Source organism: Parasteatoda tepidariorum, chromosome 6 (genome assembly GCF_982258835.1).
Source record: "Parasteatoda tepidariorum strain Cologne lab strain chromosome 6, Ptep-v5.0, whole genome shotgun sequence".
Lineage (NCBI taxonomy): Eukaryota > Metazoa > Arthropoda > Arachnida > Araneae > Theridiidae > Parasteatoda > Parasteatoda tepidariorum.
The window spans coordinates 60,868,011-60,983,878 of NC_141760.1; the positions used below are offsets into that span (position 1 = coordinate 60,868,011).

Below are 115,868 nucleotides of genomic sequence, written 5' to 3' on the forward strand. Positions count from 1 at the left end.
TAAAAACGTTTTAAACATTGAAGAAATTGATTGAAAATACATAACTGATGAATCAATATTCTTTGTATTAAAATATGTAGTGTTTCAAACGGGGCATCCGTTTGCAATCATTATCATGCCGGCATTTGCAAATATGCTCATATCATACCATCTTTGTATAGAATGTTATCAATACTTTTTAAAGTAGTAACACAATTTATTAAACTGAGGCAAATATCCTATAACTCACATAGTACTTGTTAAACTTTGTTAAATGTTATTTGTAGCTCAGTTCGTAGGTTAAGAGAGAAGATTAGTTCTAGTTAGCTGTAGTGATGACATTTATCAAGGACTAAAACATGGATGAACTCGTCATGAAAACGTTTTTAACATTAACAATTGGGCTTTCAATATTTTCTAAACAGTCCCCACATAACTGGCTCTATGTGGACACACTTATGTATCTCCAGCAATACTGATGTTATACAAGATTAATTTGATGTAAATCTGCTTATATTTTAGTCGTCACAATTTATTTTAATTATTGCTTCATCAATAAATACGAAAATATATTTATTTTTCTCATCAAAATTTTATTCCTTTCTTCTTCAATTTTTTATAATGATTTGAGATTACTATGTTTAAAGAATACATTGAAAGTTATCGAAAATATTTTAACTGTGACTGTACTGGTGAAAAATTAACCCTTTTACACCTAAATATTTTCAATAAAAAAAGTTTGTTTTTTAACATTTTTTTAGGTATAAAAATAACAGAAAATATTTTTACTTATTTCCATTGTTTTCAAATATAATTAATAATTATTTAATTTTCTTAGAAATTAAAAAAACTAAACTACAGATAAAAAGATATTTAAAAAAAAACAATGACCAGCTTCTACATATCATTACCCTATATTTAGCATAATTTTCTCACAAACATTAATTTAATTAAAAAATGCTTGTAAAAATCACATTAAAAAATTAAAGTAGTATTTGTCAAAGCAACTTTGTCGCGATAATTCAAAAAAATATGTAAATAAAATTTAAAAATCGAAAAAGATAATTTAAAAATAAACCCTAAAGTAATGTTGCTTTTAAAACAACGTGAAGGGTAAAAGGGTTAAATTAAACTTACTGTAAATAAACATCAAAAAAAATTTTATTGGTGAAATCGCAGAGTTTCACATCAATTTTAAAAAACAAATGAGTAAATTTAAAAGAAATTCGGATTACTTTTAGAAACTTATTCTTCAATACAAGCTGAATGTTATTTTTACTCAACTCTGTATTCAGTACCAGCTTTTGAAAATTCAAAGCTTATGTTATTTGTTAAAACAATAATGAAAATAAAATATTAGTTTTGAATTAGGATGAAGACTGTACTACTCATAGCCAATAGCTTCTCATAGCTAATCATTTGTTTGCTATTTCAAATTTTTAATGGCACCAAAATGCTTATGTGATATTTAAATTATGTTTTAAAATTAGTCATTTATTTAAAAACTGAGTTTTATAGATTTTAAGAATATTAACCAAATATTAGCTATCTTCATCTATAGTAACAACATAACTTAGCATAATAAATTGAAAATTTAAGAAGAAAAATGTGTTACAAATCATTTCAATGCGTAGGAACTTAGAAAAGAAAACATGGAAACTGTTTAACTTACTGTCTTCTTTACTTGTATTAAGTTATAAAGTTTCCCACTTTTTCTTCTTAAATTTATCAAATTTATTATTTTTGTCTTTATTCGTGTTTTGACTTAAAATTTAAATAAAAATAATATTTTAGTCACTGTAGTTTTTAAATGCTTGCGAAGTTTAAAGTCAACTCTTATTTTTTTGTTGATAAAAATATTTCGATAACGTATAATATTTAAGATACTTTAGTTTTAAAATTGTTTGACAAAATTTTAAGTCAACGCCTATTTCTAAATTAAAAAATTATTTTATTGATAAAAAGTATTTCTTTAACATATTTTTTTTCGAATGAAACTTTTAATTTTTTTTCATAAAATTAATCTGTTTTTCGACAAAGCTTGATTTTTTTTTTGGAATTTTTCTTTTTATTCACTTTTTTTTTTTAAGTTTAAATGCTATTTAAAACTTAAATGCGATTATAAAGATAAATAGTTATCTGAACGTTTTTAATTCTATTTTAATGCTCTTTCAGTATTTATTTTTCAATATTGAAAATGATTCATGTCAATGAAATAGCTTACAAAAAAAAATTTAAAAATTTATACCAAATCTGTAGGTTGTTTAAATTAGTTAATTCTTAATAATTTTTATTATTCAATATTTTTAATCATGCCATATATTATGTTTTCAGAATATGTGCAAAATGTGCAGTTTGAACTTCTACTTAGTAATTTTTCTTCTTGTGCTTTTTGTTATCTGGCTCTGAATATTATCTCCATTTTCAACATGAGATTGTTCACAAAAATATTTTGATTTGAATATAATTTCTTAGTATTAAATGTGCCCTTTAGAAACTGTGCATTAGTTAATGTGCTAAGTTTGTAAATATATACAAATTTAAGTAACTCAGTTACATAATTTTAAGACAAAAAAATTCTTTGAACACGTTAAATATATTCTTTTCTTATCAATATTTTATAAGATGAAAAAAACTCCACACCAACCACCATTTCAACAATTACTTTCATTCAATATTCATGTAAGGTGCATTTAGTTTGAACTTAAAAAAAATCGTGTAATAATATACACCCCTCAAAAATATTTTAAACTGCATATTTATCATATAACAGACATAAATACTTTTTAAATTTTTGAATAAGAATGTCAATGTTGTCAAACATACAGAAACAAACTTACATCTTTAAAAATGCATTATTTGTTCCGTATATTAGTTCAATTTCATAAACTATTTCATAGTTAGCGTAACAATAACAAGCTCAAACAAACTATAGTTTTTCTGGTTGTTTGAAAGATAATTGCTTGATTCAAGAATAACAGCTAGTTATAGCTGTAAAAAATTGATAACACTTTTTCGAAATATGAATGTCAGGCGATTATCTTTTAAACACCTTTTTTTTTTCTTTTAAAGATTTTATCAATAGTTATTACAAGTATTTTGATGCACATACAATATAAATAAGGTGGTTCATATCACTTATCAATGTTTTCCTCCTGCCATGATATGGTGCAAATAATCGAAATCATTCCTGATATTTCATGTAATAAAGATCGTAGAAAATATCTAGGCGTTTTAATTCACTTTCGATGACAATTTAAAACTGTATCTATTTCGTTTTTTTATCTTGAAATATATTTCAATACAGTTAGTTGAACTTCATATAAGCATGAAATTATTTATAACCTTTCAACAAGTAGCCATTGAATTACTCATTTCTGGCCTAACGCACAAAAACTTTTTGTGTGTTTTGTGTAAGATTTACTACTTCGTTTAATATATATTATATATTCTTAAAATGGTCCTGAGCTACTTGGCACATCTTGATTTATTTCCATTGGAGATACCACCATACTGGGCTCTGTATTTCGTCTCTTCATTTTTCCTTTGCTCTTCTTTAACATAGTAGCCTTGCGAAAAAAACATATATTTAAGTTTCATAAACAACTAAAGAGGCAACTGATTTTGAGTCATCATTATTTTATTTACTATCTTAAATGTACCTCCGTGTGTGCCAAATTGCACAATTAAGCGCATATAAGAATTTACACTCGCATGTTTATGCAACGCACATTTTTAAATAGGCGCGTGTTCTTCCTATGTATTGGAAGAACAATATGTTCTTCCGAAGTGTAAAACTTCTAATGAAAGTTGTCAAAAAAATTTCCGAAAACCTGATATGAGAATTTTTTTAACAAAGTATTACAGAAATAATTTTTACTTAAGATTAAAAGTTTTCGAGTTCTCATTTGCAATTAAAGCTAGAGTTATTAACAATATGAATCTTGAAGAGATTTTCAGATAATTGTGTTTGACACCTATTATTTCAATGTACTTTACATAGATGGATTCCTTTTTATTTCTATAATTATTTTTGACTTTTAAAAGCCGAGAAAAGAGCTGATCCAAACTGGATACTAATTATTCTCCAAAGGAGTTACACAAAATTTCAACTTTTAGTTTAAAATGTATACAAATACATTATTTTTAAGGGGATATTCGCATATCGGTACCTGTTCTAGCCAAAGTGCAACTGACGTTCACATATACTTGTAATAAATTTTTAAAAAAGGATGCAAAGCAGCTTATTCGGAACATCTACCTTCGAAATGTCCTTTTCTCATGTGTTTCTGTCATACCGCCAAAACTTGGCGACCGTTTTGGCACAGGTAACGATACGGAAATCCTCCCCATTATTATTCAAATACATTTATCATTGTTAGAATAATTTATTGTACTCTCTCTAAAATACGACCCATATTTTGTACTGAATATGTATGAACAAAATATATAAAGGAAATATATTACAATGTGAAAGTACAAGAATCTTATTGCAGTAAAAGTACTGATCACAGAAATATGAACATTTCATTGGTAAAATAGAGCGCTAAAAAGTAATGTGCCACAAATACAGAAGTGAAAATTGTAATGGATGAAGTTTGACTAGAATAAGAGTAATGTGACATAACTTTGTACAAAAAGTCATTTTTAAATAAGCATATTCATGTGTTACTCAACAACTGAAGTGCATATAACCTTCTACTCACATCTCCCAAAGACTTACAAGAAAATGAAAGTAATTGAAAGAATATTTACTCAAATAAGAGTATATATATATCGACTGACTCTAGTCGACACCGGCTAGAGATTTTAGGTCAGCGCTTTTCTTTTACTTTAGCATTGATGTTGCATATAACATAGGGTTGAGATGTCCCCTGTCTGAAAAGGGTGGTCTAGCTTAGTTTTCATCAAGAGCTTGAAGAAGATCTCTCCTCACTCATCGGCGGGTTTATCGCTGCTTCCCGGACCCAAGACTGGTTCAGTGTTTCTTCGTTTCATTTTAATTTTGCGAAGCATGGTGGCCTGTAAAGATTTGGTTCGGTTTTAAGTTATGAAAAGGAATTACTGATTAAAATAAGTCGCGATTATTTCTCTCATGCAGCATTCCAAAGAACGACTAAATATATACATTTTTTTTTTCAGTAAAAAATTTCAAAATAAACACAAAACTATCGTTTTTTTTTTTGGCAGATTTTAAGTTTGTGATTTTTTTTATTTTTTATTCAATCACATTTTCGTAATTATTAAAGTTTGCATGAACTGATAAAAACTACTGCTTGAATCTTTAAGAAAAAAGTTCTTTGAATTACCGCTTAAAAAGGCAAGAAAAATTACTAAATGAAAGTGAGAAAGAAGGTCCTAGTATTACCATCGTTGTTATTTATAGGACAGGCTCTTTTGATGCTGTAGCTTACTGTACTGGTCAAAAAAAATGCTTAAAACTAAAGCAATTTTGCTGTAATAATATGTGGATGAAATTTGGTTTTTCTATTATTAATTTTATTTTGTTTTTAAACTATTCGTGTTTGATTCCCTCAGAGAAATAGTGTTTAATCGATTTTCATCATCTTATATTTTATTTTCTTATGTTTCATTTTATATATTTTGTATTTTCTTTATTTTCAGTACTTTTATACCCTGTCTAACAATGACAGTTTAATCAAGCTGTTTAGTAGCTCTGTTGCGCTTTTATAAGCATTGCATCTATATGGGATACCTTGTGAGCTAATAAAAGAAGGGGGAAAAACAACTATACACCACTTTAACTTTTCCTTATCAGAGAGGAAGTTTTTTTTATAAAAAAAACATACCTAAAAATTTTCTGAAATAATGACTTTTTTTCTCTCAAATGAATGATTAATACTTTTCTTGCATGTCACAAAGTGTAATTTAATTATTCTGTTTCCGATAGGTCTTAAAATAATTGCATAGATGTCTGCGTTTATTTATCGTTTGAATCGTTAATAAAACGAGTGTTTTTATATATCACTTGAATTGTTGAAAAAAAAAATACTTTCTTTTACTTATTATTATGGATATTAGGTAATAAATTCTTTCAATTCCAACCATTTTTCTTCCTATAATTAGAAGGAAACTTTTTTATAAAATATAACATATAAAAAAAACATACATAAAATGCAGTTGACGTAATTATTTTGCATATCGATGTAATTAACATATTGACATATTTAACTTATTGACGTAAACGACTACAATGTAAGCTCATTAACTAGGAAAAAAAATCATGAAAAATTATAATTAAAAAATTTAGAATTTAGTATTGTTTTGCTGGGGAGTTTACCACACTTTCCTATAAGTCTTGTGGTCTAATTTAAAAACTGTGGTAAAGACAACAACCAAAAAAATGTTTTAATTGGCGTACTTGCTCGCGGAGGTAACCACCATATTTAGACTTCATAATCTAAGGCACGATGAGATTAAATAAAAAAAATATTTAAGTTCGTTTTTTAGACTAGATAATTTTGTATTGGTGTACTAATCCTAAGTTTTTTACACAATCCGTGATTTAGGAACAGCTGTTTTATTAATGAAAACAAGGTTGTTTGATCTGAGGTATATTTTTTAATGAACATTTAAGAAATAATTATAATTGAAACCATAAAACAAATAAAAGAAACATCAGGTGCATGCAGTTTGCTTCAGCGAAATTGAGTTTAATAAACCATTTAACTGAACTAAATAGCTTTTAATTTCGCACAAAAACGTATTTGAAAGTTATAAATATTGTTGTTTGCTCAGCTAAATTTATTAATTATTTTTATAAATTATTTTTTTTTATTAGCAGTCTGTTTTATCTGAAGATATTACTAGAATAAAAGTAAAATATTTTTGAGTGCTTAGTGCAAAGAAATAGCGAAGCTTCATGCTGTTACACTACATCCAAAACATGCAAGAAAGAATTTTTTAATCATTCCTAAACCCTTTCAATATTGTTCACAATCATATTTTTATACATCAGTCAACTTTTTTAAAAAACAAGTATCTAGTTTTACATATAAAGTGATCACAAACAACTTGGTAAGCTTTTAAAATTAAATTTCTGATCATCAATTTTAACATTCTATAGCAGGATCGATCTGTAGATCTTATGACTGAATGTTAAATTTTTCTATTTCTTCAAATCAATTGAAAATTAAACTTTTGGTATACTTTTTCTTGTTTTTCTCGTCTGATATACTTTTTTTTATCGATACGTTTTATTTTTGAAACAATGATATTCAGCATCCTTTGCTGATAAATCTTGAATATTTTTCAAAGAACGTTTGTTAAAGTTAACTTTCAAATGCAGCGTAATTCACGGATAAAGGAAATAAAAGAAAATTTTAATTAACAATTAATAAAACAAGTACTCTCTTCTTAAAAAAAGAATACTCTAAACCAAGAAAAAATTATATTTGTAAGCAGACGATTTAATAAATGTGACATTTTTATATCGTTTTCTAATTTTTAATTCGCGATCGCAACGCTCGAGTACGCCGTCTAGCGGGAGCCTGTAAATATCGGACATTAATTTATCACGTTTTCATTTAGTTCCACCGAAATCATTGACTGAATCAGACGCCATTTTTAGCAGCAAATAAGAAACAAAATTTCCCTAAGGAAAAGGCCGAAGAACTTGAAAAAAATCTCCAGAATATTAGTAAATCTTTCAGGAACAGAACACGCCAAACATTTGAAGAAAAATTCCGCAATAATTTTTTATTTCTATTATCAACAAACTTGCAACTGATGACTTCCGATTTCGGATACTGTTACAGATGTGTGTATTAAGGTAAAATGCATTTCTTCTGTCTTCAATTCATTACGAATTAAAGTGAAGTCAACATTGCTTTCGTCATTCCAGTGAATAAATATGAATTCAGAACATACAGAATTGTAATAGTTATAACATATTCTTCTTCGTTATAGAATAGTATATATTTCTGTATCCATATAATTCGGAAAACAACAATAAAAAATTATCCAAGTTACTTGAAATAGTGCCATTTGTGCTGATTCTTAATTAATTTTAATCGCTTTCTTGGTAAGTATTTTTTAGTGTTGAAAGAATAAGTTCAACTAGAATTCAGCTATTCTGTTTTTAGCTACATATTCAATTTCATATCTATTATAAAATTTTGCTGTATAGTATGTTATCTAAAAGTAATGAAGGGATAAACTATGCATCTATTATTTGAGAATAAAGTTTTCAAACAAGGAACTTATCATTTTGGAATTCTCCGGGAATTATAAATCAGGTAAGTGCAATGATTTTTACAATAAAAAATTTGACTGTAAATATTTTTTTTTCATTTGCTGATGGTTCTCTACAGAATGGTTTTTTACGTCTGATTAAGAACTATAAGAATAATAAAAAAAGAAACAATATGAAAGTTTTTATTTCAATGTAAAGAATTCTTGAAATCGTTTTTTTATGCTAAGAATTCTTTATTTTCCGTTTTTTAGTTTATAATTTTTTGATAAAAATTGTTCTCAAAATACTTTTTTTGAAAAATTAAATGGTATAACATTATGTGTTTATGTATACTTCTTGTATATTCCAATGTTTGAAGTAATATGATTCAGAAAAGTATGGAATAAAAATTCGGTACTTACTTATTAACGCCACCGCCGCTACAGATTTGGCGGTTTTTAAGTGTCGCTAATCTACACTTAAAATTTTTGCGACAATTCATAAAATAAAACACTTTATTTAAAATCAAAATAGTCAATCGGATTTCGGTGGAAAATGAGCCGATATAGAGTTTAGCAAAGATTCAAAACAATCATATCGCCATATGAACTCTGATAAATAAGATTCCAAATGAAATAACATTTCCAAAACGAACGTTTACCAAGATAAAGTTTTATGTTGTGGGAATTGGTACATTTTCGTTTTTTCGGTAAAATATTCCCCTCCTAAAAAAATACAATTGCATCTTGTTTTGTTTTTGGCAAATCCCAAAGACGAATTTTCGCAGCACTAAAAATGGCGACAAAAAAGAATTGTTTTTTTTTTTTCGTCAGCATTCTTTATTTTACGTTTCTTAGTTTCTAAATAATGATTTTTATTGAAACTTGAAATTTTTTGATAAAAATTGTTGTCAAAAAACTTTGTTTACAAAATTAAATTTCATAAAATTATGAGGCTTATGTATACTTTTTGTTCATTTTAATTTTTGAACTAATATGATTCTTAAAACTATAGAATGTAAAGTTTAAATGGGCCTTTCATGTTATATCATTAAATTTAGTAAAACTATTTCTCGGGCATTAGGTTTTAACTCTTATAAGAATATGCATATTTTTTTCTGTTAATGTACAAATATTTTTCCGATGTGTTTTGGATATTCCTTCTCTAATAAAAAGAGATACCATTTTGTTTTCGTTTGCATAAGAAAGAATATCAAGCATTTTTCTTTTTTAAATTTAATTAGTCACAATAAAGAAGGAACGTTGCAATGCTACATGCTACATTAACGACGTCTCTAGAGTAACTGAATGACGGTTCATGTAGAAATCGCAGGTAAGCGTCTCATACAACAACGCCCCCTATAGTTCGTTGCGATCGCGAATTGTTAATTTAAAATTAGAACTCATACTTTCTAATAAAATAATATGTAGTGCGTTAAATTTTTTGAAAAGTAAGATGTTTTACGCAATTCGTAATCATGTTAAAAAATGTTTTAAATTTTTATTTTTTAAGCAACATTACACTATGTTATCCTCTGTGTTTTTGTAATTTATACAAATTATTAATTTATAAATGTTTAATTTACGTTTATTTTACCCAATATGTGTGTGGGGGTAAAATAAACAAGGAGTAATGATGAAGAAAAATAAAAAGTAAAAGTTTTAATTTTTTTTTTACCATAATAAGAAATGGCAAAAAAAGCTATCTGAAATAAGCGTGATGGTTGTGTGATGTTAAGAAACAGAAGTCTTCCATTGTACAATGTGAGCATGAATGATATTTGAAAAGATTTCCTTTGTTAAGTTCTTAAATTCTTCATTGCAATTTATCATTTTTAGTCAAATGCAGTTGAATACTTTGCTATGTTTTATTTATTTTTTGTTACAAAATAGTCTATAAATAACCAAAATTCTAACAATTTCAGTTCAAGTATTTAATAATTTTTAGTACTATCTTGATACTATTCTTTATTAGAATATCTTTTCTAGATTTTTCAAATTCCTTAGCATTTCTATTTTTTAGATCTACTGCTGTGCATTTGAATTTTGAAAGTTTCTTGGAATTTGTATTTGTGAGATATACTACGGTACTTTTGTATTTTGCAAATGTCTAATGGTTTACTTTTATGATATGTTTATTCGATATAATAATTATGATCTGGATATTAATTGTTACACGCTAATCTTTATTTAAAGAAGAAAAAAACAAGGGTTTCTGTCATAACCTTTATGCTCATATATTCGTCAAAGATAGCGCAAATTTCTTAAAGTACAAACAGTGATTATCATAGTGAATATTAAACAACGGAGATGAGTTTAAAAGTTATTTAGCAATTTTTTGATGCGTTAATTAGAATATGTTGTTAAAGTTGCTCCATTGCCCTTTAGCTAACTGTATCAGCACTTCACAACTTTAATTTTCTTTCGATCATAACCCGTATGTATAATAATTTTCTTCTGAAAAATTTCTTCTAAAGTGAGAGTAACATCATCTATGAGTTCCATTCTGGATGTTGATAAATCAAAGTTAATATAAAATTTATGTTTCAGGAATCAAAACCAATGAGTGTCAATCTTCTATTATTATATGCTAATTATATATTATAAATTTTATATAATATGAATTTTATCTATATAAATATTATATATACATATATATATTAAAAAGGGTATCCCAAATTTAACGCAAGGTTTGAATAAAATAGAAAACACAGTTTTTAGTCTTTAGATTGTTATTTTTTCATTGAATCATAAAGTACATAGGATAGGGTTATTTATAGAATAACATATCGGGCAAATGGCCTCCATGGCTTTGATGGCACATGCACACTCTTTTGTTTAAATTTTTCTTGACCTTTCTGCTTTCTGCTTAAACGGGTGGTAGTGATCTTGTTAACAAAGACCTTTGACTTCAAATAACCCCACAAGAAAATATCTAATGGTGTTAAATCACAGAATCTAGGGGGCCAATTCTGATTACCTAAACGGGAGAGTACACTGCCAGGAAATGTCTCATGCAGTAATTGAATTGTTTCACTGGTTGTATGGTAAGTGGCACCGTCTTGTACGCTCCATTTTTACCCTAAACTTTCAGCTGCTAAATTGTTAATTTTTCAGGGTTGCCAACAATTTACTGCAAAAATGGCGACAAATTCAAATCTCGCATTAATTTTGGGACATCCTTTATATATATACACTGAGTGGCCAAATTATTATGACCACCTCAGAGTTTTATGCAAATGAGTTATTGCGTCACAGCGCTGCTACTAGAGGGCAAGATAACTATAACACGGGAATGCTGGACAAGTGAGTCATCAGTTATACTGTGTTGCTTGCTCAGATATGGGAAAGAAAAGTGATTTAACTGAATTTCAACGTGGAATGATTGTGGGTGCGAGATGTGTCGAAACGTGTATCAGCAAAACGGCTGCACTTGTGAAGTGTTCTAGAGCAACAGTTGTTAATGTGTACAAAGAATGGAAAATCAAGCAAAAAACCGAGTCTCAAAGTCAGACTTGTGGTCGTCACAGGGTACTGAATGCTCGATCAGAGAGAAGGCTGGCCAGGGTCGTGCAGCGCAACGGGAGAGCGAGCAACAGTGCGACAAATTGCAAGTGATCTTAATCATGGAGCAACTGCGAACGTCTCTGAACGGACGTGTTCGACGCACATTGCGCCGTATAGGGTATGGAAGCAGACGACCTGTTCGTAAGCCTCTACTGTCTGCTTTAAATAAGCGCAGACGTCTCCAATTTACAAAGGAGAGCAAACATTGGACAGTAGATGACTGGAAGAGGGTCATGTGGTCCGAGGAATCATGATTTCAAATGCATCACGCAGATGGCAGGATGAGAATATGGAGAAAATAGCACGAAAGCATGGACCCCAACTGCATTGCCACGACACTTCAAACCGGCAGTGGCAACGTTATAGTATGGGGAATGTTCTCTTGGTATTGTATGGGTCCTTTAATTCCTGTACCACAACTCCTTAAAGCCCAAGGGTATTTAAGTATCATCGCAGATCAAGTACATCTGTTTATGTCAATGGTGCACTCTGGCGGGGATGGATACATCCAGCAGGACAACGCTCCTTGTCATAAAGCTGGCATTGTCCTCAGATGGTTCGAAGAGCATGACGGAGAATTTAACTTGCTTCGTTGACCAGCACAATCCCCAGATCTCAATCCAATTGAGAATTTGTGAGATGAAATTGAACGGGCGCTCAGACAGATGGATCCAGTACCATCAAATTTGCAGGAATTGGCAAGTGCAGTTCAGCAAGCATGGTCTGGCATACCTTCTACCACCTACCAACATCTCATAGAATTCATGCCCAGACGAATTAAGGCAGTAATACGCTCAAAGGGTGGCCCAGCAACGTAATGAAGGGGTGGTCATAATAATTTTTGCCACTCAGTGTATATATATATATATATATATATATATATATATATATATATATATATATATATATATATATATATATATATATATATATATATATATATATATATATATATATATATATATATATATATATATATATATATATATATATATATATATATATATATATAGCTAATTCAATAATACTCGAATTTTAATTAATGCTTGCTTAAATTTCAATTCAAATTAAGTGAAATAATATTATCTGGAAATAATATCAACCAAAACTACTGTTTAACTACTGTTTATACCAATTTCAACAGCTGTATTTTTCCAAACACTTTTTCAACTTAAGAAATGTAGTTTTTCAATAAAAAAAAACTATTTTGATTTAAAAAAAACATAAAAAGCATATTAAAATACATAATACCAAACCCCCAAAAATCATGCAAAAATATTTTCAAGCTATAAATATATTATTTATTACATTAAAATAAAATTACCATGAATTTTTTGTTGTTCGAGTTATTTGCTCTAATGTTTTATAGATATAGAGTATTTTTTCTGAGAATTAGTAGAAATATCGTTTTTTCATTTGGCAAAAATTTTAATAACTTGTACCCAATAATTGAAATATCTATTTATAGAGACCTAATCTATCATTGAGATTTAGTTTACCTTTTCTCTTTAAAATAATTATTCAATTTACTTTATTAGTATACGGATGTATCTAAATTCTATAAAAGAATTAAAATATGCTTTTAACCAAATAGGAGAACTTTTTATCTAGAATTAGGATAGAATTCTAATATTATTTATTTTCCGTAAAATAATAACGTAATAAAAATAATAGAATAATAAATAAAAATATTCATATTGTTAAGTGATTTTTACTATTAATTAGTTATTATTTATTAGTTATTATTAGTTATTATTTATTAGTTATTATTTATTATTAGTAATTATTTATTATTAATTATTATTTATTATTAGTTATTATTTATTATTAGTTATTATTTATTATTATTAAACATTATTTGTTAAACATTTTCTTAGAAACACGTTGACGGATTAATATTTATTGCAATTAAAAAAGAAAGTTTTATTAATTTTATTTCTTTAAAGAGAAGCAAAATTTTAAAAATTCGAAAATATTCAAAATGTGAGAATTTGTTAAACGAATTTATTTATAAAATTATTATTAACAATTTATTTACAGTTTATTTATTATCTTACAAAAAGATTTACAAACGAAATTTTTAAAATTATCATTGAAAATTCATGAAAAATCGAAACTCAAAATATATTGTTGAAACTGACCGCTTTAATTTTTGCTTATTTTTATTTTTTTAAGAAATAACTTTAAATTTTGAACTATTTTGCCAATTTATTAATTTTAGTAAAATATTGAGAACATGCAAAGAAAATGACAGGGAATTTTTAATTAATGTGCTGAGGTATGTTTCATTATAAAGAAATGCGCATTAGTTTCATATGATTTTTAGAATGCAAGCATTAGTCAATACAAATAGTTTGGTAAGTGAGAGAATCAATTATATGCAAATAGTTGTGAGTGACTTATAACATTCAAAACAAACATTCATGCATATGTGCCACACCACTAACACACAACATAGTTATTAGTATTCAAGAAACAGTATTAGTATAGTTCAAGTAAAATTATAGAAAATATAGAATAGTTACTTACTTTAAGCGCGGATCTAAGAACAACTACTTCACCCGAGCTTTGAATCCATGGTTCACCATCTACTTGAACAGGCATTTCTGTGTGCAACTTTATACGTAACTACAAGAAGAAATGAACGTGAATATTTTTTTTTTCATTTCTAATGACAGATTATGAACAGTTACAGCAGAAAACTAGTATAAAGAAAGAACACAGAGTACAACAAAAAATGCTGAAACAGAGTTCATTTATCTAACATATCTCTAGCCTCTCAATAACGCTCGGCGAGAGTCTTACCCAGAACAAGACAATGGAGTAGATGTACAGAATTCATTACCCCTCCAGAGCTGCACAGAGTACATATCGAGGAAGTAACAATTTTGAGTCTATAAAATGGTTTCCTAGGCAGTCATGTCCGGTAACTGGGCGGAATTCAGCGACTGCTCTACGGCATGGCCATTGCACAAATTTGGAATGGCATTCTTCTAGGACTTTTGGGAAAGGCGGTTATAGAAGTCTTCCTGAACACGGGCTTTAATAGATATTTTAATACGATTTTTAATTGTATGGTAGGACATAGGGCGAGAAATTATTTGCATAATTAAAGTGCCATTTTTAGCCAAGAAGTCGACTCTCTTGTTGTTTGGAACTTCACAGTGGGCAGGAACCCACTGGAGTACTATAGTTTTCTCTAGTGATGCCAGGTTTTTAAGATGATAACTGCAATACAATATGTCCTGTGTTATGGGATTATTGTCAGAAACGATATAGCCAACACAGCAGCTCTAGAATCACTGAGGATATCAGATCTTGTGAATTTTTCCAAGATAAAGAATTATAAATTTCGTAAGCATAAATTTAAAGTTATAACTTTTAAGGGGTTTGGGTTTCATAAAGGCAGCATCAATGTAGAACTTTCTTCGACTCTCTTCACTGATTGAAAAAAGTATGGTCAAAACTACTACAATAGGATAAAATTTGTTCGAGTTTCTGGCTCTATGGGAGCACCAAAAAGATCGGTAATTTTCACCAAAGCACTTTGGTGATGATTTGGGCAAAATTAACAATAAACTACGGTTTTAGAATGCGTGATAAAATTTGGTAAATGTGGTACAATTTGGTAATTTTATCACGATAGCCTAGATTATAACATAAAAACCATTTATTTGGTTAAATTTACTATTAGTTTTGCATTTTCTTCTAAATATGGGAAAATAAGAATAACACTCTTAAAAGCCAGAATTTCCAGTAAACCATTGTCATATAAAGGGAGGAAATTGCTAAATGAATGTCTAAACACCATATAATTTGGTTTTATTAAAAAGAATTATTTGCCAGTTTAAATACCATATACTTTTTATCAGAGATGCCATTACTATACAGTATTATTATGTTACCAGAATTTTTTTCTTGTGTTATAACTTATCTAAAATTTAATTCAGGACTTCAGAAAATTTAATTTTTTACAAGAATAATAATAAATAAGGAAATAAGGAATAAAAAATAAGGAAAAATGGAAACTTGAATAGCGAATTATAAGAGGAAAAAAACTTAATTTTGTTAAAATATTTTTTAAAAAAAGAACTATTTAGTACTCAGACTTTGAAAGTGTGAGGTAAACGCAATTACTTTTGTGTAAGTATTCGAAGTCACGTTATTGGTTACGCCAGGAATACAATTTTGAAATTATTCTTTTATCTTTATAATATTTTGGTGAAAAAGAGCGTATTTTTGAGACATATTAAACCGGTTTCAATAGCAGTAGCCAATAAAACAAATGCTTTCTTTTAACCAATGATATAGAAATTCGACAGGCTACTATCCAAAAAGAACATGAGTTAGCCCTTTATTAAAATGTAGGAAATATACTTCCCACCAATTTTATTAATTTGCAAACGTCGATTGAAGGAATTTTTTTCACGTATGGGTTGTGTGGCCATCTGCAATAATTTCAAAAAATACAAAAAAAGGTTTTGTTAACATAAATCTGGATAATATTAAAGGTTAACGTAAAGTCAAGAAACGAGGTGTCATTTATGCTTTCGTTCGTTCGATCATTTCTCGTCTAGTTAATTTGCAGCTATCAACACAGAATTTATAATAGATTCGATTATTTATAGTTACAAAATGAAAGCTTATCGCCAATTCATTACAGTAGCTAAAATTTTGAAAATCGCATCCACCTTTTCGCCAAAAAATTGGTCTTAATAATTAAATTGATTTTAAATACTAAGCTAAATGAATTTTTTTCTTATATAAACCTAAATATATTTTAACATAACATTACTGGGAAAAATATCCCAGTAAGGAATTAAAAGAGCCGACATGTGCGAGGCACTGAACACATTGTCGCAACAGTGATGTTGATCACGAAATTGTGGAGTCCTTGACCCCCTGGCCCATTAAGGGCTGTTGTGTGAATGATTCACTTTCTTATGAAGAATTGAAAGACCTAAAACTGATTACTCACGTGTCCTCCTTGTGCTATGCGGATGGCACTTCTCAGTCCGCTCTGTATCTGCCCCATGTGAACAACTCCAGTAACACCCACAACTTCAAGCATCCCGTCGTAATGGGTAGGTTTGGCAAACTGGTCTTCTTTTTCGGGTCCCCAAGGGTTAGCTCCAGAGCCCCAACTACACAAATAAAATTAGATTCAGTTTCCTCTCCAAATACAATTTATAATTTGTTTATTATTTTTCGACTTTGCAGTTCGGCAACTAAACTCATGTTTGTGAAAATTGCAACACCATGAAGGACTTATGCGAGTGAGCTGAAATTTTCAGGAAATGCAAAGTAGAACATAATATGCAAATGATTAGAATTTCAGACCCGTAGCGCATGCGCATGCTAAGCAGCGCCCTCTGAATGGCTGATGGATCCGAATAAATAGACGGCTGTAGCGAGGCGTGTATGGTTATCGGTGGTTATCTGCTAGTGGTAAACGTTAGCTCAGACGTTACTTATGCCTCTTCGACGAAAGAGAGCGAGATTTTAACAACTTACGGAGTTTGAAAGGGGGAGAATCATCAGCCTTCGTGAAGCTGGATTGTCTCATCGTGCAGTAGCCGCTCGTGTGCAGCGTAACAGCAGCACAGTGATGCGTGTTTGAAAGCAGTGGACGGACGAGTGTCAGACAACTCGGAAATCCGGGAGTGGACCCCAAAGTGTCAGGTCAGCTCGCGCTGATAGACACCTGGTTCGCATGGCGCTGACAGGCCGTACGGCTCCCTCTAGACAACTGGCATCACAGTGGTCAATAGCTACAGGCGTTTCATTGTGTGCTTCATTAATTCGTAGACGTCAACTGCAGTGTGGACTGCGCGCAAGGACTCCTTTATACAGGATCACCATCACGCTAAACCATAGCTGCCTGCGGCTACAATGGGCCAATCAGCATAAGGACTGGCGTGCTGATTGGCAGCATGTCGTGTTTTCTGACGAATCCCGCTTTAATTTGTGGTACCATGATGGCCGCATTCGTGTCAGGCGCTATGCCAGTGAACGCCACCTTCCGGAGTGCATTATCGAACGCCACAGTGGACGAACACCCGGAGTTATGGTCTGGGGTGCCATAGCATATCATGGACAATCTCAATTGCTACTAATTGTGGGTAATCTGAACAACAACCGGTACATCAGTGAAGTTTTACAGCCCCAAGCTGTTCCCTTCCTTCACGCCTTGCCAGGTGCTGTATTTCAACAAGACAATGCCCGCCCTCATATTGCTAGGACTGTTCAATCCTTCCTTGCATTGCGGCAGGTACAGTTTCTTCCTTGGCCTGCGTATTCCCCAGATACGTCACCGATTGAACATGTGTGTCATTTCGTTGGTCGGTGCTTCGCTCGTGATCCTCGTCCTGTGGCTTCTACAGACGAACTTTGGGTACGCATACAAACTATATGGAATGCTCTTCCTCAGACAGACATTCAAAATTTGCTTCACTCCGTGCCACGTCGTGTAGTAGCGTTTATTGCGGTGCGTGGTGGCTACACAAAATACTGATTTCGATCTCTTGTTATTGTTTGTTTGCTTTGAAAGTTTAATCATTTATTTGTACCACTACTACTCAACTGTGTAGTAAATTTCATTCAATTATGACGATTCCTTCATGGTGTTGCAATTTTCACAAACAGGAGTTTAGATTCAAACATTAGGTCTATTGATTAATGGAATGTAGAGTAATTAATACCGTCCATTCTGCGTCACTTATACTACTATGTACTCAAAACAAACAAAAATCAAATGTTCCATCAGACTGAGTCTGAGAATAGAGTAATTTTAAAAAGTAACATTTATATGGTTCTGTATGAAAAATTAAAAAAATAAATTTTGCTTGTAACTTATAAGAATCGAATTGATATAGTCTCAGTTAATTCTCCAAATACTATATTCATTTTATATGAAGTATATCATAAAATGTGTGGCAATAAAATTATTAAAGAAAGCAGGTAAAAAGTTTGTGAATTATTTGATATCCCTACTGTTTTCAAAACCACCGACTTTTCATCTGCTTTCTTTAAAAAAATTATTAGAAAGTCTTATAGCACATTTTATGATAAACTTCATATAAAATGAACATAATTCCTGGAGACAGTATCAACTCTAACACGCAACTCATAAATTGCAAGCAAAATTTTATTTTTTTACTTTTTTATGTGCAGAACCATAAAAAAATCAATTTTTAAAAATTTTTTAAACTGTTCTAATTTATACTTTTTTGTGTTAGAATTCATTACATGTTTAAAAAAGTTCTCTTTCCTTTTTTTCAATATTTTCTCGTATTTATAAATCTTTTACTGATAGTAAACCTCGATTTAAAGTCAGATGCATTTGCAAAAAAAAAAAACAATCTGTATTACTGTAATACCAGCAAAAATAATTACCAGAATTAATTGAGTATCATTGACGGCAATAATACAGTACTTTTTTTACGGCTAATTTAAACGAATCAGTATCTTTTCCCAAATTAACTTCACTTTTTAATACATAATATTTTCTTTATTTCAGTTACGGTTGCTTTTAAATTATTTAATTTTATAAAAACACGTTTGAAAACCACATTTATAAACAAAATAAACGCGTGTTTTCGGATAACTTTAGGAATACTAATTTGAAGACGTAGTTACGCTATTCACGTTGATCAATGAACTTGTAAAAAGTATTTAAACGTTAAAAAACATGCAATAGAATATCTTAAACATGAATCGTTTATAGTTTTATTTGTAACAATGAATAATTTTCAGGTGAAGCAAAAAAAATAATAATAATAATAATAATATTTTAAAATTTCTCCCAAATGGTCTAATTAAAATTATTATACGATCTTAGAATCGGGAGTTAAAAATTTCCTTGTAGATGACTTCTAAATTTTAGAACCCTAGCACCAATAGTTTTGGAGTTATAAGAGATATATATTAAAAAATATTATTAAGTATTAATACTGTAAATATATTAAAAAGTATTAATACTGTATATTAAAAAATTCAAATAACAAATTCGACCGATATACCTCAATTTATAGTTCTATATAATATGTTCTGGCTTTTATTATTTTAATTTTAAATTTTCTTCATTTTATTTCTTTAATAAAAAAAATTATAAATGTACCTGAGAATGTTGAGAATGATAATGCCCTCGACAGGAGGTAGATCGATGACTTTGTTGTCTACTTCAAGGCGAACTTCCTTATGAAAATCCCGCCATGTTCGACGGCTTACCATTTTCCGCAAACCCATTTTTACGTAAACACCCTTGTTATGGAACCTTTAAAAATAGGAAAGAAACATTTCCAAAACATTTAAAATTAGCACCACATTTTAAAAAAAGTATTTATTAAATGTGTGAGAATAAAGATTGATTTTATTCAGCGACCGAAATTTAAAACATTTTCTGAACATTTAACAAAAACAGAATGTAGAAAGTGGCTTTTAACTATTTTCTTTTTATTAGTCATGCGATGAACGCTAAAACAGAATTTCAAAAAACTGATAAAACAAAATTTATTTCTGAAAAAAAAAAAAGAAAACACTATTTTACAATGAGCAGTTTATTACACAGAAATACCAAATACATAAAAATCCCAATCTATAATCTTTTGTTGTTCAGGTTAGTTTTTCTGTTGCACAGCGAAATGAGATTTTCGTCCCACTTTTTTATTTGAATTTTGCCCGATGGAATTTTGCAATGTTGTATATTCGCACGTTTTAAAACATTTTTATGTGTGTCTATTACGATGCTTTTTGAATTATTTAAAAAACTACACAACTTAAGTTTCAAAATTGCACAGCTATGAATTAAGGAAAAAAAATAACTTACGTTCTCTAGTTATTGTCACAGAATTAAAAACAAATTTGGTCTCAAAAGTTTAACAAAAAATATTGGTTTGTTATTGCGACCTAGGTCAGAAAAACACGATTTACTGCTGTGACTTATTAGTTTAAGAAATAAAGTAATTGCAATAAATCGGCGTTTTACTAACTTAAGTGTCAATAACTTATTATAAAAGAGAGTTCTATTTAAATTTACATCGGGGTGGGGATTTTGCAAACACAGTTGTTAATGTATGTTTTCAGAACCCTTATCAGTAATGAAGATGGTTTCGTTTTCATATAAACGAGTATAGTTAAAAAAAGTTCTTATTTGTTTAGTATATAGAAAAAAATTACTGCATCATGAGTAATTAAAATTTATCTGTAAAAGTCAAATATATAAGTAGCTACCATACATACTACTATCATCTACTTCTTAAATTAGATTTATAAGTATCGAAAAAATTATAAATATAAAAAAATACGTGAATTTCACATCTATTAAATATAAATTATTTATATATTTAACTGGTTCTTAAGGACAAATTATTATCAGTAAATTTTATTTCATCAAAACTTTCTATTAAGTAATACACAGATTTTCAAGTCTTTGGAAAATGAAAAAAAAATGTACAACTTAAATTTTGAAAAATACAATAAAATATTATTAAAAATCAAACTTTAAGCGGATATGAATTTATTTTTTATTACAAAAATAATTTTAATTAAAATTTAATGTCGATATATTTTTTAAATCTGAACTCTTGCGTGGAAATGAAGAGCTTGTATTTAAAACATGATAATTATTTTTACAGATAGATATGCATTTTCTTTTTTAGATGAATGGGTTTAGTTTATTAAATGCTTTTGATGATGAACTAAAAAAATTTCTTCTTAAAATATTTTTTTTTCTCGTAAAAGTGCATGTTTTCTCTTTAACCTACAATAATTATATGTACTTAAAATAATTATAGTTCGTAAACTTCATAAAAGTTCATTCTAACTAAATTTTTTTATAAATAAGGATAGTAAAATAAGTTTAGGAAAAGTGAATAACTGTGCAATGAAGTATAAGTTAAGCATTGAAGAATGACTTAATCAGGCAAGAACATGTCAAATATTGAAAAATGTGCTACACGGTGAAGAACATGTTCGCTTTCATTTCAAAAGCACTTAAATTTTCAGGGTTTAAAACGCGTTATAGTCGACTCTATTTTACAATAATTGGAACAATGCTTTTAAAAAAATTATTTTCATTATTAACATACGTTTCGCTAACATCCTTTTGATATTTCTATAATTTTTAATGCCAATTTTTTAACGCACATGTTAAGCAGCTAATATGTTAAACAGTGAAGAATATATTGAGTGTTATTTTGAAGATACTTAAAATTTCAGGAATAAGAATGCAATATAGTCTACTATGATTAAAAGATTAGTTAAGCGAATGTCTTTTTTAACGAAATTCTGAATGGGAATTTTTTTTTGTTAACATCCTTTTGATAATTCTACAATTTATAATGCTGATTCTTTTGTAGATTATTTTGAGTAATGAAAAGCGTTTTGAACATTAAATAGCATGTTAGCATAATAAAACATATTAGCAAGTGAAAATACTTCCGCAAGTAAAGAAAACATGCTAAGATTTGAAGAACATATTAATCACTGAAGAACATGTTGTGTCTTTCTGAACATACTTAAACTTCGTCTCAAGAGTCATAGAAATTTAAATTTCCGTACTACGAGGACTTATTATATTCGACTATATAATGAACCTCTTAGTAACTACATAATTTTGAAGAAAACGGTTATAAAAGTGCCTATTTAAAAATATTATCTGAAACTAAAGGTATGCACAATATTTGGGTCAATTTTTGAGAGAATTCTTAACTTACATGCTTAGTATTTTGTTTAAATTAAACTATATCTAAGCACATTACAAATAGTTTATAACGGCCACCTGGTGCATAGATTTAGATATAAATATGATTCCGGGCAGCGTATTGACAAAACATACCGTAGATTGTAAAGGGGTTGGCGAAAATATCTATCGGTGTTGAAGGAGCGTCTCGCAAATCGCCAAACAGCTGTGTGCTTATGTTTTTGTTTTTTTTTTTTTTCGGTATCACGTATCTATCATTCACCAAGTTATATATGGGTGTGACATTTCAGAGTTTCAAATAAGCTGATCTTCATTAGATTCTTCTACATTAAATGAAATATAAAGCGTATTTTTTTGTTATAGCTCCGACATAATCGTTTGTATTTGTTAACATAATTGTGTTTATTAGCGTTTTTTAGAAGATCGTAATAAAACTAAGATAAAAAAATATATATATTATTACCTCCATAGCCCCCTTCTGTATTTTCATAACTTTCATTAAATGTATACGCGTATTTCGAGTAGTGCACTTCTTTACCTACTCATCCACTAATTAAAATTAATAATTTCACAATAACCTCTAATCCTTAATAATGAAATGATTATTACAATAAAGTTCGTTTACTTAAAAGATTAAAAAAAATTATTGTTCAGCAGTGACTTTGTTACTAATTCTATATTCATTAATTAAACTTAATGGTTCTGCTCGATAACCATTTACAATTTTTTTTAAATTTTATTTAATTTTCAGTTATTATGGAATTACTTAAATATTTTTCGACGTAGAGATTATTTAGCAATAATGCGAAAAGCTGAAATTTATAAATGTATAATATTTATAAATGTTAAGAGAATTATTAGCAGCTATTTTGTACTAATTATTTTAGTTGAAATGTTCATTATACACAGTTTTATAAAAATAATCGTAAAATTCATTGAACGATGGAGACATTGACATTTAAAGTGCAAGTAGAATTGAATAATCATTTCATTTTATAACTGTAAAACGGTAGATAAGTAACTTCGTTATAAAGTTTTACATGATACGAGAATATTATGCTATTGCTTTATAATGAAAGAACAACATTTTAAGTTCTAAACTTTTTGTGGAAAAGAAGGAAAAAAAAAGACATTTTTTTCCTGTCATCGGTGTTAGCGATTAGAGAGTGTTTTATCGTATAAATGTTAAGTCAGTACTGTTCCATTTTAAATAAAAATGCATTTTGCTCCGGAAAAAAAATTACTTGAATTTGTCAATAGAAATTCCCTAATTATTGTAGCAAGAACTTTTAAATTTCTAATCAAACTTTCCTCTATTATAATTTTGTGCAAATAATTATTATTAATAATATAAATGACTATTAAAAGGAATTAATTGAGAATGTTCAATTTTAATAAATTAACTGTTTACGCAATCAGATTAATAACTTTTTTCATAATTTGCAAATGGAGAAAAAGTCTTTTACAGTTTAAAAGTGAAAAGAAAAATAAAGTTGAAATTAAGTTTATAAAGTAAGCATAACTCGAAGGAGGTTGAAGTAAGGGCATTAAAATCAAAATTTCAAAAGAAGAAAAATATCACCTTTTAGCGTACAGTGAGCATTAAACGAAAAATCTAAAACTAACTTTTGATCTAATGATCAGATGTTTACGTTCTAGGACTCAAACTTTAGATTTAGAATTTCCTTAATTCCCTACCACTATTGTATATATTTACTTTTCACCTAACTTGTAAAATTGTAAAGTTTAGAATTTCTTACAGAATCACTCAGGCAAAGTGATTGTGTTTTATTTAAATATTATTTAGAAAGAATTTTTCTAAAAATATTTCTCTTAAAGTTTTTATCAAACTTTTGTTTTTTTTATTTATCTATAGTTATTGAAAGTTAAGTTGATGATTTTTAAGTTGAAATGAATGCCGCCCTGCTTTGCATATTTCAAATTTTATTTCTAAAGAAATGTATAACTTAACATTAAACACCCAGGACCTTACAATTGTAAATCAAACAATCACTACATTTATTTATTAAAAAACACTCTTATGACCTGATAATAAATTGATCTAAATCTTAAATGAGAGTTTTATAACATATAATTTATTTAAACTCAGCACATACATCTAACCTCTGTTGTCGCCAATGTCTCAATTTTAAAATATAGTTTTTCTTTTATAAATTTTCTGATATTTTCATATGAAGGATGGTATTAAGTTCAAGAATTAAAAATTTGTGCCCAAAAAAGTTGCTAAAAATTATAATTATTATTAATATATGACAACAGGAAGTTTTTAATTGAAAGTTGAAATTTTTTTTAATTATGTTATTTTTTAATTATATTTTTAATTACCAAACTCATATAACAGTATTTAGGAATCTATAAATTAATGTTACGTATGATAGTTGCATTATAACCTGTACGCAATATGTGTAAATAAAATATATTTTTAAAATTGTGCATTTTCTATTAATTGCATTTATTATTCTTATATTGAAAAGGTATCAAGTTATCTATGACCTCCATAATGAATGAAGTATTTACCGACTTCTATATATAGTAAGGAATTGAATCAATTTTTCACAAAGTTTAAAATCTCATCTCATTCCAAAAAAAAGTTATTTCATAAAATTATGCAAAAAAGTAATTTAATATATATTTTTTTTATAATGAATGCTTCTAGCAATGAAACAAACGCTTTCAAACTTTATTTTAAAAATATTGATTATTTCGTTTACAAGAAACTATTACTTTAAAGCGTGATAGCATTTTTGAATACTCTATTTTTTTTCTAGTAAATAATATGTCTTTGTTAACTTCTAAAAAAATAATCTTTATAAAAAAGCTTACATTATTCTTTTATAGAGAATATTGATTTCATAGAAAATATCACTAAAATAAAACAGGTTATGTTTTCTTACAATAAAAGTTAAATAGAATTAATTCTTCAAAATAGCGTTTCAATAAAACATAGTATTAAAATGTTACGTTATTTTTTGTGATTGGTTCATTAACAAATTATTTTTATTTCCTCGCAAACACAATTCTTGTAAAAAAAAATTAAAAAATTGAATCTGTTTCATCAAAAAACTAGATCGTTTTATAAAATATAAATTATAGCGCTTAATAAAATATGAATACAGTGTATTTGTAAAGTGATCCTGACAATAAAAAAGGTGTTATTTTCTTTTTTATTTTCTCTACTAAAAGGAATTAATGAGTTATTTTTATTCATAATGGCTAGTCGAGAAGAAGAAGAAAATATCGAATTACACTGCTTAGGTTAATGTAATTTCGTTCTCCCACCACATTTACGCGTAATCCATCGCCAACTCCACCTGCAATCGCCACGTTTACAATCTACGGTATGTTTTGTCAATACGCTTCCGGGCATAAGAAATAGATTGTTTTTATCTTTTTGGCTCGTAATTTTTTCATTAACCCCGGAAATATGACGGGCACGGGAAATGGCGGACGAAACTTCACCCCATCATTTTAACGGATGCAAGAATAAAGCATTGAAATACCTTGATTTACTTTGTAAAGCCTTAATTAAAGAAGGCGCAGTTTTCAGCAAGAAAACGTGTTTTATAAGCATCTTTTTGATGTTTTCATATTTCTGATTTATATTTCTATATTTTCTGATGATGATTCGCTCACAAATTCGCTAAAATCTTACCCAACAAATTATTTCCTTCAAATTTCTTTTTGTTTTACTTGCTGTTAAATTAAATATTATGGAACATGTTATTAATGTTTGGATTTTAAATTACCTGCTGTTAAATTTGTTTGGATTTTCTTCTCTGGCGTTGTGAAAATCTAAACATAAAGAGGCATCGATTCCAATACCAAAATAATTATTCATAACGAAAATGGCGGTGTTGTCTTCAGAACTCCCAGCATTAAGTCCTGACTTATCATCACCTTTCTCGTCAACGTGAAATACAACAGTCCATCTGAAACAACACATATAAATTCACATATAAATTCACATTTATTTCATAGGTTTAGATCTGTTTTAATCTGAATTAAGATCTGTTTTCTTAATGATTTAAATGATTTGTTTCAATCATAATTGGAGTTGGAATTGGGTTTGAACGAATTCAGCAGTGCTTTTTTAAAGTTTAAAAAAAAATTTAAAAAAAACATAATTCCATGCATGTTGATTCTAATGTGTGAAAGAAATACGAAACATTGGAAGTTGCAGAAGCATAAGAAAAGTGTATAAGCATGTTTCAATTAGCTAGTATTTTAGTATTTTTTATTTATTTATTTCATATTCATGATCCTTGATATTTTTAAAACCTCTTTTTTATGTTAAAAAAATTGAGCAATAAAAATATATTTTCCTGACAGGTATTTTACAAGAGTCCAAAATTTCCACAACATAACAGAACAAAATACGCATAACGTCATACATGAAATTCTTACGAGTTCAATGTAGGTAACATCTATTTTCTTATTAAAAAAATAATCCTAAGAAACTAAAGCGGAAAGATGCTACTTAATTGAAAAATTCGATCGCTTCAAAAATGCAGAAAATTGAAAACAACAGTCGACAGTTTCAAGCGCTCAAAAACAGGTTCCCATTTTCAAGTTCCAATTTGTATTTTTTTTTAAAGCAAATGAAGTTTTTAATCAAGTAATATCGTATTTCCTATTAGATTGATATATTGGTAATTTTCTACAAAGATCCTCTCCTAGACAATTTGAAAATGTGACTTATTATTGTATTGTTTCAAGTCTTTTAATTCAAACGCATATTAAAACATGTAAATTAATTTTATCAAATTTAAAAAAAAAAGCATAAAGCATCTCTGACACCTTTATTATAGTTTTTTGTTCTTTAGACGTAACAATTGCCTTAGAAATGCGTTAAACGGTACTTTCTCTAAAAATAATAATATTTAAGCTATTTCATTATTAGTGATAACTCTTAGCTTATTTTTGTAGCAAAACTTTCTAAATTTTCGAGAATAGGTTATTAGCATAAATTATTTAAACTATATCCATAAGAAAGATTAAAGTTTACCTATCTAATCTAATTTCTTCGGCTTCGATGACATCTTTGAGAATGGATAGTGGCTCTTCACCTCCTGTGTAGCCAGGTCCCCACCTAAGGACTCGAGCTAAATCATTTCCAGTCCCTAAAGGCAGAATCGCGCATGGTGGTGATTGACACTCGGAATCTTGTCCAACGTTGTCCAGGCATTGCAAAACCCAACCAACAGTTCCATCTCCGCCACATACGAGAATTTTGTAGTCTCGGATGTGGCGAAACACATACAGTCTGAAAACAGAAACAAAACAAATAATGTTGGAGTTAGTACAGGAAGGTTACATTCACTGTAAGAAATACCGGATCAAATTACGATACAAAGTACCGCCATTTTAAGTGCCTCATCCATAAAATTCATATTATCTTAAAATCTATTTTTACAGTAAAATATTATACCGTAATTTTTACAGTAATATTTATTTAATTCAGGGATTTACATTATTCGGTTAATGATTCAGAGATTTTAAGGCAAAAACGTTATTTTATAGATGTCATTGAACAGCCGACCTGTTTTTGGGTTTACGACTACAAATGTTCAACGCCATGACCTTGTAATTTTGAACCAAATCCAGAAGACAAAGAAACTCCTGAATTAAGTATTGGGAGAAATTAGAATTCGTGGAGGACTTTTTGACGGAGCTAACCAGCCTTTGCGTTATATGGATAGGAAAAACCTAAAATCCTCCCATGGTTAACCTGACAGCAAGGGGACTTTCCTATCTTTCCTTCCAGACGCGGATACGTACCTAGGTTAGTAAAACCCTTACCCGTATAATCCGCGTCTGGCCTCTATTCTAGCCAACCTCAACCCCGGGAACGTGCTTGATCACTGGCAATTATTTGAAATTTCAAAGGAAAGGTGATTACAATTTTGTTTACAAATATACAGAAATATTCATTTGAATATAGTTTAAGCAAGAATTTGTTTTTTAGTATATGTGACATAGAAAGTGACAATAAATGAATTTTGAAAAGTAAATTATTAAATAAATGGTTAATTTAAAAAAAAATTAAGTTATCCATTAAAATTTTGATTTCCAGGTATTATATAATAAAATAAAGTAATTAAAATGTTATAATAATAAATGAGAAGTTGAATAGAAAAATATATACAATATTTACAACATATAAGTAAGCATTCCAAAATATATATATATATATATTTTTTTTTACTTAAAATTTTAGAATATTATCATTATCAGAAAGAAAATTCATTACTAATACAGCAAGGGGACTGTAATCCATGATCCGTCTACCACTGAGGATATTTAACATCATCACTGTGATCGGTGCAAGCCGGATGTGGAATTCGTATCGACCAGCCATCACTATTATTCGAACTCGGTTCAAGTCATTGGTAAAAATGGATTTTTCGGTAAGGAATTAGTTCCGGAACACTTTATCATAATTTGATCCGAAATTTTTTCAAAATGTACATAGAGGTTACTTAACTCTCAAAGGTCACACACATAATACTTAGATATTATTTATTTTTTAAAAACACATTAAGCTTGGTCAAAGCATTTTTTAAGGATCTGTTGCAATAACAACACTTTTTAGGGAATATTATGCTATTTTTATAGTTGTTCTAAGTTCATAACATTTAATCGTGACTGTTAAGTTTTGCTTATTTTTAGCTAGCACCACCTATGCCGATTTTGAAAATGGAACAAATTAGCAGTATGAAAAAAAGACACGATATTGCCCGTAGAAGCATTTATAATCTAATGCTTTAATATTTCAAAAGTTAATACAGCACTGTATTGTCTAGGCTCATAAAATTTTGCGAAAATTGAATATAAATTGAATTAAAATGCTTTTAATTAATTTGAAAAATTTTGAACTTAGTGAGTAGGGGGAAAATGAGCGCTAAACCCCATTTTTAGGATTGAAGACCTCTCTTTGGGTGCTATGGGTGCTTTGGTACTATGGGATGGGCACTTCACTCCACTTCGGATCGGGTACCTCTCGTCTATAGGAGGAGCACTGCACCCCGCTTCCTCAGTATGGATGAGTGTTCAACCCCGCTAATAAGCTCTTAGTAGAAAAAAAGTAGCAAGGCTCTTTACTTAATATGGTTTGGACTAAACAAACGCTTCTTAAAAGTTTTGGGTATTTATTTCTTCACATCTATATGTAATTTTGAAAAATTTGACTTGTGAAAAAATTTACACAGTGTAGGATAAATTGTGGATTTTTTATATCTTTCACAACGAAGCACTCATTTGAAACTTGCTAAAGATTAAAAAACTGAGCTTTCAAAAATACCCTTATGCGTCAAGAAATAAGTACTCAAAATTTTTAAGATGGATTTGTTTACTCTAAACAATACTACGTTAAGAGCATATTTGTAGTTGGCATATTGGAGGACAACTTGCGAATTTTTTATAATTTTTGAATTTAAGGAATTCATTTGAAACTTGCTACAGATCCTAAAGTACGCGCCAAATTTTTCAAATATACCCATAGCTGTGACAAAATAAGTGGCCATAATTTTTAAGAAGCATTTGTTTAGTCCAAATAATACTACGTAAAGAGCCTTGCTACATATCCCTACTAAGAGCTTATCAGTGGGGTTGAACTCTCATCAATAGGGAGGAAAGTGCGGTGCAGCTCTCATTTTTCCCCAACTTAGATGGAAAAGTTTCCCCGTTTCAAAAGTGTAAGCTATTTCTCAGTTTTAAGGTGTATATTATTCCATACGGCAAGGTGATATGCATTATTTAAAATTATAGCTTTGTCATAAAGTAAAGGACTGACTGACTTCTTTTTCTACGAAAAAGAGCTTCAGAAAACATCCTTAAACATTCTCAGAAAAATTGGCTCAAAGTTGAACCGAAAAATTGGTACTCAAAAAGTCTACCACGGCTTCAATTAATGTTAAATTTAAATGCATATGTATTCCTTCTCAGATTGAACAAACTATCGTGTCACCGTGTGTACGGCAAATTAATTTCAACGAAAGTGTTATTTAACCTAATATCTTATTACGGTTTTTGATAGTTTTCAAGACATTACGGCTAAATATGCTATATATTTTTAACATAGTGCAAATTTTGTGGTCAAATCTGTCAGATTCTAGTCATGGCACTTTTCTTGAAAAATAAGTTTATAAATTAAGTCTAAAAAAAGTTAAATTAGTATTATTTTCGTAATTTCTTTCATTGCATCTAATTTATAAAAAAAAAAATTTTAAAACACTATCTAATTTTTTTTTCATTTTTGTTTACTTCTTATAGTTTTTTTTTCTTCCAAAGAACTGTAACATTTAACTGTAACATTATCCTGAAACGTATTTTTCGTAGTGTCAAATAAATATCTAAAATATTCTATCTGGAAAAATTTCTATTGATTCCCTCCAAAAAAAAAACGTGTTGTAAATTAAGAGACAAATTTTGAGTTTTAATTAATTTTGAATTAAATAAAAAAAAAGATTTTGTTAAGCTTATTAAACTCTAGTATAGCAAGAAACATTTCTACTCAGAAGAATTAAGAAATTAAAGGTATTGAAAAAGATTTAAAGTTTTATTGATTATTTTTTTCAAGTAAGACATAACTTTTTTTTAAAAAAATGGAATAATGCAATAGCATGAAGGGGAGAGGAAAAGTTACCCCGGTAAGGGTCCACCGTTTTCAAGATCATAAACTTGGTATGGATTGAGTAGCCGCCTAAAAGATGAAATCAATTCCATTCCTTGGCATCCACCACTTTTTACGTTAACAAAGACTAGAAGAGGCTGCAAAAAATATCGTTATTAGTGTTTGAGACTTTACGAAGTTCAAGTTAAAAATATTTTAAACTTATTGAATATGTTTATTTTGGAAAATATCGAGAAAAAAGCATATGGGAAAAGAAAAAAATTGTAGAATCAGTTGGAGTATCTAACGCATCTAGAGTAGTAAGAGAATTACGACATACAGGTAACATTCTATGATTAGTAGAGAGCAAAAATTTACCGAATAGAAACGAAAGAAAATTTCCTCCTAGATTTGACTTGGGGTGATCGACAAGATATTGTATATTAGGACAGATAAATGCAAATTAAACTTATTCTTAAATATATTTCAGCAATGAGGGAGAAAAACATTGCCAGCCACTAATTTGTATCACGAACTAGAAAAAGAAAAATTTTCATAACGAAAATAACAGCAAGATGTTTAAAGAATATGGAGGTAAATTCATCCGAAACTGTATAATAACAAGAGAAACAATATCTTAAGAACTTGTGGTTTCACTAGAAAAATGAATAAACTGAAATTAGTGAAATTCTCGTATTTCGTTTGCAAATTTTTCTTCCAGAAATAACTTCCTTTCCAGAAAAACAAAAATAATATTGGTATATAAGGACATAAATAATTTGATAAAAATGACAAATATATCTTTTATAGTTTTTTAAAATCTAATTATTTTGCAAAAAATATATTGATTTTTGCATGTAAGTTAATTTTGTTTTACTAAATACTTTGAATAGTTAGGATTAATTTTTAAAACTATAAGAAAGTATATATCTATAACAACTTACGGATTTCAGATTCTGTCTATGTTCATGTTAATTTCTTTAAGTAAAGATTAGCTCTCAAATAATCACAGAATGTCATCTGCATGTATTACGTATAGATATAGTAATGAAAGTTACTCGATTTCATAACAACGAAGAGAAAGTTAACTTCTTTTTTGAAGTAGTATAATTATTATACTTTATATATATTTGTAGTAATAAATTGTTAGAAAACTATCAGTTTGATACATTCAAATAAGAAAACTTTACCTATTCCTAGAACTCTCCAAATAAAATTTAGCTTTCTTTAAAAATGAAATCTAATGTTAGTCAAGTCAGAACAGTTTTTTCAGAATTTTACAAAGAATATTATAACATAAATTAATCATGAAATCACAGTATAGAACATTATTTCCTTAAGTTCATAATCAATTATTTCGTAAAATTTAATGAAATATTGCCTTAAAAATTGCAAAATCTATTTTTTTTTAATTTAAAAATTCCAAATTGAAAAAAATTACTTTTAAAAGTAAGCTAATTATAAAATACATACATTTTCAATGAAAATGCTTCTTTTCATAATATGAATAATATAAAAAGACGAACCACTTACCCTTATTCCATGGGGCACCATGTCTGGCAGGAGATTTGGCAGGAGAAGGACTAGAAGGTTTTTATCGTCATAAACTGTTTCTCTAAGCATGTAAAAACATTTGACAGCAATATCTGCGTTGTCATAGCTAATAATTAGAGATCCATATTCATAGTAAATAGGACCAAGATCCCTGAATTTATATGCTGAAATAGATTTTCAAAATATGTTAAAAACTTATAAAAATTACGCATTTATTATAAATCTTTTTAACAGCATACAAGTATATATTTTTTATCTAATTTTTATATGATTATTTTATCTATAAAAATTCCTTACTTTATTTTATCTTCAATAAAATATTGAATTATAATGTTCGTAATTAGTTCCTTCTTTGGAATTACATAAAGAAATTATAATATAATTATTATAGAACACTCTGATAAAGAAAAATAAATACTATAAGTGAAACAATTTTTATATCAACGATTTCGTAGATGATGCTTTAAAAAAAAATCATTTTCAAATTTTTACTCATCATTTTTTTTAATGATAAACAAAAGAAATTTGAAAACAAAGAGGCATCTATAAGCAAATTTTACATTAACAAAATACAAAAGTAGAATAGCATACTGCAACGTATGCAATTGGGAACCTGCAAGCGCCATTACGTAGCTGCTGAATCATGGCATTTGCTTATGCCACGATTTAGTAGCCAATCAGGTTTGACACCCATACGTGATGTCATTTACTAGTACCCAATTAAACCTGATCCGATTATTGAAAATTATGATTAACACGCTGTCTTAATTATACACAACCAATTGATTTCAGCGGTCTTTTTCTTCTCGAGTTACAGATAGCTAATTGAATCATTTGGGCACATATTAATGATTTAAATAAACATTTCAGTCAGAAATATACGTTGTTTTTTCTTAATTTATATTTCTATACATATCTATTTTCATCCAACTAGTGGGAAGTTTACTAAAACCCGGTTTTATTCGACCAATTTTATCATACTTCCAAAATATGATTTATTTACCCACTAAAATATAATTTTCTTTTACATTAAATTATTATTACCATCATCATTATTTGGAGCCATTCAAATGAAAATGTGAATATTTTTATTCATGCAGTTTTTTTTGGAAAAGAGAGAAAATGTAAGGATCCTGTTTTGTCTGACTTTATTGGGAAAAACTTCAGAACTGTATTGAAAAAATAAAAGGTTAAGCGATTTTCCTGAAGAAAAAATGGATTTTCAGGAAAATACCTTATTTTTGTTCAATCTGTCTTTATCTATATACATATACAATGAAATTTGGCATACTGGTAGTTCGAAGCACGGGAAAGGGCAATGTCGTCATTTGAACATTCTGTAATAAACCTTTCGAGCAGGATGAGCGAAAAACGAATTAGAATTTTTTGATTGGTTAAGCGTTAGGAATTGTTTGAAATTAAACTATAGATAATTCTATTTTTTTAACAATCTTTTAAAAATAAAATGTGTGATATTTGAGAGCTTATAGCTCCATTTCATAAATAAAAGTCATTTCACGTACTTTAATATCTAACTATTTTTTACTCGCTAAGTTGGATAAATTCGTTAATGTGGTAGCATGGGAGGAATACGTCACCAAATAAGTATTTCTAAAGTTATCAGAAACCACATGCTTACTCTGTTTATAGTAATTCTTTTATAGCATGTTTCAAAAAGGTAAATAATTTAAAATCAACGGTAATTGAAATTAAAAATAAAATTATTTATTTATTTAAAGGCAAAATTAATGGAAAAGTTTTGCTGAAAAACATCCATACTGTTATAGACGCCAATCATGCTTAATCAATTCAAGTATTAGGTACATATTGAAATAAATATTATTAGCTATGTGTTAGAAAACTGACGATCTTGTTTTTCTTTATTTTTTTTTATTCACCCATATCAGTGAATGACTAAACTAAATGACAATCTTCTTTCGTTTCAGTGCTGAACAAGATTTTAAGCGCATTTCTCAATAAATAGTCAATAAGGAGCATGAACATGTTCCTTGTCATGCTTAAAAACATGTCTTTTGGCAACAGTTTAATATGATTTTAGCATTTAATAACAGCTTAATAACAGTTTAATGATAATAACAGTTTAAAATTTTAAATGTTGCGACAAACTAAGTTTAAATAAGGTTTCGAATTTAGAGATTTCGCCATTCGGAAGCTTATGAACAAGAATCAAAGGCAAACATCTTTATTTCCTATTGCCAAGTAATAAACTTAGGTAATTTACTCAAATTCACTCAAATATATCTTAAAACTATCATCTACTGAGATCTTTAAAAAATTTAAAAAAATTTTTGATAATATAGTATTACTTTTCACTTATATTTTGTTAAAACTTTTAATATTTAACCCTTAGATAGTTCTATCGGAGCAGTGAGGAAAATTCCCTTCTTGAATTAGTTCATACTTACGTTTTCCTAACATTTCAAGAAGAATCATTTCATATTGTCTCTGAGACAAATTAGGTGGCAGGTTTCCTACAAAAAGAGCGACAGATGAACTTTGTAAATCTTCTTTTTGCCGTAAGCAAAACCTAGTCAATTCTTTTTGCCTAATTGATTCCTGTTTGAAAGCAAATGAAATATTCATTATTATATAAATAGTAATATGAAGCATAAATGCTCTAACTAACTATATATACAAATATGTATATATATATAAATACTAATAACCATAGAATTTCAAATAATACAGTGTAAGAAATATAAGAAAATAACATGTACTAGTATTAAGTTTGGTTATCTTAAAATTTATAGTACTATCATTACTATTATTCTATTAAACAAAAATCTGCCGAATGTATGGGTTTATTATTGATGAACATATATACACATAAACTAGGGGGTAATAAAATAATCGCCAAGCCGACATGAAAAATAATGCAACCCTGGAACAGAACAGCAGAGCGTCTTAATGCATTGTGGCGGCGTGCAAGAAAAGAAAAGTGTTTCAAGTTTTCTTTTCATCAACGACTGTGATGTTTTCTTTTTAAGAGAAAAATGCACATTTGATTAAATCTTTAGACGATCTAATATGCATAATCAAATAATTATTCCAGAAACTAAAGATAGAATGTCACAAAAAGGTTCTTTAAACAACCTTTATTTTTTAAAGGTCCACAGTTTGTTCATACCAACTGAACGTTTGATTCGAACGAAATACACTTTAAGTTTTTTTCTTCTTTTAAGTTGTGAAAACACTTTTCAAGTCTAATGTGAAATAGTTGCTTCATGTTGTTTTGATGTGATATTTTTTATTATTACTACTATTAATGTCGCACTACAACAATGCACGGCCTTTTTAGCTCTGAAACCAATAAGAACAATTGTATGAGATTCAAAACAGAACCACTGAATAAAATTACATGTTCAGTAAAATTGCCGTTCGAATCAAAATTCTATATTCCATTGCAAGTTAAGAAAAAATTGCGGTGCAGGATTTAAGTCACTATCCGCAACTGCATATAGCTCCGTTTTACTTAGTTATCAAACTATACAAATATGAAAATATTCAAAATTATACAAAAGCTTTTAAAAGTTAAACACGTCAGACAGAAATTTTATTCGTTCTATTTCTTACAATATACATCATAGACTTATTAAAAAAAGGTTATAATTTTTTAGTCTTACTGGAATCCTAGACTTGGCGACATATTTCGATAAATAAGGTGAACATTCGTTCTTGTAAAAGAAACAACTATATGACGTTGCAAGAGCATTGGATTTGATTGGACCACTAAAAATGACGCGTCTTAAGCTGACAAATCAAATTACCCTTAGCAAATCTAACGCGAGATAAAGAATTTTAACTTTTGTATCGCTGTAGAAGAAGATCGTCTACAAGAAACAATATTTATTATTCTTTCATTAGTTTTTTTAAATGCAAACAGAAAAGCGTAGATTTGTTACGATTTCTAGATATCATTTTTATTAATTCTTATTACTTGCAATATTGATTATTTAATAAGTTTTTTTTCCTCATTTCACATGATTTAAGAAAGCGAGTAAAAAAAAGTCAGTACAGCGTCGTTTCAATAGTTGATGATTAATAATATTCATTCGCGCTGGGAACTTGGCATCCATTTGGTTTGCACTTTCAAAATACTGTGGAATAAAATACTATTCTTAATGCATTAGTCGTTGCAGAGGGAAGGTGGCTGTAATGAAGGATGTGCACTGATTGCATAATTAGTATTTTTCATAAATTAATGATAAATCTGATCAATTATATCTATCAATTAAGTAGAGTTTTCGTAATTTTTTTGTCGGGCAAATGCACTGTTGAAAAAATGAGTTGTCGGACAAACGGACCTGTTTGTTGACCAAGAGAGTTTTTATTTTTCTGATGATTCTGTTTGAGTTTCTTTTCGTAATTTGTTATTTGTATTTCATGTCTTTTCCTGGACTTCTATACAAAACCATCGGGGTACTGAGGGAGTTAATTTAGGTATTTGCTTCTCCCTCAATTAGAAATGGTTTTGTTTTTATGGCTACCGGGGCCGGTACCACCTGAAGACGTCGGCTTCGGTGGTCATATTTTTATTTTTATTTCCTTCGTTTCCTTTACTGTTTGGTAAGAGTAACTATCGAGAAGTTGAGTTGTCGAGCAAATGGAGTCGGACAATCGAGCAGTCGGGCAACTAAGTGTCGGGAAAATGTACCAAATCCACTTATTCCTTTAAGCGGGTTTGGTACAATTTCCAAATATAATTAACAAAAATTATGTTTTCCACTATACCAGCCGGGCAGCCAAATCTACAAGATTATTTTTTTAGTTTTATTTTCCCTTTTTCTTGCTTTACTCTTTTTTTAAACTCTTTTCATTAACATATTGAATTTTTTTATTTTTTTTAAAATCGTGTATAACAGTTTCCAAAAAAAATGACAGTTAATAAATAATTTTTAATCTTAAAAATTAGTGGAAAAATATCTCCCATTACATATCTTCCATTTTGTAACAAGATTAAAAAATATACATAAATTTCATTTATTATGAAAATAAAATTAAAAATAAAATAATACTATTTAAATTGGAAAATAATTATTAAAAAAATTGAGCTTTAAAAAAAACTTATTTTAACATTAGGTTATTTATAACCCTCAAAACAATGAAACTATTTGAGGTAAAATATGAAGTTTAAAATGTGATTACTGATTCATCTGATAAATAAGTTTAAAATCTAAAAAAAATTAAAACGTAATTAAACTTACTCTTGCTATATTTTTGATTAATTCCCAAGGGCTTTCTTGATTATCCATTGGCCTTTCGTGAACAGCTGAAATTTAACAAAAAATTTCATATATTCATTAATAAAAAGAATTTCTATAACAAAAATGCAATAGCATTATAAATATTCTTGTTTATGAATTTACATACAACACAATGACACAACCTTATATGGAACAGTAATAGCAAATTTACGAAACACTGAAATGAAATTAGAACAGATTCGTTCTGCAATCACTAGAATTTTTTGCATTGTATCCCTTGACGCTATCTGTCTTGCTAGAATAAATTTTAAAATCTTGCCAGAATAAATTTTAAAACGGATTTATTTCGAAATTTTTATTCACAAATAAATCAAAAGTCAAATAAATCAAAAAAACACGAACAAATTAATACCATTATATGTTTTTAGAATCCATGTCAAAAATTTAGTCAAAAAGGAATTTCCCCCTTTTTTAGATCCGAAGGAAGCAGACAGGAGTTAAAAGAAACATCTCCAAGTATTATCAAGCTATTTATTCTGATTTTGATGTTTTTCATCTCGTCTATTCATTCGCATACCTGCCAACTCTTCCGGATTTTCCGGAGGATTTTATTTTCATATTTAAAGTGGTAGCAATACTCATGTTATTCTAATTAACTTTTTGAATTATAATGATAATTATAAATGAGTTTGACCACCACTACATATAAATAATTACAATAAATATATAAAAGCATAATAATCCTTGCACAAGCGAATTTCAACAGGATCAAAATATAAATATATTTTTGAGTCAGATTGTTTTTCGTTTATTGTTTTACAACCACTCTGAAAATCCATTCTCGGAAAGAGTGAAAGTTGGCAGGTATGCATTCGGCTGATTTCAATAGCCTATTTTCTTTCATTTTCTTGCTTAAATAAGGGTTTGTATATACTAGTATGTATACTTTTTTGTCTTTAATATCAATAAGGATTCTATAGATATATATTAAGGTGGTGATTACCGATCACTTAAAATAGGAGTCCCGAAATAAGGTTAAGAAAATTTGATAATACTTTACCAACCAAATTATTGCAAGAATTCAGGCGACAAAATATTTGGTTGCAAATAAAATGAGTTAGTCTCGATACAAATATCAATCAAATAATTTGCTACAAAAAAATTTTAAGATATCTAACTCATGTTACTTTTAAAATTAATTGCTTGTGACTCATTCCACTTGACACGTTAAGTATATCAAGTGCAAAGAAAATGAGTTAGTTTCGCTACAACTACCAATCAAGTAGTTTGCAAAAAAAAAAAAAAAAAAAAAAAAAAAAAAAAAACTAAGATGTCTAACTTGTGTTATCTTTAAAGTTAATTGCTTGTGATTCATTCCACTTTACACATCAAGTATATAAAATTTGAAATAGTTGTGGAGAGTCCCCGATAAAAAGATTTATCAACATTTATGTTCCATACTTGTCCCATACAAGTACGAATATTAATCCTCATTGTTATGCAAAAAATATTAAAATTTGAGTGAAATTTACTGGCGTGAAATTAATCTTGTGGTGTACATTCATCACTCTAATAAAATAGCCCATATTAATGGTAAAAAGTATTAAATTTACGGGCTATAGTCAAACGGCAATAGTGCTGTAATTCTCCCTCCGAAATAGGAAACCTTTCAATAATAAATTCTCAAAAATGAGTTAACTTTCAATCTATTTTTAACAGTAATTTTCAGCTATGAAAGTACAATAATATGTGCAATGCGCAAAAAAACGAACCACCCTGTTGATCTAATGATCGGATCTTCACGTTATAGGACTCAATTTTAACCTCTACTTAATTAGTGCAGATAATATTTTAATTTACGAAATCATGAACAAAAACGTACTTTTTTTAGATAAACATACCTTTTTTTGGCGGATTTGGATTTCTGTCCCCCAAAGTATAGGAGACAGCCGCCCTCTGGGAAATATGGTCCCAATAGTTTGATCAAGAGTTTGGTCCAGGGTTTGAACTCGTCATTGTTAATTTTATTTTTCGTGTATTCCTCCATGACTCGAGAACTCAAAAATTTTTAAACATAATTATAAAATTCCTTTGTCCAAAGATAATTTCAAGCAAAAAATAACATCTAGCAAATATTTATTACACTTTATTCTTCTTTTAACTGCAGTCAAAAAAAAATTTATTGTAAGGTACACAATTTCGTACATCATTTTAAAGAATGTAATTTTAAATGGCAGAATACAAAATTTGAGCAAAATCAGTCGAATAATTCCTGAAAAATTTAATTTCTAAAAAGTCGTACAATTAAATGCTATGCACTAATTAATAAGCATATATGAGGTCACTCCCTCGAACCATTACGATGGAGTCCTAGAACGTGAAGATCCGATCATTAGATCAAAAGTTATTCAGGGTGGTCCGTTTTTTATTTTGAGCACTATAAATAAACTAATAAAAATATGGTAGTATTACTATTATCTATTTTTTTCATTTTTTATCACAAATCTGGATGTAGAGATATGGTTAAAAATGGACCATTTTCGTAATTTAAACTTAACAACCTCTCAACCTTTTTTGAAAACGAAACCTTGAGGCAATCACATTACATCATTACATTATAAGAGTTTTTTGAACGAGAAAAAAAGTCTGCGAATGTTTTCCGTGAATGAAAAAAAAAGAGTTAAAATTTTTTTTCGCTCACTAAATTCTGTTTAATAACTATGACTAAAAAAAAAATCCTTTATTGGTTTAAGTAGCAAATAGAGAGCATTTGGTACTGGTCGTCTTTTTCAACTATAATTAGTCAGTTTTTTTTCCGGGCCTCGTATCAGACGAAAATTAATTATCAGTCATTTTATATTCATAGCAACTTTTTGCAAATACAGTCCATAAACTGAGTTGGTTTGAGCTTCGCGCTACCGGACGAAAATTCATTATCAGTCATTATTTTATATTTATATCAAATGTTTGCAGACACAGTCTATAAACTCAGTTGGTTTGAGCATCGTGCTAATAACCCTTAGGTCGTAGGTTCAAACTCCCTATGGGCTGGTGCTAGAATTGTAATTTCGGTCTTTATTATTTTGGCAGTGTTCGTTATTTTGTTCTTATATGCAATATGAGAACAAAAGGACGTGACTAATTCGTATCAAAGTCGCTGTAGCTCAGAGGATAGAACGTTCAATTCTTAGTGAGGTGACACAGGTTTGAATACAAAAGATGTTTGGTTGATACGAATTCTCCTCCCACTCGCTCCGACCACTATGCTGACGAAAAATATCTTCAGTGGTAGACGATACACGTTTTAAAATCCCGTTGCCATCTGTCTAATCGTGAAAGGTTTTCGTAGTTTTCTTCTATATGTATATCAAACGAGAATCGACTCTATCAAAACATACTCCATAAACTCTAATTTATCCCACCGTTTGAATCAAGAGTTCCCTTGACTTCTGAGTTGGGTTCAAAACTACAAGGTTGCGAAGTTAAAAATTGATAATCGTAAACTCAGAATTGGATCGGCTTTTCACCGCCTGTTACTAAATAATATACTTAGAATCAATATTTAGTTGAATTCCGTGCCAACTGAAACCAGTAGTAGAATTCCAAGCGTAAGAGAAGGGAAATCACACAGGTATTTTATCATAAAAAATGTATTAAATATATGTGAAAACAAAAAATTGTGCAATAATATGCTACTTTAAGATGCAATGTTTAATAAAATGGCATGATATTTCCCTGCAACTATCTGTCAAATTTGCAAAATGTCCCCTCTGTTACATTGCATTTTTTTTAAGTTAATGAAAATGTATAAGCAATTTAAAAAGTCTTATAATAATTTGATTTACCTTGAAATGTGATAATTGAAAAAAATTACAGATAATGTTTAGGATGTTCCGAATCACAGAATATAGCGAAAATAACAGTGCATGTCAAAAATGTGGGATTTTTTTTGTTCCCTCTGTTACTAATTACCTGGCAATTAAATTATGAGGTTCTTTTATTATTTTATGCAATTAAATTAAACATTGCACCTTAAAGTAGCATATTATTGCACAATTTTTTGTTTTCACCTATATTTAATACATTTTTTAGGATAAAATACCTGCGTCATCTCCCCTCTGTTACGCTTGGAATTCTACTTAATGTAAATGATCTACTTTATATAAAAACAGCGAATACTTACATCCCTTATCTAATGATACTTCACTTAGTCTATACTTTGTAACATCAGAGGGATCTAGTCCAAATTTTTCTAAAGCCCTTTCCATAACATCGTTTACTTCATCATCACTAGTTACAGGTATCACTTGGTGTTCATCAATATTCCTGTTTTATGGGAGAGAAAGGAACTAAATCTTTGCTTTGTCATTTCATTTCAAATTATTGTCATGGATTTTAGCTCGGTATTATTTACTAATTTAGTTTGGAAAATAAACTTACAATGATTGTTAAATAATATTAGCTTTAAGGAAATATTAAGTGTAAAATTAAATGGCATAATAATAGGGTTTAAATGCCACAGAGAGAAACTTAATAGTTATTACGTACTCGAAGTTTTAAAAAAAAACTCGTTTTAACACGTTGAATGCCACGCTAATTTTACATGGCTTGCCAGTCTGGCCAAAATGATTTTTTCCTTATGTATTGCATTAATTTCTTCAAACCATTTTAGTAACAATAATAATATAAAAAAATTAAAAACGTTAAAAATTTACTCGAATTATGTGTGTCTAATAATCCTGGCTTCACCGGTCACCGGTGGCCCCTGTGGAGCTACGACAAACTCAGAGCCGGTCACCGGTGACACACATGGCATTTAACGTGCTAAACTATGCCTGTCAAAAATTTCTGAAAAAAAAGAAGAAAGCTATAATAAGCAAGATGTGAGAAAAGTTCACTGTAAAAAATTCCGGATTATGCTAAAAAATACTGGTTAAATGTCGATACTTAATGTGCCGATGCTTTTTACCGAGACATGCCATGGAGCAAAAAATCTGATGTACCGTAATTTTTACAGTTATAATTATCGTGAAATCACTCTAATTAAATAAATATTACAGTGAAAGTTAGGATATTATATTTTACGGTAAAAATAGGATGATGCACGCAAATTGCCGGTACGTTACACTGAAATTTAATCTGGAATTTTTTACAGCGAAAAAGGCAAATCTCCCCGATGCATACATATTGTTTAATAGAACTAGTTAGTATTATGGTTGTTTTTAATGAAAGATTAGAAAAACTCAATATATCTATTTAAAAAGAAAAGGAAATTAATGGTAGACTTTATTGTAAGAACTAAATTTCCTACAATAGTGTTTTTGATTTTTAACAAAAAAAGAAAGTAAACAAGTCACTTCAAAGGTAAAGTTTTTGTTATTAATAAATTTATCTCATAAATGTAAAAATGGCTTATCTTCAAACACTTGTAATAAGTTGTGAATTCGAAAAACATTTGTGATTCTCCTATATAAAGGGAAATTTAAAAAAAAAAAAAATTTAATGTAATAAAGCAGAAAACATTTTTCCCGTTTATTGTTGAACACATCTCAACAAAAGTGATTAAATGATTTTTATGCATTTTTCTTTTTTTTTTAAAGAAAAATATATAGGCTAATTAACTTTTTTCCTCAAAATTTCAATTTTGAAACAACAAACACATGTTTATTTGAACAGAAATTTTTTGTTAAAAGTACATTTAAATATAATAAAACTTTATTTCAATGTAAAACATTTGGAATTCTTTGACGCACAATATATTTCACACACCTAAAATTTTATTTAAGAAAAAAAAATCGAATGCAGTACACTAATAAAAATTTGACTTAAGACAACAACTGATTGAGTCAACGCACTTACCCCAGTTTTCCAGGATAAACTTTGATGTAACCGGATTGTGGATCTGGTGGACGAAACCTGAGAAATATTGCTGACCGCCCATCTCTCCGCGTTAGATTTTGAAGAGGAGCAGCTGATTCTAGTTCTTTTTCATTAGCATCTAGGCATAAATATTAATGGATTTAAGAACAATATTGAGATTTCATTCCAAGTATTTCATCAAAAAATGTTTTACGGCGACGAAATGATAAATGAACTAGTAAATAATGATAAATCCCACTTTTTCCATGGGTAACACTTTTCCCATAGGTTCCTGCTTCTTAGAATTGTTCCCTGATAGGCGCTAGACAAGTTTTTGGAATTTATACTAGATGACAGAGCAATGCACAAAAATATTATTTTTAAAATTAGCATATGTGTCACTAAAATATTTCTTAAACGCAGTCCGGAATTTTTTTTAAAATGCGGCTTATTATAGTATAACCCATGTTTTGTATATCCCATAAATGTTTTGTGGTATTTTTATAACTTAATATAGAATACATTTTTTTATATTTGTGTCATCAAGACACTGCAGTAATCCATTTTTGAATCCAATGAACTTATTCGTGATGATAAATGCAATATGGAACAAATATTTATTGCCAGAAGTGTCTCCTACTTGTAACTGATATTTGTAATATTAAGGTAAGATATTTCTTTACTTACCATATGCATCCGTTAAGTAATATAACCTGGCATCATCATAAACATGAAACGCTCTTAGAGCTGCCATCTGCAAGAAAACATTAAAACAAAAATGAAGACTCTTCTAACAAAGCAAATATAAAATAAATTAAATTTAAAAGTATTAAAATGAAATATTAAGTAGAATGAAATATGATGATAAGTCGATGGCCACAGACACGTATGTTTTAATCACAAAGCCTCATGATTATGTTTGAAGATATTAATCTGTGTTTTGCGTAAGCGTTACGTAAATTTTCACCTGTATGTATACAAAGCGAATTCTTTGATGCTATAAACTGAATAGGATTACATATTAAAATAAAATTCTGGATGAGAAATTTAAATTATGATTTCAATTGCAATTATTTTTTCTCAGTTGGCCATCTATATAAAACCTATCCTATTGAAAACCAAGATTACACTGTCAGAAACTTCGGAGCAGGTTAAACCATCATTCAAAATATGCTGCAACCTATGGTAATACGTTAAGCAACATGTCGAAGTTCTGAAACATTGATACATAATACTATGGTTCAACTTCAACGGACACATCATTACGTTTACATTTTATTAGGGTGGAGCACATTTGCATTATCGTTAAGCTTTGAATAAATTTTTCTAAGAATGAAAGTGTTGTAATGAGAAGAACACTATGGTCATAACTGCCAGAATATGATTCAATCTATCGTGTATCTATGGCAACACCAAAAGGCTTGGTCATTCTTACCAAAGCATTTTTTAACTATTTTGGTAAAATTAACAATAAAATATAATTTTATAATGTGTGATAAAATTTGGTAATTTTATCATGTCCAAATATGGCATAAATATGGCAAATATGGCATAAAACCATTAATTCAGATATGGCATAAAACCATTAATTCAGTTACTTTTCAGTTTTGTATTTTTTACTAAGTGTGTGGTAATAAGAACTATAATTTTGAAAACCAAAATGTCTGGTAAACTGTAATAAACGGAAAAATTACTAAATGAATGATTTAAATATTGCATATTTTGGTTCTTTTATTTAGAATAATGGAATTTTTACCATAAATTTCATTGCCATAAAGTACGGTAATCTTACCAGAATTTCATTTCCTTGTACTGATTTCAAATTATGCCTAGTGGGCACTATAAGATTTAAATAAAAACCAATACTGATGTTTTTGAGAGAAGTGCATAAAAAGAATAAAATTATTGAAGGAGCAATCCAATTTTCAAAATTATTGGGTACATGCTCCCTGCAGTAGACTTAACTCTAGCCCTTCTATATATTATAATTATTGTTTGCATAGTTGCATCTGAACAGAATTCTACAATTTTTTGAAACTCAGACAAAATGAATTACTTTTTTGTTTTTCTGAATCTAAAACTAATTTCCTACAATTAAATTTGTTAATTTGTCAAAAAAAAACTTTTAGAAAATTAATACTTACAATTACATCTTCTTTCGTTGAATTTCTCGGCATTGTGATTGTCCTAAACATTCTATTTTTAACGCCTCCATTTCCATCATAAACTTTAAAAGTTTCTGTTAGAAAAAAACATTTACATTAGTCTTTATCAAAGTATTTTCCATTCCACTATAAAAATTAATGTCAGTTAACGATGAAGCACTATTTTTGATAATTTCTGCACGTACTGTAAAATAATAAGGGTGTGACATTAGGTCACTCACTATTTTTAGATCTCAAAATTTGTAATTCCTTGAGTTAATTTGGTATTTTTTACACTTTCCCTTTTGCAAGTGGACAGGAATGTTGCTCCCCTCAATTCGTAGAACAGCATGTGTGTCGGCTCTTGTGATCTATGCAAGTGAGGACTTTTACTTCTACATTTTTTGGTTGTTTCTTAACCGTAACTATCTAAACTATTAAATATGTCATGAATGCTGGGTTATGAATATGGATAAAACTTAATTTATTCGCATTTGGTAAAAATATATTTCTGGAGTAGATATTCATCTTCATTAATCTTGACTAAACCTTTAATTTATTTTCATGTATCACAAGTTGTACTTACGGTAGTAATGCTTAATGTATACATTTTTAAATCCATTATCTTTTTTTATAATAAGGTTTAAAAAAAACGGTTGTAATATTATTTCACTGTCAACAATTATCTTAAAGGGAAAAAAAATTGTCTTATCCAAGATCATATAATGTTAATTATGAGGGGTCTGATTTCCTTGCAGTTTTACTGTTGTTACTTTGCTTATTGTGTTAACATAAGTCTTTCTACACAAATTTAATTTTCGATTCTATTGAGATAAAATTTAAATTTGATCAGTTTGCTCGGTTACCATTTGAGCAATATACGTGCTCGGAAAATTGGTGGAATTAAATGTCCTGTGGTTGATCACTGAGCAGTGCCATTGGTACAGGGATCTGGAGAAAATTTCCGTTCCTTTCAGATCTGTAAATTGAGAAAGTGACCTCACCAATGAGTGGTACTGCCATCTATCCGTATGATTTTGAGCTAAAACGTACCTTCACCCCTTTGGTGTTCTTTTGTTAAACGAAAGGCGCACCTTCCTGACCTAATTTGCTTAATTTACCTAAAGGCCAATGGCTGGCGAGCCTGGCATATCCAAGTGTCATTAGAAACAACAACAGAAGCAACACCTTTATAACTTTGTTCTCGGACTACTTGTATTTATTTTTTATTCAGTTTTTGTCTGTTAAAACTCGTTATATATGCAAAAAAGATTATATAGCTATTGTGATTATATAGCTCGTTTGCAAAAGAGATTATATAGCTATTGTGTGAAAATTAATTCTTTTCTTGCTCTTTTATTTAATATCCTACGCTGAGTGAACGCAAATTAAATCTAAAGTGTTAATTTTTAATAATTATAATACCGTAACTAATAGTATTTGTCACATCACCCAAACATGGCCAATCATAGTCCCCTTTTTAAGGCTCGATCTTTTAACAACCATGGGTGGAAATCCACGCAATTTTGACCCTGGTCAGTCGATGTGGGCAGCGCCTGAGCTAGTACCCCTATCTGTTAATTTCCACACCTCATCCAAAGAGATGTCTTTCGGCCACGACAAATTTAACGAATTGTTTGCTGCGTTTTGTTTTGTCTGCTGCCAGGATCGAACTCACTGCTCCCATCTGTCCAATAGGGACTGCGCCACCGGTGCACTGATGTGTTTATGATAAAATGTAATATAATAAGTTAATATCATGCAAGTACTTTATAATATGAGAAAGGAACTAAGCTTTTGTCGTTAAATATGTAATCCTGATTAATATTAAAGATCAAAAGGAGTACTAATAAAAGAGAATAATATAATTAAGAGATAGAAAACAAATATTACTGAAAAATACCATATGTAAATTCTGTTTCAATTTTTATCCAACAGAAGATATTTCGAATTTTTTTTTTTTTTTTTTTTTTTTTTTTTTTTTTTTTTTTTTTTTTTTTTTTTTGAATTTTGGATCCTATCTAGGTATTTTTCAGACCATTAAAAGTGGTAAGATATTAATTTTCTTTTTATTATGCATAAAAGCAAAAAAAAAATTTCTTATCAGGGGTGAATGTATTCAGGGTGTACCCCTTGGCCTTGGACTTGGATATGAGTTTGGCCGAAGTACCTGCCCGCGAATGCGGGCACCTCACTTCTTCCTCTGACTTCTGGCCCTAGGGCAATTGAGACTAGTGGCTTTAGTTCAGGGGAAAGTATTAGCAGTTTACTAACATAGGTTAGCTATCTATAATGTTATTTACTGGGAAGGTCTCTAGAATCATTAGCATGAAAAATACAATAAATTGAAAAGATATGTACAAAATTATTTACAGGATTTGAAAATAGGGAAAATAAAATATCATATATTTACAATATTTACATATTAACATTATTTATATAACATGATGTTTGTATTATTTAGAGTGAACCTCTGTTATAACGATGACCCGATAGTCCCCCGAAATTCCGGGTTTTTTATATCATCCCTCAGGTCTAGAAACTATGAGCAAGGCGTGTCATTTTTTCGTGTACCTCCGCATATCTCAAGATTATAGATTGGCGGACTTCTGCGAATCAAAACTAATAATCCAACAAAAATTTCACCTAAAATTTAAACCTTGAAACCTTCTCTAAATCACGTTATCAAAACTTTTTTATAAACGTGATACACCAATTTGATTTGTCGGATTTTCACCGTTTTTAATATTTGAAACTACGTCGGAATCCACTAATATCGGGATTCATATTCTCGCGATTTTAATATCAAGCATTGATTTTCATTTTTGCCTGATTTAAAAGTTACTTATTGTACATCGTATTCACGTGATTTAAAAATAAAATATAGTAATTTTTATTTACACGTGAGTTTAAAATCCAATGTCACGATTCGTATTTACATGATTTGAAAATCCAATATCGCGATTTGTATTTTCCCATTCTTAAAATCCAATATCGCGATTCATATTCGCGTGATTTTAAAATTTAATATCGCGGTTCTTCTAAGAACTAAGTTTTTTTCTTAAACAAGTTACAATAAAGGTGTGATATCTCTCATTGGTAGGTAATTTAACTATAAATCTTTGTTCAAAAAGTTATATTTAAATATGAATAGTATTTAAATTAATATCTTTGCTATCGAGTTTTTGCGCTTAAAATTTTCTATTTTTTTTCATTTGTTTTGTGTCGTAATCACCTCTGTTAAATGCAGATCTTTCTTTTTTAAATATGAATAAAATATCCATTTTTCTTTAACATAAACAATTAATAAAAAAGATACTAAACACCTTTGTCTGTTTTCGTAATTTATAATATCATCTGCATTAATTAATAGCAAAAGTTACATTTTCAAAGATCGCTTTCGCTCATAAAAATCCGATTATTAGATAAAAAGTTTATTCTAAGTTAAAAAGAACACATATACCTACCTTCTTCTTTGTCTTTCAGGCAACATTCTTCATAATCTTTACTTTTAAGATCACTGGATGAAGAAAATTCTTCAGAAATGCTTCTAGCTGTAAAACAGAAACATAATTTAAATGAGTACTAAACCCATTGAAGCCTAGGGACCCTTTATGGAAGCCGATTCTGAAAAGACAGCATTATCACAGGAATAATTTTTAGACACAAAATTATAAATTCATTATTTTTGAACATTAATTTCTCTTAGGTTTTATAAGTGACATAATGCATTAATAAATTACAGGATAATGATAATGATCCAATGTGCAATAATTTTTACAGTATTAATTACAATAAAATCATTAAATCACTCTATTTAAATAAATATTACGATATAATATTTTACGTTATATATGAATTTTACGGGAAAATGTTTTTTTACTGATAATGCACCCTAAGTGCCAGTATTTTAAACCGTACTTTGATTTTATAGTATACGACATTTTCAATAATAAATATTTGATATTTGAGATTAATAAAAAAAATTCCAGCAATATATTTTACTCTTCCTAAAACTAACACTTATTATTTACTTTTTCAAAAAAAATTAACTTTTTTTAAATTTAAGTATGGTTTTTATTTAATTTCCATAACTTTTACAGTAGAATATTAGTTCAATGGTACATCGATGCATAAAAAGTAGAATTTGTCGGTTTCAACTTAATTCTTTCAACAAAAAAAGAGGTTTCATTAGATTTTTGATGCAACTATTATAATATTTAAGACATTTGAATCGTTGAATTGAAACATAGTATTAAAAACTTTTCTGATATAAATCACTATTAAATTATTTAAGTTTTAAATATTTAAAAATCTCAATTTTATATGCTTTTTTAAGAAACCTGAGTTTGTAGTTCCCAATATTTTCTTAAAATTTTGTTTACTAACGTTTTTTATTATAAAATTTTTTTATCGTAATTATTATTATATATTAGAAAATAAGGAAAGAATTATGTAAAAATTAGAGCCAATTTAAGTAAGCAAATAAAACCGAAGGTTTTGACAACAGGACACTAACTGCAGTTTGTAGCGAAAATATTTTATTGAACTAAAAGGTGTTATTAAAAGCATTAAATTCTTCCTCCATAAATTAGTTAATTTTATAAACCAATAAAGATGTTTAATGAGCCGATCTTAATGCTTTAAGATTATTAAATGAGTTGTTTCGAAGAGCTTGACTTTATGAATGCTATTTAAGTTAAAAATAACTTTTTGCGAGCACTGATTCTCGACCTTTTATAAATCAACTTCTTTAAACCGGTAAAAAAGTATGTAATGATAGCATTTAGTACAATAATAAAACACATGTTTTCTTTTAAAATTTCAGTAACGAAATGCACAAAATAACAATAAAGCACACTTAAGCAAACATTGCGCTGTATTTTATGCTGCAAAATAAATAAAATTTAGAACACAGAGTTTGCATGTAAGTTTACACAGAAATATATATTGGACAGAAAATACAAAGATTTTTTATAAACAATTCGCTACTGTTATTCTCAGTGATACAGAAAATGATGTCAAAGTAGCTTATTTGTTATCAATGCATCAAATTATTATAAAAGCTACAGTTAAATTGTATAAAATGGTACATTTTAGTATTTTAATTATTTGAAAGGAATAGGATCCTTTACCATGAGAGCAAATATTTATAACAGAAATGTTATATGATGCTTTAAATACACTCTATAACAAAAAAATCGACACACCAAGAAGGAATTGTCCGGTTGAAACGAAAATTGGTGGATAGGAAGACAATGTACAGAATAGTAAATGATTAAAATTTCAGAACAATTGAATAATTTATTGCAGAGTTACAGTAACAAGTTCAATAAGGTGTTGACCCGCCTCTAGCCTGGATGCAAGCTGCCACACGGAGTGACATAGACCGATAAAGCTCCCGGATGGTCTCTTGTGGTATTTCCGGCCAAATTCGATCCAATTGTCGAACGAGGTCATCAACATTCCGTGCCAGATGCAATCGCCTTCCCATCATATCCCAAATATGTTCGATGGGAGAGAGATCTGGTGATCTGGCAGGCCAAGGAAGAGTTTGACAAGCTTGCAGACAGCAACATTGCCTGCTTGCAGACAGCAACATTGCCTTTGGCATTGCCCGCTGAAAAACCAGCCCAGGGCACTGCAAAAGGAACGGAAGCAAAACAGGTCTTAGGATGTCGTCGACGTACCGCTGTGCAGTAAGTGTACCTCTAATGACGACCAAGGGGGTCCGGCTGTCAAAGGAAATGGCACCCCAGACCATAATGCCTTGTTGAGGGCTGTTGTGGCGTGCAATAGTGAAGGCAGGATTCCCCCTCTGTCCTGTGCGTCTCCAAACACGTCTTTGATGATCGTCAGGACACAGTTGGAAGCGAGATTCGTCGTTAAAGACTATACGTCCCCGGTCGGCATCATTCTAGCCTGATCGAGCGTCGATTTTGCGCGTCTTAGTTCGTTCTTGGTGCGTTAATGTTTTTGTAATAGAGTGTAGTTAAAAGTAAATTTAACTAAACAGAGTGTGAATACAGGGTGTCTCAGAATTATTCGGACAAATTTTAGATGATGTAGGGGACATCACAAGGACTCAGAATTACATAGCAACCCATGTCTCGGAAGCATCATGGAAAAGTAGTATGACAAAGATTGAGATAATCTGAAATATTTACTGGGCAAAGATATTGCATATGCTAGGGTAGATAATATGGGAAAATGTCACAAAAATGTTCAAAGCTTTCACCAGTGCTAGCGATACATGTGTTACACCGTCGGGCCATGGATTTTATTTAATATTTTAATACAGTCGTTGAACAACCGACCTAATTTTTAAGTTTACGACTACTGGTGTTCAACTCAGTAGCCTTGTAATTTTGAACCCAATACAGTACACAAGGGAACTCCTGGATCAAATATTGGGAGAAATTTACCTTCGTGGAGGACTTTTTGATAGAACTAACCCTCAATTGCGTTACATGGAGAGCAAGACCAAGAGAACCTTCCACGGTTATCCTGACGGTATAGAGACTCTAATCCAGGATCCGTCTTCCACTGAGGATATTTCACGTCAGCACTGTGGTTGGTGCAAGACGGATGCGGCCAGTCATCGCAGGGATTCGAGCCTGGTTCACGTCATTGGAAGACGAATGCTCTATTCCCTGAATCATCGAAGCTCGTGGATTGGCGGATTCGCTCAAATACTCCTGGATTTTGTTGGGTATTGCAGCACAGATGGTTCTTTCGGAATTCCCAGGTGTTGCGTAATCAGCACTTTTCAGTGCACTCTAAAGACAGAAATCCATGTTGTTTAAATCAGGAGAACGTGGTGGCTACGGTCCACCGCACCTAATACATTGATGACTAAGTACCTAATTCAAATGTTCATGAATCCTTCAAACCACGAACGGAATGTTATGAATGTCCTTTGTGGGCGATGGCAGCTCAAATGACTGCCGCAATATAGATCTGTTTCCTCTGATGCTTTTGTGATCAACATTCCGTGGCTGCTAACGAAGACGATTCTGAACACACACGGTGCGCCTTAACCAAAGTTAAATAAAATGCTCTTACACCTAGAAAATTTGAAGAGATTTTGAATTTACAATGTTAACAGATATTAAAAATCAAAAAATCAAGATCATCTGTGGGGAGATTTTTAAAAAAATCCACTTTGAACATTTTTGCGCACGATTTTGAAATATCTCGCGTTGTTTTATATCAATAGAAAGGAAAGAAATGATATAATAATTATTTTTCAGTTGTAATTCTATTAAACTTTTATTATTTAAACATTTTACTGCTGATAAAATATGAAAATGTAACATAATTTAATTATAATTACATCAATTTAAACATGTGAAGCATTGTATCTACAAACAGCGCTCGAAAGGTGTTTAGAATAACCGGGGTGATCTGCAGCAACCTTATTAATTTCCCAGGAAGACTTTAAGAAATCAAAATGTACGGACTCCATCGCCTGCTCCCAAAAAAATGCTAATCCTTCACCGTTTTTGTCACAGAACTGTTCAATGTGAAAAAAAACTGCATGAAACTTTGGTGTAACGCTGACACCTAAGTCCATGTAGCTCTTTTTGAAAGCTTCTATACATGCTTTGTAGTTTTGGTCAAGATTATTTCCGAAGCAAGCAGAAACCACTTTTTTGAAGTCGTCAAATACTTTAACGTACTTCAGTATTGCTAGATTTTTAAACTGGCAGGCATGCAAAACACTTTATCCAAAAGTGTTTTGCATGCATTTTCTTTAAACCCAGAACATCCTCGTCTGATTTCATGCTGAACGTGACAAGCTTTTGTCCATGTCAGCGATTCATTTTCACATTCTTTCAACATATGCGTGAAAACAGTGTTAACAACACCAAGCATAAGGTGTAATTCTGCCGGTGGAATAATGTCTAGGAATGTTTTTCCTCCAACAGTTGCAATTAGAGGTGGATGAATGCAATTGAAATAATCTTTCGCTTTGTTTTTTGAACCTTTTCCTTCAGTCAGCCAACTTGTATAATACGATGAAACATTTTCGGAGGATCTCAATCCACCACAGCTGCTTAGCTCATCTTTCTTGGCATAACAATAAGTGCATGGATATGCGCTGCTGTGCGACATTATACCTGCTAAGACATGCGCTAACCTCAAATCGGTTGCAATTGTGCCGTGGAAACGACTTATATTCAACGTTGAAATGAGTTGATCCACATTCTTATAATTTTCTTGTGCAATCGAAATGGCTACTAGAATGAATAGTCGTTTAACTCCAGAATCCTTAAATTTCCTTGCAGCTATCCCCTCATCATACTTAGCACGCTTACCGCTGCACTCGAAGTCCAACTCATTTGATTGTACAGAAAGACATATTTTTAACAATCTACCTCCTCCATCAATACCCATTTTTAAGTGAACATCCAGTACATCTCGTTTATTTTTCACATACTGAACAAAAGCAGGAACATCTTTGCAGTAAACTCCAAGCGCAGGAGCATCCGAGACTTCATCGCCTTTTATACAAACGAAAGGAAATTCCTTAAAATCAAAATAATCGTCGACAGAATGAGCTGTGATATTAAGTTTTGTTTTTTATCCTGGTTCAATTGCTTTTCTACTTCGTGTACACACACGAATGGGAGCTGCCATTTTTAAAGTCACAGTGCTTGTGCTAATTTCACAATGCTTGTGTCGCTAAAGTCGATTTAAGTTTTTATTACTTTTGTTTTTTAAGTAGTGGTTCATTGACTATAATTAGCAATTAAAAAACTTTTAATAATTATAAACTTTATTATAAACGGTTATTATAAATATTTAGTACAAATATGTCATTTTTTTCTTCCATTTATAAGTATAAAATGATGCTAACATTTTTGAAATATCGTACTTCGTGAGCAAAAATGTTCAAAGTGGATTTTTTTTTAAATCTCTTTACAGATTATTTTAATTTTTCGATTTTTATTATCAAAGAACATTGTAAATTCAGAATCTCTTCTAATTTTCAAGGTGTAAGAGCATTTAATTTAATTTTAGTTAAGGCGCACCGTGCACAGGTTGCTATGCATATCTGAATTCTTGTGAGGAATTTAAAGTTTGGGTAATTATCCTGAAACACCTTGCAATTTGTTTTTATTTATACCTGAAGAAGTGTTTCAATTTCATTTTGCCAATTTAAAGTATTTGTTAAAATTTCAAATTATGGAACAGGAAAGAAAAGATTTGATTATTTATCATTTTTCAAGCAGAGTAGTTTATAATCACACTTACACAAAATAACATGTATTCTCACTTTTATTTTTTGTAGTTCTTGTTTATTATGACTAAATATAAGTTTTTAAAAGAAAACCTGTGCGAAAATTTAATTCTGGTTCCAACTTAAAACTAATTTTTTGCTATCGAAGTAATTTTTTTATTATGTAATGTTTCATACACATTCCCAAACTTAAAAAAAAACTTTAGTATTTCTTTGATATCTGTACTTAGGTAGAATATACAACAATTTAAAAATTATACTTACAAATAATTTACAGCTATTGTAATGAGTACTTTTAATCATTGAAAGTTCTTTACAATTACTTAAAAATTATTGATTGCAATAAATTAATTAAGATATGCGTTACCACAAGCAAAATATTTTTATAATCAAATTTAAGTTTTATTTTTGGTAATCAAAATAAAGTTAAAGGGGTTTATATTATTTACTTAATTATATAATTATTTTACATACAAAACCAATATCTTTCAATAGAAAAACTGGTTAAAAATTATTGCGAATCATATATTTAATTGGTAATAATATCATTACAGCATTAATATATCATTTTTTGAAATATTTGCAGTGCTTGAATTCACTCTTCATTCATTTCTTTATAAAAACATGCTTTTGGTTTCTGTCCTAATTTATACTATTGATCTAGCTCAAATTAGATAATAAAAGATTCAATTCTTTTCCATGAAATAATTTCTGTTGAGCTACTTGTATTTAACTAGTAAAAAATCGTGAAAAAAAATATTGGAGCTATTTACTTAAATACGATTAATTATAAGTAAAATAAATTCTCTAAAAACTGTAAAAATATTAATCACGTTATAACGATAGTAAAATTATTTTACCAAACTATAATATTAAAATTGTATTATATTCTGCTTAATCATTTTAAAAAAGTATAGTTCAGATAATAGTGATCTTATTCATTACTTTGCCATAGGAAGCATTTAAGAGAAATTTAAAGTTTTGTGTAGGAATACGTTTACAAGAATATTTTATTATATGTGTACAGCGGTGTGTTAATTTACCAATATCCTGCACCATATTCCAGCAGTAAATTTCCTTACAATGAAATCCAAACGAATTCGTTCTTTTTTAGCACAATATTTGATTTTTTAATGAACAAACAATATTCTATATTTATATTTCATCAACTTAATATCAATAATACTTAATTTTTTTTCAGCACAAACTTATCATTTGAGATCAAACTGACAACCAAGGAAGCGATAGGTGGGCAATAATATTTTACGTAAAGTATAAAAATTTGAGCATGAAGTAATTTTATCAGCATTCTGTTCTATATTCTATTCAAAACTTTTTTGTATACGCATAGTTAAAATTATATTAATCTTAAATTTGTAAAATACTTATTCTGACTCGGCAAAATTTTAGAATTTACAATGAAACTAATGTTTTGCGTTGGAGTATATAATTTTTTACACTAAGTTTAAAGATTATCTGCGATATACATTACTTTTGCAGAAAATAGAAAACTCCCTAACAAATTGACTCTTTTAACACAATATTTGTTTGTTCACTGAAATATATAATAATAGAAGGGCTACTGCTTAAATAAGACAGAACATGCGTGATAGTTTCAGAAATATTGTTGAGACAAAAACACCATCATTTAGGTAATAAAGGAGGTTAAGAATATAGCGAATTAACTAGCACGCATGAGAGCATTTATATTGAATGTAAAGCTATGCTACTTACGGAGTAGTCCGATTCTTTATGGCAGAAGTTGATTTCCTCGTTCCTTTACTCAGGCATAATGATGAAGAGATACTTGAAATCGAAATTCTAGGATTACTTTTAAGTATTCAATCAAGAGCAGCAATGGATTCATTGGTGATCACTGACCCATCCTTTTTGAAGAGTTTAAAATTGGCATCCACCCTTCATGAATTTGCTTACAGTCATTCGTTCCAAGCTGTGTTCAATGTAAACAGTCAATATTTTGACAATAAAGGCTGGTTCACTCTCATCTTTTGGCTCATATAGTTGCGCTTTGTTTAGTTCTTGATGCATCCATCTTTAAAACGACTTTGCATTCTGTTCAAATGCTATTATGTTTTCAATTATATGCAATTTCCTACCTTTCATAATCCTTAATGGTGGTGCCACTATCGTTACTATAAATTTGACTCGCGTCCTTTTTTTGTTTGAGCAATACTTATATATTCAGATTAAATCTAAACTAAAATTATAACTTTCTGTAAAGGCAAAGTTACTATTTAAAAGGAAACTAATAATCTAAGAAGCAACATGTAGGCAGTAATATTTTGTGCAAAATATTAAAGCAAGTACCAGTTTATAGATTTTTTTGCCCTGTGCTGTTCTCTACACAGCTACATTTCGTGATAAATGTCTAACAAAACAATATTGTTTTGCTTAGGGGCGTGCAACAACAAATTCGGCGCTGACTGTCGTCCTTAGTTATAAAATACACTCTATAACAAAAAAATCGACGCACCGAGAAGCAATCATCCTATCGCTTCTTGGTACCAGATTACAGTGATGCATGGCTCGATCAGGCTGGAATGATGCCGACTGGGGACGTATAGTCTTTAGCGACGAATCCCGCTTCCAACTGTGTCCTGACGATCATCGAAGACGTGTTTGAAGACGCACAGGGCAGAGAGGGGATTATGCCTTCACTATTGCACGCCACACCGGCCCTCAACAAGGCATTATGGTCTGGGGTGCCATTTCCTTTGACAGCCGGACCCCTTTGGGCGTCATTAGAGGTACACTTACTGCACAGCGGTACGTCGACGACATCCTAAGACTTGTTTTGCTACCGTTCCTTTTGCAGCGCCCTGGGCTGGTTTTTCAGCAGGATAATGCCAGACCACATGCGGCACGTGTTGCTATGAGCTGTCTGCAAGCTTGTCAAACTCTTCCTTGGCCTGCCAGATCACCAGATCTCTCTCCCATCGAGCATGTCAGGGATATGATGGGAAGGCGATTGCATCTGACACCGGATGTTGATGACCTCGTTCGACAATTGGATCGAATTTGGCAGGAAATACCTCAAGAGACCATTCAAGAGCTTTATCGGTCTGTGCCACGCCGTGTGGCAGCTTGTATCCAGGCTAGAGGCGGGTCAACACCTTATTGATTTTGTTACTGTAACTCTGCAATAAATAATTCAATTATTCTGAAATTCTAATCATTTACTATTCTGTACATTGTCTTCCTATCCACCAATTTTCGTTTGAATCGGACAACTTCTTCTTGGTGCGTCGATTTTTTTGTTATAGAGTGTAGTTCTTCTTGTTGTACCAATCCAAACATTTAACACCACATGTATAACTAATATTCTAAAACACAATATACATATATATGCAAAATAAAACTGATTATCATGCTGAGGATAAACTGATGCAGAGCATCTTAAGGGAAGAAGGGGAAGAAAAAGAAGCTAATAAAAGAATGTCTTACAGTGATGATAATAGAGCGGAGACTCACGTGAAATTGTATCTCTTCGTTTCATCTGTCCCCCTATAATTGTTTCAAGGGGGACATCTGTCCTGGGAATACTGACGCAAGCTGGAGGCAGCATAATGCTTTCCAGACATCCGAAAGTACATTCGGATGCGAGGCTTTTATAGCAAGACGGATGAGCCTGCAAGGGACAAATTTAATCTCTAAAATATGAAAAGAAATTAAGTTCAAAACATGCTTTGATGACAGTTTTTATTTTATTTTATAACCGTTGTTGAACAGCTGACCCTATTTTGGGTTTACGACTGCTAATGTTCAACTCCGTTTATATTCTCTTAAAAGAACTTCCGTAGATGATAAATCTGATGTCGACTGTCAAATATTCTGTATATGAATTCTGTATATTCTGTACGGTGAATGGGTGCACCCTATAAAACGGGTGTGACGTATGGGTGTGGCAGAAATCAAATTCTTCGCCATAGATGGCGCTACTGGAAAACAGAACAATCGCACCTCCCCTGCCTTATTGGCCAAAGACAACAACAACAAGAACTTATTAGACTATCCGGCTATATGACATTTTAAGGAATTTTTGTAAATGAGCGATACCTACTATGAGTACTGGAGAAATAGGTGTTTTGCAGCCTATCAAATATGACAAGTGCCGGAGAAAATCGTTGATTATGTTAATTTTTTACTCTCAAGAGTTGGTCTCGAGCAATATATATATACATATATATATAGTGAAGGCAGAATATATATATATATATATATATATATATATATATATATATATATATATATATATATATATATATATATATATATATATATATATATATATATATATATATATATATATATATATATATATATATATATATATATATATATATATATATATATATATATATATATATATATATATATATTTGAAACACATGCTGATGCGAAGTAGAAACGAAAAAGAATGTATGTTGAAGCTGTTAAAGGGTTATTTTTTTCTTGCCTTTTTTAAATATTCACTTGTAAAAATACAACATAAATTCCTCCTTAATATATGGAAGCTGCTGTAACAAGTTTTTCATTTCCGCCCTTTTTTTTTCTCGTCGTGCCTTAGCGTTTGATGCTAAGCTAGAATTTTTCTAGGGTTGTTTATGAACTATTTATCGCCAAGTCACTTAGCCGGTTCTTCCATACAATTAATGCTCAAAGAATGTCACTTAGCCTTTTGTTCCACTGAGCATCGTTGGAATGAGCAGATTTAGCAATATAAATAAATGTTATATGTTTAACTAAAACTAAAATAAAAACTTTCCCCGATAAACTCTAATTTTTTTTTTTTTAAATGTTACTTTGCCGGTTCTTCCCCTAAGCTCTGCAATTGACAAAGCTTTTAAAAATCTAAGCTTTTAAACCATTTAATTCTTTGTATCAAATTTTTTAAAGCGATTGATTATTGGTTCCATCTACTAATATTTTGATTGTTTGGTAAAATGATTTTTGGATAGCGAAAAATAAATAAATAACAATATGTTAATTTCAACGGGCTAAAATGGTGTTTTTAATCCAGCAAAGATATTTTATACACTTTAACGATTGCAAAAGAGATAATGTGCAGATATTCTAAGAAATTTGCAGATTATCTGGGTAGAGAAATGAAACAAATTTTTTGTCTCTTTAACAGATTACCCTAGTTATTATGCACATTTCCCCAACAATCTTAATTACATCTCTTTATTTGAAACTGCATTAATGAAGAATGAAATATACAAAGTGTGAAAGACATTTATGATTTTTTCAAACTGTAAACTAGGTTTAGATTTCAGATTTTAATCATTTTTTTCGCATTTCCATTACGACAGCTTTAAACTAATCATACTGTTTGTTTTAACTTAATTTATTAATAAAAATTATAATTTTTACTCAATCTGTAAGTTCCAAATTCATATTAGAAAACTTATCATAAGAAATTAGCGTGCTGAACATTGTCATTTTATAGATTGACCTCAATAGTACATTTAAAAATTAATTTATATCTCAAGTTTATATCCGTTACAAAAGTTTTTACAAAATTGAAACTTGGTGTTTAAAAATTAAAACAATATACTATCTAACAATTTCAAAACTATACTTGTTCTATTTCAAGTATTTTATCGACTTACTATATTCCAAAATTATGATTTTTAAAAGTAAAAAATTAAATGGGGACTGCAATTTTGAACACCGGAATTTTCAGTAAACCAATACCACCAGAACGAAACAATTATGAAATGAATGGTTTAAATACCGTATATTTTATTTATATTTATATTGTTCTTTTTTTCACTAGAAATGCCATTACCATACAGTCCGGTAATTTTACTCGTATTTATTTTCCTGGTAATACCGTATATTAATTATACCATATATATATTATACCAGACAATACCATATACAGGTAATACAGTATATTTTATTGTTCTCTTTTCACTAGAAATGTCATTACCATACAGTCCGGTAATTTTACTAGTATTTATTTTCCTCCGTGTCCCCCTCAAGAAATTATCTTTATTTTTGCTATTCATGCTATATATTATTTATTTAACTCTGGAAAACGCGAGTGTCCAAAAGTAACCTAACCTGTCACAAAGTAACCCAATTTTACAATACCAAAATGAGATAAAAAAAGAAAGAAAACTCACTGTGATATTACACCATTCACACCTCATACCGGCCAGGCATTCAGCTGACCAGCACGTTTTCTTGCATAATTGGCACTTCGAGTTAGCGGGTAAATTACCTTCTCTCCAATGATGGGTTTGTGTCATTGTAGACTAAACGAAAAAAGATAATATTAAGAGGAAAGCTATTCATGTAACATTTGGAAAAAGATATGTCAAACAAATCTCAAATATATAATAAAAATTTACGCATCAATACCACATACGGCGACTTAAAACACAATTAGAATTATAACTCAATATTTTTGATTACTTAAATTATGAAAAAGCATTAATATCTTTGAATATCAAAATATTTTCTTAAATATTAAAATATTTTTGTAAATATTAAAAAAAAATTTAAATATTAAGAAAAATTATTAAAATTTATTAAAAATTATTAAAATTTAAATATTAAAAAAAAATTTTAAACATTAAAAAAAAAAATTTAAATATTAAAAAACAATTTTAAATATTAAAATATTTTTTTAAATATTAAAATATATTTTAAATATTAAAATATTTTCTTAAATATTAAAATCATTTTTAAATATTAAAATATTTTCATAAATATTAAAATATTTTTTTAAATATTAAAATATTAAAAAATATTATAATTGGATAAAGCCGTTTTGCAATTTATATTAAACACTGCATCAGATAGAGTTGTATCTTCGAGTTGGAAAGATACACAAGAAACTGAAATAAAAATAGCTGAAGTATGCAGCTGTTTTGATCTTATTAACAAATATTATTGGTGAAACAGAGAACTTCGATGATTAGTTGAAGAAAAAAACATACATACATTTGCCTTTAATGATGATATTTGTTTATGGAATCCAAATCACTTTATGCTCAAATTAACTTTTTTTATTTTAAATTGCTTCATATTTTGATATAATTAATCATCATTAATGTGAAAATTAAGGAGACAAGAAGAATTTCGGAAAAAAATCATTTTATAGAGCTTTCGTGTAGTAAATAACCAAATTACTGTGATTAAAAGTAATCCTCGAATGAATTGCAATAATAAGCATAAAAAATTTTTTTAAATATTTTATTATAATATTTTAAAGTAGTGGCTATTTTCTTAAAAAGTTCTTTTTTAATACAAATAATTTTGAATGGAAAAAATGTATGCAGTCTGTCTACAAAATGCTCATTTCAAACACTATTAAACTAAATATATTAAAAACATGATTTTTACATCAAATATTAGAAAATTGAAGAGATTTCTATCCTAAATTCCCATCAAAACAAATGTAATTAAAAATATCTGATTAACTCCTAAAAATCAGTAGTGAGAGCCTTGTAGAATCTACTCATATCTGTAATTCAAAAAAATTGAATACCGTTTTCAGAAAATCATGGTTTAACAATACAAAAATATTTTTTTCATGTAATTTCTGCACTATCAATAATACCTAAAACTTGTAAAGAAATTCATCATTGCTAATAAAATTGTTTTAATTACATACGATTTCGATTTAAAGTATTCAATTATTAGATTAGCTCATGTACTTATATGTATTTTTTAATCAAAACAACTATTTCAACTGTTCAGAAACAAATTTGAATAAAAATTTAAAATTTATACCTAAACCTATTTTAAAAAATATTTCTTTTTATAAATTCTGCATTTAATATTTATAAATTATTGAAGTTATAAAATTAATAGCAATCAATGTTTTTATAAATCATGATAATTAATTTTTAGTTGGAAGTTATAATCTCCGAAACGCTTAATTTTACGAAAAACAAACGTTACATGCATAAACCTTCCATCAGAAAGCAACCTTATTTTACATAATATATTTCCTTACAGTTATAACTAGTACAAATAAATAGTATCAAAGCTGCCAGGAGTTACTATAAGAGGTAAAAAATACATTACCACATCACGGCTTGGAACATAGGTTGCACATTCCTTACAATCAGCAACTCCAAAATCTTGGCATTCTACGTGGACAGAATATTCACAAACTGAAATTTAAAAAAAGATTAATTTATCAGTTACATTCTAAACTTAAGAAGTTATGCAACTGACTTAAAAAAATATTTAATTGCAAATTTATTTATAATCAAGCACATACACCGAAGAGCCATCACATTATGACCACCCTGCTAATAACATGTAGGACCACCTTTAGCCCTCAAAACTGCTAGCATCCGCCGTGGCATTGATTCCACAAGGTGCTGATTGGTAGTCTGAGGTAATTGGTACCAAGCGCTCTCCAACTGGTCATGCAATTCTCTCACATTGCGAGGGGGTAGCGTGGCAGCACGAATTTGGTTTTTCAGGTAGGACCACAAATGCTCTATTGGATTAAGTTCAGGTGAATTTAGAGGCCAAGACATGACTTGAAAGTCACTGGTATGTTCCTCGACGATTCGATCCTTATGACATGGTGCTTTATCCTGTTGGTAAACACCATCTTCCGCAGGAAAAACTGTTGCCATGAATGGGTGAACCTGGTCTGCAACTATGTTCAAGTAGCTTACAGACGGCAGGGATTGTTCTTTGAAACATTGTTCCTGGACGAGAAACTATGAAAACCTGGGTGAGCCCATTGTTATAGATGGATGGTGGTTATAATGTAATGGCTCTTCAGTGTATATCATATTAAACAAAATTAAGTACAATTATTAATAGGTCACTTTTGTTGCATACTTGTTATACCTACAACTAAAAACTGCAAACTCAAAGAAAGTCCAATAATATAATAGAAATTGCTTTGGAAATAAAAATGACATTTTACATAAAGAAATTAATAATAAAATAGGGGAATCAAGAGTATTAAATATCGCTCGTCCCAAATATGTCTACTATGCATTAAAAATTTTAATTATTTGCTGAAACAACATGCTGCAATCCAGGAACGCAATCTGAAACCTATAATGGTGTTACTTTTACTCAGTTAAAAAAAATTCACAAAACATAAAAGAAACACTAACGTGTCTTAAATATGTCAAATAAAATATTTTTTCCATTTTCCTCCAATATGACAAAGCAATAGACGGTCACAGTGATTATAAATGGAAAAATAATTAACTATTTGACCCGAAATAATAATAAATATTTCCTACATTCTCTTAACAGTTTATATTTCACTTTTCTACTTTTTAGAAATACATATGTTTGGAGTTAAACTTACTAATATCAATTTAAATAGGTTACTTTTTTATACTTAAAGGTTAAGCAGCTTTTTTTATATTTGTTAGTAAGTTCAAATAAAATTATTGTTTAAAATTAAAATTAGTATTCCAATTAATTTTTTTTAAATGAAATGAAACTAATTGCAGAAATAGTAGATATGTTCAAGCGATCAAAATAAACTTTAACTGCCAATTTTCATATATTTTAATTAAAAATAGTATATTTTTTAATTCGAAAAGAATTACTAGATGCAAAATACAAACTAAGAATTATTAATTATTTTATAAATATTTTGTACAAGAATAATTTAAATGAAACTGTATCAAATTTCATAGACATGATAACTGTATACAAACAATAAGCAAAATAATTCTTAAAGAAATATAGTAATTTTAGAAAAGAATAAGTAACATTGCAAACAATATTGAAAATACACAAAATTAATCTTTAATTTTGTTAATAAAATGATCTATTGTGATTCGTGTGTATTTTGATCATAAAAACATAAATGATTTAAAAATTAAAGAAATGTAATTTTAAAAACTACTTTTTATCAACAAAAGGAAATATATCTATTTTTCTGCTGATTTTTTTTACTCTACAAGTATGTAGATCTTATTCAAAATCCTTTTTTGGCTTAAGGTGATATTTTTCATTCAAAATTTAATGAAATGTTTGAAAATAAATCTATTTTTCTAAGTAACCCACCTTTCTTTCAATCAGAAAATTAAAAAATTCTAAAGTGACTGATATTGAAGTAAGAACTATGAGAAAATTACAACATCATCAAAGAAAGGATATTTTATGTACAAGTATTCTTAAATATAAGCATGATTTTTATTTATTTTTTTTAATAATGCTTCTAGTCTCTGTGTAATTTACTGTTGACTTTCAATGATCATTAACTTTCGCTGTGGAATTTATCGAATCAATATCGGTGTCGGTAATTGTCGTATTTACTATTTAAATGTAAAACAAGTTTTATGTTTAAAAACAAACATTTTTTTGATTGGTAAAAAATATTTTTTTTAAAAAATTGATCAATTGAAAAATCGATTTATCAAATATATTGAGAAAAAATATTCATTTGATTAAAAAATAAACATTTTAATTCTTTTAAACAAATAAAGTTTGTATCAAAATAAAACTACTAATATCGACCATTATGATTTTAAACGTGCAAATTATTTATTCATTTACCATTTTAGAAAATATAGTAAAAGAAATTTCTAAATTTTGAAATTAGAGGGGAAAAAACTAAGCTAAAATCTCACTAAGTGGTTGGGAAGAAATAAGCATGTATTTAAATGCATCTATATTAGAATTACTGCTATAATAAATTATAATTTAATAAATTATAATTTAATAAATTGTCATTTTAATGCTTATTTCAATTTTTTCTAAATACACTCTATAACAAAAAAATTGACGCACCAAGAAGGAGTTGTCCGATTGAAACAAAAATTGGTGGATAGGAAGACAATGTACAGAATAGTAAATGATCAAAATTTCAGAACAATTGAATAATTTATTGCTGAGTTACAGTAACAAGTTCAATAAGGTGTTGAACCGCCTCTAGCCTGGATACAAGCTGCCACACGGCGTGGCATAGATCGATAAAGCTCCCGGATGGTCTCTTGCGGTATTTCCTGCCAAATTCGATCTAATTGTCGAACGAGGTCATCAACAATCCGTGCCAGATGCAATCGCCTTCCCATCATATCTCAGACATGCTGGATGGGAGAGAGATCTGGTGATCTGGCAGGCCAAGGAAGAGTTTGACAAGCTCGCAGACAGTTCATAGCAACACGTGCCACATGTGGTCTGGCATTGTCCTGCTGAAAAACCAGCCCAGGGTGCTACAAAAGGAACGGTAGCAAAACAGGTCTTAGGATGTCGTCGACGTACCGCTGTGCAGTAAGTATACCTCTAATGACGACCAAAGAGGTCCGGCTGGCAAAGGCACCCCAGACCATAATGCCTTGTTGAGGGCCGGTGTGGCGTGCAATAGTTAAGGCAGGATCCCCCCTCTACCCTGTGCGTCTCCAAACACGTCTTCGATGATCGTCAGGACACAGTTGGAAGCGGGATTCGTCGCTAAAGACTATGCGTCCCCAGTCGGCATCATTCCAGCCATATCTGTACAAAACATTCATGCATACGAAATTTCAAAGCAATCGGATGATTGCTTCTTGGTGCTTCGATTTTTTTGTTATAGAGTGTATTTCAAGTCAAGCATTGGAATTAAAAAGCAGCGTGATAATTGTTAAACATGGAAATCATAGGTTCCATACTTACAAATAACTCTTACCAGTAAGATTGTTTTGTAAGCATTAAGCTTTTTCTTCTTTATTTTTCTGCTGCATATGATAATGAATACTAATTATACTAAGCTAACTAAGAAGTTTGCAAAGAGAAACTGTTAAAATAAGTAGTAAGTTATTTCAGAGCTAAGTCTTCAGAACTAATTTTTCTTATATTTAAGAAATTGTTTTTATTCTTAGATTAATTTCTACGTTAAGTAATAGTATTCTAAGTATGAAAAATATATCAACTAAGTGACCATAGTCAGACAGATCATACTGGAAATTCAGTGGAACGTACTATTAAAAAATAACAAGGAGTTTCAGTACAATATAATCAAACTGACTTAATATGAGCTTGGACAATTCTGATATCATTTTAATGATTACCAAAAATAGCAATCATTAAAATAATTTTAATTTGCGATTGAGTTTTAGAAGTAAATTCGTGCGTCAATGCAAAAAAAGAAAATTAATTGCTTGCATAATTTTTTCTCGATTTTTTTTAATCCAAAAATGTATTATGATTTGAGAAGGATATAATTAGATACTGGCAACTTTAGAAGAAGTAAAGTAATTATGTCTAACCATGTGATTTAAATTAGATTTAATTGGATAACTGTGAATGATGTCACGTGTGTGTCGAGTCTGATTGGGTTCTAAATTGACAAATACCACGATTTGCCTACGATGACGTCACTTGCAGGTGTCCAATTCATGAGGGAATCACAATACTTAGAAAAACGGTTCAATATTATAAGAAATTAAAATATTTACGTATTTAATCATTTATTCCCTATTTTAACCTATCTTTCTTTTTTTATGAAATGGCTATTATTGATATAAACTATTATTGATAAATATACGATTAAAGTATCAACATTTCCGTCAAAACTGTTCACACGTAATAGAATGAAGCAAACAAATACTTCTTACGGATGAGAAATACTTCATTAAAAGTATGTAAATACATAAACTAATATAATAATTAAAATTATGTAAATATATAAATAAACTATATAATGAAAATGTAGAACCGACCGCTTTCATGTGTCCCAAAATCAACAATGACGTCATTCTCTTTTTATTATTAATAAAGTGTTCGTTTATTTTTGTTTAAAACAGTCGACTGAATTCTGATAAATATAATAGTTAACTATATTTCTTATTTTAATTCTTTCACAGTTGCAAGCATTAGCTTCAAAATAGGATTTGAATTGAGATAAAAATTAAGTAATAACTTCAGAAAATTCTTTAACGGTTTTATTAATACGGGTAAGCATTAAAAGGTACTACTTGTGTAAGTTTTTAACAATTGCTTATCCTTACTTCGCTTTAGAAGTTCATATATACCAGCTATAATCTTTATTTTTATTTCAAAAATAGTAATAAAATATTATATACGTAAAATTAAACTTCTTTTTATTACATTTTGTAACAAATTCAAAGAACTTATAGCTATATCTAAACTCTTTTAATACATATGTTACGGGTAAAGTAAAGAATCGGTTACACTGTGCTAGGAAAGTTTTTTTTTTCTGAAGTTTGACATTACTTCTTTTGATTCCTATATTGGAAAAGTGAAACAGGAAAAAATGAACAGTTGTGACAATGACGAAGATTTGGGGGGGGGGATTTCTCGTTTTTACTTGTTAAGACAATTATTAAAAAGGAATCGGTTCTTCTGCTTTTTTTTTTTTTTAATTCTTATTTTTCAAAGTGCTTTAATTGAGTTTTTTCATAGTTCCTGCTCCAGCAAGCTTTAATAGCAAAACTATTTAATCTTAATTTTGGTTAAAAGAGGGTGAATACTTGAAATATCAAGTTTCTGATTTCAAGCACAATAAAAGCACAATAATAGTTACAGATCTTGTTAATAATTACAGATGCTATTAATCATTAGGTATGTTATTAAAGAACATTTTATTAATATCTATAGATGTTATTAATAATTACTAATGCTATTAAAAATTATATGCTTTCATTAATAATTCCCAAACATCATTAATAATAATAATAATGACTTTTTAATGTGATTATTTCTCGAAATTATAATCTTTATTTATATTATCATCATTATTATTAACCCGACCATGATTATTCGCAGTTACCGAAAATAACTTTGTAACATATACACAGTTTAAAATACAAGCATATTTTTTTAAAAAATAATTAGATGATAAAAAAAGAATCTGAAGATTCGAATCATACTTGAATGCTGTTTAATTCATTTAGCAAACATAATGAGTTATTTTCAAAATGAATTGTTTTTATTTTGAGAAATAAACCTCCAAGACAACTACCACATCTTACTTCTATTTAAGACTGTAAAAAAAAATGTTTTACAACGTTTGCAGTATACGCGATCTATTTTAGGCAATCAATGGTTTATGTTCTTCTCATCATAGCGGGGGAAATGTTTTGACAGTATGCAGGTAGCATTAAACCTTGCCTTCACAAGACGAAATCAGCAATTTACTGGAGATGCGCCTCTTTAAGTACATTGTAACACAAGATCATAATATTTTTACAACTTTGACAAAAGTAAATAGAGTTAACCTAGGGCGATTGTATAACTAGACAACTTTTCGCTTAAATACTCAGAAATATAGACGAAATTTTATCTCTCTTATATTAAAGAGTATTTGTAAATAAAATCAATTTATCTATTTATTTTTATAAGTAAAGTATCAAATAATGTGTTTATTTTTATATTCTAAAGTATTTTCTAAACAATCATTAGTACAATCATTCAAAATAATTAGTTCTTCATTTTCTTCTTTATTAACATTATTTGCATTCTTTTCTTTATTTGCGTTTTGTTCTTTATTAACATATACTTCTTTATTTTGATCATGGACTTTAAAAATCTTATTGTAAGATATAACATAGTAAAATTAAAGCAGAGTCTTAACATAATAATTTTAAACAAGCAAGTTTACATGCAATTAACTATTTATTTGTGCAATTAATTATTTGCAATGATTTCTTGTTTCGTATGTAAAATATTTTTATTGTTAAGAGCAAGCCCTTTAATTAACTTTATTTTTTATTTTTGTTATTCCAATTTTATTGATGAATTACGGCTATTGGTGAAAATCGCCAATTATATTGCCCTCATGAGCAATATAATTGGCTGATAATTAGAGATAATTGAGATGATAATTATAGTAAACTTTATACATAGTATAGTGAACCGTCTTTCCATATCACACGGAATAATTTCTGGTAAATGCATTTAATGGTAATAGCCTTTTTAGTTTTAAAAAAAACCCATAATTCTGGTTAATAAAACCAAAATATACGGTATTTAAACGGGCAGTGGCGGACTGCTCCCAGTTATTACCTCAATGATAACCCCCACTCCTCACAGCATGCGAATTGCGCTTCTAGGTAGGTCTCTGCTCTCATTGACATGTGAAGGGTGCAATTTATGAAAATCATATACTGTCTCGGCGATAAGCATCTTACTGGCCAAAAAATGCATCGAAATATAATATACCAAGCTATGCCGGAAATTAAATTTGAGATATTACAGTCATGATTAGATTTACAACTAGAAAATAATGCATTTCGAATATAACCGTGATTTAAGTCATTTGATTTTTTTTTAAAGAAATTGCTGATTTAAATCAGCTGTGAGTTATCTTAAAAAACATTAATTTAAACAAACATAATTTTCATAACATTTAATGTGAACATACTTAGTAAAAAAAATGTTAATTTAAGCTTAAAATATTTTCATATAATTAATAAATACATTCTTAAAGGTGTGATTCTTCAAATCAAATACTATTTTGAGTTTTGAAAAAAAAATCATGATTTTTGGCAACCGCGTCATCCAGTCAGTATAGTTATTAACTTTTCAGTAGATGAACGTTAAAAGTTCAAACATTTTCTGTGCATATTTCTTAAGCAATATGCAGAAATTTGGTTAATATAAATTGATAAAAATGGGTTAAAATTCACAAAAATGTAACCACTAAAATATAATTTAATTAAAATTTTGTATATCACCCAGAACTTCTTAAGGCGACTGAAATTTTTTTAGACTTTTTATTTAACCAATATTCTCGAAAAAATCGCATAGTTCTAATTAAAATTTAGACTGATTTTCAAAACTTCAAAAGCCCCTTGTAACCCTAAATATCACAACAACAACAAGTTTTTTTCATTGTTTAAACATAGATTATATTTTAAAATTGCAAAAGTAAAAAGTTTATAACACGTAGAAAATTACTATTAAATAAAAATTGCATAATTGACCAAAAAATTGGAGAAGCGCTAATTAACATAACTAATGAACACTGTACACTTGTTTATGGTGATTATTATTCGCGAGACCACGATTTTATTGGAATAGGAGGAGGGATAGTCACAAAGGTTGCTTTGCAGTTCAACAACTCTTCTCAAGGAGGAATAAGATGTTAGCAGCGCAGTCCACTAGGTTTTAGAAAACCATTAGCGAGATCCGCTATCACGGATTTAAACTATCAATTTGGTAATTTTTCAGTTAACGGTTTACCGGAAATTTTGAAATTTTTAGTTCAAAAATTATAGTTCTTATTACACTAATTCGGGTAAAAAACACTTCGTTAAAAAACACTAATTCGGGTAAATTAATTTACCCGAATTAGTGTTTTTTATGCCATGCTCTAAGGTATCATTATAAATTTACTACATTCACCAAATTTTATGGCATACTCTCAAACCATATTTTAATGTTAATTTTACCAAAATCTTTACCAAAGCGCTCGGTAAATATCACCGATATTTTTGGTGTTCCCATAAAACCAGAAACTCGGCATATTATATCATATTCTGGTTGTTTCGTCTTTGCTTTTTTTTTCTGATTAAGCCACTAGGCTGCGAAATAGCCACTAGGTTTCTGATTAAGCCACTAGGCTGCGTCTTCCGAGTCCGATTTTCCGATCTTTCAAAAAATTATGTGGCCAACCTTTATTTAAAAAATAACTTTTTAACATTAAATTTTATAGTACATTTTGTATATGGTTCGTGGAAAACTTTAACATTTAAGTTCTATAGTATTCATAACCTTACAACGTTTACTAAGAATAATATATTATTTATTTAAATTATATTTTGAGCAGAAAGTTATAAACAACCTAAACGAATTGTTATTTCATGTGTAAACTTTGATTATTAAAACCGAAATACTTTAAATGTAAAAAATTTTGAATTTATATAAAACAATATTATGACTTTACCGAGAGTTTTCTTTTTGTAATTGATTTTATAGATTTTATGTAACAATAATTTTTCTATGTTGTAAACCTATTTTAAACGGTTTTTGAAAATTACAAGCATTATTAAGCTAAATTAAATAAAAATTGTTAAACCTGGACAATACTTTACGAACGGCAAACTTTATTTGCGTCGAGCAGCAGTTTTAAAGACAAACTTTAACGAATGACTATTTTGCACTTAATAAATTCAGTAGTTTCCAGTATTTCTTCAATAATTATTTAATAAGCCATAAAGAATGTGGCATAAATAAGAATTCTAATGGCAAACTAAAGCTTTATAATAGCGATAAAGTAGTAATTATTTTTTTCAAAAAAGGATTGATTTTAAAATACAGTTTAAAAATATTTGAACTTAGAAATATATTTCCTGCAATCAGAATATGGTGCTAAATTGATCGCATTATAATGTCAAATAAACCATTTTAACTAGATTTTTCAAATTGGACTGAAACATATTCAATTCAAAATCGTATTACGGTAGGAGTGAATTTGAAAGATATCATGGTTTAAAGTGCGGATCAATATTGATTCCGTTTAATTAATCGTTTTTTAATTAATTTATATTAAGCAAAAACGTTAGCTTTCAGAAAACTTTCTGTGAGAGAATTCATCCTCAGAGTAAAAAGTTGATAAAATTACCGTATTCTATTATAATGATATTTCCGATTTAAAAAAAAAAAAAAACAATTTTGCTTAATAAAACCAAAAAGTACGTTGTTTAAACCAATAATTTGGTGATTTTTCAGCACATATAGTAACGGTTTACGGTAAAATCTGATTTTCAAAATAGTTCTTATCACCACACATTTTAGAAGAAAAAAAAGGCAAAATTGAGAAGTTCATTTTAATTGAATAAATAATTATGTCCCTCTCCAAGGCAACCTGATAAAATTAACAAGTTTCACCACATTTAGCAAATTTTATCACATATTATAAAACCATACTTTATTGTTTATTTTACCAAAATCATTGCCAAAGCTCTTCAATAAAAAGTACCATGCTTTTGGGTGTTCCCATAGAGAAAGAATCACGATAAATTTAACCTTATTTTGGAAGTTTTGACCATACTTTCATTCTCATTGTAGGTATAAATTATTACAAAACATTCAAAAATTTGCCGTAATATACAAACTAAATGGCGCCCCTATGTATAGATAAATATTCTTACCTATCTATAGTTCAAACAAGTCATAAAAAGAAGTAAAACGCTTGCTAAACAGTAGGGTTTATTTCTTTATGGACATACAATTTCATGAACTTAATTCGTTTCTTGTAGTTAAAATTTGAAACTTGAAAGGCATGGTAAAAACGTTTTTGAATAATTAAGGGGAAATAACGATTAATAAACTCATGATTTTTAGATTAACTTTCTTGGCGTATTCATTGGTTGCGCATATATGTCTTCGTTACTTTTCGCGTGATTTTAGATCCCCCCCCCTCACCTGCGACATCAACAACGCAATATCATGAAATTTTATTCAATTTAACTTTTCATTCGTTTTAGTCATACAATTGTCCTTAGTTTCTTACACATTTAAATCAATACAAATAATTTGCTAATAAGCATAATCGCATTGCGAAGCTTATATTTTTTATAATTATTACACATTTGTAATAACATAAACAATATTATTTAGGTATATCCAGTAAAAAAAAACGAAAGTTAGTGTCAATATCAGGCGAAAAACTTCACACTCTTTCAATAGATTTCAAACGTTTTTAACTAACACTTCCTAGAAGAGAGGAGGCCTTTGCATGGGTTACTTTAGTAGCCCGAAGAACATAAACGAACAGTAACGAACATAAACTGTGCAGTGGGGTGGATTAAGAAAGATGTTCATTACTAAGAATTAGATTTCTAGTTTAAGGTAACTCCTGCGAAGACTTTCTCTCTTTGCTTGGAAGTGTTGGCCATCCCTTTTAGAAAAAGATACAATAAGTAAGTAAATGTGGAATGTTAATTTTGAATAAATAATCACTTACCTTCACATCTAACTGCACAGCTATCTTCAATTCTCTTTCTGCATACATTACAAAACCTCCTTTTAAGATGTCCCGGTTCGCTCCAACAGTGAGGAACAGGATTCTGCATTTAAAAAAACATTTATATGTGAATTACTCAAATACTGTTGCCATTAAATAGGTATTAAATACTACAGGGATTTTCACTCAAAGTAGTTAACTAGTGTACCAGATTTGTAAACCATAACTTAAGAACAAATCAGCGCAGTGTACTCAAAAAAATTTACAAATTCGAGAGCACCGATATATTAAGGGAAAATAGTAATTTGTGCAGCAAATATGTCTGTTTTTAAAATTGATAACTAATATCACGTGCAGAACCCTCTTCATCAAATTTTATTTCTTTTCTCAGCAGTATTGTTATATCAGATAATATTCTCCATTTGTTCAACACAGGTGAAATGAATGAGTACACGGAGGGAAAAATAACGTCTTGTACTTGAGAACATATGATAAAATATGCAGAAAATTTCTGTTCTCAAAAAGTAGGAAAGCTTTTCAAGACAACTGTTAAAATTCGAGGACAAGGCGACCAAACATCCTCAAGATTTGGGAATATTTGGTAGTCTTAAGTTAACTTCTTTCATTTTACTAGATCAACACAGGGCATGCGCGAAATAGTAATAACTGGTCAGTTGAATATTGCGCAGTGAGGATGTAGTTCAGCAGATCGAAAATGATGCAAAAGCTTTCCAGTTTTTGCTTTCATCTCCGTTTGTCCACCACTTCACTAAGGGGGTAATTTCACGCGGAAAATCGCTGTAACCGTAATGTTAAAAGTATCGTTTTATATCACGCTTCTTAAAAATTTTAAAGAATAGTTTTTAATAATTAAAGTTATTAATAGATATACATTTGAAACTTTTCTCTAATAGTATACTTTTTATAGTTAGATGAGAGTTAATGTTAATGAGAGTCCTTTTTAATTTTAGTTAAGTTTCTTTTAAAGTAATTGTTTGGTATAGAACGAAATTTTTTGAAGAAAACGCCAAAAGTACACCACATTTGTATTAATAAAATTTTTTTAAACGAAGGTTTTGACAAAAGGTCTTATTAAATTAATCTAAATAATATAATGGTTATGTATAAAGTAATACAAATTTTTTAAAGTCGTAGTTTTTGAGAAAATGTTTCAAAAATGTTACGAAATGTTTCGAGAAAATCCTGGTAAAATAAGCTAGTAGCAATGTTAACGAATGGCAGAAGGATTTTTAAAAGCAAGCGTAACATACTTATTTGGCAGCTTAACTAAAATCTAAAACTGCTTTAGAATTTCTAAGAAAAACTGGTTCTGCTGTTTATTATGAAGCAGAAATTGAATAACACAGATTTTAAGCAAAAAATGTGAAATGACCTTCTTAAACTGAATTCAAGAACAGGGAAACTGTCCAGTATTCGTCAAGTTAAATGATAGAACGCAAAGAGACCTGGTGGAGACTTGTACAAAATCGCTGCCAAATGTTTTGACCAATAACGTTAAATTGAGGGAAATTTCTGAATTTACATTTTCTTTTAAATAATATACATTAAAATTTATTAATTAATTTTGCAAAACTAAGAAACAATTGCGATGCTACTAATCGCGAACCAAAATTTTTCTTTCCACTTAAAAACTGAATGATAAATTTTGTATATTTATCGTTTAGTAATAGTCATTATTAAATCGCTGGAAATAATGGATAAATCGTTTTTTAAATGGGTCTTTTATGTAATCATTTGTTCAAAAAAAAGGCGTCTTTTTATAATTTAAAATAATAATTTGGAATGAAATTAAAAAAATTTCAAAACGTTCCATGTGTTCATTGAGTATGTGACTACATAAAAATAATCTTTTCTTATAATTGTTAAAGAATATTATGCAATTTATTCGTTTTTTATTGTTTTTAAAATATTTGTTTTCAATTTTAACTAAGATAACTTAATGACTAAATAATAGAACTTTTGTTTCCATAATTAGGAACATTGTAGTAAACTTTTAAAATCTGTATAATTTTTAATGGATCAGTTATTTGCAGATTATTTTTAATAATCTTTAAACATAAAATATAAGAGTAAAAAAAATGTGTTCTATTTCAGACGAATGTTAAAATGATTTAACATTTCTAATATTTTCGAGAGGATTAAAAATATATTATTAGCAATTAAATTGTTTGTTTCATTAATCGTTCAAGGACAAGTTGTTTTGAAAAACCTGTGTGAGCGAAACTGTCAATTAATTTTGATAAGATTGCATTGTAGTTCCAAAGCATGTTAATATTAGTTGCTTTTTAATTGTTTTCATTTTATTTTTATTTACAGTAATGAAATTATGCTTATTCCTAAAAGATATGCCAAGCAGAATAAATGTCAAAATTTAAACCTTTCACTTTATCAACCACTGAAAATTATTCATAGTAAGCTTCAAATTCATTATTTACATTATAACATCATTTAAGATTATGTCAGTATCTTAATTATTTTAAATTATGCTTGGAATTATGTAGTTAAACAATTCTGTTTTTCTGTAATTTTCAAATTAAAATTTTGTTTTCACTTTTGCCTTACCAGTAATTACTTTTACATGAAGTTGTGATGAAAGAAAGATATTAGAATAAATATAAATTAATAAAATAAGTAAATTTCAGTTTCTACTAAATTCAAATTCGTTTCAAACTATATTGATATTTTGAATGCATATTAACCGAACATAACCCTACGTAACCAAAACTGACGATTTTAATTAATCTAAATAAATTACTCTTATCATCAATAAAATTTCAAATAATTTAGTCTCTCATAGACAACTATAAATTGTTTCCTATATCATATTGTTATGGGAGTGCAAAGATCCCGGGTTCGATCCCAACCATCATCAAAGAACACGCTCCCCCTCTTCATTAGTAATCATATGGATTCTCGACAAATGACATCACTGCAATACATTAACTCGCTCAGTAGTTCACCTTGACAAATTTCCCGAATCTTTAGCAACGTCAAATCCCAAACTGTCAATAACTTTAACGAACGTAATGTTAATTAAAAATCAGTAGAAATATATTTTGCAAAAAAAATTCCAAATAGACTTGTAACTTTATGGTTATAATAGCATTATCTGCATAATTTTATTTTTACGGTGACTGGGCATAATTTTATCTTTACAGAGAGTGGAAAGTTTTTTATTGGTCACTAACCGTTATCTGACGGTAAAATTTTTTAAAGTGTCTTGATTTGCGCATTAAAGAATTGTGATTTATATGTTTTAGGTGAAACAAAGGCAAAAAAAGCAATGAATTTTAATTGAAGATCAGTACTGTATGCAAAATCATATGGTATTTTGATGAAAATCTATTTTTTTTTCTCTAAAATTACCGGAAATAACATTTATAATTCCTTTCTGTTTGTTTGTTTCTGTTTTGTTTTTGAATAATTATTCACTATTTAGTTATTGAATAATTATTCACCCGTTTTAAACTGAGTCCCTTGAATCTTATTTTTAAAATTACGTAATTTAAAATCAAGTACCTTAAATCATAATTTCATTTTCAAATTATATTACTATTTTTGTTGCTGTATAAAATATGTCTCTCTATTTATTTCATATGATAATCACTGCAATTATTTATTGTATTTTAAAAGTATTACGAAAAAAATATTAGACATGAAAAAATTCAATTTTGAGTTTGTTATAACAAATCTGAATTTATCTTAACACTGAAAAGTAATTTATAGAACAGAAAAACCTTTCGTTGAAAATGATACAATGCTAATGTACAAAATAAGAATCGTTACTAATGAAACTTTTTTCTATTGTGAGTTTCGAAAAATGCATTTTTTTTAAAGGCTTGAAGCAGAAAATAAACAAAATACATTTAATAAATTTATTTATTTATTCCAACTGTTTCGCAAAAAGGATCCAGGTAATGACAATGATTACATATTTTTATAATAAAAATCCCTCTTATATTATAGTAGCATGCAATTACTTTGTTAACTTATAAAAATATAATGAAATGACAAAAGATACTTACTTTAATTATATATGGAGTAATTGTTGAACACGGAGACACTACAGTTTTCACACAACGTTCATGAACAACGAAATTACAAACTAGAAGGAAAAAAACTCATGTTAGTACATCAAATATTCATTTTTAAAAAAATATCATTGCATAATAAGGCACTTGCATTGAAATATAAGTGTCGTACGTGCTTTTGCAGGGCGTTAAAACAAATTTTTGTAGATGAAATTTCAATTTTTTTTAATTATTAGGGTAAAACAACCAGTGAAGGAACATTTCATATATATTGATTAAAAATAAGAATTTGAAAGTTTTTCTTTAGATTGATTGGTAACAATAGCTTACTGATACAAACAAACAATAGGAAGTCATTTAGCAATGTTTTCGATTACCTGGTCAAATAGACTTCTCTGGAAAAATTTTGAATTTTTTATTATCTCTGCAACACCTTGTTTCTTTGAAAAAATTATAAGGTGAGTGTTTGTATTTATATGTTTGAAGTGGAATTAATTGCATTTAATAGTTTTATTTTTCTCACTGTGAAAAAGAGAATTCAAAATATAGTTATTGAAGTTACGTTTTATTTTTTTAAGCATCATAGCATAATGAAGTACTGAGATAAGGGGTGTTTTTTCACTGGATCACCAAACGATGAAAAAACAGTGAAGAAACAAGTGTTCCTTTACTGGATTTTTTCTAAGTTAATGAAAATGAAAAAGAAACTTTAATTTTCTTGCACCTTTAGTGACGTTTTGCATCACAAGTAAGTCAAAAATACAAAAAGCAACTTCTAACCATTGAAGGAACAGGCACGTTCCTTTACTGGGCATGGATTTCCCAGTGAATGAAAAGTATGTGTTAATATGTTGACACTTTACTTTTCAATTCATGATTACAAAAAAAAGTCAACATTTTCCAAGTATTTGCAGGTTATAATTTCAAGAATAGGCTTGTTTTTAGATATTTTTATGGCATGTAAATTCATAAAGAGCATTTTAAAAAAACCAAAATTAAGTGTTCCTTAACTGGGAAATTTTGTGTTCCTTCACTGGTAAGAGCTGTTCCTTCACTTGGTCTTCTTACTATTTGTTATTTGAACCTCCAAAACTTTAAAACAATATTATGTAAGCTCTCTACAATTTTTTTACATAATTTGCAATTAGTTGCAAATATGTTGACACTGTCATTTAACTAAAATTATGAATTTTGAAATTAATATGATTTTTTAAAAGGCAAGAGAAGCTTAAGCGTTCTTTCACTGGTTCCTTTTTAGAAAAAAAGAAAGACAATGTTGTGCATTAGGTTGGTGGAGTGGAAGTTGTTTATAGATTTTGGAGATTATGATATTCAATTCTTAATAAAGAAATAACAAATTTTAAAAAAAGATGTAGTTCTTTTACATGAATCTTTCATTTTTCCAGAAAGAAATTTTTTTCAAATCAAACGAGAAAAAATAGTTACCTAGTTTTCATTGTCAGCGATTGATAGAACTACCAGAACTGCGCCTCAATATACATTTAATAATGTCATTTCAATTTTGTATTAGAAAATAAAAATAAAAATTCAACACATTTAATAAATAAACCAAATTGAATAATATTTTTGAAATGTAGTGTTTTGCATTTAAAATGCCTTTTTGAGCATAGCAAAATCCTCTATTACAAATTAGTAATTTAATTAATGTGTGTCAATATTTATTCTCCAATGATGAATTGAAATTAAATTGGCTTTATATACCTTTCTGATTTGTAATAAGTTACTACTTAGCATGTAATTAAAATTGTCCACTCCAGCCCAGTTTAGTGAGATTAGTGTGGCATGTTAAATCTGTCTTGTCCCAAAGTCCTCCATGTTCCCATAACAAATCAATACCTCTGGGGGTACTGAATTGAAGATTTATCGCTCTCTGATTCAGGTCAAAATTACTATCTTTGAATGAATGAATGGATGGATGTATTGTATGAATGGGTCTGCCCTATAAGCGGGTGTGACGTATGGGTGTGACAGAAGTCAAATTCTTGTCCATAGATGGCTTCACTGGAAGACAAGAACAATCGCACCCTATCGGCCTTAATGGCTGACGAGAACAACAATGACCAAAACTATTTAGAATAAAAAAAAATGGAAAATACTTGAATTTTATATTTATGTAAAGCAATAAATATTGTTTTATAAATATTTACTATGGTTTAGTGGCAAGTTGGTACTCTAATTATCATTAGCACTAATATCCGATTGTTATACAAAACTAATTACGTAATAGATGAAAATTTGATGATTGTCACGGAGCAAGTGATTCTGAAATGCCTACTAAGTGACGTACCGCATCTACTATTATTACTTGGATGAATGTATGATTATATTTTTATATTATATCATATGTTCAGTCACTGACGTTATTCCGTTATTACCGTGACGTTATTATGACGAATATATGGTTATATTTTTATATTACATCATATGTTCAGTCACTGACGTTATTATTAAATCACGCTACAGACATAAATTTTAGTTTTCTTTTTATATTTGTGTGATCTCAACCTTCTACAAATCATTGAACTTGTCTGTAGTTGGGGATTCACAACTGTTAAATGTATTGGGATTTTTCATTCAATAATTTTTAGCATAAAAAAACTTTTAAGTAGTTGGGGAAAAAATATCTGTTATTAACGACCAAAAATAATTAGAGTAAGCAAAAAATTGAAAAATAATTGAATTTTAGATGTTACACTTTAGTAAAAAAGAAAATACATAATGTTTTATGAACATTTAATATCATTTACTTGTAAGTTGATGCTTGAATGATCATTAATATAAATCTCACATTACTTTTAGGAAAAATTAAAATTTGCTTCGTATATCGAAGAAAATTTAATAACTATGACATGAGTGATTCAGGTGTGTCTTTTAAGTGACATATCAAGTTATGATCACTAAGATCATGTGATTCATAGTGAAGATTTGAATCCCGTTCCGGACATAAAAGCAGTTTCTTTTATATGTGTGTTATCGCAATCTACAAATTCTCATTAAATAACTTAAAATAAGAAAGTAATTAATTACATTTTATTTTATAACCATCGCTGAGCAGCCGACCCAATTTAGGGTTTACGACTATCAATGTTCAACTCCATAGCCTTGTAATTTTTAGCCCAATCCAGAAGACAAGGGAACTCTTGGATTAAGTTTTGGGAGAAATTTTTGCTTTCGTGGAGATTTTTTGATGCAATTACTAACCCGCATAGTGCTAACTCACATTTGCGTTACATGGTGAAGAAAACCACGGAAACCCCCTACGGTTAGCGTGACCGCAAGGAGGCTCTAACCCATGATCCGTCTACCACTGAGGATATTCTATGTCAGCACTGTGGTCAGTGCGAGCCGGGTGAGGAATTCGAATCAATCAGCCGTCGCTGGGATTCGAAACCAGTTCACTTCATTGGAATTTGACTGCTTAATCTTCTAAACTACTTCGGCTCAATTAATCACATTGTACTTTATTTATTTTAATAAGCATGCTTTTTTCATTTTCTGTTCTAAGTTCAAAATTTTTTATATGCATCTCATTTTTAAATTAAGCCAGTCATTCATTTAAGAGATAAGTAGGTAAGAATGATAATTACATTATTTTAAATAATTCGATTTAATATCATTTATGATTTTACCCCAAAAAATGTTTTTATCATTATTTTTTTTATTAAAGTACCTTATCAAATGTATACCTTTTATCTTCAAACATAAATTTGTTTACAATAGAGATAAGTTGTCTAATTGAACCATAACATTGGCTATTGGCTTATTGGCAATTTTCTTAATATTGGTAACTTGGAACATTATTCATTTGTATTTCCAAACTTAAATTATCTTCAGCTGTGATAAGTTGTCAAATCGAACCATAATATCGGTATCTTGAAACGCAATTCAATTGAATCTTCAAATATAAATTAATCAAAAGCAATGATAAATATCGAAATTGAATTATAATTTTGTTTCAATTGATACATAGTATTGTATGACAGTATGATAACTAGTTCACCTTAGCACCATAATTAAGTTGCAGCGAATTTGAACAATATTAAGGTTTAACAAGTTCCAAATTTTTAACAGTGATGTTTTTTCACTTTTACAAACGATGTTTGCATCATTCATTTTACATTAGCTTTACTTGCTTTGTTTTAATTTCATCCGCTAAAATATTTTTCCAACTACACCAACTCAATACATTTCTCGAAATTAATAAAAAAAATTATGCTTAATGCGAAGTTTTAGATTAAAACCTGATCGCATGAGCGAGAAGTTCAACTTATCATTTTTTCGGATTGAAATTAAAAATATTAAAAATTTCACACAAATACGTTTATTAATAGTTTAATTTTGGAATTATTCCACACATACTTTCATATTCTTTTATCCTTAAAAGGTGTTCTCCAAGTCTTTTGAAAGAAAAAAAATCGAAAAAAATTTTTTTTAATTTTAAACACATGTCTAGTATTTAAACATGTTTTATTCATATATTAGCGTTACCAAATGAAACAGACTGCCTGAATACATTACATTATTTGACTACCAGTGCGACTTTTTTTTTTCTAGTACCAATCTCAGTTTCAAATAAAGAGGGTCAAAGTTTTTTTAATATCAAATCCTTTTTTATGACTCAAAAGGAAAAACTAATAATGTGAAGACAGTACATTTTTATATATCTCAACAAATAAAAAAAAAATCGCATTCTCGTACGCTATATTTGCCCTTTCTATAGCGTGAATGACGTTGTGGTAGTGAATGGGTTTATTGATTGCAGAAAAAAGAGGGGGGTAGTCAAAACGGAATTCAGTCGATGTGCGCCTACGACGCTCGGCGAAGGCGAGTCCACTTATACCAAAAGGGAAGCGAATGCTTAAAAGAAGAGACCCCAATTAAAGTTACAAAAATTATGTTTATAAGATGCATGCAACATAAACAATCTCGCTTTTCCTCGATATGCGAAGTGCATTCAAGAGATGGAAGTAAAAAGGGGTTTTCAAAAAATGAACAACGAAGAAATAATGATATAATTTAGAGAGATATTTTTTTACGCTGAGATATTTTTAAAATTATTTTTTTAACTTTCAATTTTTTTTAAAAACAAGGACTAACAATAAATTTCAAATTTTACAGATTTTAATAGCAACATAATTTCGTCAATCCGATACAAGAATTATGTTTATAAGATGCATGCCACATAAATAATCTGGTGTTTCCTCGATATGTGAAGTGCATTCAAGAGATGGAAATAAAAAGGGGTTTTCAAAAAATGAACAACGAAGAAATAATGATATAATTTAGAGAGATATTTTTTTACGCTGAGATATTTTAAAATTATTTTTTTAACTTTCAATTTTCTTTTAAAACAAGGACTAACAATAAATTTCAAATTTTATAGATTTTAATAGCAACATAATTTCGTCAATCCGATACAAGAATTATGTTTATAAGATGCATGCCACATAAATAATCTGGTGTTTCCTCGATATGTGAAGTGCATTCAAGAGATGGAAATAAAAAGGGGTTTTCAAGAAATGAACAACGAAGAAATAATGATATAATTTAGAGAGATATTTTTTTACGCTGAGATATTTTAAAATTATTTTTTTAACTTTCAATTTTCTTTTAAAACAAGGACTAACAATAAATTTCAAATTTTATAGATTTTAATAGCAACATAATTTCGTCAATCCGATACAAGAATTATGTTTATAAGATGCATGCCACATAAATAATCTGGTGTTTCCTCGATATGTGAAGTGCATTCAAGAGATGGAAATAAAAAGGGGTTTTCAAGAAATGAACAACGAAGAAATAATGATATAATTTAGAGAGATATTTTTTTACGCTGAGATATTTTAAAATTATTTTTTTAACTTTCAATTTTCTTTTAAAACAAGGACTAACAATAAATTTCAAATTTTACAGATTTTAATAGCAACATAATTTCGTCAATCCGATACAAGAATTATGTTTATAAGATGCATGCCACATAAATAATCTGGTGTTTCCTCGATATGTGAAGTGCATTCAAGAGATGGAAATAAAAAGGGGTTTTCAAAAAATGAGTCCCGCAGTGGACTGATCGTTAAGACACGGTTCCCAGGAGATCACCGAAGTCAAGCATCACTGGCTGCGGTCAGTGTGCGGGTGGGTGACCACTTGGATCAGCCTGCGTAGGGACCGAGGGTGTGCGATACTGGTCCTCGTTAAACTGTTCTACCGTAAAGTGCTCGACTTCGCGCGCAGGTCGTCGGGCTGCCGAAGCGGGGGAGCCATCCCCTCCGCAGAGGATCAAAATTGTGATGGAATGTCTTCGGATCATCCTCAGGGATGTTTCCCAGACCGTCGCCAATAGCCCATTGTGCAGCTCTAGTGCGACGTAAATGAGCAACAACAACAACAACAATCAAAAAATGAACAACGAAGAAATAATGATATAATTTAGAGAGATATTTTTTTACGATTCAAATTTTTTTTAGAACAAGGACTAACAATAAATTTTAAATTTTACAGATTTCAATAGCAACATAATTTCGTCAATCCGATACAAGAATTATTTTTATAAGATGCATGCTACATAAACAATCTGGCTTTTCCTCGATATGCGAAGTGCATTCAAGAGATTTAAATAAAAAAGGGGTTTTCAAAAAAGGAACAACAAAGAAATAATGATATAATTTAGAGAGATATTTTTTTACGCAGAGATATTCTTGAAATTATTTTTTTTAACTTTCAAATTTTTTTTAAAATAAGGACTAACAATAAATTTAAAATTTTATAGATTTTAATAGCAACATAATTTTGTCAAGCCGATACAAAAATTATGTTTATAGGATGCATGCAACATAAACAGACTTCATTCATTCGACGTGCAACAACATTCATTCGTCGAAACAACATTCGACGTGCATTCAAGATTATATGGAAGAGAAATAAAAAGAGATATTTAGAATGAACAACTAAACAGTAATGATAAAATTTATATAAATGATTTTTTTTACGCTGAAATATTAAAAATTATTTTTTAGCACTCAGAATATTTTTTAAAAAACAAAAACTATTAATAAATTTCGCAAATTTTACAGACTTTATTAGCAACATCAATTCGTTGCAAAAAGTTTTGTTTATAGGAGGCATGCAACATAAACAGTCTTGTTTTCCCTCACAATGCAAAGTGCATCAAAGATCATTCAGAATATTTATGATGTAAATGAAAAGAACTATCAAAAAAATAAGAGTCTCTCTACTCTACTTAACCATCTTGTTTGAGGATATTCCTCTCTTTCTTTTTTGCACTAGGCTAAAAAGTGCAAAGGGTCACAAATTGATATTTAGGCAATAAATAAATAGAAGCATTTTCAAAATATGAAGAATGTAGATGAAGTTGAAGAAAGGAATACATCTTGTTTGACTTCATTTTAAAACTTGTACGCTGAGAAGAAAATACTGCCCAAACTACCAGAATATGGTAAAATTTGTTGTCTTTGGGGCTTTATGGAAACTCCAAAAAGCTCGGTAATTTTTGCCAAAGCACCTTGTCAATGATTTGGTAAAATTAACAATAAAATATGGTTTCATAAGGTGTGATAAAATTTGGCAATTTTATCAAGATACCATAGAGCATTGCATAAAAGCTATTTAGTAAATTTGTTGATAAATTTACCTTTAAGTTTAATATTTTTTTACCTTTTTTTAAGTTAGAAACTTAAAATAACTCATGAAAGATTAGTTCTACAATAAAATAAAATTAGAACTTGTTTTATCTTTCAGGAAGATTTTCTTCCAGCTGTCTATTTTACTTCATAACTGTTATTAAACATCTGACCCAATTTTGAATTTACGACTCCGCAGCCTTATAATTTTAAACCCAATCCAGAAAACAATAAAACTCCTCGATCAAGTCTAAAGAGAAATTTGCCTTCGTGGAGGACTTTTCGAGGGAACTAGCCCACTTTTGCGTTAAATGGATAGGAAAACCACCCATGGTTAGCCTGGCGGCAAAGGGACTCTTACCCATGATCTGCCTAGCATTGAGGATAATTTACGTCATCACTGTGGTCGGTGCGATCCGAATGTGGAATTCGTATCAACCAGTCTTCACTGGGATTCCAACCGGGTAACCTCATTACCACATTAGAAGGTGAGCGCTTTACCCCCTGCGCCACCACAACTCTCCATCAAATTATTATACAGGTTTTTATTGTATTCTTTGTCTTTTGATAAACTAATTTTAATGTCGACTTGCACCTCAATTTATTCTAGTATAAGTCATGTTTGCTTTACTCATGTGCAGAGGTTTCATTGAATTTCGCAAATGGAATATGTACAATATATAATGTACAATGTAAGTGTATGTACAATGTATGTGTATGTACAATGGAATGTGCAGAGAAAACACTGTAGGTTTCATTGAATTTCGCAAATGGAATATGTGCAATATATAATGTACAATATATAATGTACAATGTTAGTGTATGTACAATGTATGTGTATGTACAATGGAATGTGCAGAGAAAACACTGTAGGTTTCATTGAATTTCGCAAATGGAATATGTACAATATATAATGTACAATGTAAATGTATGTACAATGTATGTGTATGTACAATGGAATGTATATGTACAATGGAATATGTATTCACCAAAATTTTAAATTTTCCTTTTATTGCAAAAAATCAAAATTTCATCACGCAAGGAATTCATCTTTTTGAACCCTCATTAAGTGTTTTTCTTAAAAGTAAATTACTTACTCATATTTTAACATCAGTACAAACAAATAATTACTGTTTCATATATTTTTTTTGAAATCTTATCCAGTTTGCAGCTAAGTTGATAAAATTACAGTACTCTATAGTTAAGATATTTCTAATAAAAAAAACTTAATTCTGGTCAATAAAACCTAAATATACGGTTTTTTCAGCCATTCATTTTGTGATTTTTCTTTTCATTTGGTTACAGTTTACCGGAAATTTTGATTTTCAAAATTATTGTTCTAATTAACACCAATTCAGCAAAACATACAAAACTGAAAAGTAGGCTTAATCGAAAGAATGTTTTTTATGCCATGCATCATGATAAAATTACCAAATTTTAACACATTTATCAAATATTATCACATGTTATAAAACCATATTTTATTGCTAATTTTACCAAAATTATTACCATAGTACTTTGGTAAAAATTGCTGATTTTTTGGTGTTCCCATTGAGCTAAATACACAGTAAATTTTACCATTTTTGGTAGTTTTGAACGCATTTTTTTTCCTCTGCGTATGAATAAACGTTCCTGCTTTCATTAAATAGTTAATATACAAAGGTACTTAATTACATTTAAATTTACAACTATAAGATTTATAATATTAAAATTTTATTACAACATTTAAATATAAATATTGAATTCGAAATTATTTTTAAAAAAAAGCGAAAATTATATTAAGACAATTTTACATCTATATTCATAGGCATTCATTTTAGTTAATGTTAAGTAACGAAGATTTTAGTTAAATTCCTTTGTTAAAACTGTTATGTTCGACCAAATTACAAAATGCTGTATTTAAAAGTTCTTGAAATATCGATAGAGATTTGGAAAGTTAAAAATTCATTTAAAAAAATACCAAGATTTTAATTAAACTGACTCGTTGGAATTATAACTTTTATCCAAGTTAAGAAACATTTTGCACTTTTACTGAATGTATGAGCTCAAAATTTTATTTTTCTTGTTATATTTTATGAAACCATGGTGACCAAACATTTAGTAACTTCAGAACTAGACACGTAAAATAAAAAGTGGTTTGAAGTGCAATCTTGGATAATTTGAACTATTTTTACAAAATAATCAATAAATCAGCGGCAGATTTGAATTGTAAAAATTGAAACAGAATCATATTCGTAGTCCTAATTTTACTATCGATGTAAAGGTTTTTAAGCTTCTAAATCAATAATTCATCAGAACACTTGAAATAAAAACAACCTTTAGTTAAAATACATTCACTTTTAAAACTTGTTACTGAAGTATTTTAAAAAAATACATTAAGATAAAACCTACGGTTTAAATCAACTCCTAATTTAAAATTCAAGTTTCCACACGGAGATAAAAAATCAGATAAAATTACCATACTGTATGGTAGTGACATTTCTGATTAAAAAATAACAATTCTGGTGCTAAAAACCAAATTATACGGTATTTTAATAATTCATTGAATAATTCTTCTGTTCATATGGTAAAGGTTTACTAGAAAATCTGGTTCTCAAAATTTTAGTTTTTTTTTACCACACATTTAAGTAAAAAATACAAAATTATAAAGTAAATTTAACCGATACAAAGGTTTATATGCTAAGGTATCATGATAAAATTACCAAATTTTACTACATTTGCTAAATTTTATCATAAATTTACCATATTTTATTATAAATTTTACCATAATCATTGCCAAAAGGCTTCGGTAAAAATTGTCCAACTTTATGGTATTCCCAAAGTTTTGACCAAACTTTCTTTCGATTCAGAGGGTACTACATTATGAAGTAATTAAGAAAAAAATATAATGCAAATAACTGAAAATTTGTGAAATTTAAAATAACTCAATATAGCTGATTAAAATTAGAAGAAAAAAAACACATGAAATAGTTAAACCAAAACATGTTTTTTTTTAATTTAAAACTAAGGATGCACTGGATATCAGGTAATTATACAGAACCTGGATTTTAATTATAAGGTTAATACCCGGATATGGAAAAATATTTTTCATTACCCTGTACCGAGTACACGGATTTTTTTTTTTATAAACTTGGTGAGTATATATTTCCAGGCATCCAATTTCAGGTAACAGTCATCTATATTCAGCATAACTCAGAATTTTAGATTTCAGATTTTCCCCCTATTCAGATTTATAGTAACCTCAAAAATTATTCATTAAAATAATTGTGATTTTGAAATTCCATATATACTGTAAGAAGATCCGACACTTTTGGCGCCAGTACTTCTTATAGTAAATCCTATTTTTACCAGAATATGTTAAGGGGAAAAAAATCTGATGTACTGTAATTTTTACAGTAACTATTACAGTAAAAAGCCACTGAATCACTCTAATTAAATGAATATTACTGGGAAAATTATGTTATAATATTTTACGGCAAAAATGGATTTTGCGGATGCGATTTCATGGATGGATTTTAAGGATGGATTTACGTATGTTAACTGCATTAAATCATTTTATAATGTATAATTTTTATCCTCTACCTTACTGCTAAGCGTAGTTCAAATTTATCTTTTCTATCCGTGATCCCCTACACTGTAAAAATTTGTGATCACTGTAAAATTTTGGTGCATGGCAGCAACCATTTTTAGTCTTGAGGGAAACTAAACTTTTTTACAGTGCAGGTAGTTACATTTTTTATTTACTTTTTCATTTTTGTAGTTTTAATTATTTATTCATTTTTTGTTTGTTTAATTACAGACAATACATATTACGAGCAAATTTTAGTAATATATTCGCATAATTCTTGCTATTTTACAATTGCTATTTTAAATTAACAATTACTTTTAAACAATTGTTATTTTTTAATCTTTTGCACAATAATTATAGATCTGTACTTAAAAATGTATTTAGTTTACCTAAAAATGATAGCAACTTTACGCCACAATTTTTCACAGTGTATGTTTGCTTTACAAATTAGTTTTATTTTAAGAATTAGTGAATCTTATAAATAACTATCCTGTCGCTTATGTGCATCACATCCTACTGTGATTATAAGTTCTAGTGTAACTGAATAACAAAAATAATGACATCTAATTTGCATCAAGTAATATAAAAGAACATCATTGATTCTATGGGAAGTGAAACACCTAAATCCAAAAGTTATGTATGACGTTTAACCACATCACTTTGGTGTAAAGTAATCATTTTCATTTTTAGTATTGAGATGCACTAAATTTTTTTAACAGTGTATACACGTCAGTGATCACAAATTAAAATTTAGGCAAGAAAAGAACAAAGCCGGTTATAGAAATCTGTCGAGTCAATAGTGAGATAGATTGAGAGAATACATCATAGCCAGTTTAATTTAACTATAACTTAAAGTTGTTTCTTATAATTGCCTTAAAGTTCCTCTCCATGTATTCCATTTTTCGTCTCACCTTTCTCAAAATGATTCAAAAGATTTCAGTAACATTTTTTGTCTTTTGTTTATCTGGCTTTAAATACTAATGCGTATTTTTTAAAATTTTTTTGATATTGTTTCTAGAAGCTTAAATTACGTACGCTTTTTTAAATAAACTATTTGTGAAAAATTTTTGGTACAACGTAATACAACGTAATATTTAGAAATTAATTATTTTAATTATTTTTATCACTTTTAACGCTTCAACGCAACATAAAAAAAGACATTCTTGATTTACAACGTTTTTTATTTCTGGACTGCATTATGTCATAAATTTTATAAATTTATGTCATTCTAGTCATTCATTCATAATAATATTTTACTCTAGAATTTATGAAACACATTCCTAAAACAAAATTAATTGTTTTTTATTGTAAGATAGATTTCGTATAACACGAACAGTTTTAATTGCATGAATATATGATTGTTTTAAATATTTAATTAAGATAAGGCATGGAGGGAGGAAATTACAGGATTAACGCTTGATTTTTGACAACTATAAGAGACTATATAACTTATATGATATATATAACTTGCATGTATATAACATATTTCAATTATATGAGAAAGAATATTGATTAAAACGAAAAGTAATTACTGACTTAAGATATTAGCAACTGATAAACTATTTTTGGGTAATTATTTAATTGTAAAAAAAAAAGATTTTTTTTGTTTGAAAATCTATATTTTACTGAGTTTATAAAATTACAATTTCAAAAAAATTATATACGTAAAAAAACTGAAATGGTTTCTAATATTTAATTCGAGTAATCAACTCATTTTAAAATAAAATTGTCTACTAGCTATTTACATCAGATATCGAATGCATTTAATACTGTTTTTTTCTACCAAAAGTAATTTAAAAACTCATAGCATTATCAAGTATATATTGGGCCTTAAGTTTTTTGGACTAATTTACTTCGTATTTGCTATCATATTATTTTTTTTTAATTCATTTTTATTTGTTTCTATCATTTTATTTTTATATTGTGCAAAATCACGAAATTTTATATATTGTTAAATACATGAATAAATTCATTATTTTGATTATGCCTCACATAATTTTTTTAAATATTTATAAGTAAATGAGATAAAAGTCGTAACTATAAATAAACTTAAACTCTCTCTCTCTCTCTTAAATTTCATAAATGATTTTAAATTAAAAATATATTGTTCAAGAATAAAATTAACATTTAATTAGGGGAAAAAATTATGTATGTGTTTTACTATTTATAAAAGTATCCATAGAAACATCATAAGTTTTGCTTTTCTATCATAAATTATTTTGAAGTATTCATTACATTTATATTTAGTTAAATACCCGTTTTATGTGCTCAGATAATAATTTAGCTTGTTTTATTTTCGAATTTCACTCGAAAGTAATTTTTCAAAATGTAAAGAAAAAAGCGTTACTTACTTATCTATAAAATTTGGTTTCAAATTTAAAATTCAACTAATTGATTAATGTTTGTTATTTTTTGTAAAATTTTATCTAAATATTTTTTTGCTAAACTTATAAACATTAGATTAGTTAATCTGATATGGTCACTTGCTGACAAATTTTACATGGAAGTTTTTTTTTCAGTTGTTTCAAAAAACAATTTGTTTCAAACAGCAACTTATTTTTTGTAAAACGCTTTTATACATGGCTCAAAAACGCCTTCTGTTATTAATGAATTCTTACTTAATTGAATCTATTTCCTAAAAGTTTTTCTACAAATAATTATTTTGTTATTTTACTTTAGACTGTACTTTTCTTATTAACGAAAATATCTTAAGTATTAAAAGTGTGTCAAAGTTTTTTTAAGATATAACAAACTTTCAAGTAGCTATTTATGGCCATTTACTGTTCACAATCGAAACTTTTATTGGAAGATCGTAAATGTCGTAATTACAGTTATTTATAATCATAATTAATTGCTCACTACAATAGCTATGTTTTTCTTTCGTTTTAATTTGGAATTCCAAATTATTCCTAAAGCATGACCAAGAGTTTTCTTCTGTTTTTCGTCATAATTAATTTTTAAATTCATAACCATGTGATTCAAATTATGCTAAAATTCCCTTCATGTAATTCTCAATTGACTCAATTTCTTGCCTTTTTAAAGCAAGATTAAAGATTTTAATAACATTTTCCATCAATTTGAAATAGTTTTAATAACATACACATTTTAATAACATTTAATAACAACAACAGGATTTATTGTGTGTGTCATGTTCTATACTTATCCAAATCATTCTGTAAAAGCAATTTTAAAAAAAATTCAATTTTTCTGCTAAGAAAATAATAGTTTAGTTATATATAAATCAAGCCATACACACGGAGAATTTCTCAATACATATAATATCGGTTTACCGGAAATTTTGGTTTTCAAAATTATAGTTCTTATTACCACGAATTCAGTAAAAAATATATGACTAAAAGGAAACTTAACTAAATAAATGGATTTTATGCCTTGCTCAGGTATTATTATGAAATTATTAAATTTTACTACCCATTTACCAAATTTATTATTTATTATGAAACCATATTTCGTTACTAATTTAACCAAACTAATTTCCAAACCATTTTCAGAATTCATTTAAAAATAGTTCATTTAAGAAAAGTTGAGGAGTGGTCCCGAAAGGCAAGCGCTTAATTACTCATTAGAAAAGGCTTTTTTGCACTTAAATATAAGTTTGCGTAGTTTTTAAGCTTCATTATTTTTGAAAAGAATACAAAAATATTCAAATTGTTCCACAAAGATTGACTTTAAAATATAAATGTATTTAAAAGCTTTGTCAGAAATGGAAACGAAGTATTGAATTCAGTATACTTTATTGTTGCTTCTGCATTGAGGAAAAAAGTATGGTTAAAATTACCAGATTAAGGTAAATTTATTGTACCTGTCTCTATAGGAAAGCCAGAAAACCTCGGTAAATCTTATCAAAGCACTTTAGTAATGATTTTGGTAAAATTGACAATAAAATTTGAATTTATGAAGTGTGATAAAATTTGGTAAATATGAAAAATTTGATAATTTTATTATGATTTCTTAAAGCCTGGCATAAAAACTATTTATTTGGTTGAATTTACTATTCGATTTTGTATTACTTACTAAATTTACCGTAATAAATAAACTTCTGAAAATCCGAATTTCCAATAATCCTTTACCACATGAACGGAAAAATTAGCAAATGAAAGATTTAAATATCGTATATATTAGTTTTTAATCTTAAAATTATCTTTTTTTTCTTTTTCCAGTATGTCATTACTATATAGTACGGTAATATTATCGGAATTATTTTCTCCGCATATTTCTAATCGGTTAGTATACTTTGTTATATCTAAGTGAGGAGAAACAGAAACGCTATATAAATTTGACAAATAATTTCTAAATAAGGCTAGTGTACATCAAAACCTGTTTGATTGCTGGAGGAAACAGAAAGGTTGAAAGACGATTATTAAAAATATCTTCAAGAACACGCAATGAAACAAGTTTTGATATTCTGTTCAACAGTTTTCTTTAATAATGATTTAATAGATTTTGAAAGCATTTTTGCTTCTTCTTGCCTAAATATTAGTTTGCGATTTTAATTTTTATCACTTTTTTTCTTTCATCAAAATTCTAAAAATATATACCTAATGAAAGTAGTTTTTGTCCGACACTTTTAGCATGAAGGCTCTGTAACAGAACTTGAGTGAGGGATAGTTGTTATTTTGTTCTCAATTTTCTAGCGCAAAATAAATCTATTTTTTATAAGAGAATAAACTTAATTTTCTGATTCAAAGTATTCTTCATAAATTTTTGACAAATTATTATCCTGTAAGCATTTTTCGAATCTAATCTGAAGAGAAATTCTAAATATTATTTGATTAAGTTCAATGAACTCATAAGTCCCCCATACACACTTCTCAACATTATTTTTACAATATGAACTCAATTAAAACCCCTTGTTCGAGCAATATCAATCATGTTTCCAGAAAAGTTACAAACTATGCATTATTTCAAAAGAAATATTCGTGATAATCAAAATGGAAATTCAATCTTCAGTGGTTCCATATTAAGCTAGTCAAATACTCATATATGCCTTGTCACTGAGTTCTGTCCATGAAATTAACACGACACGCAGCTTGTAGCTTTATTAGAGGTTTTTTAAAGACTAGTGGAAGTCAATCACGAGGGTCATTCTAAGAAAGAAATTAACAATGAAATCTTTGCGTGTGAGATATGCGGGTGATTGCCCTGATATCATGGAAAGCAAGAATGCTGTTACCAAAAAAACAGATCAATTTAGTCTTTGTGGATCCTAACTTTGCCATTCGAATATTTTCTTGCTTAGTTATCGTCTGAGATCAAGAGAACAAGTTGCTGTCAGTTTCAGCTGTAAGTTTCTCCATTTATCTTGCTTTTAAAAAAATATGTAAATAAATTTATTATACCTTGCTATTATTTTGTTTTAAAAAAAATATTATTTTGTCAATGCATACAACTCATTTGCTTCAAATATTGAATATTCAGTCCATAATGAATCTGCTTTGCTTTGAATCGTAGGTCTTCCTTTCTTTAAAAAGAATTTTTATGAATGTTGCAAGCTATTTATGTTATTTAAATCATTTAACGTTTTATTATTAATATGTTGTTATTATGAATAATGTTGTAATGTTAATCATGAAAAAATAACATTATATTTTCAATTAAAAAACTCGAATTTGAAAAAATTTGACAATTCGAATTTTTATTTTACCCATTGATTCATTAATATCCCTATGCAAAGTCTCAGAAATTCGAAGCACAATTAACAATAATCTCTTTGTTTAAGTTTTGTACATTTTAAAAATTTACTACATTTTAAGTTTTACTATATTTTCAAAAGATTTAGTTCAACGTTGAACATAACAACGGTACTTTGAACCATAATATTGTGCAAATACGCAACCACTATAAGAGGATGTTAAATTGAACCATATTTCGTTCAAATTTATCATAGTATCCGGCAATCAGAAATACGGTATTATAGTTCAATTTAGCCTCATACTAAGAATGCAGAACATTTACATAATATTATAATTCAACAAGCGTCTAAATTTTCTGCAATGTATAGATTACTTAAGATTTCATTTTTAAAGTGACATTATGTACATACTTACGTGATGAAAGTATAAGATATAGATAATTTATTTTTGAATTTTTACATTATTTTACTTTTTTGTATTAAAAATTTTTTTTATTTTAAATCGACTTATTTTAAAAACTTATACTGATTCTCTCTAAAACTTTGTCCCGAAATAAAATATTTCCAAAAAACATTTTGACTTCAGATTTAGTAAGCAAACATTGATGCAATTATCAATCTGTTAAAAAAATTACAACACTACACAACACGACAAATTTTAGTATAGAAAATTAACTATAATTAAGATGTGTTTTATGTTTATAAAATAAATAAAATGAACTTTGTAGAAGTATTAATTAATATAATGCTGTATAAAAACAGATTAATTTGCCATTTTATATTTAATTTTGGAATTATAATGAAATGCATTTTCCCTAAAAATATTTATAAGCTTGTCAAATTTGTGACAACTAAGCACGATTTTTTAACGAAAAACCATTTTATGTTTTCTTCACAATATATTTAATATACTTAATTTCTTATAAACTTTAAAATATTAACAAATGCGATGAACCATAAATTCAAAACATTGTACTATAACATACAGAATAATTAACTCATTACTTTTTCATTGTTAATAAAGAATTCCAACAATTATCGAGTTTTAAAAGTAATTTTATGTATCTTCTCTAATCTTATAAGTAAGTACAATATTAAACCATAAAATCGGTATCAAACCATAAAATCAATCATAAAGTAGTTTATTTATATTCGATTGCTCGATTCGGTTTACTTCGATTTGTAAATCGTATTAGATCTCCAAATTTATTTAAACTTTCTTTGTAAAATCAATTTTCTTTCTTAAACTTGTGATGTTTAATGAAAATTTCTGCCTTTTATCATTTTCTCAGAGCAAACTAAAACTTCAAATTTTGAAAAGAATAATATTATTTACATCTATTTTCAGAATTTTTGTAAGAAGCTAAGTTTAAAAGTAAAGCTATTAGAAGTCATAAATTAATACTTAAGCAAGGAATAAACAAATCATGATCGTATAAAATCGTACTATCGTAATCGAAATCTAATAACACTATTAAGGAATGCGGTATTACAAAATCAAAACCAGATTCTTTGCTGGAGTTTCTAATAATTTCTCTTCATCTTCTTTAAGTTTCCTTTAGCAATCAAACATATTGCGATGTTTTCAACCTTCCTTCATCATTACTGATTAGCTAGATTTTAATCATGTTTTAGTTTTTATCCTGGATTAAAAAATTATTGACTATTTTTATTTTACTCTTGACTCGCATTCTAAAAATATATATGAACGTTAAATACTGAAAACACCCTGTACAGAAAGTTGAGGCTGTTTATAAAACAATTTTTTTCATCAAAAATCACCTGGTTAATTAAAAAAAAATTCTCAAATATTTAATTTTTCTTACTTATAGATAAAAATAACATATTCTTAAATCTAAAAATGTAATACTTTTAAATATACGCTTAATATGTTTTATCATTATATATTTCCTTTAGTAAACATGCTTTTAAAATAATGTCATTTAGCAAAAGGAGTAATAATTCTTTTTAAACAAATAGTAAATTTTTTGTTTAAAAAAATGAATAGTTAAATATATACGTGATCAAATATTAAGTATTGTCTGAAACTGGAGCGTTCATAACGCATTTCGATATAATGATGAAATTCTGCATTGTTTAGGTGAGCTGCTTTACAAAAACATGTTTTGAATAAGAAAGCGTGCTGTACATGTTTTGCAAAGTTTATTCAGCCGTCAAACATATAAAGTATTTTCAGTTTGTTGATACAATCGATCTTGTGTAAACTCGGAGTTAAGATTATAGGTTTCAAGAGCATTGCTTATATGAATGTCCATTGAAGCAATTAATTTTTTAAAGAGATGTTTCCAATTAAATTTTCCAATTAAGAAATAGAGTTTATGATTTATAAATAGCTGCTACGTATTCTTTAAATCATATTGAATAAGCAATACTTCTTTTATACTTTAATACGATTCATATTTTTATCATTAGAATTCTGAGATAATTATTATTAATGTTGCATTCTAATGAAACAGCTTTTTTAATTAACTGACGTTAATCACAATAATTACATTTATAGTATTATTACCCATTGCTAAACTTGTCTGTTGTTTCTTAGTCATCCAGAAACTTTTTTTTAAAAAAAAGATAATTTTTATTTAAATTTGGATGAATTTTGGAAACATCTGTACATTTTTTAAATTGTGAAAATAATTGTAAGATTTAAATTTTTGATCCGGAAATAAAAAAAAGCTTCTGTTCCATTTAAAAGCAAGTCATTTTTAAAGGAAAATGTAGTAACGAATAATTGTAACTGACCTAATTACTTAAAACGAGACACTGAAAACTATTTTTTACTAATTCTTGAATAGTAATAATATTAATAGATTTTTCTAAATCATATCGTTAATTTAGAGAATATAAATACTACTCCTCAAGTCAGACAAGTTTTCCTCCTTAAAATCTTTCAAATACAAAGTAAATTTCATAGAAAAAAAATTTTGCACTAAAAGGTATTTAAATACAAATTGTTTCAAATAAATAAATTTCAAAACATAAATTTATTTATTTAAAATCGTGCTGTTTATTGTTTAGCAATCAATATATAGGGAGAATAAATACTTGTTACCAAAATCTATGTCTACCAAAATTTGTTACCAAAATTTATAGATATTCAAACGCAGCTTTTAATTTTCATAAAATTGTAGGATTCTTTATGCATTAATTGAATATTATAACCCAATCTATTAAAAAAATACTTCGCAATAGTAAAATTATTTTCAAAAGAAAGGAAAACCTACTGCTTTTAAAAAGTTTTTTGAACTGAAACAAAACGTAATAAAAATATCATAAACTGTCAAAATTACTTTTTTCAATATCTGTTTCCAGACTAAATAAAAGTTGGAATTTTTTCCCACATTCGCCCCCAGTTGAATCAATAAACACTTGTATGAACACCTGCCCTTAATATTCTGTAAAACTGTTTCCACAGCAAATGCACTATATCTGCAGATAAGCAGACCATCAGGGGTTACCTCTATTACCCCCTCATCAAATGATGCTGAAAGAAGTTATTCGCCTACCTTACAATCGTTTCTCCCTCTTGTTTTTCTTCTTTTTACCTGTTATGCGGGTAGCGCACTCAAGGTGTTGTCATTCATTGGCCTTTATCATTTCCTCTCTCTAAATATAATTTAATTCAATTCTTTCTATTTCATTCTACATAATTTCAATTTTGTTTGTGTCATTAAACGGACATCATAAGAATTGAAAAATATGTGTGAGTGTATAGAATTAAAGTTTTAATATTATATTCTTTTTTTTTAATTTAATGGATGTTAAATATTTTAAGTTCCAATAAAAAAATAAACAGGTGCTCTTTCCTCATATTTGTTATATTTTATGAAAATCAAAATCTGAAAATCTTCATGAGTGTTATTAAACAACCTAGTTTATTTTTTTATTAAATTAATATAATATTTGATTATACATTAAAAAACATGCATTAAATAATCGATGTAATCGCAAAGTGTGTTTTTATCGATATAAATACTTACTCAACGATTCGCTGAGTCAAATTATTTTTTTTGTGCGGCTTATGTTTATTATTTTATAATAACTGGAAATAAATTCAGCTATAAATCTATTAGAGAAAACTATTTACTTTAAAAGTGCAACATTTTCACTTAAATAATCAAAATCGATAATAGCATATTGATTTTATCGAAAAAACAACAAATAATCAAGTGATTTTAAAAACATACTATGCTAGTTTTTAATGCCAATGATTTCATGCATAATTTTCAATAATCCATTTCTAGAACTCTTAACAATTAAAACAATAAATGTTTTATTTTATTTAAAAAAAATTACTCAATTCAATGGAGCATCCTTTGCACTATTACGTTTCAAATAAATAAACCAGGTTGAATTTAACCATAAAATTATTATTATTATTAATATTAAGACTTTCCAGAGAGTAATTACATCTAGTGACCATAATTGCTTTTTTAATAGTGCTGCAATAACAACAATCACATTAATAAGCAAACAGTGCTCACCTTCGCATATGAACCCTTGACCAATTAGCCCCCATAACATATCTGTGCAGTGATGACAATAGGTGGGTTTGTGGAATGTTTTTTTAGTAAAAAAGTGCCCCTGTTGTAATACTTCTGGGGGCCCTTCCGTTGTGGGGCTGGGATTTTCTGTGGCCCTTGGAGTAGGCTTAGCACCGGTAGAAGCCATATTGTTCCAGCTCCTTATTAAGAAAGCCGCCACAGTTACTCCCCGATTCCTCGCCTTGGATAACCACGGAATTGCATTACTCGATTGAGAAATCTTGTCTCGATGGAGTTCACTGCAGTATCGTCACCTCGCCATTTTTTAAACAAAAAACCACTCTTTTTGAGCGACATTCATCTAACGCTTCTTCTAGAAGAAACGGCCATTTTTGCACGCATATACTCTTTACATCGGTTTCTGTCTCAATTCTCTTTCTCGCCTCTCTTCGTTCCAAACGATCAGCGCAGTTCCCCTCTGCGCCGATCCGAAGGGGAAGAAGAGTTCGACCTTCGAAGCAGCAAGCCCTCGCGCTCTTACTCGTCTGCGCCCTGATCGCCGCCCTACTTCCCCCCTTCTGAAAGGGCACGCACGCAGAGTGAAAGGAAAGAAGGGACCTTCTTTCTCATCTTGTTACAGGTAGCTACAGCGGATATTCAGACAATAGAAATGTTCTTTTTCTTTTAAAAAAAGAAGTTTCGAATTTTTCATCGAGCTGCCGTTCGGATATTCATACATATGTACTACTCTTCATTTTTAGCTTCATGTGAATCATTTTACTCGGCATTTCGACTTCATTTTGGTGTTTTGAGGAAAAAAATTATCGCTGTTATCATAAAAAAAAATTTAAAAAATGAGAAATTAAGAATGCAATATAGTTTCCTGATTTGAAAAGCACTATTGACTGTATTTTACCCCATTAAGGAAATGAATTTACTCCAAAGAGAAAAGGCACGTGCTATTTATGTATTCAAATCTTGAAAGTTATAGACAAAAATTATCTGAGTTTATTATTTTCATAAATTTGTTTACTCTTTACGGAAAAAGAAAGCATGTTAACATACACCCTTAGTGACACCGATAGCACCGCAATTTTTTCAAAGTTCTTAAATCTTTGCGACAACACATGCTATATTTTGATTATTCTTACTTCAAAAAGTTTTAAAGTAATTCTAAACATGGAAACTTTTGGAAAATCTCAAAATAAATGCATCATGTTACTTGATTGTATATTGAGTGCCCATTTAAATCCATATTCTCTTTCTTAACTTTCTAAATATTTCAGCCTCAATAATAAAATAGTTATCTATGTATATTAAAATGGTTAATTCATTTTCTAATGATGCTCTCTACAGCGCCAACTGGGGACAAACAAAGGCGTTAGCGTTCCTATATCTAAAACGATACAAGATATGAAGAAATAATGAAATTACTTTAATCATTGCTTCAATATGAGTAACAACTTGTAAACATTGATAATAAAAACACTTTATTGCTCATTTATTTAGAGTGCGCATTTGTTTATTCGCTTTTATTTTAACACTGTCACGTTGCGAAACAAATTTAGAAAAAAAAGTTACGGATCGTAGAGATTATTTTCAAAATGCAAACCTTAATTGGCAACCGGAAGCTTTTCTTCTTTCTAATATCGTTTCGCCTCATCGCAGTGTGGAAAATAAAGGGCAAAAAAATGTGAGTCCTAACCGTTCTTTCCAAAAATGAGTACAAGATTTACAATTGTAAATTATTTATCTCCTGTCTCGTACTTTTTTCTAGAAGGAGAGCTAACTCAGCAATTTCTTACCAGAAGGTATTTTCTTGTTGCGCATAGTCACTTTACAATACTTAGACACCGCTTTTATAACTATAGTTGCAGCGGTTTGCATTGATTTATTATTTAAAAGCATAAGGCCTAGATATGCTCTTAAATAATCAGTCTATATATTTGAGGTTAATGTAAACTGCCAATAGGGGGAAGTTACATCACGAAATGTTTCAATGTAAAAAAAACTTTTACAAATGCAGCCTCTTGAACACAAAAAAAATTTACTCCTGTTTTTTTTTTTTTTTTTTTTATTAAAAAATTTTTTTGATACATTACATAAAACAGATAATTGAAATAATATAAAAACTGCGAAATTTGCTCATCTCAATTACAAAAATATTATTTTGTTTTGAAAACTACAGTATATTATATCTTGTTCCGATAAATAATGTTACAAAATGAGTTATTAAAAACCATATAAAGTGACTAAGGGAATTTTTTTCTCAAATATCATTAATTAATTTTTTATTATTTTTTTAACCAAGCGCTAATTACAAAATTTAAAAATTTATTTATTAAACAATCGTAAAACTTTTTATTGATACATTTTATAACCTTTTTAAACAATTGCGTAAAATAAAAATAGTTTTTGAAACAATTGTTCATACAAATAAAGTTGTTTTTATCTGTATGAACAAAAAAAACGAACTCGTTCAACAAAAAAAAAAAATTATTTCTGACAAATGCTACGAATGTAAACAGCTTAATTATTTTGCCATAAAATAATATTTCTAAATAGTTGAAGTTGCATTATTCAGCCGAAAAATATTACATAAATATTTCACAAATATTTCACAATTACTTTTAAAGTATTTTGCTGGTAGAAGATTAATTGGAATCTTTCGATTTTTAGCCAGACATTTAAATTTACTTTTTAGGTAAAAAAAATTGCAGATTTATAAAAAATAACTTGGATACATTTACACTTTCGTTTTGATGCTTATTAAAACCTTACACAAAACTTTCAAATAAACATGAGACAATCCCTGTCTGTAAAATATTTACTAACAATTTCAGCGTGACTAGGTTTGACTTTAATGCAAAATTTTTTGCTAAGGTCCGCAACTTACCTCCTTATATTTTATCCAGTTCCTTGACAATGCATTTTTTTAAGTCCAAGGACTTATCGAAAATTCTATAAGATTCAAGTCTGGTAAATAAAGTGGCAATTCTTGTGCAGTAAAATTGGCAAAAGATGTGTCTCAACAGTGCATATTGAGTGCTTTTAGCACTATATGCTAATGCAACATAATCTATGATGCAACCAACTTTCATTTCATCACTTTTGTTTGGAGGTTTTAGTAGTATTCATTTTTATATATATAGATAAAAAGATAATGGCCTGAAATCATATTTCATTACTGTTTGCGAATTCTTAGTGGTCAAAAAATCGCGCGATATGTTTTTTTAATTATAAAAAAAGTTCAAGATTCCTTTGATTGCCATCAGCATAAAATGAATAACAACTCTAAAGGTATTTTTTTATTTCTGAAATATTTCTTTATTTCTTATTTAATGATATCTACCTGCAAAAATAATCCATTATCCTTATTCTCTGTTAATTTTGAACATCATTCTAAATAATCTAAAAAATCTTGAAATCTGAAACTAAATACGCTTTTATTTTTTTAATCCCTTCACATTGCCTTATAACTCAACTTTTTATGATAAACATATTTAGAATGTTCCTAACTTACTGAACATTAAACAATTATTAAGCAATAAATAAATTTTGTTAACTTTTTTAAAAAAAGCCTTATATCAACAGCATTTAATATAATGAATAAATGATTTTAAAATGTATTAAAAATTAACTTTTATGAAATAATACGAAATAACCTCTTTTTTAAAAAAATTATTTAAAGAGTTTTTTAGGTGAACAAAAATGTAATAGGAATTTTAAGAACAAGTTTATGGGTTGCTAAGTTGCAATAGTAAATGAGCGAAATGGTTAGTTATAAATTTTATCCCAAATGAATCGGGAACCACAAATCTGTGTTAATACAATAAACAAATTGTTAATACGATAAACAATTGAACCCTTTTATTTTGACATAATCAGGAAGAATATGCTTATTCTCAGAAAAAATTGTCTTGCAATCATAGGCAATAATAAACAAAGCGAGTAAAGGGTGGAGCCCTCTAGTAAAATGTAAGTTTTCTTGTAAGTTGTAAGATGCAAGTTTACTAAGTGCTTAATATCAAGACGATAAAACTGGTCCCGTATCCTCGTGATCTATAAATTAAAATGACGCACACGTGAGGAGTTAAAAGTATAGAAAAAAAAAACTAAAGTGATCACAAATTTTAAAAAAGTTATGTACAAGAAATATAAAAATGTAATAGGTCCGTTAAGTTTTAAAATATTAATTTTAAAACTTAACATATAAAACGCAATTAAAGGAGAAAAAACTTTGTCTATCAGATTTATATTGACTACAATCATAGTGGTTCTAAAGTTTGACTTTAAATGCTTAAACAAATTTATGCCAGCAATTTTTTAGATACGAAATCAGACGAGAAAAAAACATATTACCACAAAATTAACATAACTTCTTATGATGGATTTGGATTTTTGACAGTAAATATATGAAGAGAATTTCAAAAATTCACTCCCATTAATATAATGAAAGTCGAAAGAATTTCGAATTGTTAAGTTTAGCCTATCAATTCTAAGTAATAAAATTTAAAGAAAAAAATCGTATTCTAAACTTTTCATTTCTAGATATTGCAATTATAGTTCATAATTAAATGATAAAAATCTGATTTTTGATTAATTGTGAATTTATCATTAATTTAATACAAAATTATGATTCAGTCAAACAAATCTAGGGTACAGTTTGCGAAATAATAGTCGGATCAACTAAATAACTTTTGATTTTCTAATGAACGGGTTTTTACGTTCTGATCTAAAATATAGTATTTAATAAAAGCAGATGGTATTTTAATTTACGAAATCAAACAAAAAGCGACATAATTTGTCTGAATAAACTTATATGTGTTCTACGAATGCGAATTCTTGTAGCTCAAAATATGGCAGGTAGCCGCCATCTGAAAAATATGGTTCCAATTGAATCCCTTGAAGTTAATTTTAGTTCCTGCTTGTTTTATTATTCTTTTGAAACTATTTAGGCGAAGAAAAAAATATTTTCACAACATCATAAAATTTATTTCCAAACATGATTCCACTAAAAATTTGAATTTTAATAATTATTTATTATTTTAGTTTAATGTTGGCCGAAAAGTTTTTGATGAGTAAAGTATGTTAAGTTTTATGTCATTTAAAACCCAATAAATTTATATGAAAAAAATTCAAAATTTGAACGAAATCGCTCAAGTAGTTCCTAAGTAATCAATTATTTTTTTTTAAAGTGTCGTTATTTTGAACTTTTCAAACTTAAACAATTTTAGGCATAACCATAATATTTCTTAGTTCATTAAATGATAAAAAATGCTTTTTAGGAATTCTGAATTCATCCTTATTTTAATCAAAACTACAGCTCAATTAAACAAATCCAAGATCCAGTACACCAAATAAAAATCGGAGCAACTAAATAACTTTTGACCATCTCGTAATCAGTTTCTCACGTACCTACCTAAAATATACTGCAAAATAAATGAAGTCGATAGTTTAAGTAACAAAATCAGACAAAAAAGCACACTTTCTCCAGATAAACATATATTTTTCTTCACAGATTTGGATTTTTGACCCTCAATATTGAAGGGTAGTCGCAAATTAGAAAAAATCGATCCCAATAGTTTAAGCTTCTTGCAAATTCCACATATTTATAGAATTATTTAAGAGAAACAAAAACTGTTTACATTCTATAAATAGTTCAAAAATTATTAACTGTTAAACTTGATATAAAACATGCGACAAGACACGATCTGTAGCCCCGAAAAGCGATAATACAGAGTGGAAATTTATTTCCATACTAAATATATTAATCCTTCAAAAAAGGGTATGTTTATTCAGATTAAGACTGATTTGTAGCTTAAACTATTGTCTCTCCCAATTAATTAGCATAATTAATTTTTGCCATTTATAGAATATTTATGACTATCCATATTAATTTTTTATTTGTATACGAAAATCCAATCTTCAGATCAAAAGTTATTCGGTTGCTCCGTTTCTTTCTTACGTGTCAAAAAAAGTATCTTATTCAGATTCTGCTTTTGTAGTTTAATTTATCGTCGGCACAAATCAATTATCATAATTAAAAGCAATTTTGTGATCCATATAAATTTTGTCTTTTTATACGAAAAACCAATCATCAGATAAAAAGTTATTCAAACGCTCCGTTTCTTTACTTGGCATTGTAAAAAGGAAACTACATTGATAATCTAATGAATATAGTTAAATTTGTTTTATAAATCGGATTAATGAGAATATTTATGACTATCTCATCCAGACTGATCCCTCTAAGATCATAAAGATCTTATGTAAGGGTCCGTTTGACTACAAGTTCCCTATAGTGCACTTTTTTTCAGAGTGATTGAGTTCGCCTTCTTAAAAAATTTGCTTTGATTCCAGTATAACTTTAGAAAAGCTACTGCTCTGTCATCAAATACACCGATTTACAAAGAAATCATTATTGCTTAGATTTCAAACTAATTAAATACTCATTCTTCCTACGGAGTTAAAAAATTATAAACGATGAATAAATTAGTTCTGAAAACAACGCTACAAAATCATACACAAAACTAAAAAAACATATACAACAGAATTAATTCCATTTTTTTTTTTATTTATTGTCACTTTTTGTCTTTTCCGGAACTTTCCGTTATGAGATTAAGTTCAACGTGCTTTTAGTAATTCATCCAATTAAAATAAAGAATAATTGTATTCAGCAATCATTTAGCATGGTACTATTGCTCGAGTATCCTCATGATAGGAAAACTTTCCCAATCAAGCAAATTTAACCGGTATTTATCTCTTTCTAGGGGCAATAAAAAAAATCTATTTCCACAGTATGTATGAAGAATACCTGCACTGCACAGTATTGGTCCATTTAAAATAAATACCAGGCATAATATTTGTATCTTTATATTTGGTACCAATTAAACAGCCCCAATCATCATGATACCAGTAGTGCCACTTACCAAAATTAATTAAACATCATTGGTGTTAAAAAAGCATGGCGATTTTTTCCATTTCTCTTAAACGGACTAGTACCATTTCTCCATTAAATCTGCTTGTCAGTATACATCTTATTTTTTCATTTCAGTTGGTACCTATTACCAAAACTAATTAAGCATCATTGGCCTCAATAGTATAACATTTTTTTACGTTTCTGTTTCTTATAAATAAATTAGCCCCTTTTCTCCATTAATTTTACATATCCTATTTTTGCACATCTTTTTTAATTTCAATTAGTACCAATTACCAAAACTAATTAAACATCATTGACGTCACAGAAAGTACTGTGAGTTTTTACTTTTCTCCTAAGCAAAAAGAATTTGTACCATGGCTTTTTAGTACCTAACTTTTTTTTACTTCAATTAGATAACATCCCCAAAATTAATTAAACATCATCGGCTTCATGTGCAGCAAGGGACAATTCAATTGTGTGGCGAATTTCCAACGCTTCTCCTAAATAAATTAAAATTATTTCATCACACTAATATGATTTTCAGTACGTAACTAATTATTTTCTCAATTAGTACCTATTGGTGTCAATAATAGTAAGTCTTTTACTTTTCTCTTAAACGAATAAGAACTATTTCTCCATTAATTTTGTTTATCCGTTCATAATTCTTTTTACTTCAATTACCGTTCGTCTAAAATTATTTAGTTTCATAAGGACGCATTTAAAAAAAATACATATGAAGTTAATAAGCGCAAGGTTTTATATAAATATAGGAAGACTAATTTGGCGACGTAGCCCACCTTTGCTACCTTCTTCTCACTAATTATTGAGTTTGTCTGACTTAATGAGTAAAAAATAATTAAATATTAAAGAACTTGCAATAAACTATTATTTATAAGACAATGAGAAAATTCCATTTTATCAAGCGTCTTTCCCGAATGATCTAATTTTTGAATGATTTTTAGGATCTGAGGTTGAAATTGTCCCTTGCTGCCTGCCACTGTTTAAATTTCAGGAGGATAGAACAAACGGGTCTTGGATTATAAGACACACAAACACATCTACACTTCCCTTTATTATCATAGATATGCTGCGAGTAAAAGAAGAAGTTATTACACTGAATAATTTTTGTTCTGATAGATCGAATATAAAGTCCTATCATAATAGTTCAGATGTTTAAACTGATTAATTAATTCTAACTTTTAACTAAATTGCAGAAATAGACACAAAATAAATTCTACGAGTAAACATAATTTTTATCTAAAGCACACAATTTTTTTTTAGCTATGTTATTTTATATGCCAAAGTACGAAAATTGAACGAAATTGGTAGAACAGTCTCTGAGTTATAAAATTTTAGATAATAAATCATGGAAGATTGATTCCTTGATTTATTTATTATATTAAACTCGTCTAGAACTCAAATTGATGTTTTTGATAAAATAAATAATTTTCATTTCATGACAACAAATTAGTTTACTGCAATTCTAATACTTCTATAAATACCTATAGAAGCATAATTTTATTTCAAATTAATAGCATCAAAGGTATTTGTAATAGTCGGTAGCTTAATTGAAATCAGTGCAAATCTTTGAGCAAACTTTTTTTTGAATATTGGATTTGTAAACTTATACTTCATTAAGTAGAGGATGCCATTTCGAAGTAAAATAATAATTAGCTTTATACTTTCTTTTTGTTCTGAATTCAAAAGTACGTTTAATTTTGTGTTACCTTTTCTAGAACGGACTATTTAAAAAAGAATTTCAAATATTGAAGGGAAAAAACAAATAGAAATATGAAGTTCCGCTTACATAAAACATTTTAACCTTTTGACGCAAATGGGACACCGGTGACCCTTTATATATTTTTTTTATTCAAACGCTCTAATTACAAGCAAAACTATATTTTGGTATTTTTTATCTATAAAAAACAGTCTAATAATTATTAAAATCTTCAAAATTATTAGACTTATATTTGTATTATACTAAAATATAAAATCCAAAAAAGCAGTTTAAATATTTTTTTTCACTCATATTCATAATTTTTTCAATAATTGGTTTTGTAAAATAAAGAAATTTTAATGATGAACAACTGTTTCTCTTACATCTTAATAACTGCAAACAAATGCAAATTTCCAAAACAATTATTGTATAGAAGTGAGCCGTGTTTGGAAGATTTTACCTTTAACGCAGAAAAAGACACCGATGTTTCATGCAGTTTTTCATAATCATAAATCATTAAAATATCTATTTTAATATTTTTCACTTACCTTGTACTAAATTAATACAAGATAACAAAAAAAGTATGAAAAGGATGTTTAATAAAAATCCTGCGTCAAAGGCTTAAAAGGCATCAATTGTTTGCTATGTATCTTGCGAACGTAACCTTTAACGCAGAAAAAGACACAGTTGTTTCATGCAGTATTTCATAATCATAAATCATTAAAATATCTATTTTAATATTTTTCACTTACTTTGTACTAAATTAATACAAGATAACAAAAAAGTATGAAAAGTATGTTTAACAAAAATCCTGCGTCAAAGATTTAGAAGGCATAAATTGTTTGCTATGTATCTTGCGAACGTAAAACGTTAATTATTCAATAACATTTATTGTTTTAAATCTCAATCTAATTTGTTTTACCCAACTGCATTAAAAAACCTCTAAACAAATCAAAATTTTGATCTAACGTAATTTTCCACCCTATTCAAATAAAATAAAAATTACTTTTTTGGGAAAAATCCTTTAAATTTTTAAATTCAAGAATGCACTTGAACTTTTCACTTCCTAATATTCATAAAATCGCATTATATTTGCGCACGTGCTTCTAAAAAGCGCTCACTCGTAACAAAAGCACTCAACATTTCTCTCTCTTTTTTTTTTATTCTTTTTCGCCAAAGTCTCCAAGTTTCGAAGAAATTTTATTATACTTCCCAATCCTAAAAGCCTTCATTCGTTCATGCTTTCTGTCTTCATTCATATCGCTCTCACCTGAAATCTTAGTGCTAAAAATAATTTCGCCTTTTTGCTTTTCCGAAAGATAAAAATTCACTCAAAGAATAAAAAGGTTTATAGAACCTATTTTTATGCATTCCACATTGGTCACAATCTCTAAAATCCAATCATTTGCACGAGTATTTAAGGAACGAGAATTCTTTATATATAATAAATCATTTCCTTTCGTTTCAAATTCATTTATTTAAAGTAATCATTCCGGAAAAAAAAACTGTCGATTTTGATTCTCAACTGAAATATTTTTAGTAGACATTTTGAAAAAGTTAATGTCAATTGCAACTTTATTTTAAAACGTTAAATATGACTCATTGGTAATGTTGCTAAAAAAATCGATACCAAGGAAAGTTTAAAAGGTACTTTTGTTACTAAATTGCGCTTTAATCTAAAAAAAAGTGCACTGTTTTTAAAAGAACAAATTTATCGAAAATGGGTTTCTAAATCGGTATTCGCAGACTTCAAAGTGACTAGGGCTTCGAAATTATATTGTTTGATAAATTTTAAAATAATTTGAAGCTTAGTGATATATAAACTCAATAAGACGCCTACTTAAGATTTCCACATTCAGCTCAGTTACTATTTTAAAGTTTATGTGCAGTACAAGATAATTTTGGAAGGTAATCAACCTGGTCGCCAAGGGCTGCTAGTTATTACTATTATTATTCGATTCAGTTTTATCATTATTATACATGGTTATTCTTAATAACCACCTTTAATATGTATTTTTAGAGTCTTTGTCAAAAAGGAAATAAGAAAAATTAACCCAATAGGCGTCAAAAAATAATATTTAAGACAAGAAATATCAAAAAGTGGGGGAGGTGAAATCTAAAACATTATTAATAGTTTAATCTCTTAAAAAGGACGTTTCACCACCTTTCAATGCCACGCAGTTTCTTCAGGTAAGCAAACAGGTTTTAATGTGTTTTCTCAAGCCCTACTCAGTAGTGATATGTCAGATTTCAGTGTAATACTTTTTTTTAGGGGGGGGGACTTAAATATTAGTTTGCGATACTAATGTATTCGCATTTTTAATTTAATTTTTGGCAAAGATTCCAAAATTATTCTAATAAAAAATATTATTCTTTATTAAATAAAATAAATAATTCTTAATTATTTAAAGCGGTCGTTACGGGACATCCTGTCTTATTAATCATAGTACAACCAATATTGACATTTAATACCAAAAAATAAGCTGGAAGTTTATTAAAACAAATACTATCGAATTCAAAATGATAAGGTACTTATTAAAATCTAAACTTTTTTTAAGATTTAAAAGAGAAAAAGCCTTTCTCGAGTAGTACTTGCGAAAATATTTACATGTTGAAAATAAATTAGTAAATAAATAAACGCTTTGCCATTCGGTTAAATAATTAGATGAGCTATAAAGTAATGTTGTTTTACACATATCACCATTTGTTTATTATTTATCATCTCACTTACAGCTATCATTATTTGTATATCATTTATCATGTCATCCACGCTTATCACTATTTGTTTATTATTTATCATTTAATTTACGCTTACCACTACTTGTTTTTGTTGTTGTCTTACGACAATCGCCAATACTAACAAGCCTATTTAAAGGCAGAGGGGTGCGCTTCTTTTCGTTTTCCAGTGGCATCAACTATGGTCAAGAATTTGACTTCTGCCACATACATACCTCTTAGTCCGTTTTACAGGGGGGGGGGGCATTCACACACTATCCATCCGTGAATCCCAATTTTAACTTGAACAGGAGCACTATTAATCTTCAATTCAGTACCCCTGGGGTATTGATTTGTTATGGAACTAGGAGGACTTTGTGACCCCGACAGCTTTAGTGTGCACCAGTCATCATTTTGTACACCGAAATTATTCGGCCGGCTGGAATCGAACTATCATTATTTTGTATCATTTATCATCGCATTTACGCCTATCATTATTCATAATTTATCATTACTTCTACGTGTATAACAATTCTTCGTATATCTACAAACATATATTCTACACATATCGTTATTTGTTTATCATTCACCTCACGTCGAAAGTACCCTTACAAAAAAATAAGGTGTTCTTAAAGCAGTCTGGCAAATGTAAAAAAATTCACCGAAAGTAAAAAATGAGGTTTATGTTTCGCACCAAAAATAACTTCATTAATAAACCTCAGTTTCAACCTTATTTACACGTCCCAAAATCAACCACATATATAACTCGGAAATAAATTTAGTTTAGATAAGAGGAAATTATTCACCCCTCAATTTGCTTGAAGTGTAGAAAAATAATCCGTGCACCACAAAAACAACCTCCCTAAGCTGGCTGCTCTAAAGTAGATTTCCATCAACTTCAAAACAACCTTAAAACAGTTTCATATACTTCGATTATACTTCTTGAGAGGTTGTTTTTAAAATCAACTTCTAATGAACCCTAGATCAAACTTGACTCCTCAAAACAACCTCATATAAACCTCAAAAATACCTTGAAGTTCTCTAAGCGTAGTTCAAAAAAAAAAACATCTCTCTCTCTCTCTCTCTCTCTCTCTCTCTCTATATATATATATATATATATATATATATATATATATATATATATATATATATATATATATATATATATATATATATATATATATATATATATATATATATATATATATATATATATATTTCTCTTACACGGCGACAAAAAAAGCCTCATTACAACTCCCCGAATGGCAGCGCTAGAAAATCGACCAATGGTTGCCGCTAAAAATGTCACATGCCAATTCTAGCTGAGGTAGTTCAACATATAGTGCTTTTAAAAACGGAAACGGAAATAACCAAAGAGAGCATCAGCAGGTTGTTCAATTCAGCTGCGGCAATCTCATACTATTAAGCTAGGCAAAAGTAAGTAAGTAAGTAGTCTTTGTAGATCGATCTCTATTTTAGTATTTTGTCGAAAGCGCTTTTTTTCACGAATTTATATAGACTAAACCAGTTTTTAGTCATGGGCAACTTTATGTTTGCCACTCCAGGGTTAGATCATTTGACAGCCTAACAGTGATAGCTCCAAGTCCAGAAATTTATAATTGTGTGTTTAAGGAAGTTCTTAATCTTTAATAGCAATTATTTTTTTGTTATTAACAAAGCCCTTAATCTTTCTCAGTATTTGTTCGTATTTAGTATTTATTGCAAATTAATGTTTAGTTTCTGCAAGTTTTTCTTTTGTACGTCAGAGTTCTAAGACTTATACTTATGTTTTTAACAAAGTTGTGAATCGTTCATGGTTATTATTTTTTGAAAACATAATGTTTTGTTTATGCAGGTTTTTCCATTGCAATTCACTTATTTCAATTTTTAATAGACTTAATTATAGGCGAAATTTTAACCTTTTTAAATAGATATCAGTTTTAGAAATTTTATCTTAAGATTTTATATTATAGCACATTTCTAATAGGTTTAACGAATTACATGTCATTTTTTTGAATTAAAATTTATTTAAATGACTTAGTATTTACTAAAAAGATGTAATTTTTTTTAAATAAAAAGTTGTTATATGGATATGAATGATTGTTTTGAATTCTTAGAATTTTGTGCATTTGCAATGTACCTAAGTTAGTAGCGAGCGAAGCGAGCTTGGTTTGCAAAGCAGACCATATAAGATTGCGTAGGGTTGGCGAGGGTTATAAGATTTTCAGGGATTGGCGAGAGTTAGCGAGCAGGGGGTGCAGCCCACTAGTTTTATTTAAAGTTTTAATGACTTGCTAAAAAAAATAGAAAATAATAGAAAAGGAAACTTTTAATTTGTAATTTTGAATGAATGAAATATCAACCAAATGCCAGAAGGTTATATATATATATATATATATATATATATATATATATATATATATATATATATATATATATATATATATATATATATATATATATATATATATATATATATATATATATATATATATATATATATATATATATATATATATATATATATATATATATATATATATATATATATAATCTTATGTCAAATGCAGTTCTCAAAGATCAGATTCGGTCATTTTGACCTTTATAATTTATATTATAAAAGTCAAACCCTGGAAGGAAATATATATAAAGGAAACCCTGGAAACCCAGGAAGATCAAACCCTGAAAAAATTTCACGAACTGTCGGAGATACCATCCTCACACGCCATACTTACCTGACATTGCACCAACAGATTTCGATTTATTCCATAAATATAACACATATGTCTTAAAAAATTAAATATTTGGGATGTATATTCAGAGTACCACCTCTAGAAAATTTTCTCTAAAGCCTAATTTGTTTTTATCGATTCTACTTTGAAACTTTGCTCACTAGATGGCAAAAATTGGTCATAACGACAGTGATTACATCATTGATTAAAAATGAAAACTTGTTAAAAAAATTTATTCGTTTGTATTAAATGTATAAAAAAGAAACACTTCATAGCTTTCCAATTTCTTATTAGAAAAAATTAATACTGAAATAATAAGTTTTTTCACATTTGTGTAAAAAAATTAATGTATCTTAAAAAAAGCATATGATACATTTTTAGAACAATCCGTTCCGCTACATGATTTCTTAAAAATACAGTCGTATCAGAGTTGCAGAAACATGAGAAAGTTGGCCCATTTTTTGCAAAAATAATTCTTATTTATTTATTTAATGTTTTAAAGTAATAAATTTTTATATTTTGATTAGTTGTTAGCTTATAATGTTTTTATAAGTTAGAATTACTATTTTTTTACTTAAAATATTAACTACCTTTTTTATTGATGATTTTTTCAAGACTGTAAAGATCTGGTTAAACCCTACTGGAGGATAGTTTGATTCATTATGTAGGAGGCTAGATATAGAGAATTATAAGAGTTATTTAAGGATATACAGAAATAATTAATTGTCAAATGAAATTATACAGGAAATGAATATGTCTGCATGTTTACTGAATGCATGTTTACTACTGTATAGCAAACTTCACTAAAATCTCTTGCTTTGAAGATAATTTTGCGCATTATTTAACACATAATAAGCTTGCAGAAAATGAAAAAAAGAGAGCCCTTTTTGGAATAATTTTGGGTAGTAGTACCCTATTATTCTGCTTCAGTAAACGAATAATGCTTAATCAAAAGAATTCATTTTTTGGACGCAATTTAAATTATATAAATTTGTATGAAAAATTAAAATTAAAAAATCAATAAGATAAGTGATATGATAATTGCGGAGAAGTACAATTTCTGTTGTTCCCATTTCTTATAATTTGATTTAAAGATTTTTATAACAACTATTTTGATTTTAAAAATTTAATTTCAAGCTTTTTTTTCATAATAGCTTGCAATAAAAATTTTACAATAAAATATGTAATGATTTGAATAATATTTAAATAATAAAGTAACTAATTTTGCATACATTTTCCAAATGGCTGTAAAATTATAAGGACTAGTATTATTTAAGATAAAGAAGAAAATTAATAAAAAAGAAATTAATTTCGAATTTAAGGTTTTCTCTCCTAAAATAGCAGTTTATGTATCAAACTAAATAATTGTGCGGAGTGTACTTTTTTTACCTTCATTATAGCCCCTCTGAAAATGTCACTTACCTAGTTTCTCTACTATATATACATATATATTGACTGAAGTAGTAAATGAGAATAAAATGAAATACTAAAATGGAATTAAGAACAATTTGAAAAGTTTGTTGCAAATATTTTTTTAGTTTTAAATTGGATTAAAGTTATTTTACTTTTTGTTTTAATTTGGTTGTAAATAAACGAATCCATTTGCCCTACTGTATCTATTTAAATCATTTTTAATTTTAGATCAATTTTTTATTCAAATTTTGAACTAACTGTTGTATTGTCAAAATGCTAACGAAAAGCAGATGGCAGTTTCAATACGGATTAGTTTCAATATGGATTTAACGACGCCAATATGCATTCTACGCTATCAGTTATCGCTTATAATATTTTTCAGTAAATGGGATTTTGTTGTACATTTATTTACTAGAGTATCTTGATAATCGCCTTTCCTCTCATTTTCGTTCAAAAAGATAAGTAATTTTTCATCGTGTACGAGTTTAATCTAGAATGGACGTGCTACTTAATTATAGATGATTTTTTCAGTTTTCTGCGAACTTACGATGATAAGAAATAAATAAAATATATTGCATTCTTAATAAAAACTTATTAAAGAAAAGTATGTGCACTAAATAGTACAAGTGTTGAAATATTTAGTGTTAAAAGAAAAAACTATCTATGAAAAAGTGGTGTTATTTATGGAAAAAAGAAATGCTTTTACAGCTTGCAACATTTTTGTGTTGTTTTTCGCTTTCATAAATAATGACTAACTGCACAAATAATTAAATAAAGTAAAACTTTGCTGTTTTCTTTTGACCATGTTGTCTTCGGTAGCATTACTGTTTAAGCTTGGTTCTCCCTCACAAACTCGTAGTTTTGCTGGTCATTTTTGAATATTCTCATTTAGTCGACCAGTCATTGTGGAGCTTTGGTCTTTTCTCATAAAGTTACTCCTTCACGGTTCCATATTGG

General features: G+C 28.6%; 1 protein-coding gene across 4 annotated transcripts; it reads right to left on the minus strand.

Moving 5' to 3' along the window:
- Nucleotides 1-2,024: 2,024 nt before the first annotated feature.
- Nucleotides 2,025-99,907, minus strand: LOC107452310 (diacylglycerol kinase theta). Of its 4 annotated transcripts, none has more exons than XM_087165939.1 (21): nucleotides 99,416-99,907; nucleotides 78,029-78,108; nucleotides 73,983-74,085; nucleotides 63,167-63,255; nucleotides 61,255-61,386; nucleotides 58,568-58,751; nucleotides 49,323-49,409; nucleotides 45,856-45,950; nucleotides 44,399-44,465; nucleotides 43,712-43,850; nucleotides 42,036-42,178; nucleotides 37,853-37,917; nucleotides 35,054-35,204; nucleotides 32,607-32,791; nucleotides 31,107-31,231; nucleotides 27,468-27,725; nucleotides 26,209-26,391; nucleotides 19,859-20,014; nucleotides 16,718-16,883; nucleotides 14,269-14,367; nucleotides 2,025-3,548 (listed from the first exon to the last, which is right to left on the minus strand). In XM_087165939.1, exons 1-21 carry the CDS (start codon nucleotides 99,600-99,602, stop codon nucleotides 3,432-3,434), a joined length of 2,811 nt encoding a protein of 936 aa, XP_087022065.1. In that variant the 5' UTR covers nucleotides 99,603-99,907; the 3' UTR covers nucleotides 2,025-3,431. The 4 variants fall into 4 exon arrangements, with proteins under 4 accessions (XP_087022065.1, XP_087022066.1, XP_087022067.1 ...); XM_087165940.1 differs by having other exon boundaries at nucleotides 2,025-5,001; nucleotides 99,416-99,894; XM_087165941.1 differs by having other exon boundaries at nucleotides 58,595-58,751; nucleotides 99,416-99,892.
- Nucleotides 99,908-115,868: the final 15,961 nt, after the last annotated feature.

Bases quoted from the DNA above. Each gene is read 5' to 3' on its own strand.
- LOC107452310 (XM_087165939.1), bottom strand. From the start codon at position 99,602: ATGGCTTCTACCGGTGCTAAGCCTACTCCAAGGGCCACAGAAAATCCC. The intron at 27,726-31,106 runs GTAACTTTTCCT...TTCTGTTTTCAG, and splicing joins AACGGTGGACCCTTACCGGG to ACTGTATGTGTTTCGCCACA. The intron at 16,884-19,858 runs GTACATTTATAA...TTATTTGTGTAG, and splicing joins ATCATTCTCAACATTCTCAG to TTGGGGCTCTGGAGCTAACC.